The sequence below is a fragment of the Rhea pennata genome, chromosome 9 (assembly GCF_028389875.1).
Source record: "Rhea pennata isolate bPtePen1 chromosome 9, bPtePen1.pri, whole genome shotgun sequence".
NCBI lineage: Eukaryota > Metazoa > Chordata > Aves > Rheiformes > Rheidae > Rhea > Rhea pennata.
Genome location: NC_084671.1, coordinates 11971662 through 12112847, shown reverse-complemented (window position 1 = coordinate 12112847; position 141186 = coordinate 11971662). Strand labels below are relative to the sequence as shown.

At 43.5% G+C, this 141186-nt stretch overlaps 5 protein-coding genes across 22 annotated transcripts; 3 read left to right on the top strand and 2 right to left on the bottom strand.

The window, feature by feature from the left end:
- Positions 1-1151: 1151 nt before the first annotated feature.
- LOC134144035 (mucin-2-like) lies at positions 1152-6898 on the bottom strand. The gene is made up of 5 exons (XM_062582625.1): positions 6617-6898; positions 4638-5468; positions 3526-3672; positions 2609-2697; positions 1152-2342 (listed from the first exon to the last, which is right to left on the bottom strand). The coding sequence occupies exons 1-5, from the start codon at positions 6678-6680 to the stop codon at positions 2268-2270; spliced, it is 1206 nt and encodes a 401-aa protein (XP_062438609.1). The 5' UTR covers positions 6681-6898; the 3' UTR covers positions 1152-2267.
- Positions 6899-7880: 982 nt separating this feature from the next.
- LOC134143919 (deoxyribodipyrimidine photo-lyase-like) lies at positions 7881-14809 on the top strand. 2 transcript variants are annotated; one of them, XM_062582361.1, is made up of 10 exons: positions 7881-7906; positions 8865-9269; positions 9858-10003; positions 10164-10346; positions 10836-10994; positions 11385-11583; positions 11725-11877; positions 12201-12322; positions 12765-12924; positions 13128-14809. In XM_062582361.1, the coding sequence occupies exons 2-10, from the start codon at positions 8987-8989 to the stop codon at positions 13280-13282; spliced, it is 1560 nt and encodes a 519-aa protein (XP_062438345.1). In that variant the 5' UTR covers positions 7881-7906; positions 8865-8986; the 3' UTR covers positions 13283-14809. The 2 variants fall into 2 exon arrangements, with proteins under 2 accessions (XP_062438345.1, XP_062438346.1); XM_062582362.1 differs by lacking the exons at positions 7881-7906; positions 9858-10003 and having other exon boundaries at positions 8969-9269.
- RUBCN (rubicon autophagy regulator) lies at positions 14401-48512 on the bottom strand. 7 transcript variants are annotated; one of them, XR_009959238.1, is made up of 23 exons: positions 48441-48512; positions 41075-41228; positions 38691-38774; positions 37368-37527; positions 36072-36178; positions 35351-35491; positions 34941-35097; positions 33869-34429; positions 31186-31281; positions 30242-30357; positions 29550-29748; positions 29023-29124; positions 28156-28230; positions 25071-25131; positions 24053-24185; positions 22229-22374; positions 21810-21874; positions 20853-21091; positions 20189-20250; positions 19158-19311; positions 18685-18778; positions 17032-17703; positions 14401-16961 (listed from the first exon to the last, which is right to left on the bottom strand). XR_009959238.1 is itself a non-coding variant. In XM_062582357.1 (22 exons), exons 1-22 carry the CDS (start codon positions 48476-48478, stop codon positions 17540-17542), a joined length of 3108 nt encoding a protein of 1035 aa, XP_062438341.1. In that variant the 5' UTR covers positions 48479-48512; the 3' UTR covers positions 14401-17539. The 7 variants fall into 7 exon arrangements, 4 of the variants coding, with proteins under 4 accessions (XP_062438341.1, XP_062438344.1, XP_062438342.1 ...); XR_009959239.1 differs by having other exon boundaries at positions 17334-17703; XM_062582357.1 differs by having other exon boundaries at positions 14401-17703.
- Positions 48513-53519: 5007 nt separating this feature from the next.
- On the top strand, positions 53520-69535 carry FYTTD1 (forty-two-three domain containing 1). Of its 2 annotated transcripts, none has more exons than XM_062583035.1 (9): positions 53520-53682; positions 57048-57179; positions 60308-60453; positions 61656-61768; positions 62974-63070; positions 64195-64256; positions 65128-65202; positions 65829-65955; positions 66083-66632. In XM_062583035.1, the coding sequence occupies exons 1-9, from the start codon at positions 53580-53582 to the stop codon at positions 66092-66094; spliced, it is 867 nt and encodes a 288-aa protein (XP_062439019.1). In that variant the 5' UTR covers positions 53520-53579; the 3' UTR covers positions 66095-66632. The 2 variants fall into 2 exon arrangements, with proteins under 2 accessions (XP_062439019.1, XP_062439018.1); XM_062583034.1 differs by lacking the exon at positions 66083-66632 and adding an exon at positions 67240-69535 and having other exon boundaries at positions 53521-53682.
- Positions 69536-70403: 868 nt separating this feature from the next.
- LRCH3 (leucine rich repeats and calponin homology domain containing 3) lies at positions 70404-138412 on the top strand. 10 transcript variants are annotated; one of them, XM_062582675.1, is made up of 21 exons: positions 70404-70666; positions 99728-99872; positions 101357-101483; positions 102274-102379; positions 102568-102704; positions 103650-103759; positions 106182-106275; positions 107197-107317; positions 109759-109823; positions 112695-112771; positions 115573-115668; positions 116079-116130; positions 116285-116425; positions 117691-117738; positions 118860-118913; positions 125072-125120; positions 125618-125731; positions 126406-126524; positions 128041-128178; positions 130441-130518; positions 135867-138412. In XM_062582675.1, the coding sequence occupies exons 1-21, from the start codon at positions 70429-70431 to the stop codon at positions 135993-135995; spliced, it is 2238 nt and encodes a 745-aa protein (XP_062438659.1). In that variant the 5' UTR covers positions 70404-70428; the 3' UTR covers positions 135996-138412. The 10 variants fall into 10 exon arrangements, with proteins under 10 accessions (XP_062438659.1, XP_062438657.1, XP_062438660.1 ...); XM_062582673.1 differs by having other exon boundaries at positions 109759-109907; XM_062582676.1 differs by lacking the exon at positions 115573-115668 and having other exon boundaries at positions 109759-109907.
- Positions 138413-141186: the final 2774 nt, after the last annotated feature.

Sequence of the window (141186 nt, the reverse complement as noted above, 5' to 3'; positions counted from 1 at the left end):
GACCCCCCAAGGCAGCCTACAGATGGATCTGAGCACTATCCCCCCGCTAGCGATAACAGGGAGGAATAAGCTGATCTCTCACCTAGGGGATGGGCTGGCCATGAGGAAAAGGATGTGGCATGCCAGCAGCAAGGTCCCTAAGTGACCACGGGAGGATATGCCCTTATATCTCCACACACACACACACACACACACAGAGCCTTGCCCCGCATGGGGACCTGCGGACTGGTGCTGCAGCTCATACAGACCGAAGAGCAGGAGGTCCAGCGGCAGGATGGAGAAGCAAATCCTGCTGAAATCAGAGCATCGGGATGAGATGTCTGGGCTCAGCCCCCTCCTCCAGCTGAGCCTCTCCTGGCTTGTCCGGGCCTCCAGGAGTCAGCAGAAGGTGGGATGGTTTCAAAGCACCTTTTCCCATCCTGTCTCACTGTTGGCCCTGTTCCTGGATAGATAATAACTCAAGGGGACTCAAGCAGTTCCTGAGTTTGGCTTCCCATCATCACCCTCCTGCAGCCCCCCACACACAGCATCCCAACTGGGATTGGCACCCTCTCACCTGCCCTTGCCACCAGCCCTTTCCTTTTCCAAGGCATCATAGACTGTGAACCAGAATCAGGGCTGCAGAAAGGGATCAGCCAAAAATAACCCCTAAGAACAACATAGCTATTTTGTTCATCATTTCAGTTTTCAATCTCCCCACAAGGTGACTTGCTTAGGCTAATAATTGCTTCAGTTTGATTTTACTTGCCCAATTAACCAGTTAATAAATGACTTTGCTGCAGGGGGACAGATACTACAGCAGTCTCCTTAGCTGGAGACTGGAAAAAAACAAGGAAGGACCACAGCCCATAGCGTTTCCATGGCCCCACTGTGCACACAGCCGCACCAGCGGTAGGAGGGGCGTAATGGGCCAGAGAGCAGCAAAGCAGGGAGTGCCACAAGCCCCCAGGCTGTTCGGATGCTGGATGTTCAAGGCTGGGCTCCAGCTGTGTGGAAAGGCTTTTCCTATTCCCATCTTCACTCTATCTGATCTGCAGCCAGACAGGTTTCCCCAGCCCACCAGTCCTCCCCCAGCTCCCTGAACGCATTTGCGTTCTGCAATTGGGTGATAAAACCACCTGCTCCACCTGGGGGAACTGCAAAAGCAAATCTCCCAGTCCATCATTTATTTCAGAGAAGGAAGCATATAAATAAATGTCCAGCTGTGCAGGCACTCATCCTAGCTGGTGGCCACTGCTGGTTCCTAAGGTGTAATCAGATCCAGTTGGTCCCCAGTTGAATCCAGGTGGTTTTCCTCCACAGTATCTCTGCTAGAGAGTGAAGCCAAAAATACAAGAAGGTAATTTGGAAAAAAAAAGACGACATCATCTTTGCCATGAAAAATGCGGGATTTCTCTTTACTGCCTGCCTGCGTTGGTGTGGGTGCACTGCTCCAATACCAATATCACAGGCAGGCCCAGGAGGGAGACCTGATGGGCTTCAGTTTCATTCATGCTCCATGCTGAGAGCTGAAGAGCACGGCTGTACCCAGAACTGTACTCAGATGGAAAACGGGGGTTCATTTCCTCTTCTGTTTCATTCCCAGAGCCACCCCTGGACTCCATCCTGGCCCTGCTCTGAACACAAAGAGGCCCTCTGGCTTTTTCCCATCTAGCAGCAGCTCTCCAAGGGTTCTGATATTGCAATATCTCCAGACTGCAAAGCCTTGGAGGTTACTAGTACCAACAGACTAAGCTCTGGACATAGAGACCTGCCACCTACCAGTGTTAACTAGCCCAGGAGCAGGGTCTCCAGATCTCCTTTCTCTTATTTATCAGCTCCATAAAAAGGGTTGATATGGCCCATATTCATAAAATCAGCCATCCCTCATTGCCATCCCAACCATGAAAGCCCTTGTAGGGGCTCACGGGCAGCCTGTCTCTCCATCCAGCTGCCCAGAAGAACCAGGGGACAGCAGAAGGTCCCAAATGTGGACATTGGGACTGGTACAAGGCCATAGGAGAGCTTGAGCAAGATGCACGGGGCAAGATGCATACAGACTGCAGGAAGTGACAGGGACAACCCCAGCCCGGGAGAACAGGGTGCAGGGTGCTTTGGTGGTCATTGGCATCGGGGTGTAATGTTGGATGGGGGAGTCTGGGTTCAACAGGAGCTGCACAGGTCACCCTAGAGAGCCACACCATCGTGGAATAAGGAATCGAGAGCAGAATGCTTGCAAATTTACTCAGTTCCCTGCCCTGCAGGTCCTCAGGCTGGGAGGAGAGCATTCAGGTCCTCCTCTTCCCTCTCCACTCCACCATGAAGCCAGCACACGGGAACGCAGTCTGCAGATCCCCACGGAGCTGGAGGAAGAGGACAGTCATGAAACCCACATAGTATTTAAAAACAGTTCAGGAGGGGCTCCCTGATATCCATTTCCCACCAGGAGCCTGGACTAGCCCAGGAGAAGGAAAATTTTTTCCACTTGAAAGGGCTCAGGGTAAAATTCAATGCAGGGTACAGTCATTCTCCCCACTTTAGCTATCTGACTCCCTCCACAGTTTACTGGACCTCGGCTGGCAAATGCAAACCAGCATCCCCTCTTCAGTGCACTTCTAGGAGGCCTCACCTTGGACAAAATCAGCTCCTGGGCCACAGAGCTTTCAAGGTCCAGGGGAACGGTTAGGCGCAGTGACAGAAAGAGGTGAGATGATGCACCTAGGAACAGAAAACATGGCTCTTGTTATCCCTGCTGACCCTTCAGTTGCATTGTGGCAGGATCCGGAGCCCTCTCCCTGGGCACCCTCATTGCAGATCTGTGTCAGCTCATAGGAGACAGCCTCTGTCCCCACCTGGGATTTCTTACCATCCATATTGTACAGGGAAGCACAGAGAGATGAAATGGCTTGTCCGAGGCTATGCAACAAAGCACCTGAGAGAGCAGAGGGAGGTACGGAGACAGATGCCAGCTCCCTAGTCCAGCACTGTCATTGAGAGACACAGGACCTTCTCTCAGATCACAGCTTGGTCATGTCACGGACCCTTACACTGGCAGGTGAATAATCCTCCTTGTGTACAGAAAACACAGCTGCTGCTCTCCACCTACAACACAGCTGGGAAAACATGCGTTGCTCTCACTTTGACCATCTCCACTGGCAGCAGGAAAGAACCTGAGACACGCATGTGGAGGGAGGGGATATGGAAAAGGTCTCCCTTCCCCGGTTCAGGGCTGGCAGGTCTTTTCAAACCTGCTTTTCAGGCTGCTGCCCACCTTGCGTGTTCCCAAGAGACCACCACACATCTCACTGACTGCCACTGTCCCCATATCAAGAACACAGCAAAGGCACTGGGCTCCCAGGGCAGATGGCTTTCCTCAGCTCCGCAGGCCAGCCTGGGGACCACCACACCAGCTGCCAGGAAGCCCAAAAGCTACTGCAGTGCCAGGGTGGTGGCAATGCCCATGGTGCAGCAGGGCATGCACAACTCTTGTCAGCCCATCTGGAGGAGGGTTTGGAGCCCCAGGAGGTGAGAAGGGGCTGCACTTACTGGTGTTAGTCACGGCGCTGGGGCAAACAAGCGGTGTCACTGGCTCGTCTGCAGTGGTGCTGATGGTAACCTCTGGACTCTGGGTTGAGTCAGTGGCAGGGGATGAGGGCTCCGTTGATGGGTAAAGTGAGGTTACATTAGCAGTGCCTGCAGAGATGTAAGATGTTTCTACAGCTGGGAAAGGACTAGCCAAAATAAAAGGCCTCCCCTGCTGCCAGCTCCCCATTTCCTGAAATGCTGGCATTGCTCTGAGGCCTGGGACTGTGCAAAGACAGCGGCTGGTCCCCCTGGGGAAGAGCCAACGACTGCTCTCAACACTCGGAGGAGTTAACTCCAGTGGGGCAGGCTATGCTCTGGGGTGGAAGCAGCTGAGTCCAGCTCCTCCTGGCAGAGTATTTATAGGAATACAAGCAAATCTGTTCCCACGGCTTTCCAGCCACAAATCCACAAGTCACTGCTGCAATAAGTCTGACGGCCTCAGTACAAATGGGTCAGGAGACAAACTGGAGCATGCTGCCCATACATGCTGTGTCTCATAGCCTGGTGTGAGGATGATTTTTAAATCCACACCACAGCTCCCAAGTTCTTCCTTCACACCTAGGCTGCACCTCCCACACCTGGGGCTACAGATTCCGCCCTGCAGAGGGGAAATCGCTGGCTGTAGCAAAGCATTAATTTTCCCAGCTGATGGCTGCTTCTATTGCAATAAGATCACACAGATTTTTCTGCAGGACTTTTGTAAGACTGCATTTCCCCAGGAAGCTGTAGCAGAGACTCTGGCATCCTACACCTACCAGATATACGGTACCATTACTTGTCTGCAGTGTACCAGCATGCAGTGCATGATCCACTCAAACTGGGGAACTGTAGCACCTGAGTTGTACCAGGACTCTTCAGTTAGCCCAGATGCTAACAGAGATGTGGCAAATATTTCAGGGCTAGCAGTAGGGGACAAGGGTGCAGACTGCATCTGCCTCAGGCAGAGACACAGCAAGTATGGCCCAGGATGAGGTAATTGGGTACCCACCAGGAACAGGATTGGAGATCCTGAAGGGCTTCATCCAACCCTGAGCGCATCCCCAGTCTCTGAACACCACCTCAATGGTACTCACTTGTTGCTGCACTTGAGGTTTGAGGCACTCTTGTGGTGTCCAGGGCTGTCCCTGAGGTCGAGGAGGAGATAGCAGGGGTGGTCCCAGCTGTGGTCTCTGGCTGGGTGGCAGTGAGAGTGCTCTCTGAGACAGCCGTGCTGGTGAGAGAGGCACTTGTGGTGCCTTCCAGCAATGTCGAGGACCCAGCCAGAGTGGCTGTCTCTTCTGTCGTGATGGGAAGAGTCATTGTAGATGAAGACGTACTGCTGGTCTCCTGGGATGTGCTGCAAAGTGGTGAGGTCATGGCTGGCTCTAAACTGGTGCTCGTGGCAAGTGTGGTGCCCTCCATGGTGGAAGTAAGAAGGGGAGAGGTAGAAGGAGGCACCATGCTTGTGTCGCCTCTGGTCAGACTGATGCCTGGAGCTGTGCTGGTCCCCATGGGTGTGCTGGCTGTCGTCTCAGTACAGGTGGATGTCAGGGTTGCAGTGGTTGGAGACTGGGCATCAGTGGTGGTCCCCTTTCCTGTGGTGATGGAGACTACCTGGAATGTGGTAGTGCCAGCAGGCAAACTGGCAGAGCTGTGGGTTGTGCTGCCCCTCTCAGACAGCACGGTGATATTAGAGGCTGCAGGGCTGCTGCCCCAAGTAGTTGCAGTGCTGGCTGTAAAGATGTACGGTGGCGTGCTGGACTTCTCCTCTGGGGTGGTCCCTCTTTCCACTTCAGGGCTGGAGGGAGGAGTGGTGGCTGTGCTGGTGGAGGTAGTGGTGGGCAGAAGTGCTGAGGTCTCCCTAGGTCTCGAGAAGGCAGATAAAGTTGGGGACACTGTCACTGTCACATCTGTGTCTGTGGTCCCTGCAAAGAGGTTAGCGAGTGAAGCATGCAAATGCTTGTCATGAAAGGCTAAAGCCACGGCTGTGCCGGGCACAGCCCAGCATTGCCACCACACTTAAGCTCCCTAAGGGACTCAGAGCCACCAAGAGTCAGGAGCAGGGATTCCCTGTCCTGTGTCAAGCATGGGGATCAGGCACGTCACCTCGAATAGCAACCTGCTCGTCAGTGTGGAAGGACGAGTAAATCTCACAGCCTGACAAGCCCGGAACAACCCATGGACATCTCTAGGTTTCGGGGCAGAAACTCCTTTTGGCCTCAGAGATAAGTCACATTCCACCACCTTCGACCATCCCTGGAGGAAGTCGAACAAACCCATCCGACAGGAAGAGCAGCTGTTCAGGAACTGGTTACCATGAGACATGCTGGTATCTCATCAGGAGCTTATACAAACATCTCTGATGCAGATATTCAGGAACTGATAACATGAGGCATAAATAATGTGAGCAGGGGAAAACCAGCCCCACTGAACCGGAGTAAAACACGAACAAATCCCAGCTTGCAAGCTCGGGGGCGAGTTGCGAGAGACGTGCTGCGATCCCCGCGAGCCCTGCGCTCTGCCGGGGGCTGCGAGGGACGCGGCACGACGGGGCCGGCGGCCGTGCCGAGGGGCGGCGCGACCCACGCCGGAGACTTCCCAGGTGGCAGCGACCTGGCAGAGGAGCCTGGCGGCTTTTAGGGAAATAAGCACCGCTCCTGCTTTGTTTGCAGAGTAAATATTAGCACAAGCGCGGCGCGCCCAGCGCTCCGTCCCCTTCAGCGCTGAGGAGCCACCGGTTGCCTCGAGCCGGCCCGGCCGCCGCTGCCTCCCCGCGCCACCGCCGCCGCTCGCCCTCTGAGAAATATCAGCCCTCGGCCGGCCAAAGCGCCCCGGCGAGAGGGGCCGAGGTGCCGCCGACCGCAGCCCTCGCCCGGCTGGGTCGCCGCTCCCAGGGGCCCCGTCCGCCGCGGCGGAGGCGGCCGGGAGGAGCGGGGCAGGCGGTGGCGACGCCAGGCCGGCGGCTCCCACGCGGCCCCCTCGGCTGCGGGGGCCAAGAGGGCGAGCGGGCGGCCGGCGGGGCCTCGCCGCCCCGGCCCGCCCGCCCGGCCCCGGGGGCGGGGGGGGCCCTTACCCCGCACCGGGCCGGCCAGCAGCAGCAGCAGGGGCAGGGGCAGCCCTCCTGCCCGCGACGCCATGGCCGGGCCGCCGCCACGCGCGCCGCTCCCCGCCGTGTCCGCGTCGCCTTCGCCCGCCGGAGGAGGAGGAGGAGGAGGAGCATCCGGGGGGCCCCTTTTATCGCCCCGGGCGCGGGCGGCCGCGGGGCGCCCGCCGAGCAGGGCCGGGCCGCCGGGGAAACGCCCCGGGGAAGCTGCCTGCAGCGGAGCGGCCGGGCACCCCGCGGAGGGGCCCGCGGCGCAGCAGGGCCCACTCTGGCCCCGCGCGGGAGGAGGAGGCGGCGGGGACGGGCGGGCGGCCCTGAGGAAGGGCGGTCTCCGGCCGGGGGGCTTTTCACCCCCCCCACCCCCGGGCTGGCGTCGCCGGCAACGCTTCCCTCCAGCAAGCGGCGGCTGACAGCCGGAGGCGCTTCCTCCTCCTCCGGGCCAGGGACCATCCTGCTGAGAGGCGCCCGGCCGGCAGCCGGCGGGGGCACAGGCACCCTCAGGCGCTGCCAGGGTGCAGGCGCTCTGCTGGGGTACGGGCAGCCTGCGGGCACTAGCGCAGGGACAGGCGCTCTGCTGGGGTACGGGCAGCCTGCGGGCACTAGCGCAGGGGACAGGCGCTCTGCTGGGGTACTGGCAGCCTGCGGGCACTAGCGCAGGGACAGGCGCTCTGCTGGGGTACGGGCAGCCTGCGGGCACTAGCGCAGGGACAGGCGCTCTGCTGGGGTACGGGCAGCCTGCGGGCACTAGCGCCGGGGACAGGCGCTCTGCTGGGGTACGGGCAGCCTGCGGGCACTAGCGCAGGGACAGGCGCTCTGCTGGGGTACGGGCACACCGAGGCCGCTGTCAGGGGGCATGTGCACGGCCAAAGTACAGTCATCTGGGAGGCACTGCCAGAATACGGGCACGCTGCTGGGTACAGGTTCCCGCGGGATTGGGGAGGGGGGGGGCTCTGCCAGGGTGCGGGCACGCTGCTGGTGTAGATAGAAGCACCCAGGGGGCACTGCCAGGTGGAGCCCCACTGCGAGGGGGCAGGTGCTTTGGAGGACGCTGCCAGGGCGCGGCCGCGCCGCGCGCTGCCAGGACCGGGGCGGGGAGTGCTCCGCCCACTCCCGCTAAGCCCCGCCCACCCCACCGAGACACGCCCACCTCACCTAGCCCCGCCCGCTCTCCCGCTCAGCCCTCCTCAAGCCCCGCCCCTTCCCCGCCCACCCCCGCCGCGTGCGTTGTGTAACGGCTCCGGAAGCGCCGCGCGCAGGCAGGTGAGGGGCGCCCGGCCCCGGCCCCGGCCCCGGCCCCGGCCCCGGCCCCGGCCCCGCCGGGCCCCCGCGCTCGCCGCCCGCCCCTCCTGGCCGCAGAGCCCCGCGGCCCCGCCGCGTTTCGGCGCCCGGCCGGGATTTGCCCCCCGGCGCGCCCCGCGGCAGCAGCGAGTGTCCCGCGCAGGCAGGGTTTCGCCCCCAGGCGGGGGCCGGGCCCCGAGCGGGGTTTCACCCCCCGACAGGGTTCCCCCACGTCGGGATTTGCGCCCCCATCGGGGTTTGGCCCTCCTCCCTTCCTCCCCCCCGCCCCCAGCTCGGGATTTCGGCCCTGGGCCCCCCCCCCCCCCCAGTCCGTGCCCCCTCCCCCCCTTCAGGGGTTTCCCCCGTAGCTGCGGGCCCTGGGCGAAATGCAGCGCCAGAGCCGAGGGCGAAGGGAGCCCGAGGGACCCCGCGCCGCGGCGGCCAGGCAGGCACCGGGGGTGGAGAGCAGGGGGCAAACCCTGCAGTGCCGCCCCGAGATGGGGGACCGAACCCCTCCGGCCGCTTGCCGGGGCCTGGCAGCGCCGGGGAAGCGAGGGCCCAGCCAGGTGGGCTATGGGGGCAGCCCCAGGGTGTTGCAACGTTAAGCGTGAAGGTCTGCAAGGGGTCCAAGCGAAGCTAGGTTGACCAATTTATGGTCACGAGCAGGTCTCTCTTGCTGGCAGTATGGCCGCATCACCCCCAGCACACCTAACATCTTCCCTGTTATATGGCAAGTGGACAAAGGACTAGGTGGCCTCATCCAGTGACATGCTTGTAGGCAAAGGCTGTACCTCAGGTCTACCTGGCGCACCCCCAAGGGTCTGCACTGCCATGCCAAACTGGCTTCTCTTATTTTGCCATTTTTGGATGCTTCCCTAAGTGTTTTTCTCCACTCATAGCTTCGGGCAGATGGTGGAGGAGGTCTTGTGTCTGTTCACAGGGGTTTCATATCACCACGCTACTCTGGCACGATTGGTGATCTCATTTGCAACTGCCTGGTCCAGGTCCTGGAGGCTGCAGTATTTGTCCCAGCATTGTCCACCCACTAGGACGGTCTTGAGGATGCCCCAGAAGAAAGGGAAGCGAAAAGCAGACGGAGGGGGTGAGCCTGAGGCTGAGCCAGATGCCACAGAGTTGCCACATTTGTCTCCAAAGAGGAATAAGAAGGAGGCAGCCACAAAGAAGCTGGAGGAGGCAGTGCGGGAGGCCCGGCAGAAAGCAGCCCCATCCGTGCAGGAGTTCAAGTACAATAAAAAGCGGGTTCGTCTTATCTCACAGGGTTCTGACCTCAAAGACAACGCTAAGTGCATTCTCTACTGGATGTCCCGAGACCAGCGCGTACAAGGTATGAACCAGCCTGTCCAGGGGCTGGCAGACTGAGACACAAAGCACTCCAGGTCGTGAGAGACCTGTTCTCTCCCTGCATGGAGGAGCTCTTCTCCAGAGCAGGACTTGTAATCGGTGACTGGCAATGTCCCCAGGGTTGAGCCCTTCAGAACAGAGAGATGTGGCAGGGAGTTTGGGTAGAGACAACTGTAGTGCATGGTCCCTGCAAAGCTGTCCCTGACTGGTTTTCTGTACAGTTCAGGCAAAAGGCTGAGCACTGGTGCCCCCGGTAGCCTTTGGAGCTGGCGCTGTGGGATCTCTGCTGAGCGGACTGGCAAGATTCCCATTGCAGACCTCCCTGACTGCCTCCCTCTCCCTGCAGCCATTCATCACCTGTTTCCATCAAGTCCCTAAGAGATCCCCTTGTCCAGCCTCCTACAGCAGGGCCACATCAGCCTGAGCCTGCCCTGATGGACAGAGGCACGAAACAGGCTGGGGAGGCAACCAAGGCCCCAGCTTAGTGACTCCCCAGATCGACTGAGACTCGGACTCAGGCTCAGCCAGGCAGAGGATCCCCCTGATACAGCCCCATGCTCTTTCTCTGCAGATAACTGGGCTTTCCTCTATGCCCAGCGGCTGGCCCTCAAACAAGAGCTCCCTCTGTATGTCTGCTTCTGCCTGGTGCCCAGATTCCTGGATGCCACCATCCGCCATTATGGCTTCATGCTGAGAGGCCTGCAGGAGGTGGCCAAGGTACGGACCGTTGTGGGGATATGATGTGGGGGGGGGCCCTGTGTGATATGGCAGGGACAGAGCTCCTGGAGAAGGAGCAGGATCGGTCCTTCAGAGATCAGGGTAGGATTAGGTCTTAAGAGGCCCAGACTTTGTCTTACCCTTTTCTCCTTCATTGCAGGAGTGCACAGAGCTGAACATCCCCTTTCACTTGCTGCTGGGCTACGCCAAGGATGTGCTACCCACATTTGTGGTGAAGCATGGCGTGGGCGGGTTGGTGACAGATTTCTGTCCCCTCCGTGTCCCCCAGCAGTGGGTGGAAGACGTCAGAAAGCGGTTGCCGGAAGATGTGCCATTTGCACAGGTAGGTCCCTGCGTTCTGGGAGGGGAATGGGCAGGCTGGGGAAAATCCTGGCTGGTGAGATACGGAAAAAACTTACTGTCTGGATTTTCATACCTGTGGAAGTGCACTGGAGTGACTTGAGCAGGGGAGGTGAGGACATCTGTCCTGGGTCTCCCTGACCCTCCCATTAATCTTCCTGGTGCTGTAGGAGTAGAGCCAGTCTTTTCAGTTCCCTTTCATGAAACAGCTGTGATCACAGGCATTGCTAATTGGGCTGTCCCTTGTTCTGATGTACAGAGAAAAGCAGCATCCACCTTCCCATTCTCTCTCCTATCAGTCCAATCCTGTTGTCCTGCCCCATGTCCCCCTGTTCATGCTCCAGCTTTAGCCAGATAAGTGGGAAATACCCCATTCTGTCAGAAAGCGCAGTGCAAGGATCATCTGCAAGTCACGTCATCAGGACTGCTTTTTTCTCCTGTTCATAGTCTCCTCCACGGTTCTGCTTCCCAGGTTGATGCCCACAACATTGTGCCCTGCTGGGTCACCTCCCCCAAACAGGAATACAGCGCCAGGACCATTCGGAGCAAAATCCACAGTCAGCTCCCAGAGTTCCTGACTGAGTTTCCTCCAGTCATTCAACACCCATACCCCCCTTCCACCCCAGCAGAGGTAAGTGGGAGCCACCCCTTCACCCCAGCTGGCATCCACTCCCAGACAGTTTAACAGCTGCTTTGTGATCCTGGCAGGGGAGTGATGGGGTTTGAGGGCACAGTGACTTTCCTGAGGTCACACACAGGTGGTTTAGAGCTGAGGGCACCCTGGGAAAGGCAGGTTCCCACCCCATTCTACCAGGCAACAAGCGCATGTCAGCTCTTCACTGGAGGCAGTTGTGCTGAGTGGATGCTGGGCTAGTTGATAGAAGGCTGGCATGGGTTGGGGGCTTGCTGGTTGCAGCCAGTCCTGAGAGGACATCCAGGGCAGCACTGGCTGAAGAGCATCAGCTTTTGGAGCTCAGCTCTCATATGACAAATGTGCTCATGCTGCTTGGTTGCTGCCCAGCCCGTTGCTTGGGAGGCCTGTTATTCCAGCTTGCAGGTGGACCACACTGTGAAGGAGGTGGAGTGGGCGACCCCCGGTGCTGCTGCAGGGTTGGCTATGCTGCAATCCTTTATTGCTGAGCGGCTGAAATCCTTCAGCTCCCACCGGAATGACCCCAACAAGGCAGCTCTCAGCAACCTGTCACCGTGGTTCCACTTTGGTGAGTGTCTCAGCTCTCACCACCATGTGGTGCCACCCTGTGCACAGGGCTCAGGGTAGAAGTGGAGACACTGTGCAGCAGCAGGGCTGAGCACAGCAGCTCAGAGTGGCAGCCTGACTTGCTCCCTCCCCTGGTCCCCAGGCCAGATTTCCACCCAGCGAGCCATCCTGGAGGTACAGAAACACCGCAGGAAGTACAAGGAGTCTGTGGACACCTTTGTGGAGGAGGCTCTGGTGCGGCGGGAGCTGGCTGACAACTTCTGCTACTACAACAAGAACTACGACAGTGTTCAAGGTAACACACTGGGGCCAGGTGGGGGAACACCGGCAGCTAGGCCACTGCCTGCTGTGGTCACCCCAAATTGGCAGTCCTTCCTTTCTGCTAGGGGAGGAGCCATTGGGGCAGTAGCATACCATCCTTTGATACCTTCTGGATGTAGAATAGGAGTTGCTGATGCCTTGTGGAAAGAGAGATGGAGAAACCACTACTTCCAGGGCTGCCTGTAGGGTTGGTGTCTCCAGTGCATGGTGCCCTCAGCAGCCCGTTTTCCCATCTCTGTCTTGGAGCCCTGCAGGGAGCAGGTTTCTCAGTGTCGCTTCTGGTCCACTGCCTCACAGGTGCCTACGACTGGGCGCAAACAACACTGAAGCTCCATGCTAAAGACAAGAGGCCTTTTCTTTATGAGCTGCAGGAACTGGAGCAGGGGAGCACACATGACCCGCTCTGGAATGCTGCCCAGGTAGTACCCTGCACCTTCTCATCTTGAAATACTGAGCAGCCTCCCTGAGACCTCACGCCCCACCAGACAGGCTGAAGCCATGCTGTCTGCCTGGAACCCACGTCAATCCAGCACTCCTAAAACTTGGTAGTGGGGGGTTTGACCTTCCAGCTGGGCATGTCTGTATTGCCACCTCTTCACCTGCTCCTAGGTGAGGAGGAGGAGGAAGTGGATGCATCCTGGAACTGTTTGGGAAGGGTTAGGTGAGGCTACAGGGAGGGATACCCACTGTGGTGATCAGAAGACACTTATTTGGGCATGGTCCTTTCCGACCAGGCTGCCAGCAGAGGCCTGACCCTGTGGGTAGGTGGATGTTGCACTCCAGCAGTGCCCAGGTTCTCCCAAAGGGGAGAGGCAAATGGGCAAGGACCTGCTCCTGCAGGCTGTCTCTCTCTCTCTGCAGCTTCAAATGGTCCAGGAGGGCAAGATGCATGGTTTCCTACGGATGTACTGGGCCAAAAAGATCCTAGAGTGGACCCGCTCCCCTGAAGAGGCCCTGCAGTTTGCCATCTACCTCAATGATCGCTATGAGCTGGATGGGAGGGATCCCAACGGATATGTAGGCAAGCTGCAAAAGGGGGCGTGGCGTGGTGGTCTTACCTCTGATGGCCAAGGAAGGGCGAGGGGAGCTCTCTACAAAGAATCCAGCCCTTCTCCCCCTGCTCCAGCCCCGTTTTCCTTTGCTCCCACCTCCCAGCTGCTCTTTGGCTACACAGGCACCTCTGAGCACCAGGGAGAGCTGACACTGTGTGTCTGTGTCCGGCAGGCTGCCTGTGGTCCATCTGCGGCATACACGACCAGGGCTGGGCAGAGCGGGCCGTGTTCGGGAAGATCCGTTACATGAACTACGCTGGCTGCAAGAGGAAGTTTGACGTGGGCCAGTTTGAGCGGCGCTACGCCCCCCGCAAGCTCAACAAGTGAACGCTGCTGCGGTGCCCAGAACACAAGCGAACAGGATCACGGACCAGGCTTGCCTCACGACTGCTTGTGCCTCTCCGTGCTTGGGGCAGGCAGTGCCTTTGCCAAGATGCTGGCTCATACCCTGCCTCTGACCAGGGATTGCCTTGGGTGCTCGTGGAGGAGATACTGCAGAAAGCAGCAAGTGCCTGGGTGTTGCAGGTTTCTTTTCTCTGGCATCATTCCCCTGCTATAGCCCCTCTGCTGGGGTGGCTATGCTAGACCCTTCCTAGAGTTTATGTGGGGTAGTTCAGCTGTCACAGCTTTACTCACGTCTGCAAGATTCCCCCCTCAGCCTGCCAGGTCCTGTTGGAAAACTTCTTCAGCAGCGGTGCTTGGGAATAAGCCAAAAATCTCCTTTGCTGCTGCTAACCACAGCTTAGCTTAACCACAGCTGAGCAAGGTGTTTCTGGGGGAAAAGCTCAAGAAACTCAGCTGCTCCTGCCAGGCTTCCCAGCAGCTTCCCTGCCTGCCAGTCCCTGAGAATCCATGCTTCAGCCCATGCAGAGCGAGCGCTGTGCAAGGCTTTCACATCGTCCTTACACAGGGAGTTCCTGGCCTTTGATTTTAAAGTTTACAATCCCCATCTTCTGCGTCCGTGGTGTTTATGGAGACATGCAGCCCTGCTAAGAGGGAGAGCCCTGCTGCGTGGGGCAGAGATGCAAGCAGGGAAGTGGCAGCTGGACTCAGGCCAAGCCCTTGCCACTGGGCCCCTTTTCCAGCAGTAAAGAAAAGCTCAGAAAGGGGACGTGTTATAGAGCAGCCCTTATTCAGCAGCTCACTCTTCCTGCCAGCAGTCCTTGCTCTAGCAGACAGATTGCAGAGGTGCTACAAACCAGATGACTGGTGTCAATAACCCCCTCCCAGCCATGGGGTCCCACCCCCAGCTATGCATCACCAGTCACACGTCTCCCTGGCCCAGGGCAGCAAAGCTGGGAGAATCAGGGCTCCCCTGTGGCTACCTGTTGTCAGCTGTCAGCTAATGCATCTCGCTACCTCGTCCCTTCCTGCCCATGCAGCCAACAGGCACTGCAGCATCAGCCTTGGGAGGGGATGCCAGTGGTTCATTCCACCCAAAGTAATTTGCCACAACACCAACAGGTCTCTTATTTGTTAACTTAATTTATGAGGGACGGCATTTTCATTGCTATGCTGTGCGATAGTCCAGTGAGGAGGGCTCCAGTCAAGTGCCAGGGGCAGCCCCTTGCTCTACTTAGAAAGAGCTCGCGCGCCTTGACGATTTCCAGTGTTACTCGTAGCAGTCAGTGCTGTGTTGCCATGGGAAAGGCAGCAGTGTTTGTTAGTGTTGTGCATAACCTTGCGCTGGAGACCGCCGCCAGGTTTCCAGTCCCACGGTGCTTCCCGATAGAGCCCATGATGGCGGGTAGAAAACAGAAGTAAACCAAAATCCACTCATTCTTCTCTAAACATGCTCAGTGCTTCTAGAAACAGTCACGGGCAGTGTTTCGGCCGGTGTCCCACAACATTAAAGTGCTTGAAACAAAACAGCATGGCTGAAGTTGCCCTGTTCTGAGCCAGCTCCTAGGAGGGGGGATACCAGCTCAGACATGCTGGGAGGGAGGTTGACGCAGTCTGCTGAGCTGGACAGCAGCACAAGAGGTCAGCACAGAGAGACAGCAAGCAAGAACCAAGGCATTGCTCTCCATTGGCAAGCTGGGACCAGCTTCTGGCAGCCCCAGGGCTTGCAGAGTTCAGGCTGGTGACTGCCCACTGGCTGAAACAGTGAGCAAAAGAGCAGCTGCTCCCCTGGGAAGAACAAGCAGGACAAAGGCAGGAAGAGGCAAAAAAGACAGGTGAGGGAGGGCTAAACTGCCTTTTACATGCTAGGCCCACTGGAGCTGGTATTTAGCAGAGCCTGGCTTTGCCCGGATGCCGCAGAGCACCCAGCCTCTCTTCCCTTGGGTTAATAAGACACAAGGGCAGAGCTGGAGGTGATTTCCACAAAGAGACCCCTGCCAGATCTGCAGCTTTTGATGCAGCTTCTCCAGGGAATAGGCTGCGCCCATGAGCTATGACACAGAACAGACCACTGCAGCTATTGGCATCCTACCCTGGAGAGCTGCTACCACTCACCTGGGCCCACACAGCTGCATCTCTGCAAGATCTCAGCCTGATCTATCACACTGGGGCTCTGCAACCTTCAGCAGGGCAGCAAGGCAGAGCTGCTGCTGTGAAACAGCCTGTCCCCCTCTAGCGAGGCTTGGGGCGCCTGCTCCTCCAAGCACCTCTCGCTCAGCCAGGCTTCGCCTTGCGCCCGCCCAGCGGCCAGGTCTCCGCATCCCAGCCTCTGCCCTACAGTTCTACCGTCACTCAGCAGGGGCAGCCCCACAACAGATCACATCCAAGCCTCAAGCAAGGGCACATGCTGCGAGAGCTATTGCCCTCATATGCCTTCTGCCACTGCATTTTGCCCCTCTGTCCCTCAGCACCCTTCCTGCACGTACACGGGCCAAACTGTTCTTCCTAACGTGTGACGGTCAGACCAGGCAGGTGCTTCCCAACCGTGCTACAGTTGTGCTGAGCACCTGCCTGTATTCCTCTTCCCTCCCATGCCATAAGATTAATCATCCCCATGGTACACAGAGTCACCTCCTAAAGAGAGCACCTGGCCCACAACGCAGCACTCGCCGTGTGCTGCAGGGTCTGGACACCCAGAGCCGTTGGTCATAGCAGGCCAGCTCTGTCTTGGTGAGAGATTAACCCTTTGACTATCCCATTCCCAAACCCCTCTCCCAAGTGCGCTCCCATTGCAAGTAGGCAGTCTGGCCACCCTGCTCCACTGCAGCCAGGAAGCCTCAAGGCTCTACCTGAATCAGGGACCCCCTCCCCACAGGGAGCAGGAGACCTGTGGGGAGAGGGGACACCTGGCAAACACCAGCCCTGCTCAGGGACAAGCTGCAGGGAGCAGAAAAGCTCTAGAGGTTTTTGTATCAGTGAGTCCCAAGCAGATTGCATGCCCCTTATGGAGGCCTTTCAAGCACCACCTCCCAGAGGAACAAACAGTTAAAAAGACAAACAGCCATATTAAAAAAATAAAACCAATTCCAGCAAATTAAAAGGAAACAACCTAAAAGAACAAACTGAGACACAGGCTCAGGAGAGGCAACCAGAGGGCTGAAAAACAGACTTTGCACACATCCCAAACGATCCCAGGTACAAGATACCTGGGCACCAGGCAGGTCCTCATGCCACTGCCAGGGGTGAGGTCACACATGACCCTTACAGCAGGACACGTTCCCCTAGGAGGACAGACTAGGAGTGCGAGGGGGAAGGGATGGGCAAAGCAGTTGGGCACTAGATCCCATCACTGCACAGCTCGCTTGGGCAAGGATCCCCCCTGCTTCACTTACTGCGTTCTCCTACCATGCAAACCTGCCTCCCCTGAAAGCCCAGCCACAACGTCCCCCTGTGCAGCTGCACTTCCGAGCTGCTCCCTGCGCAATGCGTCTCTCTGCCGAGCACACCGTGGTGCAAAGGGGAGAGAGAGCAGCCCGTACAGACAGCACGGAGAGGCAAGACACAAGTCAGGCATTTTCACCATTGCACCTCCTCTGCTTGGCTCTGGAGTGACAGCAATTGGTCTCTGGCAGGTGAAGGCTCCCTGCTCACTCCCAAGCCAGATCTGAAAAAGGAAGCTGTTAAATTCACAGTCACCCCAAAAACTCAGCCCCCCTCCATGTACACACACACACCAGCAGCGGGGCACAGGATGAAAGGAGTCAGAGAGCTGATCCCCCCTCCAGGGAGCAGACATGGCCAGAGCTTTCAGCATCCAGCTGATGAGCAGAAAGTGCCGACCCCACTGGAGATCCTGCCCAGGGAGGAGGGCACAGGGATTAGCAGCGCAACCCTGCCTGGCCCAGCAGCACCCAAAGGTGAAGGGTGCAGAGAGGCACATCAGCAACTGCTTGGTAAAGGCCCATGTTCTGCCTGCAGGATAGACAGCAGCAGCTGCCTTTCCCCAAGCAAAGGCATCAGTGGGTGTAAGTGGTACCTGGAGCAGACCAGACGATGGAAAATCCCCCTTCCCCAGCTCAGCACTGCTGCATAGGGGAAGGCAGATCCCTTCGAGACAGGGCTCCAGGCACCCAGCAAGCCAGCCCTCACACTGGTCCATTTGGCTCAGAGTCCACTCAGTCTCTAGTGACAAAGGCCACCGGCATAAATAAACCCACCATCTGCTCCTCTGTCGTGATATGCTCATGTGGCTGCCACTGCCTCCTGCTGCTCCAGCTCGTCTTCATAGTCTGAGACATAGGACTCCATGCTCTGCTTGGCCAGCAGCTCTCTGCGGGCTTGGAGTCGCTCACAGCGGGGGCAGCGGGAGGACTTGAAGCAGGACTTGTGGTAACAGGCTTTGCACTCTGCAGGGGAGAGAAAAGAGTGTGGCTGAGAGCTGAAGGATGACACAGGCCCGACACAGACTGCCTGGCTCTCTATACTCTGCAGATAAATGTTCTAGACTGGTCCAGGAGGACATTTGAAAAAAAAGCCATGGCAGAACAAGCATTAGAAGTGCAGGGGTATGGTACTGTTCTGGAAGCAGCAAGAAGCCACATCGCAGTGACCCTGCAATGGCTAGAAAAGCTTTTTGGGCATGCATATGAGGTATTTTGCTCCTCGCAAGGTCTCTTTCCAAGCTTTCCCAGCTCTCCAAGGAGCAGTGACCCTACCCAGATTTTTCCCTGGCACTGTGTTTGCCAAATCAAGGTTAGCATTTTTTAGGAGTCATTTCAAGGCATTTCAGAATTTGCTCCAAAGAAGTAGAGAAATGCTTGGCCATTAGCACTGGCATGACAAAAGATCACTCCTGAAGAGGCCTGGGGATTTCTTTGCAGGCAGGAAGGGCACAGGGACAAAACTTCCAGGACCCTAACTAACTGGACTTTGTGTTGGCACTAAAAGATCAACAACACCCATCCAAGCTAGGGCAGGGAAGCCATGTCCAAGCTGCAGCCTCTCCCATAAGCACAGCAGAAGGAAAGTGAAGGCTCCCAGGACGCTGCACTCATAGTGCTGACTCTGCAGTGACCAACAGCACATGCTTCACTGCAGGACAGAGCTGTTACCCTGAAGGCTGCAGTTGGGGCAGGCAGCACACTACAGAGTCAGGAAGGCAGCTACACTCTCCACCGTACCAGCAACTCTGGCCAAACATGATTATAATGCTGGCTGGTGTTACAAAGCAGTGCAGATGAACAGGTCATGCACAGAAGCACCTGGTCTGTCTGAGTCCATCTTTGGCTCAGCACTTCGTGTTAGCACCAATGACATTCAAAAACAAAATGGGAGATATCACCAGGCCAGGCAATCTGTCCCCATCCTGTTTCTCCCCAGCAGCTCACCTTCACACGTCCTGCACTTGTTGAGCTCAAAGGGGAAGATGATGTCGTCCTCATTTTGGCAGAACTCACAGATGAAGCCTTTGGCTTGGCACAGCTAGAAGGAGAAAAGGTGAGGAAGAACTGGCCAGATGCTCATCTCCCTGACAAAACAAGTGGGAAGTAGAGAGGAGCTAGACAGTAGGACACAGTGCCCTGCTCTACCCATGCAGGACTGTCCCTCCCCAGCACTGAACATAGCAAGACAGAATCAGCATGTGTTGGGTAAAGAATCAAACCAGGATAAGAAACAACCTGCACGTGCATGGTGGCAACTTTGTGGAACTGGCAGGGGCTGCTATCAGTTAACTTGATTAACTTTGTGGTTGCCCTGCTAGTCAAAGGCTTCTCCATTGGTTATTTACGCAGCAAAGCTCGCTCCAAAGGGTGCTCCAGAGGATGCTGAGCTGTGTGAAAGGCAGGTTAGGAGGCCTTACCATGCACTTCTGCACGTGCAGACTGCCTGCTTTCAGGAGCTCTATCAAGCGAGGCACCAAGTCTCCCTTCTTCGTTGCGCTGAGATCACTCAGGGAGTAGAGGTGCAAATCCTCCGTCAAATGGCCAGGCACCGCATCAAAGGAGTCTAGGATGCTGCAAGGGCAGAGAAGCTAGACCTTAGAGTGAAGAGACTCCACTAACTCAGTCCTCTCTCTCCACTGCTTCTCCTTTGTCTCTCCCTCTACCCACCTCCTCACTCACTCACTGCTCATTCTCCCCACTCCCATGCCTGGCTGCTGCAGCACAATTGTCCCACAGCATCAGAGAGCGGCTGAGAGCCACTGGCTTTGGAGGACCTGGCACAGTTGACAGCAATCAGCAGGGACAGAACAGTTAACATTTTAGTCTGCAGGCTCCTAGTGAGCTGGAGTGGCACAGGAGGGGCACAAACAGGGCCAGCTCTGGACACAGCCTTGTTCTGAGCCTTCAGATACTCTCCGCATCATATATCCCATCACATATCCCTGCTGGTTTCAGTGGTTTGTGTTCTCTTCCATAGGGAAGAATCAGGCTTGTTGCTCTGGGTTTGCAGCCAGCGTATCTTAAGTTATCCAGCCACTAGCAGTGAGACCCTGGAATGATCCCAATCCTCCTCAAGCCCAGGAATGGTGGGTACAGAGCATGTATCACAGCAGAGGAGGCCTTTAGGAAGTGAGGGCTGCCAACGGGACCCTGAATCAGCTCCCTTCCAGTCACTGCAGCTGCAGTTGATGAAGTAGAACCCAGTGCACTCCTCAGTTCCCTGGACTGGGCTTCACCAGCGCTTGTAGCCCCCTGGGAGCCCTAGCACTTCAACAGTGCTAGAGGTCAGAGATGGAAAAAATCTCAGAGGTCACAGAGATGTTGCAATAAACTTTGAAAGACCCTATTTCCCCACAGTCTGCACAGATCCCCCCCTGCACAGATGGCAAATTGCCATGGGACAGACATAGGGCAGCAAAATAGCTTGAACTTGTACTCCGGGACTCACTCTTTAGCCAGTCGGCAGGTCTTAAACATGTTCTTCATGTGGAAGAGCTGGACTCGCAGCAGCTGGTAAGGAAGACAGGACACAAAACTGGTAAACAGAGCACAGGTCTTAACTAAATATGTATGCTCCACTTCATGCTCTGGTGAGAGGACTGTTGCTGCTCCTCAGCTGCTGTTTCCAAGTACAGAAGTGTTTACATCAGGCTGGATAGAGTGAGTACAACAACCCATCCCCATGCTCAAAGGAGTAAACCAAGGCCCAGCTGGACACCTGACAAATTCCTTCCCACTGGGAATCAAGATGTAAATGGAAAAATGGAAAGAGCACAGGTTTTTAAGCCTCAAAAACTGAAATATCTGCCTCTCTCCAGCTTCTCCAGAAGGTCATTACAGTTGGAGATGGACCAAATGGAGATGTCAGGACAGACTAATTCCACTTCTACCACTCACTTGCTGTTTGATGCTGGACAAAGTCACTTAGCCACTCTCTCATGTTCCCTCATGCTACCTGGCTCCTTTTACCAAGCTCCGAGATCTCAGAGAAAAGTCCACTACAGAAATAGCAGTTAGGAGAACTCACTAACAAAACCAGAGCAGTGAACGCAGCTGCTCACCCCACCCAAACCTAACTACCTTTCTCAGGAATGTACGTGAAAGGGTCTTACCCACACGTGGTTGAGAGACTTCACCTTCCGGTACAGGGCAGCATTGATATCCTGCACGTTGAAGAGTGGGTCACTCCAGATCTTGCTCAGCAGGTCTTTGGAGAAGTTGCTCACGTAATACTTGCTGAAGTCCCACTTGCGCAGGATGCGGCTGGGGATGACTGTCTGGGCATTCTCATGGCAGCACTGGCAGAAATATTTCCCCAGGTACTCACAGTACCGCAGCCGCTTGATGTAATCTGGCCAAGCCAAAGGAGATTGAAAAAAATCAGCGGAGGTGCAGGCAGGCTCTGCCTAGCCACACACTAGACTCCAGCATTGCTTGGTTTCCAGCAGGCAAGGCAGCCTTGCCAGTCCCTTCTCCAGCCGCAGCCCCCACTCACCACTGGGGTCTACAAGTGCCTCCATGGACTGTCAAAAAGTCTCTGGGCCTACAACTCACTTGTCGATCACATGTAGCCAAATCTACCTACACAGTTAGGAAAGGCAGCTGCTTCCAAGAGCTCTGCAGTTGTACCCACAGCACTGCAGCAGTGGATGGCCCATCAGCCTAACTAGCAGGAATTTTAGAGAGACACATGAAAACTGTGATCTAAATTTGTGGATACAGCCACTGTAGACACTTTAGCCTACCAGACAACACAAAGAAATGGTGCAAAGCCCCTTGCTTTACAGGATCCCCCACAGATGATTTTGTCTTAGGTGAGTCAATATCTAAAACACTCTCAGAAGGGCAGGTCAGCTGTTCTTGGCCTCCCCCATCCTTTGACCTCCTGGGGAAGGAGGCTGCTCTGCAGGCAGAGCTGAGAAAGGCCTGAGAAACGATCACAGGGAACAGCGTACCATTTCCCAGTGACCTTGTGCTGAGCTCTACCATGATCCACCCACTCTGTGTTTCCAACTTGTTCATAAGTTATTTCCCACTTTCCAACTACAGGTCAGGGTCCAAGCACTTACCAGGATCAGTCCGGATGCCACAGCCAGCACACCGGTAATTCTGCTTGGCCACAGCCACCTTCCTCCTGCCCAGAGATAAGAGACAACACACAGGTCCAGCACTGAGAGCAGGTGGCACCAGAAGATGGGCATTGGTACAGCCCTGGCTGACAGAGGCAGCCATACCCTTTGCCATTCAAACACAGAAAATACTTCAGAGGGGAAAAGCCCCTGTTGTGCCCCAGTGCAAACCAAAGGCATGACTGCAAGCACTGACTCTGTCTTGCAGCACCAGCTGCCAGAGGTGACTGAACGCAGATTTGTCAAGCTAAGAGCAGAGAGCAGCCCCGCGTGCTAAGCGGGAAGGAGAAAACAATTAAATTTGGCGTTGATGGGAAAGGGCAGGTACCCGGAGAGCCTTCTGCCATAAAGGTCCTTACGTTGGGGCTGGGTGAATGTTGAAGATGATCTGTGGTCGCGGTGGGGCCCACTCCAGGTTTCCACGCACACGAATCCTCAGCTTGTAGATGTCAGCGTGTTCTCCATCGTCAGGAGAGATAGGCAGAGAGTCAGGGATGGGCAGGAGCTGGGAGAGGCAGGCAAGAGGGTCAGATCCCTGCCTGGCACCACAAAGGCAATGCAACAGCATGGCTTAACAGGCATCTACAACCGCAGGTCTCTGGAAAACAGCCTGGCACCCACTGCCTGCATGTGTCCCAAAACTAGGCTGCCACAGCTGAATGGAGGGGCAGCAGAAAGGATTTCTCTGGGAATCTGAGCACTTTGCTATAGGAGATTCTAGTGTCAGAGCCAAGTTCTGCTGCATCCATCTCCACAAGGGCTCTTTCAGGCATTTTCACCCTCTGCCTACTCTCCAGGCAGCCCAGGGAGCTGGACAAGTTTCCCCATGCTTCCCACAAAGAGCTGAGCTCCTAATTCACCAGGCTGTGATGCTGCAGGGCACGAGCAGGTCATAGGCAAGCAGAAGAGTTCGGCAGAGAGCTCAGCACCAAGGAGGATGGAAGACAAACATTAGTAGGAAAAGATCAAGGCACTGCTCTCCAGCAGGACATGGCTGCAAAACACCAGAAAAGAACACGCTCCAAGCGGCTCAGAGAACAAGTCTCATCCATAGGGCTGGGTTAGGTAGCTCTAAGGGAGCTCTCAACACCACTGGAAACACCGCCTGTTTTTTAAGCAGTTCTTCAGCTCTTAGCTCTTTTCTCTGGTGCCCAAAGGAGACTCAGCCAGATCCCACTGAGCCCTAACAGTTCATTTCCAACATCGGTGCCTCAGTAAAGGAACCATTTGACGTATTGGCAGCATGTTTACTTGAGAGAGGCCCAGATCGGTGTGCTGCCATCGGCAGGGCTCTGAGCAGGCACAGCAGGGATGCCATGCAGGGTCTAGGAGTGGTCTCGGACTGTCCAGGAGGTTTGCACCAACAGACAAAGCTCCCTTTTACCTTCACAGCCAGTCTCAGCAGAGGAGGGGAATTGGTGTTAGGCACCACTCGCAGAGACTTCAAACTGCCCTCCACACCACAGGGGAACATGCTTATGTTATCCAGATGGGCAATGCTCAGTTGAGACTGTACATTCCCAACATACTAGCGGGAGCTTTCTGGAAAGCTGCCTTTTCCTATACCAGCCAGGATGCCTAAAGAGCTTTTTTAGAGACCATTCCAGACCCTGAAAACCAACAACAAATAACCCATCAAGACGCTCCACAAGAGTGGCCAGTGAGCAGCTGTGGCAGGCTGAGCCACTGCTCCAGCTCTACCCCGCACAGAACTGCTGTCATTCCCAGATTGCCTCTTCTGTCCTTGCAGTCATCCTGGCCACCACATGCTGTACAAGGTACCACACAGCTGTGCCAAGGCCACACCTCAGGGAAACACAAACAGCCACAGTAAAATCCATCCTTCCCTTCTACGGTACCACAAAGACATCATCAGGATTAGCAAAGCTCCTAGGCAGCAGACACAAGCAGATGCAAAGCCATGGGTTCAAGATTAAATGATCAAATGTAATCAGTGATTTGGGATTTCAGGAGAGATTCCCTGTAGAAAGGGATCCCTCCAGAGAGGAATTTCTCTGCACTACATGCTTCTGCACCCAGAGTGCTTCGCTACCATCTCATTTCTGTCCTGGCACTTCCAGACAGTGCCCGCATGCCTTCATAAAACTGTCCCAGTGACTCTGACATCCTTCTGCATGTGTACACACACACACACACACACACACACACATATGCACACTTACCTTCTGGGGGGCATCGTGCTCCGGGACCAGCCATTCCAGTTCAGAGGCAGCTGGGAGCTGCATGCCTTCAAACTGCTTCAGCAGACCCATGGCCACGGCCTCTGCCGAGTTTGAATTGAGAAAGGAGTGGGATCTAGACAATGAAGGAGACAGTTAGTACCAGACATCTCAGAGTTATGCCCTCTTCACAAACACCTCTATTTAGAAAGCAACTTTTAGCTTAGAAAGGCAAGCACAGAAATATCTCACTTAAAACTTGTGCCCTGTTTGCAGGGGAAACTGCAAAGTATGAGCCAGTGTCTGTATGAGACTAACTGCTCTCACAGTACTAACCTACCTGAGAAGCTGCCAAGCAGAAGCAAAGCTTTTCACCTCACCCAACATGCAGAGCATCTCTGCATCCCAAAGGGGTCTTGTTTTCAGAGCATTAACACAGCAGCTGCGCTTAAAATGGTTTGTGATTTACCTGCCCAAAACTCCCACCTCTCTACCCTGGGGCAGTGCTAGGAAAAAGGACTGAGTGCTTCGTGTTTAAGCTCTTGTTGCACCATACAGGGAACTGGGGAGCACTGCTATGTCTCAGCAGTTCCACCTCTGGGTCATGGCAGAGCAGTAAGGGTTGGAGAGAAGGCAGCAGCAAATAGGGTGTCCCAGCTGAGAGAGGGGAAGGTAGCGGAAGCTCAGACCTCAGTAGCAAGCCAGAGCAAGCCTGACTGCTCCAAATTATGCCAGCTCCTCTCCCCAACCTCTTACCTAATAGGAGGTATTGAGATCTCTCCTCACTAACCCACATCATATCTACCTCGTGACTAAGTAGCATGTGACTGATCCTGATCATCCCAGTTGCTGCTTCCCAAATTCAAGACTAGAACACAGCTGTACCCCACTCCTAAGGAAGTGTGGGGAGGGAGGGATGCCCACTCCAAGGTGAAATAGCAGCAGACATGTTTGGAAGAGCAGATTTGGGCAAGAAGGGGAACTTGGTACCAAAATGTCCCATTACGAGTCGAAGACGTACATGGACTCTGAAGACCGAAATGACTTCCTGCTGGAGGCTGGGTTTCTCTTGATGTCTGCATCTGAATCACAAACAGGTACAAGATGGAGAAGGCAGGGCAGGGCAGGCAAATACACTCACTTCAAGCCAAAGCTTCCCTTTAAAACTCATCAAGCTGTTTAGAAACGTGTAAACTACAGCATCAACTTCTATCAGTCAAAAGGAGCAGCAAGCAGAGGTGCAATATAACCAGTCACCTTGGAGTTGCAAGGGAAAGACATGTGAGGATGCTGTGAAAACACAGTGGACCTAGAGTTGGGGGATGACAAGTGAATGTTGGTACAAGTCACACGCCAAGTCCTAGAGGTTATATGGCCTGAAAAAGCACACACACACAGAGTTGGAGCTAGGAGAGCATGACAGCAGGGTTAGAAACAACATTTAGTATGCAGAGGATTAGCAATGGGATGCAGAATACTTCTCACTACTTAACTGCAACCTGTAAGATAAAACCTTATCTGTGAGCCACAGCTCATCAGCAACCCACACAATGATGGGGCCTGGCAGCCTAAGCGCAACACTCAAAAGACATGTCAAAATCAATGCAGTGAACTGGCCAGCAGCCACAGGGGCCAGCCCTCTGCAGAAACCCATCACACCCTCCCTAGAAGGGAGGGTCCAAGCTAAGCTATTGTGGGGTCCTGTTCTCCACGCAGTGGTTGGCTCCACAACAGCTCAGGGCTGCACTACTCCTCCAGCCACATACTCCTCCTTCGTGCCGGCCTCGGGTACCAGCAGCAGTTTCCAAGCACTGCCTTCATCACTCAGCTGTCACTCTGGCAGGTTTCTCTGTTAAATCCTGACAGGGAATTCATCTGAATGGTAGAGGAACCCTGGGACAGGACATGCTTTCAGCAGTACAAAACAGACAGAAGCAGATGGTAAAAAACCCTGTTTCATTATAGACAAACTCCCCAAAAAAGGAAGGAAGGGATGTGAGGGGAAAGGACTCTAGGTCAAGGCAGGAAAGAGGCCAATGCCACAGACCCAGGCCTAGTGGGTCCCCTTCTTTGCATCCTTGGAAGCTCTAGGAAAAAGATCTGCAGTGATCACAGTCAACACAGGCTTGCCACAAGCAGCTGCTCTCCTGACCCAGCTGCTCAGCATGTGGCACAGGGAGGTTCAGCTGTCGGGTCATTCTGCTCATCTACCCTGAGCAGGCTGGCTATACAGACCCACATGGCGCCCATCCATTCCTGGCCTGTCACCAACTGCACACCAAGTCCCATAAGATCACAGTCCAGCCCTGCAGAGAGCGCCAACACCCTGAGCTGTCAGGAAGAGTGGGGCTGCCTCCTGCGGCTGCCCTGGCACAAAGAGGAGTGGAACTTCCAAAAGGAGCAGAGCACAGTACTCTGCAGGTGTGAATGACAAGAAGGACCCTTCCTTCAAATGCTCCTGACTTCAGAAAGGGAAAAGATATGCAAAGAATCAAGGTAACTTTCACAGTCCTTCCAGTAAATCCACAGCATCATGACAGTAGAGTCCATTATGGACACTTAACCCTCCTTGTTTGACATCCATTGCTAAAATAAGGCACATGAAAGCATCCCAATGCTAAGCAAACCACATATTTAGATCACACAGATTTCTAGATGCAGAAAACAGGGAACTTAGCAAACGCAGCCTCCCAACTACGTACAACACTGGACAGACATACCTGCCATGCTCTGCTGCCTTCAGCTCTGTGCAGAAAGGCATTGCATGGTCCTAGACTATGACAAACTAAAGCAAACACTCAGTACAGGATGGGCCAAGCATTTTAGGTGGGGTCTTGGGCAGAATCCAGCATCATCTCAGGGATGAGAAACAGAGCTAGATCTGATCCTAGCCTCCCTCAGGGGCTAGCACAGGCATCATGTCACCACTCCCTCCCCAACCTCAACTGCAGACAGGAAGCCCCGGCATTAAACCCATAGGGCTTGTAAACACAAGACAGGGTAGGACTGACAGCTCCATGTGCCATTATGTCCAGCAGGAGCAACATGCTGACACTGAATGCCCAACAGGATAGATCAGCAGCACCAGTTAAGTGAAACCTCACTGCGCATGACCACAGCGTCCAGGGCCTCCTCTGTGAACAAAATGCCTGCACCCTCTCCCTATTATCTCTTCTAGGACTTCCTGGTGGAAGGATTCTTCCCTAAAGCAAGTCTAAACAGGATGGGAAGGGTTGGCCATGGCTTAGACCAGAGTTAGAGCACCCTAGCTCCACAGAGTCGAGCAGGGTAACTCTCTCCAACACGTCAGCTGGAGCTCTGGTCCTGTGCTAGCCCTGCCTGATAGGTGAAAGCTGACAGCAGGGTTATTTTAAAAGCAATGCTCCTTCCCTCCTGGTTCTCTCCATCTTGCATATGATCAGAAAAGCAATCCTTTACAGTGGAAGCTGCAGGGCAGTTCCACTCAAAGCTGTAACATTGGAGAGGGACAGACTCTCAGGGGATGGAGAGTCCCACGTTGCAGAAGGACTGTGCCCTCACTCAGCCCAGGCTCTGCCTTCAGGAGCTACAGAGCTGCAATGCTGCACCATTGCCCTGCTGAGCCTTCCTCCAGGCAAGGTAGGTTACCACAGCAGCAAGTGTGCTTGATATATCCAAAATATCGTACAGAAAACGCAACCCTGGGATCGTGCCCACAGCAGAGTTCCTCTAGCTCTTTTCTGCTCTCCTGCAACATATCACCCTTCCACGGCTTTTTCCACTGTTACTTGGATGATGCTGTTCACTGTTCCCAAATCAGACAAACCAGAGGTAACAAGAAGCTGGTCTGTATGCCCATAGCGGTGAGAGAGAATAGTAGAAATACCCTCACTAGTGACTTGAGTCAGGGTCTGGCAGTGAATTTCAGTGATTTTGTTGTCTGATCTGAAGCTGACCCGCTGATGCAGCATGAACTCAACACCTCAGATGCCTGTATACAGATCCAGGCCTCTGCTCTCCCTGTGATACCCAGAGGGGACACACTGAAAAGTGTGCACGTGCGCACGCACACACACACTTTGCACACATACGCGCGCGTGCCGCAAGGGAGCGCTGCCGGGTACTACCTGAGAACAAGGAAGCCATTGACACTGAGAGGCCGTTCTTGGACATTTGAATCAGGTTAGATCCATCGTTACCATCTGTATAACATGGTGATGACAAAACAGTTCACTTCAGTGCTTTGGCCCAGCCAAAGAGAAAGGGCATAACACAAGAGCAGCACTAACATGAGAGAAGCCCAGAAATGAATTCACACACCCCTCCACAGACTTCAAAAACGAGCCCAAATCTAGACCTCAGGGACTGAAACAGGGCTCTTTTGTCAGCAGTCAGAAACAGGAAGATTGAGACCAGAGCTAGAGACTGGACTGCACTGTCTTCCCTTATTGTATTTTATAGTCAGCTTGATGGAAGTATTGCTGAGAAATGAGTCATCCACCCTAGAGGATGAACCAGGCTTTGAAGGAAAGGGACACCCAGGGACTCATACAACTCTCCTGAAGGCTACACAAGCTGCCAGGAACAGAGCTCAGAGGTATTACAGGTCAGGATGTGATCAGCATCTGCTGCTCCCACCCAAAAGTGCTCAAAACTGTGACTTCTACCTGGGCAGAAGGAGAGCAGGACTCTCCCATCTCTCTCTTCTAAATTTATGGTGCTGGCTCCACAGACCTGGCAAGTGAAACAGGAATGACCTACAAGCTAGAGGCACTGTACTCTAAAGGATTACAGAAGATTTTGAAGGCCAGTCATGCTGCCACATGAGGGAAACTGGTTGCTCTGCTCATGCTCACGATTCAACCATCTGCTTGGAAGAAGCCATCTCGAAGGCCAAAGGACATGCTCTTCTTCAGTGTGACTGACTTCAACACAATCACACCCAAGAGAAGTCTGGTTCTAAGCAAGCACCTGACATAGCCATTCCCTCTTACCTTGGATCTCATACTCTTCCACATCCTCTGCAGAACCTGAATCAGATAGTTGCATGGAGCCATGAGAGCTGAACTGGGACTCACTGTCTGTCGCCACAAGGCCTGAGAAACAAAGGAAACTCAACATAGCTAGGCCATCAGCAGAAGCAGTCTGAACAGGTCACTGACAGCTAAGGGAGAAGCTGACATTCAGGCAGGGCCAAGGTAATGAGGGACAGAAGGGTGGAAAATATTATGCATTCCTGCTGAAAAGCCATTTCACAATTCAATGCCACCATGGCACAGGTATCACTAGTCTACAGCATCAGTCCCACTATGGTCTTCCAATAGTAGCAGAGTTTTGCAAATCTCTGCAGCACCCTGGTAACAATATGATTATTTCCCATGAACAGACAGGATGTATCCATGTAAAGACAGGATGTATCCATGTAAAGACAGATACCTGTCTTTACAGAATGCTATAAACACAGCTAATGGGCAGAAAACCCATGTCCCACCAGCTGATGAGCCCAAAAGACATCACCCACTATCTGAGCCTGTCTGGCAGGTAGGGAACAGGTGCTTGGTGCGGATCTGCTGGCGCCGAATGCGAATCTTTTGTTTAAGTTCCTGGATCTCCTTGTCACTCTCTTCCTCCTCCTCCTCTAGCTGCCGGCTCATCATGTTGCATTTCATCAGCTCAATGGCAGCGATCAGTGACTCTGAGATACTGAAGTGGGCATTCTCCTGTTAAGTAAAAGCAAAAGCATTCAGGGCTGTATCATAGGGAATCTTGGGACTCTTGGGAGAATAGTGTCCCCTATATGTGGCAGAAAAAAGCTGAATATTCCTTGAGGGTGGTAAAAGGACCTTGATCCCTGCTGACCCTATGAAACTTGACTCTCCTATGAGTACCTAGAAAAACAAGCTTTCTTGGGCATCAGAATTCTTGCAAAACACACAGAGCAACCTTCAAAAAGGATGTGCAACACATCCATTCTGGAGTGTCCCTAAGGAGCCGTAACATCTTGCAAGGCTGCCGTGTACATGCTGCATGAGCAGATCCTGACTGCCAGGCACCAGTGAGCAACTCTGATCAGAGATTCAAAATAGAAGTTCTGCACATATTTCTACAGCAGGAAATACTGTGGGATTGTCTTCCCTAGGGAGGGAAAAATCACTGAATCTGCAGTAAAAATACTTTTTCCCATACACACAGGCTGCCGCTGCCCTCCCTCACCTTCTCCAGGTCTGCACAGCTGCCAAAGTCCTGTTCAGAGAGATAGCTGATGAGGGACTGCCCTTCTGAAGGTCTTCTGAACATTCCTTCCCCTGAACTCAGGTACTGGCCAGAGTCTAGAAAAGCAAAAGACAAGCATATGAGAGAAGGACTTGGAAATCCACTGCTAAAAGCACTGGGAAACAGCCTATGCTCTGCACTAAGTCACCACCAAGCCCACATGGCCAAGAGCTGGTCCATCCCACTGTAAGGACAGAGCAGTTATACCTGTGCTCCATCCACCCTAGTGCCTAACAGGGATGAACATGAGGCCCTTCAGATGACAACACAAAATCCCACAGCAGGCATCCTGAAATCATTTGGTCCTCCTGAACATATCACCCTAAGCTGAATAGCAGGAGATCACAGAAAGGCCTGAAGCCTTGACTTGCAGCTTCCTGATTTTTCTGGCTGCTACTTGTTTCTCCATAACTGTGACACAAGAAGGCAGCAATATTAGAGCAATGAACAACATAGCTGCAAGACTTCTCGGGGAAGGAGCCAGGTCTGGCCTGGAGCACAAGGACACCTTGATCTCACATGGTCCTAGGCAACACCTATCACAAAGGGCTCAGCAGAAAAAAACCCTGAAAATATTTGATCAGTATCAATGCTGCTGGTCTCATGCTGGTTACTGCAAAGCCCACATCTCCAGCATCTCCCACCTTCGCTATTTGAGAGTATCCAAATACTAGCATATCTGGAGGTCTTCGTTAACTGAAGTGCAGAGCCAGACAGATCTTCTAGCTGCTGTTCCAACACAAACAAGCCCTGCTAGAGCCTAGCTAGCTCACTGCAGAGCCAGCTCCTTTATGCCTGTATGCCACAAGCAGGTGCCAGAAGCTGAAAAATTGCAGCGCATGGAACCACAAGCAAATGTCCCCACTGGGACTCACTGTACTCACCGTACTCCATATAGAGGGAGCTGGGTGTGCTCACTTCACTGCTCTGGGTGGAACCAGAGATGGGCCCTCTTCCTCCACCTGTGTCACCATGGGATTCTGTGAGGGATGACAACACCAAGCACAGTATCCATCAGTATCCAAGTGGCACCTGTCCCAGTCCAGAGTGCAATGTGAAATGGAGGGAACTCATTATCACAGGGGCACACACAAATGGATGGGAATCAACAGGAGAAATTATCCACTCAGCTAGTGCCAGACATGAAATGGAGCAGGACACTAGCCCATACCCAAACCCGTAAAGAGGACAAAGCTAAAGGGGCATTTCAGGCAGGTAAAAGGCAAGCTGGTGGCTAAGAGGCACTAATAAAGTGCCCTGAAGTCCTCCCCAAGACCAGCTCCCCCTGAGAGGAAGAGAGGAGAGGGGAAGGGGAAAGAAGGAGAGAAGCTCATGAGAGCTACGGAGTGGTCAAGTCCATCACCACTCTCTCTTTAACCCCTAACAGGGCCAGAGAATGCAACTGCCTCTGGTAAATGCCTCTACCAGCCCCTTCTTCCTCCTTCTAGAGCATCTTGAAGGGAAGAGTTACCCACAGGGCAAGGAGTATCTTTGCATCATGATACAAAGAAAAACCTGAGCACCCAAAGAATCTGTGGGGCTCACAGCCCTGGAGAACAGCCTGGACAAAGGTGGAAGGAGGCATCTGAAGAACATGCTGACACTCAGCTAGGACAGGCAGGATTCCCTGCATACAACCTTCACTAACACAACCCCAGAGACTGTGGGCTGAAGTGCTCAAGGTGACCTACACACACTGCTGCCAGAGCCATGCCAAATGCCTGCACTCCAGTGCAATACACTGCCAGGCTAAGCTGGTAGAGACTGCCACGAGCCAGCCTATTCAGAAATAAACAACCACTCCTGCATTGCGGGGAGAGCAATGACCCCGCAGAGCATCTGAATGGAGCAACTGGAGGACTGCTGCCAGACAGGAAGGCCCAGGCAGCTCGGGGTGAAAGAGAAAATGGAAAATACCCTGAAAGGAATGGGGAGAGAAATAGGAACAGGAACGTACAGACATGGACATGGAGCAGCTCCTGCTAAAGTCCTGAGAACAACAGAAGGGTAAAAATTGTCCTTTGCACCTCCTACTCCTTCGCCCCCAGCTTCATGCCATAACCTTGATCAGGCTAGAGGCTCCAGAGCCCAACAACACCAGCAGCTCCCTGCTGAGGCCACAAAGAAGCAGCTGCCAGGACCTGGCTCCGAATCAATTTACCCCACAGCCTTAGTCACCAGAGCCATGCAAATGAGACCTGCCAGGGTGAGAGGCTCTCACAGCTAATTGCTGCAGCCTGGCAAGATTATACGAATGTCACCCAAAGCCACCTCAGCTCTACCAAAAAGCAGTAGAGAAACCATCTTATGAGCACCAGCCTGGAGACGCTATGAATATCAGGGGAACTCCTTGCTGCTGAATGGCAAAGCAAGGCAATGCCCAGAATCTTCTGCTGGAACAAGAGCTAGAATAGGGCACAGGACTGGGTACACATCTGTTCACACTCCTTCTACCCTCTCCAGAAAGGAGCTTTTCTAACTGTGGATCTCTAAGCGTCTACCAGATGCAAGTCAGACAAACCCAGTACCACTGCTGTTCAGCGCATGCAAAAGAAAATTGCCCATTTTTTCGAGCCTTTATTCCCTAAGCGAGAGATGAAACCTCTCCTGAATCTCAAAGCAACAGGAAGAGATGGCAAGGGGAGGCAGTTTAGGGACTTGCTGGTCAGCACTGCATAATGCCATGCAGGTCAGGCACCATTCTTGGTCTGATCCATTACATCCAAAAAACAAGCTGGGATCCTCAGTCAGGCAGCATGCATAAACTTAAGGCATCCTTCAAAGCACCATCTGGGACTCAGGGAAGAAAGATTTCATTTGTTTTTCTAAATGGACATCAATGGGTTGATGGAAATCCTGAACTTAATGCAATGATCACTGATGAAGGGCTGTTATATTGGCTCCCAAACCTGCCACTGGATCTTCTATTATAATGGTGATATCCCTGAGGCCTCCTGGACAGAAAGGAGGAAGAGGGTAGCATTAAGGGAGAGAAAACAGAGACAGACTGGTTACCACTCAGCAAGGATCTGCATTTCACACCTGAAAGCAGCACAAGCAGGGCAAATTTCAACAAACTGGTTGCCCCTTCATGTCCCACTCCTCCCCCAATGTGTTCACCCACTCAAGAGCATAGATGGACCCAGCAAATTACAAGTACGTTGACAAGAGGCCCAAGCCCCAGCCCCATGTCCTGCCATAGCCCCACACACCAGCTGGGCAAGGTCAGTGGGAAGGCAGGACAGCTAACACCACAGCATCATCAGCATTTCCTGCACCTCTGGGGAAGACCAAAGGGCAGCTGCCAACACCAGTAACGGCCAGGCAAAACAAATTCTGGGAAACAAGAGCTCAGTCTGCCTCTCCAGTACACAGCAGTAAAGGTAAAGGCAAAGACCACATTTCCCAGTTGCCTGCCCGCAGGCCCCCAAGTGATCTGTGTTACATGGCGCCAAAGTGGCAGCCATCATCAGCCTCCCAGTAACAGCATTTTTCACAGACCGTGGTCCCACATCTGTGCCCACACCGCAAACCTGACCCCCAGACTCAGAAAAGCAGCTGCCTTACCGTGTAATTTCCCTGAAGCCACATTTGTATCAGAGTGTGAGCGCGTGTGGCTCTTCTTCAGGATGCCCTGTGGAGTTGATGCCTGCCCCTCTGAGAAGCTGGACCGGCGTAACAGGCTCATGCCCCTGCTTCCACCTCCACCACTCGCCCCCTGGTCTCCCAAGGAGGAAACTGAGTCTGGCTTCTGGGAGCTGCTGGAGGAGAATAGGTTAGAGCTGCTGCTCTTGTTGCTATTGGTACTGTTGCTGCTGGCGCTGCTGCAGGTCCGGCCCCGACGCCCCAAGTTCCCAATGGCTAGATACTCTGGCCCATCATTAGCATCACTCTGCGGATCATCCTGACTCCCCGTCCAAGTGTCCTCACTCTGGCTTGTGGTGCTGGAACTCATCTCGCTGGCCGGAGAGAAGGGGTCTTTGGGTAAGGGAACGTGGCAGCGGATGACAGAGTTGGGCTGCTCCAGAGGGGACCTGCCCTCACTGAAGGAAGAGGACCTGCTGGACAGGCAGTGCTCCTGAGGCTGGCTGGTGCCGGAGCAGAGAGAGGAGCTCGCTGTTCTCCTGTCTGGACAGAGGCAGGAACAGAATGTCAAACGCCTTGGAACAAGCAGGCCACCCTACGGCAACAAGCATATGGCTTCAAACCAGCATGCCCAATCCCCATGGGCAAAGGCAAGGGATGTCTGTATTAAAACAGGCAGAGATCTCCCTGCATCAGTCCAACATAATGAATCTAACAGCAGAAAAAAAAGGCAAGGCCTTGTCCTAGCTGCAGCCCCACTTCAAAGCACCAGCCTAAAAGGCCACAGCACACACATATTGCTTCCGCTTTGTGAAGAAGCTCAGGAAGCTCACAGCATGCCCAAGGATCGCTCACCCCACTGTGTTACTGTCAGCTGCACAGAGGGTAAGGGCTTTATAACATGCTTATTCAGAAGCTTGAGGAAGCTGCAAACATGTGCTCCTTAAGTCTGCATTTTGACATCCAAGAGATGATCCAGAGCAAACTGTGGACTTTGAACAGATGCTGAATGAGCAAGGGGCCCATTCTGAGCTTCACGGCCCACTCCCATTACCTAAGAGGCCAGAAGAAGCTGGGTGGTGCAGCCTGGAGAAGGACCCACAGTAACGCTGCTGTGTGCAGTCTCCAGATGGCATATGCAGGAATCCAGGGAGGGCAGTCAGGCTCTGACTCTTTGTCACTGGAGACGGACCTTCACCCCTCCTGGTAAACTGAACAGAGGTGGCATCATTAATAAACCAGCACCTACAGGGCTACACATCAAAGGAGCAGCTATGGAGACGAAAGGAATCAACCTGCAGTGCCCCATGTGAGCACCCAGTTACCATCTAGTGAAGACAGCTGCAGCTCTGGGGGCCAGAGGGAAGCAGCTAAGTCTGCAGGCTGGGGAAAAAAATATCATGGCATAGAAGGGAAATGGCTCTTTATTCACAGCTAAATGGCAAGCTCCCATCTGGAAATTACCGGGCTCTCTGTGCAATGATCCGGGCAGCCTGGTGCCCCAGGCAGACGGCTTTCGTGTCCTTCAGCGTCGCAGTCACATGTCTCTGTTGTCCCAGCAGAGGGACCTGACACACACACAGATGGCAGTGATGTGCCGGCCAGCTGAAAGAACACAGCCTCGATTTAATGAAACGTCATTAGTGTCAATTCTCTGGGGAGCTCTCTGCAAAGAAAGCAGCCACTGTTCCCTGTCTCTGCAGGGGTTATGACTAGCACAGGGCTGCACCAGGAGTCAGTGGTGTCACCAGAGGCGGGAATCCAGGTGTTCTGGGCCCTGGGTGCCTGCCCTTCCCCTCTGAGAACAGCTGTCCCTTGGTACCAGACAGTTCTGCTTGCTAGCCCTGAAGCCCAGCATTTTTGGTTTCAAAGGTGTTTCTTACACAGGATTGGTTCCTGCTATCAGGTTCTCACACTCAAACCCTAGAAGCCAGCCAGAACCAAGGTGCCTCCATGTAGGCTCCAACCAGCCATCTCCCCCCACCTCAACACTCCATCAGGCTCATACAGACAGTTCAGGGAAAAGTTCATCATTTTCCTTTTCTCTTGGAGCTCCTTTCACTGCTCCCAAGTCCAGGCCCTTGTCCAAGGGCTCTGTGTGCTCTGAATGAGACATTGTATGAGCAGTCACAACCAACAGTGTTCTGGGGAGAGCCAGAGGCACAACGCCAGGGCCTCGACTCACCATGGACGTATCGATCTGAGCCAGGAGCCTGGGGTTGTTCTGTTCCACAGCCTCCAGGCACTGTAACATGGCCGTGACGTGGGAGTCACTGAGCAGGAAGGCAGTGTCTGTAGAGAGGAAAGTGCTGCTCAGTGGGGTCTCTCCCACCCACTGCCCCTAGCATGAAGGGGTTGGGAAGTGCAGGGTGCTGGACCAGGCCCTAACGCTTTAGCCAAGGAGGTGAGAGTCTCCCAGACCCAGTCTAAACCTTAGCTGAAAGGTTCCCATTCCAAATTATTATATTCTTGGATAAGATTTTTGTTTTTATTAAAAAAGGGCTGCTGAAAAACTTCTCTCTCCATTACTCAGCAGCACAGGATTAAAGAAAGATCCTGTCCCAGATCAACACAGATGTTTTTATCCTTGCTACCAGATTTTTCTTTTTGACAAAATTTCAAGCTTTCAAAGAATTATTAACACATACAGAGTTGTATAAAGTTTTTGCTTCAATTTTTATCTGCAAAGTAGAAATGCAGCTGCATTTCCATATGTCATCTAAGGCCAGAGCTTGAGCTCTTTGTTCAGAATTCTTCACAGGGAAAAAAAAAGCCCAGAATATTTTTGAAAGAGGAGATGATTCAAAGCTGAACTTTCCCTGTTTTGTTTCTCTTCAGTAGAAAAAGCATTTTCCCCAAGGCTTCTAGTGCAACCCTGGACACAAAGGTTACATATAGACAGTCTGCTGAACACAGCTCTCACTTAACACCAGGCCGATTCATCATGTGCAGCAGAAACATTTCAAGCTCATGCAAAAAGCTGCTACAGCCCAAATTCCTGAGATAGCAGGAGGGAGAGGCTGACAATGCTCTGTACCTTCGCACAGGCTCAAGCTGTCATTTGGACAGTAAGGAAGGCCCAGAAACAAGCAGGACCAAGCATGCTCTAAATGAGCTCACTGCAGAAAGCCCAGGTGCAGCTCTTCCTATGTGCATCCAGGCTGAGCTTCCATCACACAGTAGACAGGTCACCCACTTTGAGAGCACAGATTGCTCCAATGTAAACCACCTCTTCTGCTACTTCCCTCGCTCGCAGACAGCATGTGGCTTTGAATGTCACCGGAGCCAGTGATGCGCCCGAGCAACCCCACACCTGTGGGAGGTACAGCTATCTCACCACCCTCATAGTCTGGCCTCCATCTCCAGCAGGCACTGTAGCTCTGTAGTTTCCCACCATCTCTGAAATCCGCCCCATTTCTGGCACAAGGGAAAAGCCCAGCTAGATGTTTTAATAACAGGAAAAAGGTCCATCTCCATTTACCTGAGTAGAATTTTCTTATGTACTGCCTGTTGCCCAGGAGAGGTTTCAGCTGTGCTGAGAGGCAGTGGAACTGCAGACTATGTTGTAGCCACAGCTTCGCAACAGCTTGATCACTTAAGCCATCTGTGTTGAGCTGGCCACTCTCATGCAGGCTGATGAACTGCAAATGAACACCACACATCAATTAAGAGACTGGCAGAGACTAGCAGAGGAGCAGAGGTTATTTCATCTTTAAAGTCCATGCTTTGGCCCCAGATAATGGCAGCTTTCCAGCACCAGTCACTGTCAGTGGGAACACAGTTGCAACCCTAGCAGCTTCCTAGCCACTGACCAAGGCAAGGCAGGGAGACGAGAGCACTGGAGAAGAACAACACTTCAAAGGTCAAAGAGCGCCAGTGATCAAAGTTCTCCCTACAGCCACCAACACTACATATTTCTCCTGCACGCTCTCCCACCCATATGTCACAGCCCTGACCTTGCAGGACCCCACACTCCCAAATGCAATTGCTTTCCTGAGGGGACAATCATCATCTTGCTGACGCATTAACTGAGGAACATTACAGCTAATACCCTGAGCTGTTGCAGCTTGAGTTAAAGAGCTGGATTGCACTGGTGAGGGCAGTCACACCTCGTGTCCTCCCTGAGTCGGCCTCGAGCACAGGCCCAGGACCAGGTTGCACATACAGACCACCAGTGGTCAGCCCCTTGCATTCTTCCTCACCGCTCCCCGGAGAAGACTGCAGCGGAGGCCACGGACCCTGCTCACACTTCTGTGTCTGTGCCACAGAGCGAGCGATCTGCAATGAGGTGTCTGTCAGGGCATAGGGCAGCCAAGGAGTGAGAGCATCCCCCTGTGTCAGCAGAGGGCACAAGCCAGGAATAGAAGAACCAAGTAAATAGTCATGCCAAGACACAACCAGGAAATGGGACAGCTCAAACCTTTAGAGATTTGTGCAGCTGCATAAATCTCCCATTAACATAGAAAAGCATCACTTGTGCTGGTTCCCTTGGTAATTCCTGTTGTACCCAACCACGTGGAGTTGGAGACTGGCCTGCAAGAAATAAGCAGCCGATTGTCTAAGCCTAAACCATGCAGAGTTCCTGCGATCTGGCTTGTACACAAACACATGGCTGCCCTGCTTGGTTCAGCCTCCATACTTAAGAGGCTGAGCAAGCTGTCCTCACCCCATCAGCCCCACTGCCTGCCACCTGATCCACAGCAGACCAACAGTCAAGGCAATGCTAATTCACCAGTGAGGCTCACACCCCAACCACCCTCTTCCTTCTGTGCTGGGTACACAAAGCCCCCCTACCAGAACTCACCTTTTCCACGTGATGAGCAGAGTTGGGACTCAGCCAGCGAATGTCTTTCACAAACTGCCAGTAATCCTTCTGTCTGCAATACACCTGCCAGGAAATGCACAGTTAGACTCCACCAAAGTCCCATTGCAATGTTGACTGGGTGCAGCAAGTTCAGGGCAGTGAATTTGTGTATCAGATACCTCCAGTAGACCTCCCACACGATTCAATGGGCACTGAGAGGGAAGAAATGATTAAATCTTTCTGAGCAAAAGTGCACGTAGATAGACAGAAGGGACCAGCCCTCAGGTGCAGGTCCGAACATGAATCAGAGGATTCTGTCTGAATCCTCCCAACCGCTCCGTGCATCGCTGCATCACGTACACATCCTTCTCTGCTTATTGTGTTTGAAGGTGTGCCAAGTCCAAAGTTAACTGAGTTCCCATTATCACCGTTCCCCTTCCTGCTAGGGCAGGACCTGGAGGAGAGTCCCAACAACTCAGCACTGCACAAAGAGTCAGACTCCAGCGAGGGGACACAAAGGGCAACATGGAAATACATCCTGGCAAAAACAGTAGCAATTCCTGTCTTCTAATACTGCAAACTACCAACAAGGACACTAGTAGGGCTGAGCACTACAGATAAGAAATTCAATGCAACATATTCTAACACTGCATTTCTATTAGCTCTCTGTTGTTGTTTGCCTCATCTTTATTCAGACAACGAGTTACTATTTTTCAGTTACTCTTCCGGTTAAAGAGGAACTGCAGAAGAGTTGCTATTTTCCTCACCACCTTATCATGTGAAAACACAGTCCCAAAATGCCTCTCTTCACCAAAATGCCAATTTTCTCCTTCATCTCTAGTTCCTCTTTCACAAATGTCAGACAAGTAGGTTCTGTTTTGCGGTTTCTTTGTTTTGGGGGTTTTTTGGGGTCTTCTAAGTATAGAATATTAAAACAGAAATTTTAGCCCTTTAGATCCACTTTTTTTTTTTTTGACAAAGAAATAAAATTCACTCAAAGGTTAAAAAGTCTCTCACTCCAACTGTACTCTTAACATGTACATACGGAATTTTTCATCTTAATTGTTTTTATTCCTGGTTGCAGAAACAAAGATGATATAAAAATAAATAAATAAATGAGTGTTTGCATGGAACAAATTGAAAAAAAAATCTGCTAGTAAACTTTGTAATTTCATTAGCTTCCCTCTGCAGCTATTTTAGATCAAGTCTTCTGCAGTGTCACACATCCTTAAGCATGGGAGACATTTCTAACTAAAAGAACTGCCCCTACATAAACAATAAAAGCATCAAGAAAGGCAACAGACTCTGCTGGTCTAAATTTCCTTTAGCTCCCGCACAAAAGGCAACCAATACACAGACAAGGACACATCACTAAGACTGTCAGAAAGGATCACTGTACACCTTGGATTTAAGAGCTAACTTCTTTCTCCTCTTATCTCTCAGCAAAAGTCACCAGCCCGTGCCACTGGGGACTAACCGCAACAGCACACCATCTTTAATGAGTGCTCACACCAGCTAACAAATCTAGGCAGCAAAGCACCACGCTGGGGGGCTTGCCTGCCTGTCTGACTCTTTCTGGAGCCTATTAGCTTGGGTGCAGCACTATATAAATGCGATTTTACTATGCCTAGACCCCAGCTAGCCCTGTGCAAACCTTTCTGGGTTTCTCCACTCTGCTCATTCAGTTGCAGAGCTGGCTGATGCAAAGCTTGCCCCAAAGCATGCCCCACAGGCTTATTTTAGCTTTCCATTGTGAAATAATTGTGGTGGAAATACTAAGCTGAAGGGGAGATCTTCATGCCTCGGCACACAAGCACTCTCCAGAGTGGAAAAGAAAAATGCTTTCAGGCAGTCATGGAGGAGGGAATGGCTGGATGAGCAACTGCAAGAGATGATGAGAGCAGGGAAAGAGATCCCATTCATGCAAAGTGCAGACTGGGCTGTTGGCCCCAGTTACTAACAAAGCTAATCAGAAACAGTAAAGATACAAGCATTCTCTTGCCAGACCTCACTGGGGAGTTATCCAAGTACACATGATATGAGGCTGACTCATTTTAAAATCAACTTTATCATTTTGCTGCAGGCTGCAGTAGGAAGAAAGAAGAGAGGAGCAGGTCTCTCACTACAGAGGACATAGGTACTTAGAAAAAACATGTCAAAAGTATACGTGACTGAAGAAACACATACAGAGTTCCTCCCTACAACTACAGCAGGAACTACTCATTATCTGCTCTAATCATTTCCTACACTGATACAAGCATTCTACTCAATCTATACTATGAGCATTAAAGAAAACTGCAAGGAGATCAGGCTATCTGAGCTGCTCAGTGACTGACACCACAGCTGCTCAGACAGACAGCAACGTTGGCAGCACAAAGACCTACCTTGTCGTGGATGAGCCCATGATAAAGGATGCTGTGCATGTCTCTGCATAGTCGTTCCAAGCCACCATATTTAGACCAGACATTTGGGTTGCTGGTGGACACCAATCCTTCCACTGTGGTCTTCAGATTGCCTAGCAGTTTCCAGTGCTCTTTCCTGCAGAGAAATATAGCAAGTCCCCTAATGAGTGTCAGATATAAAAGAATAGGAGCTCCAGAGCAGGACAGTGGTAATACCGTCTCTCCAAGATGACTTTGGTTGGGCTGAAATCTTTGGCAGTCTAGAAGCTAGCAAGGCTGAGCTAGAAAGCTTTATGCCTCCCTCTACTCTAGCCCTGTGGTCTCCTCTCCACGGTTCGTGGACAAGAGGCCCTACAATAATGCTTGTGATGATTGGCAGCCATTGCCAACATGGTCTCAGGTGACAGTCAGAACAAAGAATAAAGGTCCCTGCAATACACTTTTTGTTTACTATGGATCAACAAAGACTGAGGACCTCTTTTCCAGCCACTCTCTTGACTGCTTTACTTACACACTCTACCAGAGACTCTAAAGAGTAGGAACGCTTCAGCTGAAAGAGCAGCTGTATAGCACCCATAAGGAGACATCGTCCATGCACCAACATACACTGCATCATGAGATATACTAACAGCCCATGCTACATCCACATTAACTGACACCAGCACTCCGCTGAGCAATTTGCTATGCGTCAAGCATTTGAGCATTTTCAGAATGAAGAAGTGATCCGTTCATCATAGGGGAAGTTTGTTAACATTTCAGGGGCATACAAGCATTTTAACTATTCAGTTCAAGGATCTGGTAACAACACACACTGTATCATGTTTTGGAAGACAGGAACATTGGGCTGTTCTCTGTCCCTGAGCTGCTGTTGATAAAAGTAGACGTTCTTACAATAAGCCAATTACATTCTTGACAGAGATTAACAATCTGCAAACGGCAGGTATACTCAAGAACTTGTGCAGTATTTCTCATCATCAACTCCCTCTGTTGCCCTGTGTATAGCAAAAAATTACCATTAACAGCCATAAAGAGGGAGTGACAGTACCAAAAGGCAACATGATTTGCCTATGCAGCAGCAACATTGAGGAAGGAAACCTTGGAGGACTCACTTCTGGCCCTCCCCACTCAAGCTGCTTGACAGTGTTGCCAAAGGAATATCAGCTGTCAGAAAGATGTATTCAGATAGGAGCAACTCTTTCAGAAGCAACAGGAATGTTGCAAAGTTCGTTTGGGTGTGTAAATGCCAAAAAACATGCTTCTGCATTTTTTTTTTTTTTTTATCAAAAGCATTCGAGATGACCTTTTAGAATGAAAGTCTGATGTTTAAACTGAGAAGTAACAAGTGCAGTGTTTCGGTCAGTAATCCCTCTCACCAAAGGCCACTTCCCAAGGCTTTTTTGCATGCTCCACTCATGCCGTGGCTGCACAGAGCAGCAGCTTTGGGCCCCTGGTCAGAGAGCAGCTGTAACCACTAAACAGTATCATTTCATCAGCTCCTCCTCAAGCTATTTCTAACACTCAGCGTTAGGTAATGCAAGCGAAAGCCCCGCCACACTGTCGATATTGCAAGTCAGTGAGTCAGGGAAACTCCCTCCTTGTTCTTTCATGCCATAAAAAGCAGTGCTCACAATAACAGGAGGGCAGTACACGCTGGAAGACAGCAGAGCCCCAAGCCCTTACTGAATGACCTGTCTTGCTGAAGAAGGAATTATGAACCATTTATTTGCTTGCAGGTGGCAGAAAAATTGAGAGGCACAATGTAGCTAACTGCATTTCAGCTCTGCCCAGTCTCATGGGCTAACCCTTAAGCAGTGGCAGGATTTGTCCCTCTCTCGCTGACAAAGCTGACGGAAAAATCCTGGGTTGCCAGAAGGGATGGAAAAAAACCTGGATTCCAGCCTGTCCTCAGGTTCCCTGTTTCAGCAGGTGCTCATGGTAGCACTGAGGAAAAAAAAAAAAAACAAAAAAAAACCCAGAAAATTCTTAACCCCTGAAGCAAATCACCTTACTTCCAAGCAGAGCAAAGAGAGCAATACACCTAAGAGAGGTCACGCTACCTGAGCAGAATTGCCCCTACAAGAATCACAATCACACGTGCTGCTTCTTTTGTGTTTTAGCATAGCCTGGTTTTCCCTAACCAGAATAGCTGAGTGCATTTGCACAGCCACTGCTGCTTGCCTGCTCCGGTTCTGCAATTTGTGCACACTAGCTGCTGCCAGGGTAACTAGTGTGTTTCCTCAGACACCGGACTGGGGTGAAAGAAGACTTGGCAAGAAGGATGGTTCACTCTGCTCAATACCTGAAATGAAACTGGATTTCTCAGGGTTTCATTCAAAAGAGCTCAGTTCTAGCTGAGGATGTTCTTTTATGCATCATGATATAAGTCAGCTAGGCAAGAATCTGCACGTGATCTGATTTAGAGGAGACACTAACAACTCGACCTCGATACCAGCAAGACTATTTCCTTGAGAAAACAATGGATTGGGTGTGCCTGCACAAAATAAGGTAATTATCGAAAGGATTATGGTACATTCCTTCACACAGCAAAAAAAAATTTTTTTAGTCCTGAGAGGGGGTTCAAATTCTGAGCTTCAACAGACTTTTCCTAAGGAGCTTGCTTCATTTTTTGAGAAGGAATGGCTCAATATTTCAGAGCTGCCCATGAAATCTGATACACTGCAGTATCGGTGAGACCTCAAATGCATCTCTCCCTCTTTAAAGCTGTTCCCTGACTCAGCCTCCAATTTTAACCACCAGCTCCATACAGTCAGCCTGGGAGTTCATGCTCTTTGCTTTCCAGTACAAACTCTATCTTCAGATACAGCCACATCAGCTTGGTGCCAGGAATTATTCCAGAGATAACTGAAGCTTTCACACTGCAGTAATATAGGATAGAATCTAACCCTGGAGTTAGAAATCGCTTAATGCCACTGCTGATGATGATGATGCAAGATTCTGAGAAAAATCCCACTGCTCTCCCAAGGCTTTCTCAGTCCCCCGAGAGGGCATGAGTAGAAATTTCTTTTGGTCCAAGTCAGCAAAGGTGACTCATAGTAGATGCAGGAAGCCACGCTGCTGAGTCAGGTGAACTTCTTGATTTAAAAACAGTACCCTGGTAACGATCCAAAACAGAATCACATATGTAGCTAGTATTCAAAAAAGTAAGCTTATCTTTCCTATAAAGGATATAGCTGCATGCATTCGTGTGCTCCGCAGCATAAATCTAGCAACCATGTTGACAGCCTGAACACCGTTCCCTACCTGGAGGGATCACTTGATCCTTCTTAGCACATTAAAGAGATTGGGCTGAGGTTACTGACGGCATTTGTGGGTAACCATGGAGGGACTTCTGTGAGATTTCCCAAGGACATTCCTGCGCTTGCTGTCAGTTCCTCCTGCAGTTTTCAAAGGCAACACGTAAGCCGCTGCTGCGCAGAGACTGTGCTGAACTCGGCCATCCGCAGGTTTCCTAGACAACCAGCAGCGAGTTTGCCTGTGTTATGCTCTCTGCTCTTTACACAGGCTCGCCGCTTCTCGGAAAAGGAATTACAAGAAATACAGACTCTATGTAATTCACCCACAGCAGCAGGGAGCTGCCTACAAATCAAAGGAGTTCTTCAGCTCAGCAAAGCAGCTCAGTAAGGACCAGGCACATGAGCGGAGCGGGCCAGCTGGGGCACCGAGCTGCTGAGCGCTTGTGGTGTTGCGAAAACCCCTCCAGCAGACACGGCCACATCTGCTGCTCCCCACAGCACCAGGGAGCCCTTTCTCTGCACTGGCAAAGGCTTAGAAAGGAAAACAGGGATTAAAAGCAGTTTTTAGCCTTTCCCTCAGCTTTGCAAATCGTTTTGCCTGCTCACCCTGGTGAAGCCTCCCACAAGCAGATGATCACAACTAGCACACCCTAGGCTACTCTCCATCGGACTACACAAGGCTTTCCTGGAACATGCTAGCACTAAAATATTGTTTTCACAAATCCCATGCCACGTGCAAGCCATCCTGTTCACCGAGTCAGTGCATCCAACCCGGTACGGCCCAGGCAGATCCACCAGCGCACGAGGGCTTCAGCATCACTGCGCTTACGTGGCCGTACCGCACCCAGCTGAACGCGTTCCCGGGCATTACTCTAGGCAGCTCCTTTGGGAGGCCAACCCTGACGTGGCACGAGGAGACGGGAGGAAGGCTCAAGCCAAGTCTTCACTTGTAAATGCAGAGGCCACGAACACAACTGACGGGACAATCTTTGAGCAAATGACACCTCTTAACTGTGGTCCTTCCCCCCTCCTAATGCAAGTAGACCTCTTAACTGTGGTCCTTCCCCCCTCCTAATGCAAGTAGGTGGCCCAAGACAGTGACATGCAAAGCAGGTTCCAGCTACATCCTCCTCTTCTGGGACCAGCTGTTCACCTTCCTGGGTCACCCCCACTCCCACTTCCCCTTACTGGCCCTCTCCTCCAGCCCTGGCGTTCCCTGGGCTTTGCTGCCACACCAGCTGAAGGCAGCTGCTCTTTGCTAACCTGCACTACTGAATCAACGGTTCTTCCACTACTTCCTCCCACACTGCTGTATGCTTTTATCACCCACTCCACACTTCAAGGCACGGTGAGCTTTCCTTCATTGCCAGGCAAAAGGACAGCGTTAATTTTCCTGCTGTGCTTTGATGCAAAATCTTCATTGCAGCCTTTGTTCCCTGATGCATCTCAGACTTGTCACTTAGGAGGAGATGGCAAAGGCAGGCACAAGATCCTCATCTTCCTCTCCTGCCTTTGCAGAAGAATGGACTTCAGCAAAATGCCTTTTGCTTCTCTGCTTTCCACGATCCTACGCAGGAAGATGGACTCAGTGACCTTGATCCTATCGCTATCAATCACATCCACAATCTGTAGTGAAACAGCACCTCACGGGGAATTAAAACACTAAACCATTTGCAAAAAGGATGATGAGACTGTGCAAGGCCCATGCCAGAACACTCCTCAGTGTACCAGAGCAAGAACTGACAGGCAGGCAAACAAGCTCGTGCCACCGCAGTGCCAGCACCAGAGGGGACGGTGCCCTCCTCTTTCCCTGGGAGAATTGCACAAGCTCCGCACGGCCACAATGGCATTATTTGCAGCCATTTCTAGCCCCTTCTTACCTATCTTTCAGTTAAAAAACAATCCAAGAAAGAACAGGGCTACTCCAGGCTCTGCTTTTTAGGCAGTGAGTGCTGAGGTGGCACTGGGACAGCCCTTTTAGTGACCTAGCATTAAAAATCTGCTTGTGCAGGAACTGGACCTTCAAAGACAAGAAAATGCACTAAGATGATTCTGGAAAGGAAAAAAAAATAATGTAGTCAATTCTATTTACCTTTTTTAATCTGATGGAGTCTGAAACATTAGCTCAAAGGGGAAGAATAGTTCAAATCATTCAAATAATAAAGGTATCCAAACCTGCAGTATAGTTTAAAAAGTACCAGCAGCATTTTCACAGCTGATACTACTAGCAGAAATACAACAGCCAGCTGGAGTCTGTCAGATAAGGAATGTGTCTCTGATATCAAGTTTCAACAGTTCTATCCTCCCCAGCCACTGCTCTCATTTTCTTCCAGCAACCTCTGTCCCAGACTTCTGAACACCAGTGCAAAATGCAAGCACAAAGCAAAGATTAAAAACATGAAAAAAATAAAATAAATAGGACTTATGAAAATGTCTCCAAGGAAAACCTTCTGTTACTTGAATAAGTGACAAGAAAAACCATGCCTAAAGCATAAAATAAGATCACACAGATGAAGCCACTGCAGCATTGCCACTGTCACCTGTCAGTGTCACCGAGCACAGGCCTCCAGCCATGTGCACACAAAAGGCCTTGCATTAATAAAGACAAGCTAAAGATTTATCTTCAACCTGTACAACTGGCAATGCGGCTGACTGCCAGAAGGGTAATGAAGCTCAATCCAAAAGCAGTAAACTGCAGAGACACTAGAAATGCAGCACAGCCAACAGGGTGGGATGGTTTCTCACTGAAGCAGAAGCTGTACAAAACAGAGGCTTGGCAGTTGCTGTCTCTGCTACAGCTGACGGCGAGACACTGTGGTGAAGACAGAGCATCGGTATTCAGTGCAGGTACAGCCGTACGCCTGCAGAGCACAGAGCAACTCGCGACCCAGGGCAGGTGAAGCTGGCAGCCGATGCAGGGTGCCTCCCCCCTCAGCCTGCTTTTGAGGAATCAAAGGGACCAGAGGGGACAGCTGACACACGCGGGCCCCGCCGTCCATCTCGACAGACACTCAGATCCAATTCCCTTTTGGGCAGGCAAGATTTATTTTCTCCAAAACTGTTCCCCGCCTCCACCTAGACATGTCCACATCCGCCTCTGTCCCCTGCAGCTGCCCCGCGTGGACAACCCGGTCAGCGTCCGGACACCCTACGCGCAGGCACACGCACACCGCCGGCACAGAGCCCAGGTAGCCCCCTGCCTCCGCTGAGCCCGGCATACCCCGCACGCACGCACGCTCCCACCGCACGCACTCGCCGTCACCGCACACGCGCGCCTCGGACACCCTCAGCACGCACGCTTGTGGGCACACCCGCACCGCACCCCTACTGCTCCCCAGGCACCAAACACACACCAGCACCGCGAGGAGCCAGTTTCTCACGCACATATCCCTTAGGCGCCCTGCACACACGCCCGACTGCCACCCAGCTGCCGCACGCCCGTAGCCCCGTCCCCGGGCGCGCCCTGCGCCCCATGCACGCAGGGGCACACACATCCACTGCCACCCAGCAGTGTCCTAAATAACCCACGCAGACGCGTGCACGCACCACCGCCACCCGCCAGCTACCCTACGAGCGCGCACATCCCCTTCCCCGGGCGGGCCCCCCGCTCCCCGCACAAGCCCCGGGGGCCCTGCCCGCTCCGCACCCGCACACCAGCACCTCCTGCCCCCTTGGCACCACGCACCCCCCGCACGTCCTGTCCCCCCGCACTCACCCTCACCAGCGTTACGCCCCCCCCACACACACACGCACCCGTACATGCACCCCTGCACACACGCTGTGCCCCCCGCACCCACCCGCACCGTGCCCCCACCGCACGCACCCCCGTGTCCCGCCTCCCTGCACACGCGTGCCGCGCCTTCCCCACCGACACGGCCATGCACATAAAAACACGCGCACACGCAGTGTGCCGGGTCCCCGTACCCGCACACACAGGGGTGTCACGCCCCACTGCACGCGCGCGCGCGCACACGCACGCGTGACATGCCCCCCCCCCCAAAAAAAAACAACCTCGGTCTGTCACGTCGCCCACACACACACCCTTCTCCCCGCGTGTCATGGCCGCCCGCTCCCGCTCCCACGCGCGGCCCCACCTGCTCTCCGCGGGCCCCGCGCGGGGCCCGACCTCCATCCCGGGCGCGCGGCCCCGCGACCGCCGCCGCCGCCGTCACGTGGGGGCCGCCGCCCGCCCCGCCCCGCCCACCCTGTCGCCGCCGCGGGAACTACAGCTCCCGGCGCGCACCGCGCGCAGCGGCCCCCGCCGGGCACCCTGCGGAGGCCGGGACGGGCTGTCCCGGCGTGCCCCGCGGGACGCGGCCGGCGGGACTACAGCTCCCGGCGGGCCCCGCGCGCCGGCCGCGGCGCCGCTGGGGGGTCGGCGCGCTCGGTGGCGGAGCGGGCGGCGCCATCGCGGCGAGAGGAGCCTTGGCGGCGCCGCAGCGCGAAACCAAGGTAGCTGGCGAGGGAGGCAGCTTGCTCACCAAACCCAGCTGGAGGAAATCGCGACGGAAAGACAGCAGCAAAACGCGGCGCCTCCCCAGGAGGCTGCTGAAGCGCCAAAGGTGCCAGCAGAAAGGCAGGCGAGCGGCAAGAGGGTTTCTGCTCTGCTGCCGCTGCAAAGAGGATGTGAAAAAGGTACCGCAACTATGCATGCTTACCACTAAAAACCAAAGAAATGAAACCTGAAGAAGGAAAAAGTGATACTGCTGCCATCGGGCCCGAGAACCCTCAGTGACACACGATCATGGGAGGGAAAACCCAAATACGTCTCCAGAGGTGCTTGATGTGCAAAAGATGTCTCAGAGAGCCAACGCCTCTGTGGTCCGTTACACAGTGGAAACTTCCTAGAGCTGTTAGGATAAATATGTGATACTCACTGGCAATACCTACACAAAGACGCATACCTTCCCCTGAAACACTTGTAGGACTTACTGTGTTGCTTATCTTACTGGTACATTACTTCTGCAGGATTTGGGGGCACAAGGGTCTTCTACACTGCTATTCTTAGGGAAATAATAACAACACCACATTTCTCAGAAGGCACTTAACGAAGAAACTAGGACTCGCCAAGCATCTTGCTAACCATACACAACTGCAGAACAGCTTCCAGCCCGATCTGTTGGACAGAACATTTCTTGCTAGAACATACCGCGCCGTACTCGCATGGGTTAAACACGCTGGCTGTAGCTGACACGTTTGGTATCAGGGCATCAGACGATGCATCAACTGTCACATTAAAGTTCTGCAGAAAACCAACTCATTGAGACTATCGTAATATCATTGTTAAATGATCATGCCTGGTGAAACTAAGCATGCTAATCTGAGAAGTCTAATATAATTCCTACACCAGGAGTCACAAAGTTCTTCTATGTCAGAAGTAGCCTGGATTTCACTAAATAGGGATTTTTTAATTTCATTTTAAAAATAAAAATCATAAAAAATCTCCATTTTCTCCTGCTTTATCATGCTATTTTGTATACATTACTAACATACATTATTTAACGTGGATAATATTAAACTATTGTCAAGGCCTGTGACAATTTACGTATCATATAAAAAATCATTCCATCAAAAGTAAGCTTGATCATACAGAGCCTATAGTCGTACACACATCTATTAGCTTGTATGACTGACCTGGGACTAAATTGGAGGATAATCCCCGAATTTATGCTGCAGTGTAAAATTTAAGGAGTGCCAATAGAGGATAACAAATTTAAGTGCATGAGAGGAGATCTTTTTGCTAAACAGCAGTGGAATTTGGAGCCTTGCAGACTAGGTTCCTGTTTGGGGAATATTGGGTGACATCAAGTCAGGTATTTACTCAGTTTTACTTCTTTCCCTACAAAAAGTACCTCATGGGGAAGACAGAATTGGCAGTCATTGGTGGATGCTAGACAATTCCATGTTAGGAATAAGATACTGTTTCTAACAGAGGCTGTATCTGTGTCTCAGAAAGAATACCCAAGAGAAGCAGAGACCTCCTTTGGAAGATGCATTTTAACAAATCATACTTCTGGGATCAATGCAGGTGTGATATTTCACAGCCTGTAACATACAAACTGTACTAGAGGGTCCCCTCTGGCTTTAAATCTATGAGTACATTTAGTACCCGATTCTTTGGGAGGGGTTCCTGCTTGGTAATTGCAACAGCTCCTCCAGAGAATTTCAACCATGATGTTTAACAGGTAACACCTAGTGTGCAACTCCTCCACAATAACATAACATAACAAGAGGGATTAAGAGGGATTATTGGACAGCCAAGCCCTGATGTCTCATTTCTGAGGGGGCAACAGATGCTCAAGAAGGATCATGAAGGAAATGAGCCAGCTTTAACAATTCTACAGCCTGAGGAAGCTTCAGACAATACCGTCTCCCTAAAGTGGGATACAAACTCAGCAGGACTGCATGGCATTACAGTAAGTGAAAAGGGTGCTAGCTGTGCAGACCAAAGTGAATAAAAGAGAGACAGTAAATTATTCAAATACACCAACGTGTTGATACACATTACTAATAAGAGTATAAACATGACTGTATTCTCAAACACATTTCGAGTTGGAATATGGTTGGGAGAGACCAAAACAGTCTGGGACAGAATCAAGTTTTGTATATTGTTAAAGCACTAGTCCTTTGTAATTCAGTGCCACAAAGAGCCGTTGTCACTTGGCTAGCGGCTGACGTATTCTTAACAGTTAGATAGAAATACAAGAGCTGCTGTCTGTTTTGCAGCCTATATGATCCCTTCATTATATCAGCCATTGAGGGCTCTGAAGAAACAAATACTCTTCAGGAACAAAACCTTTCCTTGATTTTCTGCTGTGCTGAGCAATGGACTGCTGGTATCTTGTTTTGTTAAGAAATGCCACCAACTGATTTTGACTGTCTTCCACCTGTCATGAGGGCATGCAGCATCTGTCACCTTTACAACTAGCATATTTGTTGTTAGTTAAACAGAGAATTTGTTTATTTGTGTATTCATTTATCAGTGTAACACAGTCACCAGATGGAGCTGCACCCCATAGCGTCACAGATATGTGGTTTAAAATTTTACAAAAAAATGTGACATTTGATTTTGACACCTCTAATATTGGTATTTAGTGGTTATTTTGTAGTAGCATCCTCCCTTTAGAACTATAACCTTTGAAAACCTCAAGTCCCATATCGATATCTGGAGGAAAACGTGTGAATTTCAAATCAGTGACTGCAAGACTGAATTTTTGAAATTATGCTACACATGGAAAATACAGAGAAGAAAGTGAGGTTAGAACTCACAGCCTCCTGCACTCATCACTGGCTCCTCTTGCTTGAATGAAGAGAAAATTTATCACAAGTTGAAGACGTCCTATGTCATTAATTGAGCCATTCTCTTCTATCCAGTAGAAAGCAGCAAGAGAAACATCCAGAATCATTTTATTTGCCTTATTTTAAAGGGGGAGAGATTCATAAAGAGTGTAAATGGTTAGTACAAAGCCTTGTTACTGATCTGTACTACAGTACAAAGCAGAGACCAGAAACCCTTAGATCTTCCTGTGATTCTTGCTTTTCATGATTACACTTCCAGAAAGATCTCAAATTCTGCAGTTAAGAGGCAAAGGACTGTGTAGTATTTAGATGCAAAACGGGATAGCGCTGCCAGAGAGTGCATACATGAGATTTAGCAATGTATTGGGTACTTAGGATGTTGCATTTGTCACAGAGATACTTGCTAGGGAATGATTATTTTAGTGAATGAGCATATGGGGTATGTAAACAATTTAATGAAATGTGAGAATGCCCATAATGTAAGGAGAAGGTTATCCGTAAGGCTATATGAATAGAAATATTTATTCTTGCCCAAGGGTGTCTGCAGCAGGGCACATCTCCCTCTCTGGATGCAGTCAGACAAACTCTAAACAAGTTATCCCTTTGGTCATGGTGGAAACCCTACTGAATGCTGGGGGCAAGGGAAGTCAACCTTTTAATGGCAGCCTCAACACAACTCCTGAAGAAACCAATGGGAGGTGTGGACAGTAATACAAGATGACCATTGTGAATAGGGAAGTGGATGAGGATTTTCCTTTCAGTATTTATTGCCTGATTTATGAAGGAAATCTGGTTTACGTGATCATACTGCCTGCCCATCTGTTCCTTCCCTTAGGAAGGAACTCACTAATTTCAGCCAAATTTGAGCATAATGTAGAGATGTCAAAGATAATTACAATCGCTCAAGTTTAATGAAGACAGTGGCTGGATGGCGAAAAAAGTGCCACTGAATGAAGTAGAGATCCCAGCCCCGATACAACTCGCAGCTCACTTCTTGGTATTTGTGTACTGCTGACCTATCAATGCACACAGCCCCAAAGAATGCAAATATACAGGAAAAAGCAGGCTTCACTAATTTTCTTGTTCAAAAAACAAGTTGTTCTCATTTTGTTCTGAATTTCTGAATCATGTGATTCTGCAAAAATCTGGAGACCGTAACAACTCTGAAAAGAACCCAAAGAGGATAAAAAGTCAATGAACAGTCTTACTGTTTCATTTTTAAATGCTAGTTTTGAGCCTACTGCATAGTATTTTGGGACCGGAACCTATGTTTGAATCCTGGTGTCTGAAGATGTAAAACCCTAAGAAACTTGACTGCATTAGTACTGCTGTTTACAGAAGGGGCTGTTTGTCTTGCATTGGGACTGCAGGCAAAGGCGTCTCGCGTCCAGCTCCTCAGCCGAACACGCTCTCCCCTGCTCGGCGAGCACGCGCGCCCTAGGCCCAGGCCCGCCGCCCGCCAGCACAGGGCCCGCGCCACCCGGCCCGGCCCGGCCCGGCGCAGCGGGCACGGCCTCGGCGGCTCCAGGCCCCGCGGGGCCCCGCAGCACGGCGGCGCGCCCGGCGAGGCCGAGCGGGGGAGGTGCGGAGCGGGGCCCGCAGGCCGCAGGCGCACCCGCCCCCGCTGTACCTTCTCCTCCCGGCCGACAGGGGGCGGCCGCCTCCCGCACGGCGTCCGCTTCCAGGGCTGATGGGGGTTACTGCGCATGCGCCCGTTTCCCGGGCTGATGGGGATTACTGCGCATGCGCCCGCTTCACCAGGCTGATGGAGGGTTACTACGCATGTGCGGGAGACGGGCGTGTCCTAGCGCTGCCCGTGGCGGAGGCGGAGGAGGGTTGACGGCGCATGCGCCGCCGCACACCGCGCATGCGCACGGTTCGCTCGCTGTTGGTTGAGGCGGTGAGGGTAGGTGGCGGTGGTCCTGCGGGAAGCCATGAGTGGTTTCGGGGCTGCAAAGCCGCTTCCGGGCTCCTCGACTGCGGCGGGGGCCCGGAACGGCAGCAGTGACAGCCTAGAGAAGATCGACATGTCTCTCGGTAGGAAAGGGCCTCGGGCCTGGCGTCCTGGGGGAGGGAGTGGAGGGGCGCGGCCTGAACCAAGTACCGGCACTTGGGGGTGGGGGGGCGCGGTCCGAAGCGAACCAACCGGCGTTTGCCGGGCTGCAGCGCGGGCGGAACCAACGGGGGGGGGGATATAGGGGAGGCGGATTGCGCCAGCTGAAACGGGGGAGGGGGCAGGGCCCTACCATCTCCGGAGCGCAGCGGGGGGCAGCGGAGTGCGAGCAGGGCGCGATCCCCGACGGGGCCTGTGGGAGGCGGGCCGGGCCCTGGGCGCCCGGTGCCGGGGCTGCCGGACCGGGCTCGGTTCGGTTCGGTTCGGTTCAGCGAGTGGGTCCGTTCGTTCCGCCGGTGGTGCCCGGAGCAGGCCTCGGGCGGGGCGCGGCGGTGGCCCCGGCCCTGTGGAGCCTCCCGGGCCTGCCCGGCGCAGAGGCAGGGGTGAGCAGAGCGCAGCTCCGGCGCCCTTTCCTCGCCTCCCATCAGCTTTTGGGGTGGGTGACGGCAGGGCCCTTTTGTGACACCGCCAAAATAGTTCCTCGGTCAAATTAAACGCGATGTTCTTTATACCTGGTAGTTGCCTGCGGAAATCTGGCACAGATGACCCCCAGCTTTGCCTTGCAGAATGTTTTTCTAATGGAGAGTCAGTGTGTTCACACTTTTTTTTTTCTTGCAAAGACGTGAAAATGGAATAAAGTCTTCTCCCACGCTCCAGTTGGTTGTATTAGGAAGTTGCATAGCCTCATAAAAGAGCTGTAGAGCTGCCTCTGAGTGGTATCTGAGAGCCTGACACCCGTACCGTATACATTTCCGGGGATATGTCAGACTGTCTCTGCTCTGGTCCTCTGTCCTGAGCCCTATAATGTGTGTTTGGGAGCACATTGCAGGAGTGTGTCTTCCAGTCTGGTTTTATCCAGCAAGAATCGGGTTTGTATGCCCCGAGGCTGCTCCATGAAGCTACCAAAGCATGGTGGATGGATATTATCAGGAGGCTTGCTTCAAAAAGTGGGTTCACGATTTGAATTAGAGAGTTGATACAGATTCGACCTTTGTGGCTCTGCTTAAATGGATTTTTCATTTGTTGATGATCTGTCAGTTTTTTGTTTTGGCAGTAGACATAGCTTGGGAGACGATATACGGAGTTTCTCTGAATATGGAGTAGTAGTATTTTTATATAAATCTGTATTTATAGTGTAGCATGCTGAATCAGTATGTTTCTAGTGTTTCTAAGACTAAGAATCATTGATTCTGAGTAGCTAGTTCTATCTTCATACATTCTAATGTTTTTTTGGCCATATTCCTTTGAGTAAGTTGCAAGCAGGTTTCTGGACATTGACTAATACTAAATTGCAAATAACTTTTGCAGCGTCATGGATGACGCTTTATTTAAGAAGCTGTTGTGGGTGTGGATGTCCCATAACTTGTTTAGTTGAAGAGTAACTTGCATGAAAACAATCTTATACATGCCTGCTGTTCCCAAGTCAACGCCATGCTCTCTGCTGTGCAATTTGGAATAAGCAAAGATTAGATGCAATCCCACATCTGTCATGATATCAGTAAAGCTGACATAATGATCTGGGGAGTCCTAAGATCTGGATCATAATATTGAGTATTTGGCCATGTATTAACAAAGATGAAAGCTATTTTTGTTGCTAATGTGTAGGGTGCAACTCATCTGAGGCTAAACTTCCAACTTGATAATATTTCTAGATTAAAACTACAGTCAGAACAGTACAATAATCTCTGATCTCAGGCAAGATAGGAGAATGCTTCAGGCTGCCTCATCTAACAGACATAGAATGTCCCAGTTACCTTTCATTTACCAAAATGAGAGAATGACTGAATCTTAAGTTCCTTTATATAAAAATTTGCAACTTTCTATACAGCAACAAGTTACCGTTTTGCAAGGACTGGACTTAATCAGGAACAGATGATCTATGAAACCAGGATCCATGTTCTTGGAACGTAGCAGTTTGTATTTCAGGTGTCCATTAAGCAGAATTACATATTCCATCCTAACAGGTTGAGAGGCTTTATTTTTTGCTCAGTGCCACTTTATTAGAGGTGTTAAGTTCAAGCAATGCTGGTGGCTAGGTACCACGATGATCAGTGATAGCTTCTGCTGTTCTTGAACTGCAGACTATTTTGAAGTGTCTCGGGTTTCCTTTGTTGTATAAAAAGGATAGCTTGGGAATCCCTGCACTAGGGATGGCAAAGAAGATTCTATAGCTGTCAAACCCAGTGACCTGTGTCTGTATTCCTTACCTTAAAGACTTTTTTCCTAATACTCAATCATTTTTGCAGTAAAGTAAGTTGATTTCCTCTTAGTATTTCTTCAGTGGGATGCAAAACAGCTGATAATATTTTGTGTTTTTTTTTCTTACCGTTCTCTTTGTTCTACCCTATCCAAGTCCATTTGAACTCTGTTAAGTATAATAGTTCTCTTTGAGTCTTTCCCTGAGTCAAAAAGTGACATCCACGTCTCTGTGGTAGCTCTCTGTTGCAACATGATACTCTTATCAGCTGTGCTTCCATGATCTAGATGCAATGAGGTATATTTTGACATTTTCTTTCATGCTGTTTTTATAAACTAGCTAACATTCACATAAAAGTGTACTACAACATTGCTTTAGTCTTATCTCCTGAGCCACTTACCAGATTAGTGAGGGAAATAAAACTGGTATGACATCATTTGTTTGTGACAAACTTGCTGTTTACTTTTCATCAGTTTATTGCTTTATACATATTCTTAAACTGATTGATAACTTGTTCCACATTGTTTTCCAGGATAATAGGTAAGATGATTGGTTTGGTTTGCAGATCCCTGAGGGAGAGAGGTCTTGCTTGCTTTTCTTTCTAATGATCTGGACCTCAGTGAACTTATGAAGATAACTGATTGCCCAAGTTCTCCCTGCATGACTTTCTTTAGTACCTTTGGATGAAAGAACTGAGACTTGAACTGACATTTTGTCTGGAATTTGGAAAGTGGGAGTGAGATGCGGCTACCTTTTCTTTAAAGGTAGTATACAAAAACTAACAGACAATCATTAGATTTAAAATACAATGCTTTACTAAACGACAAGTTTTCAGGCATCTTGAGTATTCTGAATGAATATAACCACTTGTCTTTCTGCTGAGGTACTATACTATTAAAATAAGTACTGTAAGACTCATGGGGTCTGGATGTCTTACAGAGATATTTCTGGAACCTTAACTTGTATATGCTGGCTTTGCAAGATTAACTGGTCTTTTTCACCTGACTCCAAGCTGCTAGATTCTTCTTTTTTAGAACTGGAATATATCCGCAGAGTATTGAATCCTTTTTTTTTTTTCTCTCTAACTTACAGATGATATAATCAAACTGAATAAAAAAGAAGAGCGAAAGCAGTATTCCCCCAAAATCAAAAGGGGACTTCAGCAGAACCGAACTCGGCAGTTCAGGACACCAGGCTCCAAGTGGGGAATCCAGCAGCAGAAAGGTATGTGTGTCAAGCATAATGTGGGCTATACAGTAATTTTGTGAGTTGAAATGTAACCTACTGAAAATGTATGAACTGACGTGGTCAGTTCAGGTATCTTTCAAATAATGCCAGATACAGTTTTGACAGTAATTCTGTTCTTTGTGATACATTTATGTTTGGCTTTGTATCTGATTCGGTGTAAGAACCTCATTGATTCCTTTTGACCAACAGGGAGCTTGGATTTTTGGACTCTTCTCCTTCAAGGAAGGCTTGGTTTTCACTCCAATTTTTCATTTTAATTTGAGAAATTATGTTGATACTTTGTCCTTCCTCAGAGATGGATAATGCTGATGGAGGCTTTGTGCAAAAGAGCCAGCGTATTTGTATTTGCTGGGTAAAATTTTTCTAATAGCTATTGCTGCATACTGCAGTGCTGTCTCTGGGATATACGAAGGGATAGTCCAGAGTGTCTGACTTGGCTTTTCTGGTTAAGCCTTTGGGCCACAGAGAATCATAGAATCAGTAAGGTTGGAAGGGACCTCTGGAGATCATCTAGTCCAACACCCCAGCTCAAGCAGGGTCACCTACAGCATGTTAGGTGGGGTTGCATCCAGGCAGGCCTTGAAGATCTCTGGAAAAGGAGACTCTACAAACTCTCTGGGCAACCTGTTCCAGTGCTCTGTCACTCTCACAGTGAAGAAATTCCCCCTCACGTTCAGGTACCATGTTGGGTTTCTTAACCCGTGTTTATGCAGTGAAGTAGAAAACTGGGGAAAAAATACTGAAGGAGGGGGGGCATGAGGGGAAGAGTACACAGTAACAACTTATTGTAGATTCCCAGAGTAGCTCTCAGCTTTTTCAATAAACAAGTTTTACATCCTAAAATGATTCTCAGGTGTTAGTCCAGTACAACTAGCACTTGCTGAAGTAAAGACTGCTTTTGCTGTATGTTTAATTTTAAAAAGAACTTTTTCAGCACTGGACAATTTAAGAAAAAAATATGAAAATAATACTGTCTAATCAAAAAGTTTATCACTTCAGTCCAAATTAATGAGGTGTTTAAACTAATATATACATTTTTTTCCATAGTATCAAAATGCACATCTTCCTAAAATGCAGCTGTATTCACAGGAGTCCCCATTTTGTCTTTATTATTGCTTAATATTTGTTCTAGCACCAGTCCTTGCTCAGCATCCTATATGAAAATGACTTTTGGGAGCAATGGAATGTCCTATAGCTCAGGCTCCAAAAAAGTCTTCCTTTTTATACAGGCAGTCATGGAAGAGTTGCTTAATATGCATATCTTTTGTAAATTGGTGACAGTCAAGGAAAATGTTTGAGGTTCCTCAGCTTAAATGTAAGTATATTTGTGGAGATGAAAGAATAAGTAATTTTAAGTGGTAGATAATCAAATATGTAAATGTCTTTTATAATTGTGATTGGCAATGCAGTTCTTTATAGGGTGCCCAAAAGAAGCAAATAATGGAGTATATATAGTCTAAGATATTAATATTAGACTATTAGAAGGAATTTGAGCTGAAAGTGTAAAATTCTAAATACAATTGTGTTGACTGTTACTTTCATTTTGTGAAATTCTCCCTCACTGACTGCCTTTTTTTCTAGGAAAAGGCAAATTATTTCTGTAGAACAACCAAATTTGTGACATATTGAAACATTGTGAATAGCTTTAACTACTCCTTCCTATGCAGCTCTGCATATTTCCTCCCATTGAAAGCAAACTTTTTTATTTCACCTTGAGCAAAAGATATCAAATAATTATTCTGAGCATTTTGGTTATTACTTGTTTATGACCAATAGATTTATTGTTGCTCGGTTGCCACTGAAGTTACTCTGACAGGTGGCAACTCCTCTGTTGTTTGCAGTCAGCTGGAGAAACCACAAATGGTTAGCAGGATTCAATTCTCTGAGGTTTTAGAAATGGCTGCCAAACACTTTAGAAAGACAGAGGAACTTGAGCTGGGACTTTTAGGGGAGAAACGGGGAGGAGAACATTGTTCATTTAAAAGTTGACCTTGCTGATGCGCATAATGCAGCCAGGAAGCGCCCTGGGCAGTCTGAGCTAACTTTGAAATTGTCACTGAGAGCAGAGGTTGGTCCAGAGAGCTTCTGAGTTCCCCTGCAGCCTAAATAACTCTATTTCTCAGCTTTTTGACTCTGAGAGAAGAGCATTTGCTGACAGTCCACATAGCGCTGCCTCAACTGCAAATTTACTCAGGCTAGGTTCTCGTCAGTGAATTATCGAATGCCATGGCTCCTGTCTCATGAAGAAGGACAGATTTATCCTCAGTGTTGTAAATCAGATATATCAAAGCTGGATGTGTGTGTTTTTTTGCTATAGAGCTGTCTTCTATATTCTCAAAATCTGAGGTTCTAGAGGGTGTGATATTTTGGGAAAAAAACTGAAGCATGGTCTCCTTTCATAGCCTGAAGCTAAATGGCTGCAGACAGAGTTAACCAAACTCTTGTAACTAGAAATTTGAGATGTTATACTATGGACCATGGGTTCACAAATATTTTACACTCAAAGAATACTGACAGTTCTTAGTTTCTTCTAGACCACCATGCAAACTTCTAATTGAAAACAATGTAATTATTAAGAGGTATACAACTTACATCACATGGTTTTGGGGGCCACTTGCTATGTTGTTTTTTCTTAAGCCAAGTCTTGAGAACCACTGATCTAAATAAGTAGGCTTGGAAGTCAGGTGTTCTTTAATTAAGCTGGTTATTTAAAGTTTGCTGGATGACTGAGGAGCTGGATCATTTAATTTTATTACTGTTAGGTATTTGACTAGGGGCTATTTGAGGCCTATGTCACGTTTTCTATGACAGAATGCAATCTAAATTGTCCCTGCACAAATGCCAAATAATAACAGATTTTCAGCGGGAATTAATGTAATAAAGTGTAGCAAAACTGATCTGTGTGGGAAACTGATTATTGTGCTAGGTTTAGGGCCAGACCTGTGTAAACTAAATGACCAAATTGTTTGCAAATGTAGTAATTACTTCTTTAAGACATAAACTGTGCAGCCAAGTAACTTGAAGTGTCTGCAAAGCAGACAAATCTTAAAGCAATAACTTTTTTCCTTCAGTAAGAGTTGTTGAGCTCTTTATCCTTTTTGTAGGTTACGGTAAAAATCGTTTGGGACGCAGAAAGAAGGTAGCAGGGAAGAAGCGTTCTTATGGAGTTATAACTGGCTTGGCAGCCAAGAAAGCAATGGGTTCACGCAAAGGAATTAGTCCTCTGAACAGACAGCCACTTAGTGAGAAGGTAATTAGTGCAATTCTAATGGCTCATATAATTGTCTACATTAGATGTAACCCTGACTTTGCTAAAAGTATGGACAGATTAAAAATATGGAACACATGCTTTAGAATAGCGCTGCTTAAAATATTATAATATGCTGGTTCTGAAATTATGCATAAGCATCTAATATAACCTTTTGTTAAATCAGTGATGACAAGTGTTGCTTGAGTTCTTGTTTGTTTTTTGGAGGATGTCTGATGACTAGTCCTGAATACGCTTAAAACTACTTGAAAGTTTTTGAACACTGAATTGGATTGCAAATCATGAAAATCGTAGTGCAGCAATATGTTCTGTGCAAGGGGTACCTGGAGGTAATTTCTACAAGTAAAGCTCACAGAGTCACAGAATATAATTCTTTTTTTTTTTTTCCCTCCCTTTTACATTGCTTTATGACAAACCAATGATGCAGCAGACATGCAGGTGCTAAGGATGTACATCTTATAAAAAAATTGAAGCTTTGCAAAGTACTTGATTCTCTAAACAGGCTCCCTCTGCCACTCTCAAGTGTATTGTTACCTGCTCCATCTACTCAAATATTGTAGTTTGGATTGCTTTGGGGTTTGTTGGTGAAGAAGAGTAATTTTAAAGGTATATGGAGCGTGTATATTGCTAATTATATGTAGGGAGATACAATAGTGAAAAAGTAGCCACTAAACTCTGCTTTTTGGCCTGATAATGAGGGGAATATATAATTTGTGAAAGTGTAGATCGCTTTTAAACTATACTGGATTGTGATAGGTAGGCAAAACCAAACATATTCTATATGCAGTGTAAAAATCAAAACTGAAGAAAAATTTCCAATACCATGAAAACTGGAAAAGCTTGAACCAGAAAAGATGTTTAAGCCTCTTAGAGCTGCTTGTAATATCTTTAGGAAAACACAACAAAAAAATCTTTTGAATTTCTCATATGATTTTAAGCAAAAAGGTTTAAGCACACACAATCATTTTATACAAGAGGGAAATACTGAATTGAAGTGGCTCTAATTTAGTGTATTTATTACTTAATTAATTAATTATTTCTACTTTTTTTTCCCCTTAAAATAGAAAGGGACCAAATGAAAAATAAATGTACTTTCAGGTTATAGCTATATGGTTCCCGATTCTATTTTGTGTGTGTGTACACATTATACATGTATTCAGTATATCTTTTTTTTTTTGCTTAAGAATGCACAGAGGAATTACCCAGTTTTGAAAAAGAAAACAACCCTGCAGAGACAATCTGAAATGCAGAGAAAACAAGCACCAGCCCTCAGGAGGCCTGTCCCACTAAACAGAAGGTAAAATATCCAAGTCTCCTTTCTAAACTCTTCTTAATAACTCTCTGTATTGCATTTTTGTTTCTGACAGGACTGACTTCATGAAAAGATGGCAGGTACTGGTAGTAGTAGTAATAGGGTAAAACTTCATACACTCATAGTCTTGACAAATTTGAAGGCTGAGCATGTGAGAAACATGGTCTCAGATACAAAGCCAGGTATTTAACATTGTGTAGAGCACTTGGGAAGTACATTTATTTGTGAAAAACTAGTACTCTGCCTTCATCTAAAGCATAAACAGTCTGTATGAAAATGGCCAATTTATGGATTTCTATAGCTTTGAAGTGAAAACCATGATTTAATTTCTAAACAAAATATCTTTATGGAAGCTGGTGCCATCTTCAGTTTCATAAAAGCCATTGCATGTTTTATTTGTACTAGAATTAACCTGTTTCTGTTACACTGCAATTGAACTGCTTTCTTCGATGAAAATATTCACTATGTGACTGTATTGTGGAAATTGTAAATGAAACTTGTTCATAGTTCTCATTTAGTCCATTGCCCATAATCTGGCCTAGGGCTTAACAGCTAAGAGTCTCACTGGAAGTGGTTTTGACAAGTGAACTGTAATAGCTTAACTATCAGCTTTGTTTTTTGTGGGGAAGAATGTTAATCTTATTCTGTTTACACCATTAGGCTGTTTCTCTTGGAGGCTACAGCATAGCTAAAAGAGATTGGGCTGGTATGCCAGGCAGGGTGCTCTGCAGAGGCGTAGTGAACAACACTCAGCTTTTTAATACTCAAATTGTAACATGTTTAGACAGAAAATTCTGTTCTGAATCTTGATTTATTGTTATTTTTTTTAACTCCAAATCCAAATTTTCAATCCAATTAGCAATCTAAGTACTGGAAGATATTGAGCAAAGTGAAAAAACAGAATTAATGACTACTGTTCTATGACACACATATAGGGATCCTAGATCTCTGTGTAACAGAAGTGATTTCTCCATTCAACTACATTTTTCCTTAACTACATGAATTGTAGTTATGACTAAAGGTGTTCTATTCCTAATAGGTGAGAAGGTTGCAACTGAAATGTCTAGCGTCAAAGAGGCAGCATTGCAATGTCCTTAGAGATGTATTGGGCAGTTTTTTGACTTTCGTATGGTCTTTTTAAAATGTTACTTATGGGAACCTGTAATAACTCTATTTTATAAATATTACAGGAATAATGTACAATCCACTTTTACCAGAATTGGAAACAAACTAAATCAACAGAAAGACACTCGTCAAGCAACTTTTCTGTTTAGAAGGGGTCTGAAGGTAATAAAAATTACTTAAACAAAGTTGTGCCACAGATTCTAAGCTAACCTACATAACACAACTACCATTAATGAAACGCCTCCGAATATCAGATCTGAGGAGAAACTTCAAGTGATGTGTAGATTAGATATACGTTTTTCTGGGGAGCTGTACTTCTTCTCTTCTTTTATTGTAACAATATAGTCTTCCTTACTATTCTAGCCTAACTGAATTATTCTGAGGAGCATGGAACTTGTCCGAGTGTTTGAAAATAGTTGCAAGCTATTACTTTTTTGGTCTTATAAATAAATGTTTGAAAACCGCACATTGCTTTCTAAATTTGTTTTCACGTGAAGGATGGAACAGAAATATATTTGAGAATTCTGATTATGTCCACTTTATCTGCATGTAAATGCTTTTTAGTACCTTTGAGTAAGATGAAGTAAATAGGAGAGTTTGTTTTGAACAATCGTGGGTGCTCTTGATTTTCATTTGCGCCTTCATTCTGCATCTACTATCACTGTGATTGTTTGTAGCTGCCACCTTCCATCCATATGTATTGCAGAATTGGGAATACAGACAGAATCAGGAGGGAGAATAACAAAACCAAATTCCTTTAGAGAAGATGTAGAACTTAATGGCATATTGAATATTATGTATGTTAAAATTGATCAGTTTAGGAGCTACCCATGTTTTTCTTACTGGCCTTGTAATATTTTGGTGTATCTTGGTAAAGCATGTGTTTTGAGATCTTTAAATGTTTTCTGTTTTGACCATCTCCCAGTATTTCTTCTCTAATGTTGCCTGTCTGTAGGGATATATGTGTGATTTTTTTTTTACCATTGATTTTCTGTTTTCTTTCCTTTGAGTGCAGATGGACCCTCTCCTACATCTCTTTATTGCTTAGGTTACTGTCATTGATGATTACTTCTAAATCCTTTCATATTCTTAAAGTTATTTCCTTCCAATATCTTATGAAGGCAATAGAATAGTTGTCTTTGAAGTCCCTCTGAAAGTATAGCCTAGTTTGTGCAAAATGTACAAACATCTCTAAACTTCTGGTTTTGAACTGCTGTATTTCTAGCAGCTACAATGGGAGTTGAAGCAGTTTTCAAGATCTGGTGTCCGTATTGATGTGCTTTCAGGTGCAGGCCCAAGTGCAGCCAGCAGACGATCTAGATAATCAGACAGTAAAGAGAACCCGTCAGTAAGTATTTCATTTGACAAACTTCAGTTTAGTTACTTGTTTGTACTCATGCTTTAGTTTTGGATCTAGCTTCTGCTCTTAGCTATGATAATTGCTTTTTTTTTTTTTTTTTTTTTTTTTTTGCCTTTACGTATCTGAACTGAATGACAGTGGTCCTCTCCCTATTTTTCCCAGTTGTTTATCCTAAACTATCTTTTAAGTTAACCAAGATGCATTTGTTTGCATAAGATGCTCACAAGAATGAAGGAAAAGGTGCTAGCAAGACAGACCAGTCACTGCCACTCATGAATACTGTATGGACTAGGAGAAAAATTAAGATGTCAGCACTCTCCTAAGCGCCTCATGTAAATTCCATTTTATCTAATATATGTATAGAACTTGTGAAGCAGTTAAAAAATGTGAGACAATACTTCTTTAATACACTTCTCATATCATTCTCTTCTTGCTAAGCTCTTTCAAACTTGGTTGCTGGTAACACAACAGGTTGAGTAAACAGCATATGCCACAGAGCTATAGTCTGTCACTTTTGATGTGCTGTGAAGGACAATTTGGCTGCATCTGTGGCAAGCAAAAGGGAATATTTTTTTAAAGTACAAACATTTCAGTCAGTGTGGCAGTATTGGTGTATCTTGGCAGCATGTGATCTGGGGTTTACCTGAGCAGGCTTAGATAATATAGAGGATACTGAAGTCAGTAGCCAGCTTTTTATACTTCAGCATATGCAGATTGTTTGTCTGTATGCAGTCTTTGCAGTGGCCCATGTTATGAAATCTTGCGTGTTCTTTATTAGCCAGTATTTGGGACATACATTTAAAGATGCAAAAGTGTTGCTGAAATTTTGATTGGGATGATTTCTTTGTTTTCCAACTAGATGGCGAACTTCTACCACAAGTGGAGGGATTCTGACTGTATCTATTGACAACCCAGGAGCAATCATAAATCCAATGTGCGTAATAAAAGTAGTTCTAAAATGTCCTTAACATAACTGAAATCACTTTTCCTGAGCCATTTAGCAATTTCTTTGCAGATACTATTTCAGATGACTTCAAAGTGAGTTCTTCTTGTGAAAGCTGTTAAAACTAGCCCCCTTTTGAGTGTTTCTGAACTGTGTTTGAATAACATCACAACTGATTTTCACAAGGGACTTCCTGATGAGGAGCTTGATGTGGCATAAAGTTGCATTGTGTTGGGTTGGTAGGTTTTCACCTTCTCTGCCTGTTCCAAATCAGGCCACGCTGTGGCAGTTTTCCTCCCCTACTTGAATAAAAATGAATGAGCATCTAGTTGTTGAATGATGATAATAGTTTCTTCCTGATTCATAAAGATATTTTTTGGAATTGTCTTTAAAGAAAGCATTACTGTGTTTGTTTTTTAAGTTGAAGGTACTGTTGTGTTTCATGATTAGCCTTTTTTTTAATTAGCGGTACTTACTCTGTAAGGATACCTGTATCTACGTTTTTTTGTATTTACAACACAGGCTAATTAATAGTCAAAACTGTTATTCTATCAGCAGTAAGGCTTTGTTGCTTAAAAACTTGTATTCACTATGTTTGTTTTAATGTTCTTTCATAGTTCCCAGAAATTACGATTAACTCGTACTCCTGTGCCCCCGTTTCTGATGAAGAGGGATCAGTCTGAAGAGAAGAAGATTCCCAAAGGGGTTCCTTTGCAGTTTGATATTAATAGTGTTGGAAAACAGGTAAAAGCAGATTCCTTCCTGAACTGTGGAGTAGTTCCAAGATAGATAAAGATGGTGAGCCAAGCACTTCCCTGCTAGTAGTGACAGAAAGAGCGGACTAGTAACTACTTCGTGTTTCCACTTCCAGTTCTTCCGCTAACTTGTTATGTAACTTCAAGCAAATATCTGCCCTTCTGTTCCTGCTCCCCTGGTTTAAGTCTGCATACCCATGTGCTTTGAGTGGGATTTAAAATGCTGAGTATCTGTAAAAGTCTTCTGATGTTACTGCTGCCTGAATCAGCAAGTGTGTGCAGTTCAGGGATGAGCTGCTTTTGCTCGTGTAACTTGCATAGAACACTGGAATCTGAATTTTGTTACTCTTCAGCTGCAACAGGCCAACTTTTGTTATGCAACTAAGGAAAATCAACTGGCATGGTATAAATGTTTCAGAGACTAAAAAATTTCCAAGAGTTTCATGAAGACAGATAGGTGGGTGCAGGAGAAAGAATCTTAATGCTCTCACTGAAAGGATTCTGACCAGGTCACAGAGTTAGGCACTGGAGAACTCAACCACAAGACTAGGCTGTTCTTGTAATCAACTTACTACTGCCTTCTGCAGAAAACAGGGAGTCAGAAAGTCAGTCCTTACTTGTTCCTTCCATAAACAAATATAATGTATATATATATATATATATATATATATATACACACACACACACACACATTATATAAATATATATATTATATATATTATATACTTTTATATATATTATATATATTTATATAATATAAAAAATATATAAGTATTATATAAATATATAATATATATTTCTATATATATATATATATAGAAATGTCGGACTAGATGCCAGTCTGCTGCCTCAGCTGGATGGACTGGAAAATAACCTGTGTTAAAGTAGTTAGAAATCTGCATTTGTTGAAGCTGCGTAGAATCCATGCTTGGAAAGGAGTCTAGTGAAAGTTCCATTTTTCATTCTGTCCTCAATTTAATTTTCTTACAATTCTCTGAATTCATTCTGTCTTGAGTTTGTACCATACATTCTTAATGAATTCCAATAAGTGTTAGCTGTTGATATATACTCCATTCTGATTTCTAAATAATACAGGAAATGATGAAACCAAATTAAATCAGGGCATTTGGATTTTTTTAATCTTAGTTAGACATGCACTTAAGAAGTCAGGTGATGATGCAGAATGAGGAAAGAGTTATTCTTGTCTCTATTACTTTGTTTAAATTAACGTAACATCTTTCAAGTGTATAGTGAAAATAAATTTATTTTCCAGACGGGGATGACTTTGAATGAGCGTTTTGGGATCCTGAAGGAACAAAGAACAGCGCTGTCCCAGAACAAAGGAAGCCGTTTTGTAACCGTGGGCTAACCTGTCGAATGGACTTGAGTACTGAACCCACCTATCTAAGAAACTGAGATAAAAGTGGGCAGAAGAATACAGCATACGTCACTGAAATTCTCCAAGCTTCTTGCTAAGATAGTGGCAGACCTAACTATCTTTATTACTTTTACTTTGAACAGTAAAAGACATGATGCCCTGGGGTGAAAAATAATGGGGAAACCAATCTGCTGGAGTGGCACCATGATCTAGCTGAAAAAGATTTTGTTGCTCAGCTGATGACAAACACTGATTTTTGGTTCGTCTTGCAACCAAAATACAAACATGAGGATAAAAGTTTGGGGTTTTTTGTTTGTTTTTGTTTAGGAGTGCTCAATATCTGTGCTTTGATTCCCCTAGTAAAGACCGTTAGTGTTTTCATTACAATCCCATTTTTAGGGTGTTAGGGACTGTCTATAAACTTCCCTCTGGACTGCAGTTTGGCACAGAGCCTCAGTCTGAATACTTCTGGTAGTGATGTAGCGCATTTTTTCATGGGAACATTAGTTGTAATTCTTTATGCTTTTGATGTTCTTTCCCCCCCCCCCTTCCTTGGAGACTAAATATTTTGCATCCTCAGTTTCTCAAATAAAGCTGTTAGCTGAGACCCAAAATATGTAATTGGGATGGAGACTATTCTACTCTTTTCCTTACATATGGTCCAGATCACACTGGAGGAATACTTCACAGGCAGTATGGGCATAGTTTATATTACAAATAGCTGAAGTTCATCAGCATCCTCTGCAATGGAGTATGTCTGTCTCCTTTTTTTCCTTAAACTTCTATTTTCTATTTTTTTTTGTATTTTTTTTCCGTAAACTTAATGCAATAACTTCACATTTTTTGAATAATTTTGTAGGAATAAATACAACAGTTCAGAAGAAAGTGGTATGGTAGAGTTCCTTACCTTCCCAGACACAGGATTCTTATCTTGCCCCAGAGAGTTTTCTCTGTCCTTCAGAAATGACCAGAGGCAAGCAATTTAATGGCACTTGTTTGTATATACCAAAGAGAGGTAAGATGTGAAGCTGATCAGCAGTGGTCAGACATCTTGAAGTTGGTTAAGCTGGGGAAGAGTTGCAGGAATGAAGCTCTTAGTCTGCCAGCATGTGTAAGGCATTAAATAGGTGCACTTACTTAATGCCTGGTTTAATGCATCAGAATCTGAAGGATGGTAACAATTGGGGCTCCTTATTGTAAATTTATACCATTCCTACAAATGAGGCACATGTTCAGAATTAACTTGGTGACAAAATTGCTTCCAATCTAGGAAGTGATGAACCACCTAACACTGTTCTCCAGCAATGTGATCGAGGTACAGCCAGATAAAAGAATTGTTGACTGGCTGTATCCACAAATGTTTATGGTGTGTAAAGTCATTCTAATTACTCCTATTTTCCTTGAAGAATTTACATTTTACTTCTTACAAAGATGATTTCCTTGCATTTTTATCTCAAATTCAAAGCTGACTAGCTGTTTTCCTGAACTTGTGTTGAAGAGCATTTGACAGTAGAAGGGCTTTCTGTCATATAGCAGTTTTAAAGTCAGAATGCATCCTTGACACTATATAGTACTTAAAAGCTTATTTTTAATGTTGAAAAAATATACCTTAGCAAAAACAAACTAAAAGTAATGGTGTTAAGATTTTTTTCTTAATTACTAATAGATTTTTTTGGGAAAAAAATATCCCACTGTTAGAACTTGAGTAGATAATGTGGTGTTAGTCATCCTGTTTCAGTGTATACGTTTTCCATGTGCCAGGATGCAACAAAAAACATTCTTTTGCATCAACATAGATGCAAAACATTGATGCAGTGCATCAAGAAATGCTAGTTTGTATTTAATGAGAAGATGCTTTACACTGTACCTTTTGGTATTTTTTGGAGAAGTTATTACATTTGATCTATTCTGAAGCTGTTAATTTTTTTTTAATAAAACGTTACAGGTTTCATACTTTCTTGTTCCTGTTATAACCACTTGGGCAATATATTGGTTATATAAATGTTCTGATATCCTTCAAGGGGTTGTTAATGATTTAATCATTATTAAATGTGTGAAGACTGTATCAAAAGTTAGTCTAATTTAAAGGGAGCTTGTGTTCATTTCCAGCTTAGAATTCTGAAAAATGAGCACTTACCGCACTGGTCCTGTATAAGCTCATTTGTATCTGAAAAATACATTAATAACTGATGTTCTTAGTAGCACTGTTTGACTTAGTGGTTTGGTCGATTATAGTACCAAATACCTTAATCTGTCAGATCACGTATTGCTATGATATTTCTTGCTAATAGGAAGTCACTGTAATCTAAGCATTTTATTACAGGATCAGTGTGAACACCCTGATAAACCACTGTGGTTGTGTTGTCAAGTAAGGAGCCTGGCAAAGAGATGCTGGCAGGAGCTATTTGTATGTAAGCAGTGGTACTGCTGCTGTTAACTGTACGTGGGGAAAATACTGCCTGTAAGATACTGAGTATGGTGAGCTCCTGTCCTGGCACATGACTCTCTGAAGTCCTTATTTTTTCATTACCAGCTAAAATCTGCGTGGTTGCCGGCTTCAGACGGTGTTCAGACATGCAACCAGATTTTTTTCCTTTCATTTGTTTATTTTTCTAAGCAGCAAGTCCGTGCTTCCTGAAAGTAAGACAAGCACATATTCAAACAGTGTGACCTTTTTTAAGGATTGGCCGCTTGGGCGCTATCCAGGTGCTAGAAAGCCTAAGTCGGTGGAAATTGCCATGTGGCATCCCACTCAGGTGGGGTAAACCAGAATTTATGCTGGACCTTAGGTGAGATAGGGGCGCTTGGGCGTTTGCCAAGGGGAGGTGGGCATGTTTTTGCATCCCGGGTGCTCGGAGCAGGGGGAAAAGCAGCCCCGAACGGAGCCTGTTCCAGTTTTTTGGCAGGTGCCTCCTGCTCGCTGCTCTCTGCGGGGGGGGGGGGGGGGGGGGGGGGGGCGCATGCGCTCTACGCGCCCTGTCAGTGTGTGGGCGTGCGCATGCGCCCTCCGTGCCAGTCCCTGGGCTTTGCCGCGCCTGCGCAGTGCCGCGCGAAGCCGGAGCGGCGGAGGGCTGCGGCGGGGAAATGGCGGCCGCGGTGCTGGCGGCGCCGGAGGGCGGCTCTGCTGTGATGCCGGCGGGGAGCTCGGCGACATGTCCCCCTCCGCCGGGGCCGTCGGGCCCGGGCTCGTGGAGCCGCTCCTTGGATCGAGCTTTGGAAGAAGCGGCGGCGAGCGGCACCCTCAGCTTGAGCGGCAGGAAGCTCCGCGACTATCCGCGGGCCAGCGCCGCCAACCACGACCTCAGCGACACCACCCAGGCCGGTGAGGGAACGGGCAGCGGGGCGAGGGCTGGATGCGGCGCGGATGGGGCCGGGGAAACGCCCGCCACACCCCCGCCGCGCCCGGCCCTCACCGCGCCCCAGGGCGGGGGCAGCCGGTGCGGCGGGGCCTGGCGGCTCCCTCACACGGGGCGGGGGGGGGGGGCTGCCCTGCAGGCTCCCCCCTCACCCCTCCGAGCGGCCGCTGGAGGGGGGCAGGGCGGCCAGACCCCCCCCCCCCCCCCCCCCCCCCCCGAGTGAGAGGACTGATGCTGGGTGCGTGAGGAGGAGAGATTTCCGCTGCGGGCAAATCCCTGCCGAGCGCACGCCTGGAGCGTTCGCGTTGTGTCTCCTCCACCCTTCCTCTTCGTGTGTGTGTAGGGGGCTCACCCCCCCCCCCCCCAACACGCACACTCCTCCCGGCTGCGGGAGGCGAGCCTGGTCGTGCCCCCCCCTCCCCCCCCGCCCCGCAGGCGATGCTTGGCATATTTCTCCTCTTGGGCTGTTTCTCCTTCACGCCTTCCCCTCCTCCCTTCGCTCTCCGCCCTTCCTCTCATCTCCTGAGAGGCAGGATGGGGGGAGCTGGGGCAGGGCGCTCCCCCTTCCTCTGCCCCCCGCGAGGCGGGCTGGTGAAATCTTCCGCTTTGTTTTTCCTCCAGTTGAAAGGTGGCTTAAAAAGTAGTTATTAGTCCTTTCTGAGTACCTGCTGCTTGCTGTTGTGGTTTTAGTCGTGTGTGTTCTTTTGCTGATACGTGTGTGTATGTATATAAATATATGCATATATACACATATATATACACCTTCCCTGTCTTCTATCTTGTTTAATTGGCAGGCGAAACCAACTTTACAAAAAGAGCTGTCAAGTGTACATAAGCTAAAGAAAGTGTAAACTATTTCTTATGGTACTGTTATTGTCATTTTGACAGCCGTGCACAAGATCTGAAAGGTATTGTGGAAAGATGCATTTCCTCTTAAATTTTTATCCCTTAATTTTGTATGGAGAAAAATAGTAATGACTTTTAAGGAGTGCTTCAAGGTACAGTAAACAACAGGGTTATTTTTTCCCGCTTTGCTCCCTAAGTGTGCTCACAGGGAGTAGATTACAAATGCATACTTTGAGTGTGAACAGTTTGCCCATAAGTAAAAACACACGCAAACATTTATGGATTATGTTAACATATTATTGTATTGAACAGAGAGGTAAGTCTTGTAAGATAACAGTTTTCATGGGATGTAGAACTTACTTTTCTTAATGCATTATATAGAGCAAATTCTGTTTGCATGTGTTTTGATTGTGTAATTGTATAACCAAAGTATATATAGTAGTGGAAGGTATTGACCTGTCAATTTACTTTTAGCTTTGATTACTTCTTACAACTTTTTCTGTCAGTTAAGTTGTGATGCTTTGGTTGAAGACACTAGCTAAAAAAAAGAAATTCTGAACATCACTTCTAAAAAGTTACCATGTATGTTATGCTAGTTAAATATTTCAAAATGGAACCTTCTTTAAAATGGTCTAACTTCGCATTGTGTCATGTAATGTCCTATTTGAGCAAAAATCTGTCAGAAGTGTACTAATACTGGAAAAAAAATCCTGCTAGGGACAGATCTGCATAGTTTGACTTGAACATATCTATAAATGGAAAATGGTCCTTTTTTGAGTATGAAATATTTTTTATTCAGAAGGTTCTCTACAAATACAGTTTCACAATGAATGCATAGTGGACTAGTCTGTGGGTAAATGCAACATACTCGTTTGTTGGGGATTGGGGCTTTTTGTTTATAATCCTATTCATTTACTGTATTCTTAAACAATTTGTGGGAATTCTTGTTTCCACAAAGGTTCCCATCTATTGTGATGAATATTTGCATTGTAGTTGTTCAAGAAGCATTAAATGCCAATAAGCGGCAGTGCATACCATACACTGTGCATTTTTCTTCACAATGAATCTTGGAAAAAGCTAAGACTGTTCCTAAGTTAAAAGAAGTAGATCCTATTATTGAGTGAGGGAAAAGTTCTGTTTAAGTTCCCGGTTTAAGTCTCTTGTGAATAACTTCATCTTATGCCTTTTTTTGGTATAACCTGCTCTATGACCTTTTTTTTTTTTTTTTCTGAATAAGGCTGAACAGTGGAAAGAAATCATGGAGGTGTTCCTGATCCCCAAGTACAGGTTGAGGGTTCAGCTGCAGATTTAATCCACTTCTTTCCCCATGTCGATTTCCTTCTTGTGAAACTTAGTTTCTATTATGTGTTAGTAGCCACAAATAATATGATACAATGCAAAGTGTGTACTCAGTGTTATAAACACTTTAAAGAACCCTATAGACTGCAAATGCCTTCTAGCATGCTGTCCTGCAAGGACTCAAAGTACATCAGATGGGGGACATGTATGCATGCAGCTTCAGCAAAACCATTGGGATTTTCCAGAATATGAAACTGGAGATGTAATAATTAATACCCAAATCTTACTGCTTTTTGTATAGATACCTCTCTAGTATGGATCATGTTATACTGGTATAGATTATTCGCACTCTTGTAGTAATAAAAGTTACTGCATTTCACTGGAACTGCATCTATGGTGAAGAGCTGGGTGTGAATCACATGCCTTATTAATGTAACTACACTGCTACAGAACTAGCTTCTAGAATAGCCTTAAGCCTTAACAAAATCAGTGGCCTTGACTGGAAGCTCTTGTTAACATAGATGAACCACTAGAGTCAGTAGGAAGAGCAGAGCATAGAGATTAGATCCATGCTGGATCAAGTTTACCTGGGTGCTCTGTGCAGAAACTGAAGTTGGCATGGTGGGACAGGGGAAATGTCTATAAGTGGATAGCAGCCAGGAAGTACATTTTCAAATGTTACATCATTGGAAAGAGCATGTTTCAGTGGAACTTTCAAGTGTTCAGAGTTTGTAGCACTACTAACTCTAATGCTCAATCTGTTGGAGCTGCTTTTGCATAAACTCATTCCCAGATTCTTTCTGAGCTAAATAAATGCCCTAGTAGTTTCAAATTAGTGGGAATAATAACCACAGTATTTACTGCACCAAATCCCAACTTACATAAAAGTTTATTTGATTGTCTCGATTTCTTTCACTTACAATACCTACTTTGAGATGGTTCTAGACTCTGTTTAGGCAGTTAAAGCCTGAATATCCAAAAATGTGCACAAATGGATGTGGTATTGGTATTGGATGTGACAGCACAGTACTGCTTTGTTGTATGTGTCAGAGCAAAATACAAAAAAAAATTTTAAGTAATATTCTACTGTAATGCTTGACATCCCGTAAATTTTTTTTTTTTTTTTTTTTTTAAGTATATTGTACTGCAGGATAACAATGATAACAAAGGTTTTTCCTCATTGATGTTTTTTCCTCAATGATGTTCTGGGAAATCTCTCTAAGCAATAAACTAAGACTAAATTATGCTAATTTTATGCTAAAAAATAAACAATGGAAAGATAGTCACAGAACGATGTACTCAAAAAAAATCTTGTGAGTAATTTTTGGATTTTGACCCAATTGTGTAAAAAATCTAGTAATAAAATCCATAAATTTCTTATACTTGAATTCTTGAACCTTTTTGTGCTATTTTGAAAATATTGCTTAGCAATATAATTGCTTCAAAGGCTTGAAAATCTAAAGCGCAGATTATAGAAAAACACATGTGAACTCTTCTGAAAACCTTTTAGCAGTTGATTATTGTAGTAGTTAAAGCAAGGTAGGAGGTGTTGATTCATTTGTGTTTGGTTACTAGTGTTACTGTACTCTTAATCAAAGTGGAAAAATACTTTCCCCTCCCTCCTTCACCCCCTTTCTCCGCCCCCCCCCTCCAGTTACTATAGTCCTGTGTGGTTTTTGCCAGTATGGTGCTTTTATACAGAGATGTGGTTTTTCAGATTGACTGTAGCCCTCTGATGAAATGCAAATTGCATCTGGCAGCTCATTCCCGTTGATTGGCTGCAGCAGTGTTACTCCTTGTGTTCTGGTCCGGTTGTACTTGAGATGAAATACACAGGTATCGTTCTTAACTGCTCCCTGAACAATCATCAGAACCAAGTTTCTGGCAGGTGTAACTTGACTTTGGAAAAAAATATTTGATAAACAGATAGTTTGCTGCATTTTTATTCTGAAAGTTAATATATTTCTGTTAAGTATCAGTGGGAGAATTAAATTCGTCATCAATCATTTGCCTCAATCACAAAACTCTTGCTGCAGAATGAAACCTATAGTAATGCCAGAGCCTCAGCTGCCCTCTGGAAGCTGCTGTCTTCCAGATGCTGAGAATCCACAGAAGGCTTTTCAAACCAAGATTAGTATTCTCAGTTGTTTTCAGAACTGAGTAGGTAACTTAAGCAGGCCTTGAAGTAATAGTGCTTTTGCGCTTTTTTGCTGTTGTTTTTGGACTGGAATTAAGATCACATAATAAGAAGCTCAGAAGCAATACACAGACATAAAAAAATTTAGGGGGAAGCAAAGAACTTAAAATCAAATTGAGGGTAGTAATGCAGTATAATGATAATTTAGATACTAAAAGAGAGGGAAGAGGGAGAATAAGCTGTTCATTATGCTCATCCCTTACAATTTAATTTGAATTTTAGGAAGTGACTCAAACTTCCAAAGTAATAAAGAATGAGCAAACTTCTTCACTAATAAAACAAGAATGTGCTTCTGTTTTTTCTTTCACGCTCTTTCATTTAGCAGCATTATCTATCCCCATTTTATTTGGATTAAATTACAGCCAATTTGTTCATTCCACTCATGTTCTTAACCAGGGAAAAGAAAAAGGAAGGGCTATAAACCATCTGAAATAAATATGAAGGGAAACATAGTTGCATTTTGCCAGTGTTAATGCAGACTGTGGTGACATCACTTGATAACTTTCCCAGTGGCCTAAATCATACACTGAACAGGAAAGTTATTTGTCAAACCCTCCAAGACAACCATAATTATCTAAACCACTCACTGTGTCCACTTTTAAAGGAGAAAATGGGAATATGTGAGTTTATGCAATAAAAAAGAAAGCATCAAGAACAACCAGTAGGGTAATTATATGCTAAGGACTATATCATGTTTCTGGAATATGTTAATAACTTTTTTCTTTAAGAATCTTGCTGTCCTTTATCAGCTACTACCTTTTGAATGACTTTGCCAATAGTGTGTCCTAACTTTTCTTCTTAGCAGCTCTCCATAGAAACAATACAATCCGACCATAGGGTCGATACGCTTTCCATACAACAACCACTTGTATGCGTTTAGAAGGATTACAGCGACTATTTGACTGTTTTGCAGTAAGAGGTCTCATCAGTGTTTTCATTTCCTGCCAGAAATATAATTGATATTACTTAGTGAAACGTAAAACAGCTTTAGAAGTACAGAATGGATTATATAGCAATGTCAGTATTTCCCAAGCATTTATTTTTAAAAGCCTCAACAACAGAGTCCAAACCACCCTAAAATTAAATAATTGTTTGAATAAAACTGTCTGGGTTACTGTATCTCAAATGTTATTTCATTATGATCTTTAAGAGAACTTGGAGGGAAAAGGGATGATTCTTAGTTCAAGTAGCTGTTATTTAAGTCAGAAGAGATTACAGCATTAGTCTTTTATCTCTGAAATTTCACTGTTAAAATCACAATCTAACATTTCGTTAGGGTTCAGACTCCTTTGCTTAGATGTGTATAGTTCCCTCCACCCCTAGCAAAATCCAAGAAGCAATATGTTATCCAGAGGCTCTAATAGAGAAGAGAGAGAAGAAAGGATGATGACATTCTTCCCCAAAACTTGGTAGTTTAGCAAAAAATAGCTTTGCAGTTTTAGACAATAATCTAGCTCATACTGTTTGACTGCATTTTTTTGGTCTTGCCTCCTAATTTTGTCAGCCCTCTACTATGCGACTATTAATCCCTTGAAGGTCTTTTTTAATACTCATTATGCTTCTGTTACTGGAAAGCCTGGATCACATTTGTGCTGTATGCATAAGTGCTGGTAATTCTTATTCTAGGCTAAAGGAATCATCTGAGAGTGGTGCTTTGGTAAGTTGGTAATTTGAGGTCAATTGTTTTGCTTTTTGTGTTACCTAAGCAAAATATGGAGAGAAGATGACTGTGGTAGTTCATAGGGTTTTTTTTGTTGTTGTTGAATGTGGCACACCATTTTTTAATGAAAAGTAATGGAAAGCTGGGGCTTGCAATAATGCTCTAAGCTTCTCAGCATGCAGGTAGTTTTTTACTTAATGTTTATATAGCAATTAGGAAAGTGAGGTCTGAGTTTGTATGTTTATTTCCTAAGACATATTGGAAAAAGAAGTAATGTATGAAATTTAAAATGCCGTTATTTAGTGAGTTAATCTTAAAAATAAAATTAAAAAAATCCTACAATTAACTCTTCTACTACTAGTAAACTCTTTTAAATGGTGTCCTCAATTGCATGTGTTTCTAGTTACTTCATTAGCAGTCTCTGACTTTCCTGCCCCCAGTGACTTGATACCACCATGATTAGGATTTTTTTTCTCCAATAATGATTTGTCTATGTATGCACTTCTAAGTGATATTTTTGGAGACAACCTTATAATAATCACATAAAAAGGCAAGAGGAAAGGGACTGGTAAGTAAGTATATTGCATCCTGTGGTTATACAAGGGACAAATTGGAATTTAGGAAAAATCTGAATGGCTTTGTTTCTTTCATCGTGTCTTTCAGCCCTTTTCTCCTGTGGTTCTACCTATGCTTGGAGGTAGCAAATTTGTATTAGTTAAGTACTCCCTGAAGTCGATCATAAATCCACAACCTAATGCGATCCAAGTTCTATGCTGATGCCAAAAGGGGAAGTTCTCTCTTCATCTTCTGCTGCGCAGTCAACACTAGCAATCATGTTGCCTTCCAGTAAGCTATTTTGTACTTATCTGGCTGAAAACTAAGCCAGTAACTAGTTTTCAGTTGGATCAGTTCCTTGAATGGCTCGCTACACATTCACATGTGTGTAAGTGCCAGCAAAACAGAAAGGGTGGAAAGGCTGTCTGGAGTGACAAAGAGAATGAGGGCCTGTTTTGGTAGAAGTGCAAGATTAAGCTAGCTCGAAGTAATTGTGAAATCACACTTTAGCTCTATTTTGTAATGCTTTATCAATGATCTGTTTTAAATTTGCTAACTATTATTTGTAAAACAACATGCTCACATCTGAGTCTGTGGGCTAGGAATTTTTTTTTTAGAGCATGCCTCATTGAGTTGAATTGCGTTCAGTGACACTTTATTGCTGGCAGATTTGGATCTCATACTTCCATTTGGCAAAATGTATTGTTTTATGCAAGTAATTTTAAACTCATGGTTTAGTTTTAACTGAAATAATTAGTTTCTTCAGTAAAAGAAAACAGCAATTAAGAGTTAGTTACAACAAACACTGTGAATTATGTAGCATGTGTTAAAAATAACATTACATGGTAGCTAATGAAAAGGCTATAACTCAATTCAAGGGTTTTTCTCTCTTTAATAATTAATCAGGCTCGGATCTCATGGTTTCCGATGTTAGCCAAACAGCTTTAATGAATTGCAGTTGTGTATTTAGCTGAAGTCATGAGCTATGCAATGTGCTTTCTTCTTTATCTGCTGGTGTTCATGCCTTCATAATAAAGGGGGGAAGCCATTTACGTTAAAAATGCCTGTAGACATTGCCAGTATGAGTATTAAAGAGTTAAAATACTGCTTTAGTTCCCTGAATTACAGGGAACATGAAGAAGACATGAAAGGGTACTACACTGTGGTTTTCATAGGATAGTGTGTTTAAGTTGATATTTTTGTTTATGTTCAGCAAGAGAACTGTATTTTTCACTTAGAAGTTCCCTAAGCTGTTCCGATAGTCCTTTGCTTCAACCTCACTTAAGAGTCCGTACCACAACTAGCGTGATCAGTCCTGATACTTGGAATAGGTTCATCTTGTATAGTGAATGTTACGTGAACAGAAAAACCTTGAAGAGTAAAAAGGAAAAAAAAGTTGTATGTGGTTCTTAATTAAAGACTTGTAGATGGTAGGTATGTACAGGAAGAAATTAGAGTTATATGGGCATTCTTGACTATAGATTATTCTGTCTGTGAGCTTGATTTGCCAGTCTTGTATAATTTTAAGTGAGTTTTCTCTATACAAATTATTGACATCTTTTTTCAGGTTAGTTTTTTAACATAGGAATTGAGTCATGTGGAGTCATGCTGACATCCATGTGATTCATCAGTGCAGTTCAAACCTTTACATCCATCATGTCTCTCCTACTTGAGCCAGTAGGATGACTAGCAGTAGCTTATTCTGTCTGCGGACTCTAGCAGAAGAGACCTATGCTTTGTCTCGGAGTTGTACAGATGTTTGCTGAGGGCAGAGCAGTGATGAGATTTGAGGATCTTGATTTCTGTACTTGGTATGGAAGGGATTTACGATCTAGCAGGTTGGGCTGCTTATGCGTGTTCATGTCAAATGTCTTGTCCCTGACAATATGTCTTTATCTCAGTTCTGCCTTTCTTCTGTCCCCATTTCATTTTTCTTGTGTGTTCCAGCTCAGTTTCTATCTCTCAGCCTTCCTTTCTTTCTCTATTAATCTTATCTGTCTCAAATGCGTCTCTTGCTGTCAGCTCCAGTCCTCTCATCAAAGTTAGTACATTAAAAAGTGGAATAATTTGCACCTTGATGTTTAGTAGAAAACTCCCTTTAAATCTGAGGAGAGCATTATCTTTAGGGTGCTGATGAGATGAGTAGTAATTTAAACTTGCTTAATGCATTATTACTATTGTTTATGGCCATGTATGTTACCTCTAAGTTCAGTCATAGCCCAAGGCTTTTACTAGACTTTCAGTTGGTGCTATATGCTCTCTTCCCTATGAGTGTCACTGAACACATTAATAGCAGTACAGTTGTGTGCTTGTCAGTGCACTGACTGTATGCTCAGCTATGGAATAAATGTTTTTGTAGAGGACCATAACTGAATGTGGTTACAGGCCATAAAGTATTTGCTGCTTCCTTCTATTCTGTTGACTTGCCAACAGGCAGATGAATTTGTGCTTAGCAGAGTAAAAATCTTCTCTTTGGAATCTATCTATGCTAAACCAGCAGATTAATAGTTTGAGCAGTAAATGTGTTGGAAAATACTCAAGTCTTTCATATTTTGTATGACTCTATTCTGCTGCTTTGCAGATTGAGTTCCATCATCCAGTGGTGCTTATGTGTTCAAAGATTGTTAGGACTATGGTTAGAAGTTACAGTATAAGAAGAAAAATGTGAGACCTTTAATATCTTTCACTGGTAATTAAATATTAGCTCTTATTCTGAGTGTGGTAAAGAACACTTTCATGCAGAATTCTTTTACTTTTTTTTTCATCTTTCTCACTGCTGCTCTCGAAAATATTTATTTTATTAAAATCAGCTTTCTGAGTTGTATTTTCAGTTTAAAGGGTGCCAGTGTATCATTTATCATAAGGCAGTATTTAACTGCTGATTTCTTACTGATCAACTTCACATCTGTTTTGCATCTGGTTTTGTTACACTTAAACAGTTGTGAAATATTTTTCTAAGATATTTCTGTTTTTAAGATACTTATTCAAAATTTTTACCCCTTTCTCTGAAGAGAGGAAAAAAAACCATTAACTTGTAATTTGAAATAAGAGGTAGAAGATTTCAGTTTATTTTGTTGTCTGAATGCATGACAACTCTCGGAAATGTTAGTGAAGTATTACACCCTTCTTTCTCTTGGCTAAAAAACAAGGTGAATGATGATGGAACCAAAAGTGGATAGTATTGGAGGAGGGATTGGAGGATCCTCTCTCCTTGTACAGCAAGAGTGAGGCTGTCTTTATTTGATTATTTATAATATCAGGAAAATATTTTTGAGAATATCAATGTGTTTGCTTTAAAAAAAAAAAAAACTAATATGCAGAGAAGGCCATAGGTTCTGTCAGACTTGGCTTGTTAAATAGTTTAAGAATTAACTGTTTCTCAGGGCTATACTTTAAGATACCAAGAATGTAAGGGGTTACAAAAGCACATTTGTATCCTAATTATTTTGAGAGCTGTAGTGATTGTGATATGTTGTATTCTTAAAATATTTAATTTTCCGTGCTTTTTCCATGTTGTTGCATTCACTGCAAGTTCAAATGTGTAGGAGATTATCGTATTTATTCAAATAGTCACATGATATCATATGAATAAAGGGTTTGTTACAAAGCTACAAACTGCTCCTAACCTGGATCTGTACGTTACATTTAATTTTTTCTGTATACTTCTGCAACTGTAAAGCACTTCTACATACCATGTTTTCTAAAAATTTAGTCTTTCAGAAATTGAAAATACTTTGACTGTATTATATTGCAGTTTACAAAGCCTGATCGTTCTTCTCCCATTTTTTCAGAAGAGCGTGGTCATTACTGGAAGAGATTCTTGCATTAAGTTGTGGAATTTCATCTAGACTGAAGTATTAAAGAGCTAATAAAATAAATCTTTAGGAATGACTTTTCATGCCAGAAATCTTTATTCGTTATGAAATTAATTCTTTTTTTTCCTGCCCTGTAATATTCTGTTCAAATTGCTTTTAGGGAATAGATAAGTGTTGTGTTTACTGCTCTTTGCTAGTTAATGGGTATATAGCTATTTGAAGAGGTAAGGTACAATATAAATGTTAAATTTTTCTCTCGTGCTTCTAGTGTGCATTATTTGGGTGTGAAATACGTAACTAATACAGATGTAATCTTTTAAACATCTGCCATCTTTGCTTCTACAAATATATGCTAAAATGAGAAGTACATGTGTTAATCTGTTACCTTTTTGTATCAGTTTAAATAGCTTTTCACATTTAAGTAAAACCTGTGGCATTTTACAATTCATCTTCCTAATTCTTAAAGCAGCTCTTAGAACAACTCTTCTACAAGTGTGCAAGCTGCGTGAGCAGGTTCTGGGACGAACCGAATGAGGAAATCGTCGCCCTCCGTCCTGGGGGAGGGGTTTCCTCTGCTATGAACGACTGCAGCATGTGTTGCCAGAGCTTTCTCCGGGGTAGTAGAAGTAGCAGTGAGAAGCGTCCCTGGTAGCCGACAGTTGTTCAGGACCTTGGGAATTACGCAAGGAACCAAGCGGAACCGCGCTTCGCTGTCGCGCAGCACCGAGGCGCCCCGCAGCTGCTTGCGGATCGGAGAGGCTCGCGCAGCCCCGCGCAGGCTGAGGACGGTTCATGCTCTTAGATTTCCCAGCTGAAACTGTTCATGCAGCTTCTTCAACTTGCCTGTTTTTATTTCAGTCTACTGAACACTTGCGCCTACTGAACACTTGTGCCTGCTTTTTTAATCATAGTAGAAGAAACCGTGTAGTTCATTCTTAAAATAAGTGGCACTTCTTAATTTTGGCTATTTGTTTTCCCTTCTCCATTTTGGACCTTCTACCACTGCGTTTCCTGGCTCTTTGCATCTTCCTTTTCCTAGCTGGTGTGGTACATCCTGTTTCCTAGCTGTTCACACTGTGACATACACTAGTGTCTGAGGCACTTACAGATTAAGCTGTTTGGTGCGTTGTTTTACTTTGCAGGCTAAGTCACATGATTGCAAATCTAGGGAACGCAGTTTGTACTGCATGAAGAGGAGAAAAAAAATCATCTTATTTTGGGTGCTTGAGTTTCTTTTCATATCAAGTTTTTTATTGCAGATATGCTAGATTATTTGAAAGAATATTTTATATGCCTTTGTGTTTTATTTCCGTGCTAGTTGATTTGAAACTATATTACTACATTACAGAATCTCATAAAATTGCGTATTATGCAGAGCTTGACAGTTGGATAGAAGAAACTGGGCATATTGGTGGTTGTAAAGCTGGGGACATCCTTTTTGATAAGTGAAAATAATAATGTTCTGAAGATCTTGATTCATAAAACTAAGTCAGCTTACCTTTGGTAGGTATTTAGTTTTAGTGATGAGAAGACTAATGAACAAGAGTTTAATGGAAGTGTGCCTGCATGCATACTAAATTGTAACTTTCATTTCACTCTAGCTGTTAGTTTGCTTCATGTTAGATCCCATTTGGCTGTGGTAAGTGAGAGAAGACTACTTTTGTATTTTTGTTTCTGACTGTTTTTCATGGGTTGCCAAACTCCAGTGGCAAGTTTTCATTGACCAAATTTTTATTCAGTTTATGCTATCCTGTCGCTCTGTCAATGAGATGCAGTGCTCTGTACTTCCTTCATGTAGTATTTTTGTTCACTGTTAAAACAGCTGTTTCCTCTTTGGCAGTAGTTACAATGTAATAGAGATGGAGAAATCCTTGTTTGTAAAGATTTTTGAATAATATCAGGTGAAATACACTGTAAATTATTTTTTTTTATTTTTGAATGTATTTTGTCATGACATTTTTCACAAGTTCCTTATACTTGCTTCATAGTACCTTGAAGAATGTTACTCTGTTTCTGCTAGATGTATAGAGGCATTTTGGTCCTTCTAGTGAGCTACAGATTTTTCTTTTGTCATCTTTTAGTAGCAAGAGGTTGATATTTAAGGGTGAGAAGTATCCTACTTCAGTACCATCCATATTGTTAATGCTTTATGATTACTTTTCTTTTTAATAAACTTAAACTTTATTATTGACTCACGCTTTACTACCCTGACTGCTCTCTTGCAGCTGATGTCTTCCATATTTGTGTTGAAGCTAAATTAATATTTTAACATTGTGCTGTTTTTATAATGTATTGTCTTCAAAAACTTTGCATAGAAGAGCAAGATATTTTCAGTATTACCATTCCATTTTGCTGCATGTGCTTTACTGGCTGCTGCTTTGGTTTTCAGTGCACATCAGACTTATACTTCAGAACTCTTTCTGTGCATCAGAGCCCTTCTCTTCCATCTTCCCCCTCCTCTGTGCTGAAAGTTGAAGTATTTTCATTAAGTCTATTGATTTAAAATCCATGGGATCCATGTTGCAGTGGGATATTTTTCTTTACTTTGGAGTCGGAATTTTGGGGGTTATTTTTGCAGTATTCTGCATGCTGGAACTGGTTTACCTGCTGTTTTGCCAAAGCTGAAAAATGTTTTTCCTCTTTTTTATCCAAGCTTTTTATCTTAGTGAAGATTTTAGGAAGAAAAAATGGATGGTGCTTATTAAATGTATATTTTTAAACAATTCTCATAATTTTTATAAGAAAAAATAACAAATGAATGGATCCAGAGGTTTGCATGCTCTGTGTTTCATAGTTTAGCAATAGCTCTAGCTCCATTTTCAGAAGTTATGTGCTGTTTTCTTGAAAAAATATTTTTTTTTAAGCTAAATTGTTTACAGCTGAATAATTCCTTTTTGGACCCAAAGTCACTCTATCCTGGAGGTATGGAAGATGAGTTCATTTACTTCACACTTCCCCTCACTTCTGGCTTTGTGAAGCACTCTTGTAAAATGAACCCATGCTCTGCTGGAACACAATCAGCTATTTCTTTTGCAGCGGACAGAAGGCAGGGTGTTATGTCACTGAGGAGCAATACTATGTTTTTATTTGTTTAGAGTGTCATTATGCTGATGTCCATGTCTTGGCGTGCATGAAGCAGTTTCTCTGCAGCTCATTTTTTTTTGAGCATTCCAGTTTGAATTTTGGTTTGGATTTTTTTGGAGTGTTTGCAAGTGGAAGTTGTTCTATGTGGTTTTGTGCATATGTGGAGTTGCAAAAAATTATCAGCAATTAAAACTGTGATTATGAAGTGGAGTGATGGACTTCTCTAGAAAGTGGAATTCGTTCCCTTCATTCCCTTGTCCTGATGTTTTTCAGGAAGTCTTACAGCAGGAGAGACAGCTTCCGTTCTCCTTGTTCTGCTCTTTCATGAAGGTTGTACCGAGCCAGTTAGGGTAGAATCATCTCTCGCCTGCACACGCGCAAAACTGTAATATTTCTCAGGAGGAGCTCGAGTGATAGTCACTCCTTTCACGTGGACCACCCAAAAATTTTCAAGGCAACAGCTGTAGTTTGAGATTAATTTGAATCACTGCCTCATAGAAGAAATGTTTTCTCTTAAGCCTTACCTTAAGCATTTTCCCAAGCAGGGTTTTGTCATTTTGTTTTGTTTTCTTTTGAAAAAGTCTCTTTTCCGTTGTAGCAGGATCAATTTGGGTTTTGCTCATTTGCTGCCAGAGATTCATAATGTTGATTTTTTTTCATGGCAAAGCTTTATATAAATCTATTCAAAATATTATTTGAGAGAGTAACTTTCATTTTGATGGCCTCACTACTGTTGTTTTTCCCAAGCTTAGCTTTTAAAATAGTGAAGACGCATGAAATTGTGCCTGTCAGTTCTGTAGTCCTTGATCCCTGTTAATGTCCGCATTGTTTGTTTTTTTGACTGAAAGTGACTTTTATGGTTTCCAGATTCAGAATTTATCTTATATTATGAACATATGTTTTGGCAGTTGCTGTCATTTATCTCCTCATTTGGCTGTTCTCTGTTTGCTACAGGATATTTTCTGTACATATTTGTTACTGCTGTTTTATTTTGCGACACTGAAACAGCTAGTACTGTACAGATGACTTGGCAAGGTTCCAGCTCTTTTTCTGCAATTCTGGCAGTAATTGTCCTGCTGGGAATTGCAACATTGCCTGTGTAAAGCACAACAGACTTTTTTTGTTAGGGATGATGTCAGCATGAGAGATGGCCTCAAGGGTCATTAAAAGAACATAAGACTTTTGACTGTTAGGACTTCATTGACTTTTCTCCTCAATAAAATACCATCCTGCTGAAGACGAATTGGTGTCCGCACTGGTGTGAGACATGCTTGGTGACCTCGCTGTATAAGCTGCTGAAGCAGCATCCCAGTGACATAAATACGGAGGCACTGTAAGAAGAGCTTCACAGAAATGCATTAATAACTGGCTTAAAATTTTGTAGAAATCTTCACTTTTCTATGAAAGTAATTGGCCTTTATATATGAAATTACTGAGTTTGCTTTTAGGGCCTTTGAATTTTCAGTTCTGGTTTGATGGTTTGTTTCTATTTCTCCAAGTAAGACTGAAATGTGGTTGGAAGCCAAAACTTTTTTCTTTATTGTTTGTCCATCTATTGCTGACCTTAATGTATTCTATTTAAACTGTCTGGGAAAAAAAAAGACTAAGGTAATATATTTTGAATTAGTTGGTGCATTATATAAGGGAAAATATGCAAAAATAATATATTGGTAAATTGAGGCTGTTACTGCTGTTATATTAACTGAAATATTTACATGTAAAAATACTTGTAGAGGGAGAAATTTATGTACAATATTAAGATGAATTGAAGTCATTGCTAGCATTTAGTAAAACTGATGTATGTATGATTAGAAATAAGAAGTCTTTGCTGGTAGCTTTTCACATTTCCAGCCTGTCTGCCTTATTCCTGCCTTTGCTTCATGCTAGGTTTCCTTCCCCAAGTTAAGGTTTAGTTGCAGAGCAGTTGTAATTGCTGAGTATAACACATTTCACTGAATCGGATGAAAGCCAGGGAGCAGAGTGTGGAACAGAGTAACAGCAACGTTTGCTCTTCCTCACCCACAGTCTTTTCATTTAGAACTCACAATAGCTATGAACAGATTATTCAGGGTGGTTTAGCAGTGCGATAGGTGTACTCGGAGTGTCTAAGCTGGTTGCGCGAGCCAGGCTGGACAGCTTACCTGCGTTCAGAAGGCACTGTGCTATCCTAGGTAGGTTTCCTAGCCTAGGTCAGTGCTACCTAGGAGATCTTGAGACTTCTCTGTCAACTGTTATTACTTGTGTGCATTAGGTTTTGTAGTAACCTGTGCTTTTGCTTTTTCCATATTATCTGACTCTCCCTTCTCTTTCCTTTTCAGAAAAAACTGGGAGCTGACTATGGGTTTTGTACTACTGACTAGAGTATTTAGCATGGTGTCTGGGGACTAATAACTCATGAAATAGAGGAACTGATGTTTATTCTCCTATCCTTTGTGTGGAAGTTGTTTGTGTAGTATAGGTTCTTGGCAAGAATCTTTTTTGTTTTACATAAACTTGTGTGTATGCAGTATCTTACATATGTGCTGCTAAGGGTTTTGTGTTTAAAAAAATGGAAAAGTGAGAGAAATGGAACTGAAGAAGATGATGAGGTGCATGGAGACCTTGTGGCCCCCTCAGGGCTTACTGTGACAGGTCTTTGGACCATGAGAGAAATGCATTTCTTTAAACGTGCAGAAGAAAGAAAATGAAAAGTTGCCACACAGAGCACATAGCCTTCTCTCCTTTTTTAGCCAGCAGGTGTCTTTCTGTTGTTTCAGCCCAAGTGTAGCCCTCCATTCTGGAGGTGGCAGGTTTGCATTATGATGTCCTGTATTCAAGTATAATTTTTAATACAGCTTACCATTTTAGAAGGATACTTTGTGAAAGCATATGTGGAGGAAGAAAGTTGGCATCCATAAGGTTGTGGTCTTCAGTCTGTCAGTGCAAGTGGTCCAGAGAAGGTCAGTCCAGATAACAGCAAGTTTTTTTGATTACAAATAAGATAAAATATACATTAATAAATGACTTTTTAGGTTCTGTCCTCCAACTGGAGCCTGCAAATGGTTATCTTCAAATGAAGTTTAATGGAGCTTGAGTGTAGTTTCATCAGACATTGTTTCAGCAGGCTGAAGAGGTTGTGGCCCTTGGCCGTTCATTCCTATTTCTGTGCAGCCGTTTGTCTCCCCTCTGCTCTGAACTGTAAACTAGATCACTGAATTTAGCTGGGTTAAGAACTCAGTTACAAGTAACAACCAGGTTAGTTCTGCCTTGTGAAAGCGAGAAGTTATACTCCAGTCTTGAGTGGTAAGCAGTCTTGAAGCACTCACAGGAAAGGGAGGAGATATACAAGAAAATAAGAAATTATCTCCTAATTGGGGAACAGAGTCTTTAGAAGGAAACTCTCTCTTTTATAACCAGTATGGGAGAGAAGCAGCTTAGGCCTATGGGAAGAAAAAAAAAGGGAGGGGGAGAGGAAGAAGCACTTACATTTTTGCTAGAAGTATGTCCATTTACTGGTACTGATTTTGAAGCATTATACTTCTTCCAGGATACTGAGCATGTGAACTGGTAAAGCAAATCTAAATAAAGAAAGGAAAAACAGACAGGGAAGAAATACAGTAGGAGAGCTGAGATTGAGAGTATGCTGGGATTGAGGGGCTGAATCGGCAAATCTGAAATGTGTAATGATCTAAGCGATGATGTTGCAGCAAAACATTTACAAAATAAGCTTAGTCGCCTTTGTTTTAGCCAAGATGGTTGTTTAGTGCTAAAAGAAAATAAAATATTTAAGTGTGAGGACTTCAGTCTGGTCTGTTTCCATCTAATCTCTGTTTTGAAAATCCTGATTAAAAACTTCCCTTTAGAAGACGGAGAACAGAAGGAATTTTTTTTGGGGGGGGGGGAGGGGCAGGGAAAAGACAAATTGTCTGCATGCAGTTATAAACTAGTTTAAGGAGATTGTACTGACAAAGGAAGTTTACTGCCCTTACGGATCTGCTAGAGATGCAGTTTATGTAAGTCCTCCCAAGTTAGCTTCAGGCAGAATTTGTCAGAGTAGCTTAAACAATTTTAAAAAGTATCAATACGAGCTAACTTGACTGTTTTGCTTGCCCATTGTGAACTGGGAAATTCTCCCACATGTGCTGTAGAATCAGTGGCTTCCAGTAAAGGGATGGTAAGGAATATCTAATTGAAGTGATAATTTTACACCAAAGTAACTGGGTCCCAGAGGATATATCTTCAAGATTTTAAGACACCACTTCAAACCAGTTTGGCTAACCTCGTTTAAAAGACTAGGCATACAGGTTGTATGTGATTTGACTTGTTTGGTTTTTTTTTTTTCAGTTTAATTACAGTCAGATAGGAATAGGTTTAAATCAACCCCAAATAATCCCCTTTAAGCAGACTAGTTAATGAAGGGGAGGTGTGCTGTTTTACCAGCTTTGTAGGTGTAGTGCAGAGTGTTCTTCTGGAGATAAATACTGTATGTACATGTTTCCCACAAGAACAGTGGGACGTGCGGTGTACCTTGCAAGTTCGGGGAACTGAACTTCTTTGCCAAGTTAACCAGACTTAGTGAGCTGGAGACCCTGGTTCATTTCTCTATTAGATCATGTGCAACATTGCTTCTCCTGCTTTCACTTACTTCAGTTAGCTCAGCGTGGTGTTTTTCTGTTTGAAAAAAGAAGCATGATTGTGCTGTTGGGTGGATGCCCCAGTCTGGTGAAGAAAAGGAATGAACTTGCTGGAAGGAGGAAGATTCTGTGGGGGCAGAGTCTACCACATGTTGGAAGCAGAGTATATGTAAAAAAAAACTTCTTTAACTCCAAAATTCATAGTAAAGGGTTGGAGTTGATTCTTATTTTTGAACATGGAGGAACAGTTGGTCTTCACTGAAATCATCTCTGCTGTGTCAGTGCATTCGGTTACAGTGTGTAATCTATCTGGACTCTGCACTGGTATTTACTGAGCAGCCATAAAGCCTAGCTACTAGGTCCTCTGTCTTCCTTGACCATGGCTTCCATTTAAAGCCACTGAGGAGTTCTCCCTACTCATCTGAAAAAGTAGTTGTATCTCATTCCTGAAGTGTTTGCTCTGCTGTACCGTGTGTGATCCTTAAAACATCATACTGGGTCCACAAATACATATCCGTAACGTGCAAAATTTGGGGAATAAATCCCTGATCACAAGTGTGCTATTTGCTGCTTTGAAGAGAGAGCTTTGTTTTATTTAGCAATATGTATGTTAAGAAACCCAAAAGTGCAGTTTCATGGTTATCATAAGCCAGCCAGTCCAAATCTCAGCTACTGCCCAAAGTCATGGTCCCTTTCTTCCATACTCAAGTAGTGACACCTTTTCATCCTCTCATGTGTTGGTGTTAGAGATTACACAGCTGCACCATGAATCAGATAGTGTCTCAGAAGGGCTGAAAGCTATTTGTGGCTTTGGTTTTTTGCAGAGTTTGTTTTTAGCAATGAGATCCAAATGGCTGTGTGGCCGTACAATCGGTAGTGCTGGTATAAGAGAGAGCATGATAATATGTGGTCAGTGAGGGATCATTCCCATCAGTAGTAGCACTGGCTTAGATCAGCTGATGTGAAACCACAGTCTGTTTAAAAAAAAAAAAAAAAAAATATTGACAGAGCAGTTTGATTCATTAAGGCTACTGAGGCTACTGATCTTCCTATTTCGGAGCCTTTAAGAGGCTGAAGGTCAGGGAATATTGAGAATTCTGAGTTTTTTGTAAGGACTAGAGCTTGTCACCTTTGCCTATTTGCAAGCAATTGCACAAGAACAACTATGTTCTGTATTTTCCATTTTTTTTATTTTTATTAAAAAGTGATAGTTCTTGTTGCAAAAGGAAAATACTATTATTTCTCAGAGGAAGTGGCATTTTTTCCAAGTTGTCATTCTAATTGGAATGTTTATCCTTTTCTTGCAGCACTCGTCATCTATTGCTGTGTGAAAATCCTGCTTTATTTAGGACTGTGCTTTCTTGTCAAACAACTGTATACAGCATCTGACATTAAGTGTCCAGGGCTGTAAAATGGATGTGTTTGTATTTTGTGAGTGCTTTTCACTGTGACACCCATAAGGTTTTAATTCATGTGTAGAAGAGAAAGCTAAACCACAGCAAATATGTATTAAAATAACTTGGAAGAAGAAATGGAACGAGAATAGGAGTTGGTGTTTAGAATCTTCTCTATTTTACTCTTTGATCCCAGATATGGCTGAAGTTATTTATTTTCAATATAAAAAGAAAGCTTTTACAGACTTTTTTTTTTTTTACTATTTTATTAGTTTTATAGTGACTAGTGAGTATTGCAGAGAGTGAGCTCAGTGATAGTTATTCTCAATTCATTTTTTTGGTTTTATGTGATATATTTTACTAGAGAAGAGGTGAAGGGGTAACTTAATAACGTAGTGTAGTTCAAAAAATTTGGAAGTGGGATTTTGACAGCCTCCCTTATGCAGCTGTTCCTGAGATGCTCCTGATTTAAAACAAGCTAAATGAAACCTGGCTGTTTTTTTCTGTTGTTGTTAACCTGGATGTTAAGGGAAAAGGCAAATTCTTTGACCATAGTGCTCGCAAATCCTTTGTTTCTAGTGAGTGAGAGTTCTTCAGATTAAGGTGGGTTTTTGTTTGCTTGTTTTAAACTCTGGCAGAAGCTTTATTGTTTGTCCTGAGTGTTCCAAAACAAAAGTATAGCCAGAGCAAGTAGTATGTGGGAAATCTTTGGTCCGTACCTCTGAGATTTGGCAAAGATTTGGTGACAATTTGAGATGGTATTTATGAAGAACAGCATGAGGCATCTTTGATTAAGAGCATGCTACAAACCTTGTTTTTAATAGAGCAAGTCAGGAAATGTAGAAGACTCACACAAATGTAATGTTTCAGTTTTAGTGTTTTATACGGTATTTGTCAGTCTTGTTAAGCAAGCTTTGGTGGTAAACACCTCTGCGTTCCAGGCATAGCACTGCCAAGCTAATGCTTGAACCAAACCACTAACCTTTGCCTCATTTTCTGTAATTGCAGAAATCTTAGTCTGTTAGAAACCTGCAGGTGGGAGATTCTTGGTTACAAAATGTTAATCCTTGCAAGCGTTAAAACACAGTTTAATGTTGCTATTATTGCTGCTTATAAAAATGTGATATGTATATGAAGAGATCCTTTCTAACTTCTCTAACTTAATACAACATTGGAAGTAGAAGCCAGAAGTGGAGGAGGCTGTATTTCATGAGGCTGTTTACAGGGCTGCAGAAGTATTGTGGGTGAAAAGAATCTTCGCTGTGACCCGTTACCCAGGTGTTTTGACTTGGATGTAGTGGTGCACTTGCACTGCGCATTACCTGGGAATGGCTGAATTAAAGTGAGCTCTTCTCAGTTGAGTAAATGCCAACTTCTTTCACCTTAAATTAATAGGTTGACAAGAGGTGTCTAAGCTGGATGGGAGAGTGCTTGGGGAAAGTTTGAGTTCATCAAGGCTAGCAGATAGGCATCAAGTCAGGGGAAGTCATTTCTGAGGATCTTTTTAAATTAATACTCATGAGAGTGGGCACGACAGAAGTGGTGGTGTTATGTAATAGCAGGCAGGAAGAAGTAAGGTCATCCATCCTACGTCAGGAAATCCTCCAGGTGTGAAACAAAGCTTTAAAGATGCTGACATTTTCAGTGCTTAGAAAGGGAGGAAAACATTACCAGTTGCTGAATTCAGAGACTAACATCATCAACTGATATCAGAAAAGTATGATTTTTTTAATTTTCTTGCACAAGGAAGAACAAACAGTACAATAGCAGCAGTAGCTCATCTGTTCAGGGCTGTGCTTTCATTTTATTCATTTTCTTTTAGTAATTTTACGAATTCTTTTTTTCTACATTATGATCGCAAGCTTTGCTGTTTTCAAGCTTTCGTTTCAAATGTTGAAATGTTTGGGAGGTAAATCAGTAAGACCAGGATCAACACGCTTGAATTTACTGGGCTAATAGAAAGAATTACAAATGAAAAAAAGCATGCCCTTAAGATTTATGTAACTATGTTCTTCAGATGCCTTTGGAAATTTAAGTAATGGTTCTGATAGATTTTGTTTTAAATTATTTTGCCATAGTTGAGCTATCAAGATGAATCTCAAAAGATCTGTTTGCTTGCATCTTTCAGATAGCACTACTAATCTGAGCAGTTAATTTCCGGGGAGGAGGCTAGCTGTTAGGTAGCAGTAGTTGTAAATGAGTGTGTTCAAGTGAAGTGCTTTCTATCTCTGCAAGAGTACATCGACTACTTCCCTACTTTTTCATGGGTGTTGGTCAGTGTTTTATGAGAGTCTGGTGTTAGCAGAGGCTTTTTATTGTTACCCTTGTGTAACTGTGGAGTTACACAATCAGTTTGTTCTGCCTTTTTCCTTCTCTCCTCATACTGGCTGTCAGCCTCCTCTTCATTGATTGGCTGCTATAGTTTTTAACATTAAAATTACTCTTTTGTAATCTGCAGGTTAATATATTTTAGATTTGCATAGTAAAAGGAAAAACTTGTGTGCTTTTAAATTAAGACATATGCTTCATAGTTTTCAGAAAAACAGAATATTTTCTTCAGATGAAGTAATCCTAATCTAGGGCCGTATATACCAGCAAATGTTGCTCTCAGGATTTAAATCTGTTCAGAGATAACAATATTGCTGCATTGTTGTAGACACAGTCGCACATCTGCATCTGGTTTATTGTAGAAGACATGATACATCATGGGTGGGAGCCCCCATTCTGTGTCAGTCTCGTTCACATTAGCATTTTGCCAGCGGGTGTTGTGGTGGTTGATGACTTGTGATTTTGAATAGACAATCAGAGGCCTAGATTTTCTTGGTTTACACTAACAAAATGCAAAGGGCACATGCAGATCAGCAGTGACAGAAGACAGTTTTTTTGTTGTTGTTTAGTTTTTTTAATCTACAAAACTTAATAACACAGACTAGGCCTAGAACTGGTCTTCATGTTATAGTTGGCTGGAGTGAGAGTAGATGCGGTGTTCCCAGAACAACCAGATTGGTAGAGTGATCCCAGCAGCATCTCAAGGTGAATTCGAATTCACCACTGTCCTGCTTTTTTGAGCGCTAGCAGAGGCTGAGGCTCAGCTCCCTCTCCTTATAGCTTAAGTGGTGGGCTAAAGTGCCAGGTACCGTAGTGCGTCTTTGTGCACCTATGAATTTCTGTTTGAAACAAAACTTTTGTTACAGTTGAGGTTAAAGATGTGATTGCAGTCCCACTGTTTGATGGTACAGTAACATTCTTCTTTTAGCAATAAGAGGTTCTGTTTAGTGCCAAGTGATGCAATTTTAAATATAGTGTGTTCTCTAATCACATTTAAATTTGGATATACTGGCTTTTGGAGTTTAATCTTGATTAATATGGAAAGGGTCAGCGATCTGACTCCACTCTGAGACTTAATTTTGTGGGTTTTTTTTTATCTTTCACAAAGAACTTTAGTTCTAAAGAACGTTTCCCCTTAGCCAAAATTCCACGTGGTCTTGCCCTCAAGGAAGCAGATCCATTTATAGCAGCCTGGGAGAGCCTTTTTAAAGCGTATTTCTGGTACCAGTAATTTTAACCCGTGAAAGGTGAAAAGAAACAAGTCATTCCTAGTCTGGATTGGAATAACCATGTTTCACTCATGTTTGTTCGTCATGAAATTCAACATTTGTACTTTTCATTTGTCATGAAATTCAACATGTGCACATGTGGTAAAGCAGATATTCTGCCTCAAATTGACTAGTGCTTATTCAATTGGACAGTTATCAATCCTTTCTTAATTTACGCTACAGTGTTTGTGAAAATTCTTAGGATTGTGTCATTTTTCTGAGAAATTGAGAGATAGATTGTCTTATGAATTCTGGTTATGATAGTTTGTATTGTGACTTCTGAGGTCTTTTTGTTATTGTAGAGTTATTTTTTATTTTTACACACACATACGCTAGTAGAAAAGGATTTATAACTTAATTGACCAGATATTTTGAGTTAAAATATCCTAATCTTTGTTTCTCTATCTCACACTCACCTTTTCTTACTGGAAGAGCACCAGATACTGCTGTCCTGCAGGTTAATACACTTGTAAATACATAACCAGTCACCAGAATGCTTTTCTTTAAAATACTTCTCCCCTAGTTTTGTTAGAACTGTTCATTTCCTTTAGGTATTTTTAGGAGGAAGGAGGAAAAGAGAGTGGAGTTGTTGAATTGTTTCATACAGTGAAGGCTGTATTCTGTACCCTATTTCTGATCCCATATGGAGGTCAGATTTCTGGGATAAGGGAGGATTCCAGAGGAATCGGCCACAATCAAAAACGTTGCTGATTCTTAGGGATGCTGTGTTATGGATTTTTTGAGCTTTAAATATTTCTTGGGGTAGTTTGGGGGTTTCTTGTTTGGGGAAAAGGGAGGGTTGCAAATAACCATAAGCAGTACTTCACAGGCAATTTTAGAATTCACACTGTATTTTATAATGTATTTGCTTTTGTGAAAATCTTGAGGCGTCATTGGAAATCATCCTGTTTCAGTTTTGTAGTATCTTGGCTTTTTTTCCCTAGCATTTGCCTTTTTTATTCCTGGCAAATCTCCCTCTTAGCTCCTCACTCAAGCACATAAAATCATGGATGCTCTGATTAAGGTGGCGTTCTCGTGACTCATCATGTGAGTAAAAATGCTGCAATGTCATTGACTGAACTTGTAATTGGTTACATCTACTTTGCGTGGTTTAAGAGTCTATTGCTGCCTCAAAATTCAGCTCCAATTTAAAATTCTTTCCATTGAATTTTCAGTTGTAGACAGAAATGCTGTGATTTAAAAATCACTGCAGATTGAGGGACATCTGGAAAAATTACTGCTAGTCAACTTTAGTGTCTCTTTTTTATCGTACTATAAGCTCATTTGTTGTTTGAAAAAGTGTAGTTTTATTTCTTCATACTTAATCTTATTTTACAGGGACTTATTTCTTTGTAAATACCAAATCATAGCTAAGAAGGACTTATATATTTCAAGGGAAAGGACTTACATATTTCGTAGTACTCTTATGCCCTGCAGTCTGAACAATACATAAATGCTAGGGTTTTAATGCTCTTCAGTAAGATAAAGTCAAACAAAAAGCAACCGAGACTTCTCACATTTATAGTTAAACACTTTTCAAAATAGAGTTAAAACAAATCTTATATGTGATGTTTCCTGCCAGAAAATGTCTTATTAGTTGAGAGGCCTATTTCTTTTTTAAAAAGGGTGATATTAAAAACTGCTTTGCCAGCACAGCTGTGTGAAGGAGGGATGAAGCTGTCAGTTGGAAGGATGCTAGTATACTGTGAGATAATGACAGTGGAATTAAGTTCCATTCCTCTAAGATTCCCCCAAAAGCACCTTGCAAAATGTATGGGGACCCATGAGGTAATAATTCTTTAAAATAGATGCATAAAAACATCTAGTTAATGTAGAAGTTCAGGGATTCCTACCCCTTCCCCCCGGATTACACTCTTTTCTTTTTTGTTATTTGTCATCTCTGAAATAATTTGCATTTTTCTTCTTTTCTTGTATTGTAACACATGATTATAAAACCTTATGGCAAGTTGCGTGTATCTCAAATAATTTTAGTGATTACAAATATGATTAACTGCAGTTACTATGAATGTTTCAGGATTTGTATTTGTGATAGGACAATATGTATGTTTCAAAATTGCTCTTCTGTTACATTCCAGGACAATGTTGGCACAGGAGGAATCCCACTGGGAATGTTGTAATTTTGGGCATCACATTGTTATGTAGTTTTAGCACTATTTTTCAGCTTCAACTCTACTGCAGCTACACAGCTTTTATAGTTTTCTTAGGAGTTTACTGTCTTTTTCATTAAAACATTAATGAGAATCAAATTATGGAAATAAGGTAAAGAAACCAGGGGAAAGACTAGTGAGTTAGGGGAGACAGCTTGTGTAAAATTGGAGTCCATTGCATAAATTCCCTTGAAAGTGTATGCTATGTCCCTGCAGAAAATACACAGAGATTTTATTGCCTCCTTTATCATCTACAGATTCTTAGGCAGGTTCTGTCTAATGTGCTCTAGGTGACCATGCTTGAGCAGAGGGGTTGGACTAGATGATCTCCAGAGGTCCCTTCCAACCTTACTGATTCTGTGATTCTGATCAGCCTGATTCACCTAAGCTGTCTCCACTGAGGCTGCAGCTTTGCAAGTGCTATATGTCAGCAGAGGTTACCCCTGCCACTGGAAGAAGAGACCCTGCCACCATTATTTTCTTGGTGTTGCCATAAAGGTTTTCAGGGTTATGCGTTGAGGTGATGAGGGAACTGATAGGAATTCTTAATAACCTAGAAAAATTGTTAGATTTAACTCCACTTAGGGTTTCCCCTAAACAGTAACAGTACGAAGGGCCTGGAATGAACAACAGAGCTGGAAAAAGTTTCTGGCAGTAGCAGGAAGGCAGGATCCATCATTGTAGTCTTTCTTTAATAGTTGTGTTGGCTTATGTTAGCTTGAAATTTATGTGAAAGATATTTTTAGTTATGAAGCCAAGCCTTTAGCTCAGGCTGATTCATTTATATACTTACTTATTTTGAGGAATTTTAGGAGTTATCTCTTGTGGATTAAGAGTCTTAACCATATTGAAATAGTTGAGGAAGAAAAATGGCACACATGATGACTCTTCTTTGCTTGATTTCAAACAAATTTTACAGTCAAGGGAGTTTTGAGATACAGTGTTTGTTGTGCAGGCGTTCTCCGAGGAGGTGATGATTTTGTTGCTGTTGATGGATGTATCTGCCACCTCTAATCGTGGAGCAGGTTGCCAGGATTTGAATGTCCTCTGCTGAACAAAGTGGTGTTGCCTGGTTGAACCTCGCTAGTTTTGACTTTGCTTACTATTTGATAGGAGGTACTTTACCGTTCAGTTTGTGTAATGGTATTTCTTGGGTTTCTCCAACTTTGTAAACCCAGTTGACTTGGAGTGGGTTGTAGATGTGATAGAATCAGGTGAGCATGATGGTTTTGGACTGTTGGACTGTCTTCCTGTTCCTGAATGAGAGTTGACCAGAAGTCTGCGCTGACTCCTTTTAGGTCAGTTGCTGTGCTGAGCTATGGCAGCTTTTTTCTTTTTTTTCTTTTTTTTTTTTTTTTTTCTGTATTTGCAAGGATGGATGCAGTAGCCACCAAGGATTTATTAAGTTTTCTTGCACAAGTTCCCTTGTAGCTTGTATGCCATCACAGTGGCCACCAGTAAGAAATGCTGTTGAAGAAACAGGACTGTGACCAGCTTGTTTTCAGTTTCATTGGGCATGACTTACGTAGTTGAAACCTTTAACTGATGCTTTATTCAGATTAGTTTATGGTAAGATCAGGATGTTGGGGAAGCTGCCTTTGGTACCTGTAAGTGAAAATTTTTCTTCACTTTTCTTGAAGAATGTGTTGTCTTTCCCCCCAAAATAGAAAAGTGGGGAAAAAATTATATACCATAAGACAGAAAAATAAGAAATAATAATTTTAAAAGGCTGTGGTTTTTTTGGTTTTTTTTTTTTTGGTTTTTTTTTTTTTTTTTTTTTTTTTTTTTTTGGTTTTTTGAACTAAGTTTAACCTAACTAGTTTTAGTTGAGGTCATGTTTGAGGCTGATATAAGCTAAAAAGAAGGGAAACACTTAAGTGCCTTTGTAGTGTGATTCTCCTACTCATTGCTGAATGGACAAGTTTTGTGTTTCTCGTTATTTCTTTTATATCAGTGTATTAGAATTTTCCATGATTTTTCACATTTTTCTCATCTGTGTGTATCTCAACATTTGGTATATTTTATATCTATCTTAGCCTTTGCTGTAGTTAGCTACAGTCATACCTGCAGAATGCAGTTTCTTCGCACTTATACGTTAAAATACATCTGAAGGTTGTTCTCTGCAAAGTTTTCATAGTGTTTCTTTCTACTAGGATTTTTACATATTACTTTTTTTTTTTCTCCAGTGATCAGTGATAATTTATGATGTTTTCTGATCAAAGTGCTAAGCATTGAGCTAGACGGAGTTTGTTCCTGCTGCACTAAGAGCAACCTCTTTTCCTTGGGTAACATAGAGCAGAGGCAGAGAAGTTGATTTAAATGCAGTGGACAGAGTACCTCTGCTAAGGGCTCTTTTACTCTGGGCAAGCTTGCTTTTAAGTTGCACACAAGACCCTTCTGAATCGTCAGTGTTTGAAAAGTACTGGGTGATTCCCTTTGGAAATAATGAGATAAATTACTATATTCAGCTGATAAAATAAACTTTGCAGTGAAGGTTCTTACCTTCCTATGCTGATGAGAAGGAATTGCAACTCAAATAAGTGAATAAAATAGCAATTAAATTTGGATTTTTTTTTTTTTTTCACAATACTGGTTTGGGCTTGATAGCTCTTTGCCAGTGAATGTCTGCTGTTGCTTTAAAACACAAGGGTGAAATGTCAGTTTGTTAAACTGGCAGGATCTTTATAGGAACTGCCGGCTGACATGGGGTAATCTTTCTTGTGCTCCTGATGGTGAACATAACTCTTGTCAGCATTTAGAGCTGGGTGTGTTAGGAAGCAGGAGGTGCTTGAGTTTGTTTTGAGTGCTGTCCTTTGGCATTTATTTCCTTGCCTCCTTAACACAGTTGCAGATGGTTATTTTTTGTTTAATTTATCACAGTGCAGCTTTTACACTTGAAGGAGTACAGTCTAATGCTGATGGATATTTTATACATATAGATTTGATAATTGGAATTGTCTTAGGAAAAATATTGATCTTCAAATATAAATATTTTGTGCTAGGTTTGATTAAATTTTGTCTCCTGCCCAGAAGAGAATGTATAGTCGCAAAGAAATAGTAAACCTTACAGCTCGCAGCAAGAAGGGTATTCTTCTAGATCTTGATCGTAGGGAGTCCTTTTATTCAAATATTTACATTGCCTGATTGAGAGTAAAGGCTTGAACTATTACCTCTTTGAAGGGGGGGAATGCTGTGGCTATCATACAAAAGGCTCTTCTAAGGTGTGTGCTCCATGTTTTTCCCTGTTGAAGCTGTTATCTATAAATGTGTGTGTATTTATATGAAGTGTATATATAGTAGACTAGAGACTTGAAGCAGAGATTTCCATATATCATGGAGTATTTTAGCAGGGAGGTGGGAGAAGAGTGTGTGTGTGCAGTTTAATACACACAACCAATGACTACTTAATTACTATATAAAATGTAATAAATCCCTCAATGATTACTAACCTTTTCATTAAAGCACCCAAATACTAAGTCTGTAGACTAAAGCTGGTCCTAGAAAAGAGAGTGGAAGCTGGACTTTCAGCATCTTAAACTAGCTCCCTAAGCATTAGGTGACTTGATATGTGAAAGCCTGATTGCTAGGGAATGTTGCATCTGTCTCTCTCTCATTGTAGCTGTAAATTTTTAAAAGATGTTGGGTTCTTTCCTGCGTGAAATGGATATCATTTTGTAACCTTGAAAATTTTGCAAGACAGCAAAACTGATTCCTGTCCAACTCTTCCCACTGTGTCTCTGTATATACAGACGATACTTGCCCTCATGAAGTTTCACTAAATGTTTCTTTTTTGCCTGCAGATTTGTCACGGAACAGATTGTCAGAGCTTCCAGCAGAAGCATGTCACTTTGTCTCCCTCGAGAGCCTTAATTTGTACCAGAATTGCATTCGATACATCCCAGAGGCTATTTTAAACTTACAGTCTTTAACATTTCTAAATATCAGGTAATTACTATCTTAAACACCTTACTTTAGCATCACTAGTCTAGGTTTATGCATCTTGGAACATCGGTAAATAATGCAGACCTGGTGTGTAATCATCAAAGCAATCTGAACCAAACTTGCAGACTTGGATTGATCAGGGAACACAAAGATTAAGAAGTGGCTTGCAAAAGTGGAAAATGAAGAAGAGAGTTTAATTCCATTCTAGAGAAGTCGAAGCAAATTCCAGTAGTTTTCATGTGAAATACAAGCATGCTGATGGAAAGGAGTGGATCGTGTTAGTGGATAGTCCTTACTATTCACCTGTCAGCTGATAAATAAGGCTTACTCAATTTCCATTTATGTTGGCTGTACCAATGGCTTTTGAAGAGGTTTCTCAAACATCAAATGATTATCTGCCTGTGCTAAAAACTAATTGCCACAACGTAGGCTGTTGATGAAATTCAACTATGTACAGGATTCTCTGTTTCTAGAAACAGTATTTCAAGAGGTGTGGAAAGTTCCCAGTCACAAACTGGCAGTGATGGCAAGCAAGAAAAATTTCAGGCAATTTCTTACTGGTGTTACATTTTTGCTGGTTTGTTTGTGTTTTTTATTATTATTAACGATAAGAATTGTAGGAATAGGATATGAGTCAGATATGGATTTCCTATTGCCGTGATCTCTAGCAGGTGCAGTCCAATTATTGTACTTTTAACAGCTGTTGTTGGTTCACCTACTGCTCAGAACTGTTCTTCTTGTAGCAGGGAAACGTAGGCTTCAGGCATGAAGAGAATCAACACCGTATTTTGGTATACATCAGCATCTGGCTTTGTCCTTAGTTAAGATCATAATAACTTTCTAATTGTCCAGTCACTATTGCTTGCTACATTTTATTTTTTAAAAATAAGCTTTCTCTTTTATAAACCATTCTCATCCTGTCTGATTCATTCTGTGAGGTTACAGTCCAGTCATATGACCTCAAATTTGCTTTAATAGTGGTTTATTGTGAAACATCCAATACTGGATTTTGAAAACCAACCAGATTCTCCATTCTTGATCCACATGACATACTGAATACTTAAAGTATAATTCTAATTGAGTAAGTAATTACTTCCTCTGTGGGTTTTGTATGTGTTGACCTGCAACACTAGCTATCTGAAAGGCTTTCACACTGTGTTCAAACATACCAGGTTGCAACAGACAGTGGCCAGTTATCAGAAGCACCTAAAAGTGCATGAAAATGTCATATTGCTTCACCCTGAGTTCAAACCAGTCTAATCAGGGTTAGTACTTTTTCCTGAGATTTTGTTCACACATAACTAGGTAAAGCAAGTAATGAAGGAAGGCTTCATGACATTAGTTCAGTAGTAATAAGGGAGAAGTTGAGTTGATCATTATCAAAATGGACTGTGCTTTTTTTGTATATCTTTCATTATATACAGATGTGAGGCAATCTCACACTAGAGTGAGGTGATAATGACTTTGTTTTCTTTCTGTCCAAAAAGTCGAAACCAGCTTTCAACACTGCCAGTACACCTGTGTAGTCTACCACTAAAAGTTTTGATAGCAAGTAATAATAAGTTGGTTTCAATACCCGAAGAAATCGGACAGCTCAGACAGCTGACAGAGCTTGTGAGTATACGATTATTTTTTTTTTTAACTATCTCAGTTCAATCTTTAATTTTTATTTGATGTGTTTAGTAGGTTCATACGTGTTTCAGAAGAAATACCATTTTTTTAAACTGATTAAAAATAGTGCAGTAATTAGGATGCTGTCTTGGGATGTGTGAGATCAGAATTGTTTCTTGTTCTCCTAAGAACTCCATAATTGTAAACTGTCACTTGCGAGCCATAGCAAGTAACTGAAATCTGGTTTTGGCCTAAGAAAGATTTGTATCTGTCATTATATCTCTAGCTATGTTTTTTTGACTTTGTGATAGAGATATTAGAAAAAGAATATAAAATATTATATGAGATTTTAAAAATCTCATTTGTGTGGGGAAAAGATACCTTGCACTGGAATGCAAGTGAATTACATCACTTTAAGAGTTTTCCCTATTTTGGGGGAGAGGCTGTATGGAATTAGCGTTCCTGATACATTTTTTTTTCTGACAAAAAGCTTTCATATGGGAAGTTGCACTGTATCAAATAACATTGAATAACTTAAGTAACTTGAAACAGACTTACTCATTTGAATACTTAATTTTTTTAAAATTTGTATTCCTCCATGTATTTAAAATAACAATAATGCCTCTGCTCAGAAATGAGATTTAATAAATGTAAGCATCTGAGGTGTTACATAAATACTTGTCTCTCTTCTTTCAGTCCCTACATAAAACATGGCGTACCATAGTTAACAGAGACTTGCCAGTTAGTGGTGGTAATGTCAAAATTGTTAACTCACTTTATCCTTGCTTTGTAGGATGTGAGCTGTAACGAAATACAGACAATACCTCCACAGATTGGCAATCTGGAGTCCTTGCGTGACCTAAATGTCAGAAGAAATCATTTGGTACATTTACCTGAAGGTGAGATAAAGGCTATTGGTTGTAACAGCAAAAAATTTGAGTGCTTTTGGGTTCTTTTTAATACTTTCTTTCTTCTCCTGAGAGCTAGGTGAGGTGTATTTAGTTAATCATTTTGTAAAACAGACATTTGAGTTTTATACTCCTTGTTTTTAAACCTGCTGGACTAGATATTTGTTTTCTATCTCCAGAGCTTGCTGAGTTGCCTTTGATTCGGTTAGATATCTCCTGCAATAAAATAACAACAATCCCTGTTTGTTACCGGAACCTCAGACATCTGCAGACCATCATGTTAGAGAACAACCCTCTCCAGTCACCCCCTGCACAGGTAACTGCAGCTAGGAATTGGGATGACTTTTAACTGAAAAGGGGGGGAATGAAGTTAAAAGCTGAAAGATTATATTAGAACCTTTACTTAAGAACAAGAGGAGTTTAAATAATGTGTATCCTCTAACAGTTTGAAATATACATCACAACTTGAAGAAGCTTTCTCTTCCCTTACTGATGGTGTTAGTAATTTTACAGGTTTATACTAAGAATTCTACTGTTAGCATCTCGCTAATATTAGCTGAAGATTTCTAATAGGTATAGTTTCAAGAGAGCTATAGAAGAGAGGAAGCAATGGTTAGGCCAGATTGCTTTTGTGCTACTCAAATGTCAAAATTTAGACTGAGGACCCAGTTTTGCTATGTGTTCTGTTTCATTTTGCAGTAGTAGGCTCACATCAGGCTTTGGACTAGAAACTGCAATATGGTTAGTGGCTAATTAAAATCTTAAAGTGCGTGTACAAACCCTTCAGTACTCCAGTTTCTGGTGTGAGCCACTGCTTCTGAATCACGAGTGGCACATGCTAAGACTTGTAGTTTCCACCTCACTATAGAATGCAAAAACAACTGTTACTAGCTTCATTCACTTCCAACTTCAGTTGGAAGTCTGCCACTGCCATTCAAAGTTGAGCATGGGTGGGATGCATCTTTTCTGATGACAAGGGTATAAATTTTAGCACTTATAAATGTTTACATCATTTGCCTGACGAAATATCAATATCCAGATGATGAAGTTGCATGCAGAGCGGATGTACATGGAAGACTTCTTCTATTTGTTTGATGTGTAGCTATTTCTAAAATGCAGCAGGGTTAGAGGAAAAGATGTATTGATTGATATGAATGTGCTCATTGATTACTCCCAGCTGCAGGTTAAATGTCTTTAGAGTAATTTGGAAAGGTACTGTCAAATTTTACTTACTTTTTTTTATTTGTTTTGTTTTTTTTAGATATGTATAAAAGGAAAAATTCACATATTTAAATACCTGAACATAGAAGCATGCAAGATAGCTCCAGACTTGCCCGATTATGACAGGAGACCCATGGGGTTTGGATCCTGGTAAGTTTGGCATGCTCCAGGTTCCCTGTTTTGATGTCATTCAGGAAAACTTGTCAGCCATATGAATTTGAAAAACTGTATCTGAGGATTGTTCGTTGGTCAGTGCACTGATGGAGGTAGCTTTGAAGAATGTCACTTGCGTTATCTTGTGATACATGCTAGCAAGAAACCACTATAAAAGAAGCAAAGAACAATTCAGAAGAAAAAAATAGGTAATGTATGTAAGGCAGTGTTATCAACGCTCTCTTACTGTATGTTAATGCTGTCTTCAGAGCACAGAGGATATACTCTCATGTTAGTAACCAGTGTGTTTAGTTTGTGAAATATTGAGATTTTCTGCATACTTACTGAAGTAAAATCCTACTGTAATTTTTAACTTTTTGTACAGAATTTATAATGGTTTTGCCACAGGTGTAAATGCTGATCTCCACTCCATTAGCAAATTGTTATTCTTGGTGAGCTTTCACTTGGCACAATTGCTTAGCAGTGTAACACAAATATTGGAACAGTCAGCTATATCAGCTGCTAAATTAAGACTGTCAGAGAAAAAGCAGGAGTTCAGTTTTATAACCCTTAGAATAAAGAGAGGTAGTGAAATACGAAACTACGTTATTTTTTAAATGATCTTGGAAGGTGATGATAAGGTCTGGAGGAGCGAGTTGCTAAAGGATACATCTCTGTCGTAGCAGCAATAAAACATAAATCAAAGGATCTGACAGTAAATCATAATGAGTCTGAGATTTAAGAGAAATCCTAATAAAATCAGAGAGTGACTGTGTCCTTATTGATCTGTTGTTGTCTGTAATTACATCTTATTAATAAATTTTTCATTAATTTCTTACGTGAAATGAAAAGAATTAATGTATTTTAATCATAGCTTGAAATTGTGACTATAAAAATAAGTCCATAACCGATTCAGGATACTTTTTCTAGAGTCACCTCCAGATTCAGCCATGTGAAATGAACTGGTTCTATTGTCAGTGATTCAAGTGAATAGTTCTTTAACTGCACTGAGAAGTTTCATGGTTGTTCTTTTTTCTTCCTCGCTCAAATAAAGGAGTTGTTTTTATTTTCCCCATATTTGTTGTTAAAACTTTGTTATGCAGCTGATCTTCATGTTCAACTGCAATGCCATGAAGGTGGAACCTTTTATGTTAACCAAAACTCTTTGCAAGTGAAAGAGCTTGGTCACTTGCTACTTGCAAGATCTAGATCTACATAGAAGTAAATAAATACCTAGTATTTCTCTTCTGTAGCTCTTCATCTGTTTTCTTATTTTATGCCTGTCTGAATATGTAAACAGCGCAAGGTGGTAGTCTGTCATTTTATTCTACAAAGTCCCGTACATGCTTATGGCGCTACATAAATAATAGTAATAGCAGTAATTTAAAAACAAGTATTTCCTGAGAGAGAGATATGAAAGGGAGTAACAACTTGAGAGCAATACCAGTGCGAAAATGACTTGCATTTCAGTTATGATGGGGTGGAGCAATTAAATTCCTGAAGTGCGTTCTCCCTTGTGTGCTATGCAGTAATTACTGCTGCAGTTCTCCCTGGGGCATCGAGTACCAGTCGAACAGTTGATCCATTGTGCAGTGCCATCTGCAGAGGGTCGGACAAGTCCCATTGTTCCTGTCCTGTAGCTGTCTGCAGCAGTTGCCAGACTTGACATCTGTGATGGCTGCACTGCTGAATTACGTAGTTTCTGAGCCCAGAAAAAAGAACTGTGTGGCTGTTCAGTTAATGTGTATTGCAACCCTAGGCACATGTCTAATGCCATTGTCTAGACGTGTCATTAACAAAGTCAGAGTCAGTAAATAAAAACTGTACTTTAGTGTTATTCAAGTGGTGGTAGATTATTTGAAATTACTGTCCTGCTTACTGTGCATTTTCTTAGATAGGCAATTCTGATATGCACAACGATTGTATAATACTTTCTGGTTTACTTTTCTGTAGAAGATGTGTGTTCTGATACAACTATATTTAGAGTAATTTTACATGATTTTACGATTACTTACAAGAAAGTTTGTGGGAAGAATGCAGAAGTGTTATTCAACCAAAACATTTGAGTTACAGAAAAAGAAAGTTTAACTTCTTAAACAGAGACTACCGTGTGATTTTCTTTGTCAATACTGTTGTTTTGAGATGTTTAAATATGGGTAAGTACTTTGGATCAGATTAGCATGTAAAACACTAGCCAGTGGCAGGTGGACACGTGACTGACAGATAGGAATGTTTGTAGCTGTAAGCACATAGCCTCTTGTTCGATATGGCAAATGCAGTATGATGCTTTCTAATAGGCTGAGTTTGTAAAGGCGCTTGGAACTGTGCTTGGAAGTACATTCTGCTTTTCTTTCTGTAATAGCTGAGATTTTTTACAATAATTTTAGTTACTGTTTTGTAAATATTATGTATTTGACAGCCATGAAGAACTTTATTCCGGTCGTCCGTATGGAGCACTGGATTCTGGCTTCAATAGTGTGGACAGTGGAGACAAAAGGTGGTCAGGGAATGAGGTAAGCGTTGTGATTTTATTTTTGCTGAGTGTAATACTATACAAGAGGGAGATATGATAAAAAGTATAGATTTGGAAACATGCTCAGAAGATGACATTTATTACAGTGTGCAAGTTTTATTGCTCCAAAATAATTTATCTGAGAAAAGCAAGCATAATTTTATACTGGATGGATACAAAGTTGGAAATAATAAGAGAAATATATAAAACAGTGTGTGACCAATGAGTTTATTGGAGCACAACAGATGAGGAAAAGGGGATTTCTCATTTAAAGAAAAACAAAAAGGCTAGTCACTATCACGTTACAATGTTGTCATCTTCAAATACTTATGAATGATTGTTTCTAGAAGGTAAATCAGGACATGAAAATTAAGCTTCAAAAATGAGATGGAAGTTTCATCATCTTATTTTGCAGCTTTTATTTAAAATGCTAAAAATAAAATCGCTTTGCCATTTATAAGCAATAAAATGGGATCTCCTAGGAAGGAGGTTGTCAATTATTCTTCCCAGGAAGAAGCTCCCTATTCCTCTTGGAAATACTAGAAAGGGCAGAAGCCAAGACCTAAAGCTTTCTTGCCAGCTTCACTCTGTTGCCTGCTTGCCCCTCCCTCCCCCGTGCCTTCTTTATTTGGAGGAGTTCTAGAACCTCCATCCTAGGATATTTTCAAGTACCTGTTGATTTTGCAGAGAAATACAAGAAAGCAGGTAGATAGGTTTTTAGGAAAGCTTAAATATATGTTGTTTAAAAACAATATGCTTTAGCTGTATTTTGCTTTAAATTAGTGTTTTGTGGCCACAAAACAGGAGAGTTGAAATGAAAACATAGATTGAGAGATGGCAACTCAGCAGCTGAACCAAGCAGCACAAGAAGATGTTTTCCAAAAAGAATGTTTTTCTTGATTTCACTTTGGGTTTTCTAAAGCCTACAGATGAGTTCTCCGACCTCCCTTTGCGTGTGGCAGAGATCACTAAGGAACAGCGACTGCGAAGAGAAAGTCAGTATCAAGAAAACAGAGGTAGCACAGTCTTAACTAATGGTGGAGGTAAATAGTGATCTTTTTTACTATGTTTACTGTTGTCATTGTTAAAGCTCCAGAATACTTGATATAGTTTGTTTTTAAAGAAAAAAAAGAGAAAGGTCTAGGTGGATTTATGCAAAAAGGCCATTGCATCTAAAGTGTATTAAGGTTGTTACAAGGTAAAATCAAGTAGCATCAGAATTAAGACTATGTGGAAAACAGTAGATGGCACATATGCAGAAGCTGACTTATGTTAGTCTTCCATTACTTCAAACAATGTTTTGGAATCTTGAATTTCACTACCTGGAGTTTTGCTGCTTGAGGTAATGGGGAGAACTTGCAGCAGTAATAGATTGTCCATGCTGGGCTGAGATGAGCAGTTTTGCCAGAGCATTTATATTTCCAAGCAGCAGAAGAGTACTTAGATAGGAATCTCGTGTTTCAGTCCAAACATGTGACAGGTCCTGAGCAAGATTGCTTTTTCACGCTTTCATAATTCATTGCCCTGCAGTCTGAGAGCAGCACCCTTACATTTGTTCAAGAGGTGGTAGCGCTTCCTTCATTTCTTGATCTCTGCAGTCCTTCAGTTGAGCTTCTAATAATCCCCTACTACCACTGCTCCGCAACCCAGCCCTCCTTTTGGTGTTATCACCCAATTTTAGTATTCTTTCAGGTCCTTGGTTTTGTTTAGCCATTCTTTCTTCTCCCTTTTGCACACTGCTTATTTTTAGATTCCTTTCTCCTTCCAATGTAGTCTGATTATGTTAACCTCTTGCCCAGCTGCTCCGTGTTTTCCCTTTCCATTAATGGTTCTGATTCATATTCCCTATGTCTTCAGTCTGCCTCTTCCCAGCTAGTCTTAATCTTCTCACCCCAACTCCCACTTTTCCTTCTCTCTTCCTCCCACCTCATCTTTTTAGTCTTACTCTTCTCTGCAACAATGTTTTGTTTTCTTTGCCACCTTCTAGAAATATCTGAAACTTCTGGATTGATTCACTCTTACATGTGCACAGACAAAAAGTTCAGTTCAAACAGTTAAATTTGGCAAAGTTAGAAGAATTTGAAAGCCTGATGTTATGGGAAGCTATGGGCAGCCTTTATAACAGGTAGTGCTGCCAGCCCTGCCTCTAAGACTAACTTTATTCTTTGGGTTGTACACCAGACATTTCAAAATGCCTCAATAGTTTTAAGGTGGAGCACAGTCAGGCCATGAGGAAGAGTATCTGAGGGGGGCACAAGCCACAGCATGCAACTGTCAGAGGTGCAGGAGATCCTTTCTGATTCTGTGCTCTTAACACAGCTACTAATTATTTTCACCCTCTACTGTATTATTTATGTTTAATAAGAAAGGCTGGAAAGAAATTTTAAAAAATCTGAAAGTGAGATGGAGATTTAATGAAGCCAGAGGATGTAGGAATGCTGTTTTGGATGCTTGTAGAAGCAGAGGAGGTGGCTTTGGCAGTAACAGTTGCTAGATTGTGTGGCAGGGCAAAGAGAAGTCTGTTTTAGACGAGCAGGAAGGCAGGGGGTGGGAGTGGGAGCAGAAAAAGAATGTTGTCAAGAGAGTCTGGAGCAAGTTTGGGGAGAGTTTTAAGAACAAGAAAGCTCTGGTGCTCAGAGAAGGGGCCTATACTTTCCCCTGCATCCTCAGCACAGTATTTTGCAGCAGGGTAGTTTGCTTCATGTAGTGACTCTCCCAAACCTCTGGACAGAATGTGTAAAGACAGTGGCAAGTAAAAAAAAAAAAAAAAAAAAAAAAGCCCTACATAGTATCACCGTCTGAGGGAAAGTCAGTAAGTGATAAACTGTGCTGTTTCTCACTCCATTTCAGCAGCTCCTAAATTGTTTTCTCATTCCTGTTTTTAAAATAAAGCTGCTGGATACTGAATTCTTTTCTTGTTTTAGCAATTTTCTTTGCTTTCTATAGTCTTTTATTTCCACAAACCCTTTTTACATTGATTGCATTCGCATCCAGGTAACTTGATCATGCTGTCCTCTGGGATTTTTTGTAGCAGTAGTTAGTAGTAGTATTTGTCATATCCATCTAATTTGTCTGAAGGAGATGAATTTTAAATCAAGAGAAATGATTCAAAATGTACATATATCATGTACAGTCTTGGTGTCAGTTGATAGATAATGTTTACTTTTTGCTATTGGGGAAAAAAATCACATTATCTACTTACTTTTGCAGTGACCAAAAAACTATCCACAAACAGAAATTTAAAATTACATGCTTGATGTATGTGTTTCTCGCTGCTTTTTTTTAAAAAACATTCATTTCAAAACTCTAATTTTTAACATGTTAGCAGACCAGGCAGAATTCAAGAGCTTTCAGGCTGGGCTTTCCCAGATGGAAGAAAAACTGTAGGCCTTTAGTTCCTGACATTGTTTTCGTGTTGTTGTTTGTTTTCCCCTGCCTGCTGATTATCTAATTTTGGGTGTTTCCTTTGTGTATGTGTTTCAAGTGGAAAATGATCTCGATCAGATCGACTATATTGATAGCTGTGCCACAGAAGAGGAGGAGGAAGAGGTGAGGCAACCCAGGTGCATGGACTCAGACAGCCTCAGCACACAATTCATGGCATATATTGAACAGCGGCGAATCTCTAATGAGGTGGTGCTTTTATTTAAATTAGTTAAATTCATATGCCCCAAGAAAGCCTTTTGATGGTATTAATGCTACTTGTCCTCAGAGGTTTTCTTCGATTTAAAAAAAAAAAAAAAAAAAATAGTCTGTATTGGAGAAAGAGCATAACATTGTGCTTTGTAGAAGGTCAGAGTTGGAGTGTTAAGCTCCCTGAGTGTCCTTTGGGGTATATGGAATGAATCTGAAATAGCAACACCAGTTTTCCTCTCATGTGGGTTCCTGCAAGGTTTTGCATTAGGCCTATGAACAAGTTTTTCAAAGGAGTGTTCCCTTCAGAAAATACTGAAATTGATGCTTCTGAGGTAATTCCAGGTAATTGGCAATACCTGGAAAACTGATCATGTTTACCTGGTAATACTGAATGAAAATTGGCTTTTTCAGTGGCAAAATATGTTGATTATTATCTATGTAATGATGTAGTACAGGAATCTTGCAGCTGCATTAGTTTGTTCATGTTGATTGCAAGTTACTTGCCAGTAAACTTACTATCTTGAGCATCTATCTTAAGTTTAGACTAGCTTAAATACTAGGCTTTTTGAAAAGTCTGAAGATTTACAATTACTTTCTCTCTGTTAGTCTTGAGCAAAGCTTTGAAATGTTGCCACTGGTACAGACTGGATGTTTACATACTTACCTTTCTGAACAAAAAACATCTGTAGGCGAGATAAATCTGGCACTAAACTGTTTTCCATTAGTGAAAGAATAGTAAATGAGCAATAAATAAAGTATTGCTAGATAGGTTAGACAGTTCTCTAGACAGCTTTTTACATATACAGAAACAGGGTAGCTCTGACATTACCTTGTTTTTCCCCTCAAAAAAAAAAACTCTTTGTTCTTTTTTCCAGTGAGTCTAAACTGTATCTCTTTCATTTTTGTTCTCAAATATCTTTCTTTTTCAGGCTGGTATGTAATACTTGCACTGGAATGTTGCATTTTAGAAATCAGAATACTGTAACTGCAAAACAATTCCTGAGAGTCAGGACATGTACTTGTTTCCCCTTTCCTGAGGAGGAACTTTATTTATTTTCGCATATTTTTCAACAGCATTCACACCATACTGTGTTAGTAACAGCAGCTTTTATTGATTTCTTGCTGTATCCAAATGATGTCCTAGAGCAGACAAGTGCAGTAATTACTGTGACTTTTCTTTATCTCGCATCATTTTGTTCCTTTCTAGCTGCACAAGTATTAGCATGCATTTGATCAAAATTCACAAAAGTTGCTTTGAAATTGCATGAATTGCCAAAATTGCATAAATTACCATTTCTAGTAGCTGCTGCTGTGAACACGTGGAGAACACTGTTCTGTTACAGTTTCTTGGGTGCTAGGCATTGGTGAGTCTCTTCAAAAATCAGACTAAAGAAACAGCTTCTTAGCCAAATAATGTTTCCTTCTGTGTTCTGCAAATCTTAAAATACAGAACTACACAGTTCAGTGGCTCCTTATATGCACTGCATGAATAACTTGTCTGAAAAAATCCTTCTTTGTGGTTGATATGCTGGGTAGCATCCAGTGTGCTAAGTTTTGAATGTGTCCTTTCAGAGTTTTGTGTATTTTGAAATAGAAAGATGTATGCTCCTGGGGAGAAGGGAAGGGGAATTATGGATTTTTTAGTATCCTTGTAGGAGCTTGGTCCTCTTATTTATTATACTTTATATTATTGCTTACTGTGTTAAAATCAGTGACACAAATATCTATTGAAGATGCATTCATTTTGCAAGTCTCAAATTTGCTATCAAATCAGAGAGTCTCGTGCTATTTGAAGCATAGACACAAGACCAAACTCAAAAAAAGTTATTGGCAATACAAGTCAAAGACTCTCTTAGTTGTTAATAGTGAGAAGATATTGATGCAAATCCAAAACCAGCTATTCATAAGGATCTATCTATTCAAAAAATTAAGCTATTTATTTTTAACCAAAGCAATGGTTTCTCTAAGAAGACAAGCAACCCAAAACACTTCACTACTTAAGAAGGCTGACTATATGCAAGGTGTACACAGGCACAAGTAAAAATTTGAAAGTTCATCTTGAAAATTTTCTATTTTGCCACATTAAAGGATATTAATTTTTTTAATTACAAGGGCAATATGTCCCTGTTCCCAGTGGGACAAACTACTGTATAGCTCAAGTTAAGCTGTGAGTGTTCTCAGCTACCCCATCTTTGGCATTTTTTTACCCTGTCTGTAACCTGTCTATAGGCCAGCATAAGAGAGTGTCAGCTACTGTACCCTATTTTTCTGAAATTCAAGGCTACAAAATCACAGAAAAGGTGGGATTGGAAGGATCTCTGGAGATCATCTGGTCCACCACCCCCTCAGCAGGGTCAGCCAGCGCAGGTTGCCCAGGACCATATCCATTGCCAGAGTGCTAGCTGCATTGCTGTACAGCTACATGTATCTTCTTTGAAGCCTAACTCCACATTTCTTCCAAGTGACGTTACTCATTTTATACCTGCACTGACTTCTCGGCATGGTTCTTAGTAGCGGAGATTTTTAAACTCTTTTTAAAATTTATCAGTAGGCATGTTTAATCTTGAAACAAAAGTTTATGTAAATCACAGGAAAAGATAAACGTTAACTTACTTTGTTGGAAACGAGCTCATCCCTGAGCTGGTTTGTGATTTGGTGGGGGGTGGGGGGTCAGATATTTTGAATACCGGTAATTACAAATGTTACTTGGCAAGGAGATTCTCTGACATTCATGAACAGTATTCAGAACATGTTGCTAACTTCATCTTTTGTTATTTTGCTTAGAGCTCACCAGTAAAGCCTGTATCCATCAGAGATTTTCAAAGAACAGAGGATACAAGACGATATTTACATCAAAATAGGTAAGAGGATGTAGTAAGAGTAATTTTATAAAAGTTTCATGATGAATGCAGAGCATATATTTTGCTAAATGATTGTTTAAAACATGACATTTTCTGCTGCTTTGCCAGAAATGTACATGGCGTTTTACAAGTAAGCTGTTGTCCCAGATTAGGAATTCATATTCTGATGATGACAGTGACAAAAAGGTTTGACTATTCTAGAAAAGAATCTCAGCTTTAAATCAATTGGTTAAAGAAATCTGCCAGCTTAAAACATATACATTGTAACTGCTTTAATTTGTGCTTTTGAGACTGAATTTGTGTTTTGATCAAATAGATTGCTTAAGCTAAATTACTTTAGAAAAAAAGAAGGGATAAACATACTGCAGGTTTAGGGAAGCATAAAGGGAGTTAGTGTGGAGTAACTGAGGTGCTGTGAAGTCATGTTTTTCATTACTTCTTGGGGTTTTTTTGAGATTAGTTGGGTGATTTAAAATCAATTTAATTAAAAATGAGCTTTTCTGTGGCATAACAATGGGCTTACATCAGTGGAAGAAGTGGGGTCAGTGCTGAGAACAGGAAGAATGCGTAGTTGCTTAGTTTAACAAAGTAGACCGTTTGAATTTCTCCAATACTTTTAAATGTTTGTTTAGCTTATCGGAAGGGTTAATGCTTATCCTGAAAAAACAGGTCAGAGTTGGACAGGATATAAATGAGGTGGCTGGGTTTGAGAAGAAATTTCTGGTTGTCTAGTTGAAAGAACAGAAAATAAGCGAATATGTAGCTTCTTGCTAATGCAATTAAAATCAAAAGTAACAGAACCTCAATATGCCATTGAGGTACATCAGTATTTTGTGGAGTGGAAGTGGATGTGCAAGAGCTCAGCAGAAAATTGGCTTGATTGTACTAGGAATGTTAAAAAAAATAGAATGAGAACTGCTAGCTTTTAGGTATGTCATTATTTATGCTGACAGTAGAAATTCATTTTAATGGCATTCAAAAACAGTTTTTAAAGAGAAAACAAAATCAAGGACAGTATGTAAGTTTTTCCAAAATTATGACGACCTTTTCAGTAAGGATTTTGACCTGTGCAGTCAGAGTATAAATAGCTGTATGGATATAATAGAGGGTAACTCCTTCAGCATTCCTTACGCTATAGTGTCCACAGGGAGGACATGAAATAATGTAGCAGTTTGCCATGTTCTCCCGAGATGCAGAGTGTGTGCTTGATCTGAAAGACTGGGGGGAGGGTTGTTTGTTTGGGTTTTTTTTGTTGTTTGTTTGCTTGTTTTTCCTGTTTGGATGTTTGTGGTTGACATGGAAATAATCAGAGATTTTACAAACACTAGGTTGCATGACACATCTGAAGGAAGTAAGACAAGGCCAGTTAGCCAGGAGAGAGCAACTATTTACACACAAGATTTTGGCAGACCACACCAGTGATAAAGGAAACTGTAGTTCACTAAGATGTCCAGTGTTTTCAGAATTTTACTTGGATGTGGTAATGGATCTTTATGCAGAAGTACTTAATCAAAGATCTAAATGAATTGTAGTTTATTCATATTGTGCTACAGCAGAGCAAAATTCATAATGAGGCACAACAAAACTGATCATACTGTTGCCTTCAAAATTCAGGAAAAATAGCTATAGGACAAATAATTATTATCTTTTATATATACTTACAGCTACTATTATTGGAATATTTCATTTGTGACAACCACAAGCGATAAACTGCTTCCACAATAACTTTTTGCAAATGTCTTGGCAGGCAGCCTATTTTTTTTTTTCACCATACTGGATCCATTAAAACTCTTGAAGAGTTGGATGTAATGCAGACTTCATCTTAAGAGTACTTACGTTAGTTGATTCAATTCAGTAAATACAACTTGTGCCTGTGGACAGACTGTGGTGCGTTCCTAACTCAGCTGAGGTTACCCTGATCTGAATAAGGATCTTGCTTCTTGGCACTCAGTTGAGCCCAGTCCTGTCCACTCAGAACAGCACAGTAGTGGATCTGTCATGTGCATCAGTGCTAACCTAAGTGACAGAGGAGACCTGTAGCATATGGACCTTCCCCATCTCTTGACTTCCTCCATACAGGCAAGACCATTAGTCTGCATGTAGACCACAGCGCTGGTGACTTTTGGAAATGCATTTTCAGGTTTCTCTCACACACAATTGCAGCAGGAGTGAGATTTGCTAAGTTTAGATTGTCAGAATAAACCACTCGAATTCCCATCTACTTTCTTTCCTGGAGACATCATAGCAGGGAACATGCGGTAGATGGTAGGGTTTGGGAATTGTTTTGGTGCTAGCAGCCTTCCTCCAGCTAAGAACTGCCCGCAAAATCTCTCTTCTGCTGTTGATGTGATAGATATGAGACAGATCAGTTATTATTTACTTGATGACCTTGATCATCACTTGCATCACTGACAGTGAGAAAGTCATAATTTCATCAGTGAACAGATTTGTTCTGAAAGTATCAAAGGTACTTTGTTTAATAATAATTCTGTTTTATTTCCAGAGCGGTATAGGATCATAATAACCAGAAAATAGTCTTGAAAGAGACTTTGTGTATTAAAATATCATTTTATTAAGCAAGTTTCATTCTTTAAATGATAAACTGCAGCAGATGTGATCTAACTTGGTATAGCAATATAATTTTTTCAGTCCTCTTAAATTTCATGTTTTTTTTTTTTCCTAAAGCTAATTATCTGGGCAATTATTTTTACAAACAGCTGTAATCTAAGGAAAAAATTAATTTGGCAATAGTTTATATGCATCAGTGGCCAATCCACCTTCCACCTGATGTTTACCCGCAGGGATACTGATGAGTTACGAAGACCTGAAACTCTAAATTTGATGCAGGACAGAGAGCAACACCAAGTACTAAGGAATTATGTGGACAGGACAGAGAGGTAGGGAAGAGAAGCATAAATTTCTGTTAAATTTTTTTTAATTATCATTTTGCTAAATAATGATGGTAACCAGCTGCTCCTTTATGTGAGGATCATATGAAAAGTTCCTGAGTTGGTTACTTAATCAGCTCCTAGATCATGGTTATTAAGTACTAGATGTGTCAATATAGTAAGCCAAATGTACGGTCCTACTGATACATCTTGATCTGTGAAAGAACTTTATCTGTGCTCTTGATATGTGATAGAAACTATTGTCCAGAATCAATCACTACTGCAGCAGTTGGTTTAACAGTTTAGCTTACTAAATAGTTGGTCTTTTAAAGTTAATGAGATTTGTGTATTGTTGACAACTGATATATGAAAAATTGTTTATATTTAAGGTAAAAGGTATTCTTCTTTTCATTTGTCAGACCCTTGGCTGATTCACCTTACTTTCTCTCTCTATCAAGTCATCACAGTCAGGTAACACATTGTTGTCCCTTGTTTTATTTTTTTGGATAAGCTTGACAGTAAAACAAACTTGCTTTAGCCACAAGGCATGGCAGTCTCTCTGTATCCCACCTTTCCTTCCCTGTGTAGCTCTGTCTTTACAGCTTAGTCCATTGTTTTGTTCCAGGTGCCTAATACAGACCCTGAGTTGCACCACAGGCACATAGAGCGTACCCGTCGGGAAGCCCAGATAGCAGCACTTCAATACGAGGAGGAGAGGATGAGAACAAAACAGATCCAAAGAGAAGCTGTCCTTGACTTTGTTAAAGTACCTCCTTTTAATACCCGTTTGATACTAAACTTTTTTTTTTCTGGTCCCTCAATGAGTATTAATTAATAAGAACACTGACTTGGGCCTGGATGATATTTTTATAAAGCAAATGGAGAAACAGCACTTACTTCCATTCACAGTTGGTGCTATAACTTGACATGGACCAAACTAAAATTAGGGAGGAAGATGGAATAGATTTACCCAAAATATGATTTTTGTAAAGAATTCTGTTTCTACATAGCGGACCTCTCATTCTCCTAGTTTTTCATCTTTGTAAATCTGGACAAGGTATAAGGAAGGAGAATTCTTTATTTGGGACAGCTCAAAGAATTTTGAACAGAAATTTGGCAGAGAAGGCAGTCATACAGGAAGATAATGCTCCTTGACCTTAACACCTATTTCCATATTTTATGATGCAGAAGTAAGTTATCTGCAGATCAAGGAACAGTGCAGATTTATGACATGTCAGCTGCTCTATGGGCACTACCTCTCTTTGTCTTTCATTGCAGCCAGTGCGAAGTAATCTACTCTTCTTTTGTTATTCCCTGTAATCCATAATAGAGTTTGCCACGCAAGCTTGTTTATATGCCAGTTGACTTAGATTTATGTCTTGCTGTTTACTGCTCTGGTGACCTACCAAATCTTGCCATCACAAATTCAAGAAATGTTACAGTTAATACATTAGGATTGGAATGGTCTGCAGAGAAGAAAAGAATACTATATTGCATCTGTGTAATGTGTGATACTATTTTAGGAAAAGGTTTTTAACTGTCTGAAACTAGGCTTTTCATTAATACCAGCTCATCTCAGACCCCTGGCAATGCTTTGCTATCTTTATTATAGTTTCAGCTCTGCCTTTCAGTTGAAGGCTTTTAGGCATTTAAGATGCATTTTGTTCATTGAGAAGCCTTTTTTTGTTTTTTCTTCTATTGCCTTTGTTATTCATGAGCACTTTATTCTCAGCAACGATATTCCTCCCTTGGGTTATATTTGGGGTTTATCATGTATCTTTAATGTGCAACAACAATGTTGGAGGGGGGTGAAGAGTTGCTTTTCTAGGGCGTAAAAGCCCTCTTTTTTTTTTTGACTAATATCTGTGAAGTTTCAGCTCAAAGAAACTTGAAATTTTCCTAGTGCCTGTTTTATTTAAAAGCTTAGACTTCCTATTTAAAAGACTTCTAAGTGGTGCTGTTTTGTTCTGAGCTTACGCTTCTCTGCCACGTCCTTTAAAATCGGTGTTTCATTATTCCTTTTCTCTATAGCAAAAAGCATCCTTAAGTCCTCAGAAGCAAAGTCCTCTGGATAATGAGGTAAGGCTCCTGTAAGAATTTTGCTATGGCTGGCAGCGTATAGATTCTCAGAGCTCTGTCAGAAATATTTTCCTGATTATGAAGAACTTTTCAGTCCTGGGCTATAGCACAGATTTTTTTTTTTTCACACTTAATAAGCGTTGGGATTTTTGTTTATGGGATCAGTTTAATGTATTATTTCCTTGTATTCATGTAGATTGTGTGCCTGAGAATGTTTTGTTTTTGTTGTGTTGTTCTTGTTTTCTGTGTTCTGTATGGAAAATACATTCCATGTTCTATTTTAAGATACTCCTTGGAAGCAGTACAGTTAAATTTCTACAGGAGTATCAGATGAGCTTTTTTGTTGCAGTCATTTCTCCTTCAGTGATCAGTTTTCTCCCATTTTATTATGTTTAGATTACTAGTTATTCTAGAAAAATCAAGCATTAGAATTTTGAGGGTTATCAGCTACGGGGAAAAAAGCTTTATTTTAGTGTAGTTTTGTAATGAAAGTAATAAGCAAACAGAGAGGAAGAAAGTCATAAAAGGCTCAGTCTTCTAAAATATGCAGACCTGAGCCAATAATATCTATTCACTTTCTGAATCACATTTTTGTACAGTAACACATTTTCCTCTACCTGCCATCCCCAGTTTCCTCCAGGGAAAGATAATTCAGTGTTAATCAGATGAATAACTTTAACATAGTACACTTAAATACTACTTTAGAAGCATTTTTCCAACTCATTCTTTTTTTGTTTGAAAATTACCCAGACTTGAAGTATTTGGATTTTTTTGCTGCTTTGCTTTCTTAATGTTCTTCTGTTCTGAACTTACTCTTCCAAAGGGTCTTTTGTTCTACCACAGTAAGAATTGTGAATACATGGTTGTCTGAATTTGCTTGAGACAACACAGAAAGCAGAATAATTAATTCCTGAAGTGATAAGAATACACTGTAATCCATAGGTCATGTGGCTATATATTCCTATGTTTTCTTACCTTTACTTACATACACTGTGTGGAACTGTAGAGAATCCGCCTGAAAATGCAGTTAACGGGTCATACATATTCCAGAATGTCTGTCTGTTCACATACTGTGTCGTTCTGTGTGTTTCTGACATTACTCCATCTTTCCCACCTCCCAGTGTCCCTTTCCATCCAGAAGGTCTCAGCATACTGATGATAGTGCCTTGTTAGTGGTAAGAATCCTGCACGTAATGACCTTTTTATGTGGCAGATTCTAGAGTATAAAAATAACGAGATGTTATGATTGTCTCAGATTAGACCAACTATTTTAGAGCTAATCTAAATAGCATAAAACATGGCCATCTTTGAAAAATGACTTAGCTGCCAACTTTGATGCCATGAATACTACCGTTGTAGTATAGCTTGTACTACCAGCGATTTGGTGGTAATGGAGCAATGTTTTCCCGTAAAACACTTAAAGCTTAGCTTTTGCTGAGAGCAGAAGGAAATTACTGGTAATGAAGAACAGCTAGAATTCAAAATACACCTCTCTCAGTTCCAGTTTGATTCCTCCTGTGTTCAGCTTGCATCCTAATTGATGAGCTCTTTGGTGTTAAGTAAAATATTCTTAATGCTTTGCATATAGCCTTCTGCTTTAACTTGTTTACATACTGCACACAGTGATTAGAAGTACTCAGTATCTCAGTAATCATATCATAACAGACATTACATACTAATGCTACAAATCATGAAATATTCCTCATACGTTTTTATTGTTTATCAGTGACAAAATCTAAAAATCTATTTTGGATACTAGAAAAAACTAAAATATTTATATATTCACTTCATGTTTTATGCTATTTCTTCCTTTATGGTATCTTAGCAATGTAGCATAATTGAAGAGTTTAATGCCATAATCCCTGCCTATTAAAAAAAAAAGAGAGAGAGAACAGATTTGCCTGCTGTTGCATGATTGCATGTCTGGGGTTTATTTTCTTAATTCATGTGCCTCTGTGATCTTCCTAAACTTTCATTAGACAGCGCACTCGGGTAGAATATTTCCCATCAGAACGTGTTGGTCAAGATATTTGCTGTCTCTCTGTTCAGATTTTTTTTGTTTTTCCTGCTATCATCTGACCAGCACTGTGTGAGAGAGAGAAGGAAAGCTTGTATAATATCCGAGAGTGATTCAGTTGTGATTATGCATGTGCCTCTTCAGTGAAATCACAATCAGTATATAAAAATATGCTTTCCTATTTATATAGTAAGAAATAGGAGAGAAAATAAGTGACTCGTGTTAACTATTGCTATTCTGTTGTCAGTGAGCTCATCTTTGGAATGTATTTTAAAGATGCCTTTTAGCACCCTGTTTCTGTTTGATTATGTGATCCCATTGCTTTTGTAGTAAATTAATATATTGAACTTTACATTATACGTACCTTGGTGTTTTCAGAAATTATTTTTCTGGGCTTCCAACACCGTTGATTTCTTTTATGTCTTTATTCAAGATACATCCTTGCCTTTCACAGAAGTGATGAGGCTGAGAAGGAAAGATGAAATCAGATTAGAAAATGGTCATCTTTTTATTCATTTTTCTTCTGGTTCCTTATTCTTCTCAGTAGCACTTAACCCAGTGTGTCATATATTATTAGTTTTCTGAATTTTTGAAGTAAGATCTTGAGATTTATTTTGTAGTGGAAATATATATTGTGTCTAACGATGACATATGCCAGGACAGCTGCTTTTAGCAATTATTGTAACTGAAACAGTGAGCCCTTACTTGTTCATGATTTTGTAGCATTTTTTTTCCCATGAATATATTTCCTATAGCAAAAACTTGTTCAACAATGAGAAAACGTTCATTAATTTGCTAGCAGTTGAAATTACTTTTGTCTTACAAATTTTGTTGCATTCCATTTGACACTTTCCCTGTCCTTATGGAATTTGAAATTTAACTAGATCTTATTTTTGAGGATGATCTTTTCCTCCACTGAAATGTAGGGGTGGAATTTAATGTCAAAACTCTATTCAGTAATAAGAGTTTTCAGTACCTGTTTTCCATTTAGGTATAATTTCTCTGTGTCGGTCTTTCTCCCTCTGCCTAAGTACCATATGTGCTAGTATAAACCTTTCCTCACACAGATTTAATTATTTTCAGTGTTTGAACTTGCAGATAATTTGATTTAAAAAAGAAAATGTCGTATTCCGATAGGTTTTCCATTGATTGTTTTAGCTTTATGCTTCATGGCTAGATGGTAGAAATGCAGAAATACAATCAAAGACCTTTTGTTCAGTGCTTCTGTCATTACATCAGAGCTCTATAAATGGAGCAGTTACTTTTCTTTTGCTCCAAGCAATGTTTCACCTCGGATGTAATGAAAAGATACAAAAAACAAGTTTAATAAGGTAATTAGGAGACAAGTGACTGTTTTATTTTTGCTGCTTCTCTTTTCTGGTTCTGTTACTAGTTTAATAGAAACTTCCTTGAAAGCAGAATATAAATTGGGAGTCATCTTTTTAAATGTTATGTCACCTTTCTTTGGGGCTTCTCCGTAATCTGTGATAAAAAGGCAACATATAAAGGTAAAATGGTTATTCCCTTCCACTTGCAAAAACGCTTTGAAGCGTGTGTTCAAGCGCATGAAACAGCTAGGCGCACCTTCCGCAAACGTCAGTAATTCGGTTCAGGTGCGCGTTTCTTATAAACGCCTGTGAACTGAAGCAACGTGGAGTTTGGTTGTAGCACTGAAGCGTGCCCTGCGATGGATTTCCTCGTGGTGGCTTGTAACAGCCAGGCTAATCAAAATGTTGCTGAAGGGATGTAATCCCTAGCCTCTCCGAGAAGATTTATTAGGTAACCTGAAGTTTTGTGTTAGTCATATCCTGCTTGCCGTTCTCGTAAGAGCAGCCCCGTCGGTTGTCGTTAAGATTACTTGTTGAGAAAACGCCAAGGCTTCAGACTCTGCTAACGATTCCAGCCTTGAGTTGCTTCTGGAACTCATTTGTCCCCGAATATCTTTTTGTTTTCTCTCATACTGTCCCTTACGAGGTGACTGCTGTGGAAGAAACCCCCACAGGTGCCATCCTTGCCTTTCTCTCAGGCTGCTTCTCCGTTTCCCGCTGCCGTGAGGCCCGCCAAAGACCTGATAAACGTTAGGCAGCTGGTGTGGCCTCTTCGAGCGCCGCCCGCGTGTCCCTGTTACCGCGGGCTCCCCCCGTGCTGGGGCCCGAGACTGTCATGGCAGCGTTCAGCACGTGCAGTCGCTGTCATGTTTAAAACAGGCTTTTAGGCACCGCCGTACTACAAACAGTAATGATGCAAGTAAAGTAAGCAGGATTTGAATTATACTGGCTTACACCCTGGAGTTTTCTCTGGGGTGGTTGGCATCCATTTCTGTAGTCAAACCAAATTCACTTAAAATATCCTTATTTACTTAATGTAGATTCCTGGTTGGGCCCTCTTTTGGCAAACCCTGTCTCTACGATTATTTTCTGGCGAGGGGAGATTTCTCTGACTTCAGTGCTAGACCCCAAGACGGGGTGCAGCATGTGCACTAGCGTGTTGCAGGTCTGCATTGCAGCACCCTGGCTCCTTTTGTATTGCAGCAACTTTTCGTACAGTTGTTCTTTACCTCTCTTCTTCCTCTCTTCCCTCCCTTTCTTTGCTTGCTGTCCCTGACAGAATGGCTTTGAGCCTCTCTTTGTGTTTGAGATTGACAATAACACCAATACCATTAAAAGGCGGCCAGGGACTCGCAAACAGGTGAAAAGCATGCCGCGTGTTGCTGTTGTGGTTGTCGTGCCCTGTGCTGTGCTGTGCTGTGCTCCCCTTCCCTCGGCCCGCTGGGCCGGCGCTGGATTGCGGCTCCTCCTTTCCGTTAGTCTTGTTGTCAAGGTTGTCTTGTTCTTTCTGTGCAGAAATAAACAGTTCAGTTAACAGAAACCTGGGGTCTGTAACGTTTCAGTTTGTTTGCTTTTCCAAGTGGCAGTGAAGGTTTTATTTGCTTGAGTCAAGTGATATTTTTGAAATTCTTATCTCTTAAAAAAAAAAAAAAAAAAGGAAAGAAAAGAAAAGAAAAAAGAAAATCCCACTACACTGCTGCAGAGAAGAGGTTGCCTTGAGGATCAACTACCAAGTCTGCATGGTTCCTAGAGATGTTTGTGTTTAGGGCTTGCCCAGTGTGTACCCTCTCTTTCTAGGCCTTCCTGGCTGCACTTTTCTGAAGAGGCAGAATAGCTGCAAATCTTTAAAAACACTAACAGCCAAAGCATGTAGCTCGCACCTATAGATTTCCTAGGTGTCATTTAGTGGGGTTTTTTGTATGTTGAAGTGCTGCTTTGCTGTTTCAGTGCTGTTTCAGAAAGTCTTGTTTCATTCCTCAATCATTCAGTCCTCAAATGTTTTTTGTGTGTATTTTTGATAACCAGAGGGATAAAAAGTAGGTCGTGCTAATTAAAATTCAGAAGGCAACATTTGCATTATTACTTCAAGTGCCTCAGATATTTAGTACCCCAAGTATCCTGCTTTGGGCTTTCCTGTGATTTCATTTTTGTGGGAACAACTGTTATGTGTTTAGACAAGAGACTTTCATAATTGACATTATTTCCCACAGTCTGACACAACCTTGCCCAGTAGCAGCAGCGCTGGCTGAGGAATTCACAGAGAGAATGAATTTGGCCCTTCAGATGCACCTGTCAGTGACAGAGACGTATTGGCAGGCTGGAGCTCCCGTTCTGGACACATGAAAAGTAGTTTTTTGTTTGGTGTTGATTTTAATTGAAATTTGGCAGCACTTTGACAGCACTGTAAATCTTCGCGCCGACATCTTCTCCCAGAGCTAGACTCCAGAATCGCCTGTCTTTTGTTTGCTTGTGCTTCACAAAGGTCAGCGTTAGGTGGTTGGGGCAGACACAGGATGTTGGTGTATTCTTAAGCCTGCCAGATGTGGCTATCTGCATTCACAAAATTAAGAAGAAAACAACCTGCTAAAACTGCACAATGTGATTGAAACATAATTTGTTTGAAATGTGTTAAAAAGAAGGCTATTTATTTTGAATAGTGGCTCCAAATGAACTGTTGTAGGATAAGCTTTCCTTTTGGGGCCAGAGTCTGCTGGCATAGGCGCTGTATTAATAATGAAGCTCAAACCTCGTTTATTGTTCTTAATTCTGCTTCTGATGTCGCTGTGGTGTGTGTAGAAGAGACATGCCACCTCCCAGGCTTATTAGCCAGAAAATTTGGGAGGATAGGAAGGCTTTAACTATAGTTCAGCAAGTAAATATCTGTTGTTCTTTGCCCATTGAGTGTTTCAGAGACTGTGACCACCTCTTCCTTTCTAATTTCTTTAGTGTGTTCCTCCTCTGCATGTGACCTGTGAACTGTTTGCTAACACTACTGCTGCCTTCTCTTTCTTTCTGTGTTCAGTCACTCTCAGGGTTGAGTCAAGAAGGCTGTGCTACTACCCTGCCTAATGCCTCTACCTTCAGACCTGTCAAGGTATCTCTTGCTATTATCATTCACCAGTAAAGCCAACAAAAACTCTTGGATCCACACATCTGTTTTAACAGGTGTTAGTCTTTCAGCTTCTAATCAAAAGTTCAGGTAGGGTATGAACCTGATCTACCTAATTAAATTATAGTAGATGTTACCTCACTTTAGCTTTAGGCTGTGTCTACAGGAGGCCTAAATCAAAACAACATGTTAACCAGTCTCTGTTTGGAGGGATTCTTAGTCATCTTTGATGTTGCGTTTTATTTACAAAATTATTTTCTCTTGATCAAGTTAAGTTAATTGAAAGTACTTTTGTTGTATTCTTTACCAGCTTACTTTTACTGCTGAATACAGCTATCCTGTATTTCTTTCTCCTTTGTGGAAACTGCTATAATGAATGCATTCATCACAAGAAATCATAAGTCTATGCAAGCACTGTAATAAAAGCACAGTATATTTCATTAGGGAGAGTGAAGTTCAGTAAACAGCAGTTTCGCATTAGCAGAGATGTGGAAGCGGTTGTATATTCTTACCAGTGGTGTTATTACACAAGTTCTTTGTATACTTAATTATCTGTTTTTCAGTGTCTGCTTAGCAAAGAATACTTTGAAAGTTTTTGGTTGGAAGGAAGAGTAGACAAAGATCTGTCACTGCACTGTCAATGTCATTTCATAATTCTTTTTCCTGAAAGAATAATTGTGCAACTTCTGCAAAAGAAATAACTTTGTAACTTTCTGAAGAGATGAGACTTGGAGAACAACATGTTGTTTTCTCCACACTTGTGTTTTTCTCTGAAACATATTTAAATGGATGGAGCCTTTTTAAAAGCAAAGCAAACAAGAAGTTAGTCACAGCTTTTTCAAATTAGGATCATTTATACTCTTGCTTTTTTGTCCACAGAGTGATGACAGATCGACCATCTCTCCCAGCTCACCTACCACTCAGACAGGTAACAGGGAAAAGAAGTCATATCTGAAAAATAAGATTAAAATGCCTGCTTGCACACTGGTACTATTGGAACAGGGAGCATAGATTCCCACCTCTGTATGTGGCACTGCTGTGTTTGAGAATCTATCCAGTTATTTTGATCTGTTTCTAAACACATGAGTATACAACAACAGGGATGAAGCGTGTCGTCAAGGAGAGAATAAGGTTTGGCTGTTTCAGACCTTCATGTAGGCTGTGTCCTGTTTATGTGTTCAGCACCAGTTAGAACAGTTGCTGGAAGTGGTATGTGGAATGTGCTTTGCATGCAAGTGTCCTTGGAAGTGCATTTTTCTGTTCTGTGCTTTTATCATGCATGGCTGAATTTATTTTGCCATTATTATATTAAAATTTTGTTTTGTTCTTTTTAATTACCACATTGCTGAACCCATTTCCTATTAAACTCTAACCATTTCCTTCTTCATTTCCTTTCCTTTCCTGTGCCTTTCCACATTTGTTTAGTCCACCTTTCCCTTCCACATCCTGGCCCTGCAGCCCCACCTTCCTATAGAAACCCTTCCCAGCGACCTGAGAGTTTCCTTTTCCGAACAGCTGTCAGGGATGAAGCAAAAAAAGGTAGGTTATTAGTTTAGAAACAATCTGGTTTTGTTACAATATGTTAACAACCGCATTACCTAAGTTTTGCGCTGTTCTGTTACTTAAGATCATTATCATCAAACTAGTTTTAGAGTTTAATTTGTGGATAGCTGGCTTTAATTTGAAAATAAATACTTTCTGAATAAGCAATTATTTAGAGTTGTCAAATACTCTTGTCATATTTATGTAAATATAGAAATATTTTCTTTGGGTTTGTGCTTAGACATAGAAGGATATCAAGGAAGTGCCACACAAGCTTCCAAAAAGTTACAAAGGCAGCTTGATATGTTTACTTGTACAGTAGCACATAACAAAATTACAATTTTTATAGGAAGACTGAACTTTTTTAACATATTTCATCTTATTTCATCATATTTCATCAACAATTGTCCTCTTTTTCTGAATGGTTATTAGCCAATGGAAAGAACAGACTCTAAGCAAAAAGGAGGATTTGTTACAGAAACACCTCATTTAGATTAACAGGTCGTTAGCTTGGTAGATTAATAAACCAATGAAAGAAACAGATTTGTGAAAAGGAATGTGCTGTACCCACTCTGGCATGTTGCGTGTGCGTATGTTGTACAGCAACAAACGACAGTCAGCCAAACCAAGCTTAGTGATTCTGTTTCCTTTGTGTTAACCATTTTTTTCAGTTGTGGCTTCATCTTCCACCTGTGCCTTGTCTCCTGCTAATGGTTCTGCAGACCTCAGAGCAAGACAGTACTCCAAACAACGTGAGGAAGAACTGGAGCTAATAGAGCAACTACGTAAGGTACATGCTGACAGGAAGCAGTATGTGCACATCTTAGTAAATGCATTGCATGTATCATGCTAAAGCTGTTCTTGTGTTTCAGACTTCCTTCAGTGAACCAATACACTGAACAGCTGGCCAAAATTAAATGGCAGTGTACAGTCTGAGTGTTACTTTCAGTGGGATGAAGTGATATTCACTTTGTTTTTTCACGGTAGATAGTCAGTCAGCTTTCAAATTCTGTAGAATATACTGTACTGACTCTTGCTCCTGACTGCTCAGTGATTCTTCACTTTTAAAATAAACCCTTGATGCTTGTAAGGAACTCCCTGGAAAGCCTCCTCACTATCTTCCTTCTAATCTCTTAAAGAAAATCTCCATTGCTGTAAAGCCCACAGAAGAGCAGGTGGAGTGCTGAGACTGCTGCCAGTCATACTTAATGCATTAACTTTATTATGTGCTCTGGATCCATCTATTGATTCTTGCCCTATCCTTAGTTGAGTGCAGAATATCTGAGATACAGATGTGCCTTATGCTTGTGCTTTTGGCTGTTCAGGTCACTAGGATCCTAGCTGGTGGCCAGGTACAATGGCAGTACAAATTAATATTGAAAATGCCACATGGTGTTAAGGTACTGCTCTGCCTTGCTCCAGGCTTATTTTTAGAGAACATGAAGGGATTCCTGAAGTGCTATAACTAATTGTTTGAGCTTTCCCAAAAAATAAGAGTAACTACTTGTTAAAGCTGATTTTAAAAGCCATCAGCATCCCAGATGGGCAGAGAGGGATCCTTCTCTCTATACATTTTAAAGAAAGAGCAATCCAGCAAGTTCCCTTTAGCAAAACAAACAAAAAACTTAGTGCTGTTTGTTGAGCCTTTCTTGCGTTATCTCAGAATGCTTTTTATATGTTCAGTCTCCTGCTCTGCTTCCTAGGTAAGCTTAATTCTTTTCTTTATACTTAACAATTTTTGGACAGAGACTACAATTCATATTGAGTTTGAAATAGGATAAAAACCGTTATTTAATTTGTATTCAATATTCCCATAGTACTGGACATTCAATACCTCATTCTTTTGTACTATTTATACCTGGTAGTTCCCCCCCCTTTTTTTTTCTTTAAAGGGAAAATGTTGTCTTGGCTTTTGATAACTGTATTCTGCTCCAACCCACAAAAACAATTATTTTCACTTTCCTTAGTAGAATCATTTTCTGAGAACCTGAAGGATGTGGAATACTTTTCTCAGACCCTGATTTCCATTATGTTTGTACAATGGTTGAATTAGTCCCATGCTGTGCAATAAAAGCTCTGTTTATGAGCTCAGCTGCTCCCAAATTGTGGTCAGCTCTCAGCCTTAGTGATGCACAGAGCCTTTCTTGGTGATATGTAGAAATAAAGTTGTTCAGAAATATGTCATGAAGATTGAGGAAGAGTTGAGCGTGCAAGTGATTCTACCTCTTACAGAGTGTTTGGCAGAATGAAGCAGTTGGAGGAAAACAACTTATAATTTCTGTGTGTATGCGTTCATTTTTATGCAGAATATTGAATCACGATTGAAGGTATCATTGCCCAGTGATCTTGGAGCAGCTCTCACTGATGGTGTTGTTCTCTGCCATTTAGCTAATCACGTGCGTCCTCGATCCGTTCCCAGCATTCACGTCCCCTCCCCTGCTGTTGTAAGTATGTAACATTGACAGTATTTTATAGCTGTCCAAAATGACATCCAGCAATGTTCTGTAATCAGGCAAGTGTTCCATTCAGCATCTTCCTCTGTTCATGAGCAGACCGTCTCCTATAGAAATAACTGCCTGGTCTGTCTAAGCAAAAGGTGTGGCTTCATTTAAAAATACGTTTTTGGATATATTTCGATTAAATAAAGTTACTTCTAACACAGATTTTAAGATGATGTTAACATTTTCGAGTCCTGTCTATGTTAACCTGAAAACTAGTGAAATAAGAGCCTGCTCAACACACAGACTGCAAAGGATATTTCAGAAGATCAAGAGGTCTGAGAAGTTCAGGACAGCAGATAGTAAGGATGAACAGTGTTCTTCACAGACAATTAGGAGCCTGTTGCAGAAGATAACAAGAACAGGCACAGAATACAAATAGATTCTTGTGTCCATTTCACAGCAGTATAAATTCCTCTGCTTAGAATTTTTATCAGAGCATACTTGAGCTCTGTACTTGGAGAATTCATAGAACAAAACAAATCCAGTCATACCTGTGTGATAACAGGAAAAATAGCTTGCTTAGTATCTGAGGATAGGAATCTTGCTATCTGAGCAAGGAAGTGCACCAAGAAGTTTGAAAATTTGGGAAGTTGTTGCCTCTTACTCTGCCTATCTGCAGTTTTGGGGGAAGTAATGAAGATGATGTATTTCTAGGTGCATTACTGTGTATTGTGTAAGGAAAGCACCGACTTGGAGAAAGATTGAGAACCATGAAGTAGAGAGAGAATATTTACCTAATCTATCAACAAGCTAAATTCTTTCTGGTTTTGGCAGCCAAGAAGTTCAGTGAAAATATTTAGGGTTAGCTACTCAAAAGCAGTACAGAGAGACAAATTGCTCATTACACTCATTCACATTATCTTAAAATTGTGTGAATAAGGAGAGGGAAGAAAACAATGACTGCTCCTGGGGGAAGAAGTTAAAACATGCACGTTTCCTTTTCTGTATTTTGGCCTCAGTCCTTGTGTCAGTGGAATTTCAACTGGTACTTACAAGACTGCATACTATATTGTAGTTCCTTTCCCTTGGGCTTATGTGAAGAGGCAGATATCCTCATTGTTTTGAGAACTATTTAACTGGACTTGTGAGTTACATTTTGGGCATAATGTGTAATCTTCAAGGAAAAAAGACGTACAGCCACTATTCAGCAGATTCCTGTTATAAAGAATATCTTTTCAATGGCCTAGTTTTATGTACTGTTGGAAAAATCTGTGTTACGAGTTAAAACATGGCTTTGTCATAAATCTCTAGGAAAAGGCTGCCTGTAGCTACACAGCTACAGGAGCAGAAGAGGCATCATGTCGTGCCTTAATTCACAATGTGATCTTTGTATTCCCTTCATCCTTTGGGAGAAAGAAGTCAGCACTAGTCTTTAACCTGCTTTCTTAGTGGGGTAATGTGGCAGACTGAGGGAACACAGCAGAAGCTCTACCAGTCTGCTTTTCCTCGCTTACTGTTAAGTATTGAACCCACAGAGGCTGCTGCCTGCTGCTATATGGACTGCAGGTAGCTCATATAAAGGTGCCTAATAAGAAAAGAATAGGCTTCAGGAGTAGAAACAAGACAAAGCCTGTGCAGCAGCATGTCTGTGTAGAGGTGTAAAAGTTAACTATGTGAGGGAAAAAAAAAAATCTTGAAAAAATGCCAGTGAACCCAATTTAACAACCACATCAAACACATCTGCAAGAGGCTTACAAGCAGCAGGTTTCAATCCCAGTTTTTTTACATTGTTTTCTGGTTTCATCTAGCCTCTTTTAATCTCTTTGCTGTTTGAAATATTTATAAAATGTAGCAATCTAGAACAGACTCCAGATTACTTTGTATCAATAAATTGCTCTGAAATCCCAATACTAGAGCTATGTACGTGCGTTTCATTCAAAATATACTTTTAAAATTAGCATATTGCAGCTACTAAAAGTATTACTGTTCTAGGTAATACCTTGTATGCAAATTTTGCATGGATTGAAACTGTCTTCATTAAAACATTTAGCTTAGTCTTTTTTAAATTAGCTTTGAAATTTGGACTTGTTTTTCTAAAGAAAAACAAAGTGCAGTGGAGCCTGATTTGAATTAGACAAGCTTATGTCAGTACGGTATGTTTTCAACCAGCAGATTTATTGAGTTTTATTTACATAAAAAGTAAAAATATTTGAATATCATGCTAATTAAGAACACTTTCTGTTGTCCTCCTTTAATTCTTTGCAGCCTAAACTTACAATGGCAAAGTGCAGACGAAATGTGGAGAATTTCTTGGAAGCTTGCAGAAGAATTGGAGTGCCTCAGGTACGTACTTCTGCTATTCTGATATTGTTTCAGGTGCAGTTCTGTATGATGCTTCAAAATGGAATCTTTTTGAGAGATATGATGAAAAACAAATATTATCTGTTTAGAAGTTTTAGGTATAAGGTACATTAGGTATAAGGTATAGGTCAGATTTGGTTTGCATTCTCTTGTAGAGCAAAATGAAGTCAGATGCATTTGACTTGTCGCAGGTCTGATTCATTTACTGCTCTCCCAGTTATTCATGATACTGCATGCAGTTTGAATCTGTTGTGTAGAATTGCAGTGTACTTCTACAAATACAGTTAAATTTTCTAGAGATTAAACATTTAGTAGCTTAGAAGTAGAGTAAAATTTGGATAATGTTTTGCATGTTTACTTTAATCCCAAAGCTTTTGATGTGCCTTCAGAATAATCCTATGTGAACATTTTTACTGCCCTACCAAGAAGCCATGTTATTACTTTCTTTTCTCTGATGGTAGCTATCTTTGCATAGATCCTAATTCTTTGCATTACGTACAAGTGGTAGCATTCCAATATCTTCTGGTATTCCTCTTCCCCTTCTGAAACTGGAAGAGCTGTGAAGTGGAAACACATGAAATAACATAATGGAGTCCCAACCACCCTGTTTTAAGTTGTCCTGTCCTTTTCCCTTTGCTTTATTTAGCAGCTATCTCAGTGCAAGTAGTTTCGATACATGTCATGTTTTGCTTTATTTTTTTGTCTAGTACATTAATTCCATTGGTTTCTTAAACTGCTAAGTGTTACTGTTTCTGTTGTAGGTCCTGTTTTCTTTCTTTCCCTTTGTGAAAGAGAAAAGTAGACCCAGTGACTCATTTCCCAACAATTTCTAAAAGCTATGCTCTTTAGTCACCGGCACATTTTTTTCCGAGTTTGTCCCTGATAGCTTCACTTGCAGGCAGGATCTGAGCCGTTGAAAGTTTAGGGTAGTGTATTTATTGAGCAGCCGAGCCTTTTTACATGACGCAGTGGTGCATGACATTGGAACGTGGTAGGGGGCATGAGTGATAATTAGTGTTTAGAGGTGCTACACTCTCTTGGTCCCCTAAGTTACTTCACACCTTTACTTCTGGCAGGGCTGCATAACAAATTCTTCTGAGGTAAGGTTATTCAGTTCCATCCCAGCTTACCTGTTCATAGCTCCCTTAGATATGTAGATATAATTGTTGATGGCATTGCAGAGCAAAGCAGATCACTGAAATGACCAACATTTAAAAATAAAAAACAAAGCAAAAAATCCCCTTTAGACTCATTGTGCTATGTCTGCCTTGGTTTCATAAAAACTCACCTCTTTCCTATGATCCTCTTTTTCTTTTTTTTTTTTTTTTTTGTTTTTCTTTTTTTTTCATTTCTCCTGCTTTAACCTGCAAAAGTTGAAGGAGAATGTCTCTGGGGAAAGCTACTGAAACCCCGACATGAACTCTGAGTTTACTCTCGCATATCTACGTTACATGTATATTAAGATGAGAAGGCAAGATATCTATATGAAAGAAAGGCATGGCAGCCTAATACATTTTTGTTGAAAAGATGCCTGCAGGTATCTTCTTTCATTTAAATTCTAGTTACAAATTTTAAGGGGTTTCTCAAAGTATGGATCTATGTAGAAATACTTACCTTCTAAGAAAACAGGCTATTACAAGAAGCTACTTTTAGAAGATGCTGATGATAGGCCGAGCTATGCTCATATTCCAGTACCACAATAGAGCAGCTATTTCTATTGGACTTTGCCGGTAGATCCCCTTGCATCAAAAGAAATCGATAATTAACAGTACAGTATATGTGCATCTAGATTTTGTTGTTCTACAAGTTATACACAGACAACACACTGAACACTGAATACTTGCATTAAGATAGTTCCTTAGAGTGAGTCTTGCATATTCCGTTGTGAGAATTAACACTGTGATATACTCCTTGAATGTGAAGGGTATAGCTGAGATGTCTGATAACTGCTTTGTGAATGTTAGTATGGCTAATTGACTTTTTTTTTTTTTTTTTTTCTGTCTGTTTTCCCTTCCTGCTCACACACTTTGGACAGGACAATCTTTGTTCCCCTTCTGACATTCTTCAGCTAAACCTCCGCGTTAAAAGAACAGTTGAGACTCTTCTTTCCCTGGGGACAGATTCAGAAGAATCCACTCTTGTCTCCCTTTCCATTCAGCTTTGGGGCTTTGTGGTGTTTTACTGTACTCTAATGCTAACACTCTGTATGTTCTATCGCTGGATCTTTTTCCTCTAGCTGAAAGATAGTGTTGCTTCTTCCTCCCTCCGTCATCCAATGCTTGGTAAAGGATTTGGGGTTTTGTCAAGACTGTATGAAGTGCTTTCTTTTCCACTTAGGGGACAGAGGTGACAGGTACAACGTGTGAACATGTTGGTACATCTGTGTGCCTGTCTGTGGCATAATTCACATTTGTATTTGCTGTGAGATATTTAGCAGATAAAATGCTTACAAGGGGGGGAAGCCTTGTCCACACACAAGGGACTGAGTTTAGGACATGTGGGTGTGATGGGGGTATGTGCCTCCGTTTCCCCATCTGTGAGATGGAAATTGTACCCATTCTGATACATTGCTTCAAGATTAACTGGTGAAAAATATTAGAGAAGGATGTAAAACTTTTTTCTTTTTTTGCCTCGGTGTTCTTGATTAGCTCTCCTACTCTTTAGGAGACATGGTCTGATAAGTTTGTCTTCAGGGCTTTGCTGTTTCTTGTTTTGTTACTCTCAGAAGCAGGATAAAAAAAGTGAGTATTTGACTTCTCACATTTGTAGACTCTGGTATGTTAATTTTGAGTCAGGATTTTTAAAGTAGCTGTCTGAATCCTGAGCTACTTCAACTACATAACAGATCACACATGAACTTTTCAGAGAAATTTAGCTCTTCAGTCAGCTTGGGGGGGGGGGGAAATCCTATTGCGGAAGGAAAAATTTTAATATTTTATCAGATGCCACAGAATGTCATGGCGTTCTACTGTGGTCTTGATTAAAGACTTGATAAAAACTTAACAAAAACTTCCTGAGTTGCCACTTGATTGTGGATGTCCCAAACCATGCTTATTCCATATTCCTTCTTTTCCCCTGTCATTTTTGGAAACTTTTGCATCACGCAATTACAGAGATATAAGCCCTGGCTGCATATACATTCTTCACTATTTTGCAAAACTCAGAGAGTCTTCCATAAAGCTTCCAAGCTTTTCCCTCCCTGTTGCATCCTGGTGCTTTAATGTGTTTCTCAGGGACACCTCAGGGCACTCTTAGTGTCATGTGCAAAAGACCATGTCTCCTCAGAGCGTAGACTGATTCAGGGAACTCTGATCAGGGCTCAGTTAGAGGTAAGTGTTAAGTAATATGGCTGATCTGAGTGTGTTTTCAATAAATTTCTCTTACATCTGAAAATACAGTAAACGGCTCATAAGCCCGATTTACGTGTTGTTGGCATCCCAGCATTAACCTGGCAGCAACTCTGAAGCACAGTTTGAGACACAGAGGAGCTTAGTTGCGAATGCTGTCACTACCAGTAAAAAGGTTCGTTATATTCACATACAGATCTCACAAGCTCTTGTAACATAAAATGGATATTTAACAAAGGAGTAAGTAGAGGAGTTGAGTCCCTCTTTCTATATCTCACACTGTGACTGACACTACATGTCCTGTCCAAGCAAAATGCTTTTGAGGAGAAAGGAGATCTTTGGCAGGATTGTGTTTGTTTTACTTTTAAATAAGCTATTTTTGCACTCTTTACTGATACGAGCTAAAATGAACTCAGTTCCTGTGTTTCTTAACCTCTTCTAATGAACACTGTGATAAAAGCTGCAAGGGTAAAGTTTTAACCTAACAGTGCCTTCCAGTTTTTAAATTTTAACTTGTCATGACTATCTCTGTGGTATGGAGTCATTCCAAAGCTTTTCCCCTTACCTTTTTACTACTTAAGTAAAAAGATAAGACCTATTTAATCAAGTTTACAGGTATTTTCTCAAAAAGCACATTTTTTTTTCAAAATAACAGCTATAAAATTAGTGGGTGAAAAATACTTTCAGCCTGGTGCTCTGTCTGACTGTGAGGGTTTCAGTCTGAGTTAATTTGATCTTTTTCCATTTTACATGAATAATCGGTAATAGTGGAAGGAGTGAAGAAATGCTGATTGCTCTAGGAATAATTAATTAAAAAAAATCTTTGTAGCTTTATAAGGAGGTTAAATTTGGTTATTGAGTAGAGATGCAGAGGACTGTTGGCACACATATCCTGTCTGGGGATGACTGTTGTAGAGCGAGAAGCCAAGGCCTCATGCAGGCTTTGAAGTCATCGTAGACCAAAAATAGCACAATTCTTAATAAATAATTTGAAAACTCTGTATTTTGTGTATCTGTTATTCCTCAGAATGGTTTTTGAGGTAACTGTTAAACAGGTAATGTTCTGAAAGATGAGTAAGTTGTACTGAGTCTTAAATATTACAGGAAGGTTATTTGTCTTTAAATATACTGTCAATTTCTTGTTATCTTTAGCATGAGAAACAACATTTTCTACATTTATTATCAAGGTTATTTCAGCCATACACAAAAGCAAGTCTGTTTCTTTCCTTTTTTTTTTTTTTTTTTTTTTTTTTTTTTTTTTTTTTTTTTAAATTCTTCCATAAAGCAACTTGTGCTCTTTAATGTTTCTTCCTTTCACAGGAACTTTTGTAGTGGTAGAAATCAGATCATACATATGGGCTGAAGGACTTCAGATGGACAGTGTATCTTGCAATGAGAATTTCTCTTCAGTATAATGTTTCCTTTTAGACTTTTTGCACAGTGTTTCTGTCACACGTACTACTATTTCATTCTCTGCTTTAAAAGCAAGTCTCTGTTGTTTTCAATAACAAGATTTGCTGCATGAGGACTCCCTCATAAGCTAGTTGTGTTTTGGGAGAGAAACCATGGTTCCTTTCCTACTGTTGGCATCACAGCTGGTTCATCATGTTGAATCAACACTTTCCCCTTCCTAAGTTAGTCTAATTTTGGTTTCATGGACTGCTACCATTTCAATAGAGGACAATATGTTATTTCCCACTTCTCCCAAAATCCTTTTTAAATTTCTCCTTATTCATACTGATTTTCTGTGTGATGGCTGATTATTGTAAACACAATGATTATCCTAAAGCTTCCTCTTTCGATAGTCACATTTATAGTTCTTTATTCTCAAGCAGAATTTCATTTCATACTTGTGTGCGTGTGTGTGTGTTAGCTGTCCGTAACATTTCATATTTCAGTTTCTTTTTGCTTAATTTTTTTTCTTTTCAGTTGAGTGTTTTTCATCCATTTTGTTTTTTTGTCTTTGTTTTGTTCCCCATTCAGGAGCAATTATGTTTGCCTCTACATATTTTAGAAGAGAAGGGTTTGACACAGGTAGCTGTGACTGTCCAGGCACTCCTGGAGTTGGCGCCCCCAAAGCAGCAGCAACTTCACCACTTGTCTGCTGTGTAGAGACCTCCGGGACCTTTTGGGTTACCTTGGCTAAGCAGAAGGACGTGAAGACTTTGCTGCCCATGCAGTGCATCCAAACATACAGAGCTCTGTTCTAAGGAAATGAGTTTCCGTGATTCCTGACAGGAATGTTTGCTTCATTTCTCCATTTTTTTTGGAGATCACAACAGTTTCCAATAACAGATTTTTATCAATATTTTTGCCCCTTATAAAACAGAATTTATTGTGAGGAGGGCAGGGAGTTCTTCTGAGTGGTTGTTGGAGCCAGCTTGACATTGTAGATTGAAGACATTGGTGTACAGTTTGGAAAGCGAGATGATTCCTAAGAGGATTCATTTGCTAGAAGGATGTTGCAACAGGCACATGGGGAATGAGAATTTTTCCTTCCCCACCAGGTTCAAAGAAAGGGAGTTTCTTTGCCTCTAAAAAACACCGGCTTTTTCCATTGTATATAAAGGATTACAGGTGAAGATTGTGTTGCAGAGGGTTTCATCACAGGGCAAGCCCCGTGCAGCTGTAACCCGTGTTGGCATGTGATCAGGATTTAAACTCTGAAGCAAAATAACAAGTTCTCCCCTCCCCACCATCACTAAAGGAAAAAAGTATTGCGTGGTATCTCCACAAGAAACACACATCTTAGTAAAAGATACTAAACCAGAACAGTTCGATTTGTATTAAACGCATTAGCATTCTTGCTAGGTTTACTTTTGTTTGAGTTTTAATATGTCTTTGGAAATTTTTCCAACATCAGTGGAGGAAATCTCCTACCTCCTCTCCCTCCCCCTTCCGATCACATAAAGATGCATTTAGTTACTGAACGGTTTTGTCAAAGGATGACTAAAGTTCATCAAGAATCATGTTCTTATTTTCACTGCAGTGCAAAGAATTGCAGCCTGCTATGCTAATCATTAGAAACCCGTTATTAAAGAAAATTTTCAGCAGGGGTTGGAGCATCCTATATGGTCATGCCAACACTGGTGAATGTCCCAGCCACTGAAAAAATAATGATTTTTAAGAACATAATTACTGCAGTTCCATAGGTGAGCTGCATATTATCAATGCAGCAGTCTGTTGCAAAAAGCAGCTTTTATTTGTAGGTTTGATCAGGCTTTGAAAAAGCCTTTTTTCATTGGTGTTCAAGTAGAGAGATGCACTCAGTTTACAGACCTACCATTACTTCACCCTTCATTCCTTATGCAAAAATGGAAATTGAAAATGCAGGAATGGGAGAGACATCAGCCAGGTTTTGCATTTTACTTTAAAGTCAACCTAAAAAAAAAAAAAAAAAAAAAAAAAAAACTATAGTTTTCTGTGCTTTGCTCTCACTGAATAGGCCGGACTTATTACCAGATCAGTAACAATATTTTTTTTCCTTTGTCTTTAAAGAACTTGCAAAATCCAGTTTTCCATCCATGCAATTATTTTGTTAGATTCTGGTCTGTTTGAAGTATCCCAGAATGTTGCACTACAAATACCATGTAGTGTGCAGGATCTGAGACCAATTTCAGGCACTGGAGATATTTCATCATGGGATATATTTGAACCAGAATATACCAAGAGGATTTCGTGGGGATGAAGAAAGGAGAAGAAATAGGAAAAAGCTAACTAAAAGTCACCTTTGCTGAAGTAAACGTGCTGTGGGAGCACTGACAAAGACTGGGCTTAGCTGGATTTTTTCTTCCCATTTGATTTGCCATTTTTGCAGTTTTGCTCCTGCTATGTTTTGCTTCGTGTAATTCTTTGAAGGTCCGCTGTGGCGACTGTTGTATCCTGTATTTCATATAATGATTCCAGCTGCCTCTTATTGGCATTGGCTGATGGCATTGCAAGTCTAAAAGAACACATGAAGGTATTTAGAGCTGTGCATTTGAAAAAATAATTATCTTCGTACTGGGTAAGCGGGTTGCCATGAACTCTTCAAAACCTGTATACGCCAATAACCTGCAATACAGAGGAGAGCAGCTCCGTACAGACACACTTTCCTCCATACGTGTGTCCTGTATTTCACTGAATTTCTTTTGCAAAGATTGCTGGTAGTGCTTGAGGGATTACATAAAAATGTAAGGAGGAAGCTTTCACTGAAGGCTCTGTTGTGGCTGGTTGAATGGAAGATTCTGCTGCTCACAACTAACAGTACAGACTACGCGTTTCTGGTATGTTCGTGCATTATGTGAGAGAGGACACCAAATTTATCTTAGTTTTCAACATTAGGTCATTAGTATCATACATGGGCATGCTACTTAAGTAGCACACCCTTCTTAAACTACTTAAATACACCCGTTTTGAGAAAACGGTTCCCTTTGTCGATTTGTAAGGGGGTGGTGTTTGCTCTGGGCCAGCTTCCATCACCTATAGAAGGTGAAACTTAGCAGTATTAAGGTTGGTGGAAGCTTGACCTTTCGTTAGTACTCGGGGGGGGTTGCTGTTGTTTTGGGGGAGGGTTGGGGTGTTTCTTTTTTTTTTATTATTTTTAAGGAATTAATGGGGTGAGGGTGGGGAGTTGAATCTGGACTTCAAGAAATGGTGTGTCTGGTTAAAACAGCTACTCTTGTGTACCATGAGCATGTACGCACAGCAGCTGAATTTTATATAAAAGAGCAATGCTTGCGTGAATGGGCAGGCATTTCTCCCAAATACCACTTAGGTTGTTCCAAGCAACCGTGCGCTCTGGCAGTTTCTGATGTATGGTGGTCATGTTACTTTCACTTCTATAATCTTGTATTTTCATGCCAGCAAACACTAAATCTTGACAAGATGTTTAGGATAAAAAATCCAAGCCTGAAGTTTCATCATATGGTTTATTTAATGTGTTATACCAAAAACCACTTCAGTTTCCCTTTGCAATGAAATGGGTTGAGATTTGTTTGGTGTATTTATGTGCAATTTTTGTTATATCCAGTGAAAAGACTATTTTAAAGAAAACATGTATAAAATGGTATTTTGTGTGCTAAAGCAAGAAGCAATTGCCTTTCCTTTCTGAGGCATTTGTGTTGGAGGGTGTGGGAGGAACCTGTTGGAGTGTTCAGTGCTTGCTGGTATTTATATACCAACTCCGTTGTGTTATGATCCTTCCTCAAGTGACACCAAGCACTGAACAGCGTCTGAGGCTCAGCAATGTTACAGACTCAAAATCGAGCAGCACCGGCACTTAGGGGTCCTTGATGGTTTTGAAAAGATCGGGTCAAAACAACGGGGATTTGATTCTTCCCCCTTGTGAAGGGGGAAGCTTTTGCTAAGGCCTCTTCCTTGGTGGCCTGCTTAAAATCTGAAACAACTTCGTACAGCACTGAGAACGTCTCTGTTTTGTGCTCAGTAGTGACGTGACGGCAAGTGGTATTTTTAGCCTTTTATGCCTATAAATGGTTCTTTGAAAACTTTTTAGAAACAGAGGACTTTCAAGGTTAATTTGGATATCTAAAACAATCTTTTGTATAAATGTTGCGGTGTTTTACAAAGCGGTCTAATTTTGTTATTTCTGAAAACAGTGTAAACGTGTAATTAAGAGTAAAGGATTTTAAAGCTTCATCCCATGCTGTATGTCTGTAAATACATTCCGTAATTTCTAAGTCTGTTAAGTATAAATAGCTTTGAAATTTGTATGCTTTATTTTAAATTGCCTGTATTCTGCCAGTAGTGTGAACTTCTACCACATTGATAATATAAAAGAAAACCAGGGGTAATTTGAAATAAAGTTTTAAAACTTACAGTAATTACAATATTTCTTCTTGCTGTTTTTTTTTTGTTGGATCAATGAACGTCACATGCTGTGTCAGGTGAAGAACCACCTTCTGAATTATCACACTTGACAGTTAATGGACCTGGCTTGTTTCTCTTGTTCTCATAGCTAATTGGGACTGAAAAAATTCTGATGGTTTTACACGCATTCTGCAGCCGCTTCAGACTTTCTCAGGGATGTTTTTTCCACCTTTCCCAGGTACTGAGTAGCAGTGATTTTTGTTCAGAATACTTCGTCCCTCTCTTCTCTCCCACAGTGTTCCCCCCGCAAAATGAGCAGTGCAACATCCCTTTCAGGCTTGGGCGATTTGCTGCTCCCAGCACTGGTATTCCTCGCAGTTGTTCAGTTTTGTTTGGGTTCAGTCTATAAAATTTGCATCCCTGTTTCATGCCCTGCAGCACTGTGACCCTGTGGTCAGTGGATGTGCTCAGCTCGTTTTCTTGGCAACTGAATAGCTGAGAAACACAAACCTCTTCTGGCTTCTCTGCCCAAGCGAGGTAAGGCTCACGAGGCGAGCAGGGACTCCGAGAGCTGCCGCTGCAGCGGAGGAGGCCTGGAGGAACTGCACGGATGGCAGCGTAGACCTCCGTGGGTCCACGGACGACAACGTGCTGCTGTTGGCTAGAGAGCCTCGGCTCCCCGAGGTCAGGTGGGGTTAGGAAGCCTTGTGTCTTGTTTTCCAGGTCAGTGTGAGCCAGTAGCCAAGACCACCTGGTTGGGACTCTGGAGATTGCATTCCCTTCTCTCCCCTAACCTACTGGAATAATACGAACCCAGTTCAAAACGAAATTAAAATTTCCTTTCCCCCTCATACACATGCAAACATGGAGCTTCCTGATTTTGGAAACAGACTTTGCTGTGCCTGTGGAATATATAGTTTTTTTTCCTCCTTGAGATACCAGTCACTGAAATGGAAATTTTGAATAACTGCGTGACCAGCGCAGTCTGTAACTTCCTGCTGGCACATCCAGGGCGCTGGATCTGCTGCAATGCTTCGGGAGGGTCAAAAATCCATAAAAACAACTGTTGTTATCCTGGCATCAGGAACTGGGGCTTGAAGAGGAGCCCAGCCTAAGAGCAGCTCTTTGGATAAAGAGAATTTTTCAGAATTATATTATGTTTTGTTCTTAGCTGCAAAGCAAGTGAAAACGTTTGTTTTTGATGCTGCCAGTACTGGTACTCCTTGCAGTTCTTGTATTTTGTTTGGCTTCAGTCTTCAAAATTTGCACTCCCTTTCATGCCCTGCAGCATTTAAAACTGTGTTCCTGTTAGTTCAATTGTTTGTTCCTCTTTTCTTCCCATGCTTCAGATTTCAGCTTTTTGGTTTTATTAGTGATGTGTGTGTGCAGAGAATTTATGATATAAAATATGGAGACTTACTCCCTCCATTTTCTGGCTAAAGAGCTGTGTAAAGAGTTAATGATCAAACTTCGTTCCTTCCACCCAAACAGGTCA

Bases quoted from the DNA above. Each gene is read 5' to 3' on its own strand.
- LOC134143919 (XM_062582361.1), top strand. From the start codon at position 8,987: ATGCCCCAGAAGAAAGGGAAGCGAAAAGCAGACGGAGGGGGTGAGCCT. The intron at 11,584-11,724 runs GTGAGTGTCTCA...CCTGGTCCCCAG, and splicing joins GTCACCGTGGTTCCACTTTG to GCCAGATTTCCACCCAGCGA. The intron at 12,323-12,764 runs GTAGTACCCTGC...CTCTCTCTGCAG, and splicing joins CGCTCTGGAATGCTGCCCAG to CTTCAAATGGTCCAGGAGGG.
- LOC134144035 (XM_062582625.1), bottom strand. From the start codon at position 6,680: ATGGCGTCGCGGGCAGGAGGGCTGCCCCTGCCCCTGCTGCTGCTGCTG. The intron at 5,469-6,616 runs GTAAGGGCCCCC...ACCTCTTTGCAG, and splicing joins GCTGGCCGGCCCGGTGCGGG to GGACCACAGACACAGATGTG. The intron at 2,698-3,525 runs GTAAGTGCAGCC...TTCTGTTCCTAG, and splicing joins CAGCGCCGTGACTAACACCA to GTGCATCATCTCACCTCTTT.
- RUBCN (XM_062582357.1), bottom strand. From the start codon at position 48,478: ATGGAGGTCGGGCCCCGCGCGGGGCCCGCGGAGAGCAG. The intron at 35,098-35,350 runs GTAATTTCCAGA...ACCTCTGTTCAG, and splicing joins ATCATTGCACAGAGAGCCCG to TTTACCAGGAGGGGTGAAGG. The intron at 34,430-34,940 runs GTAATGGGAGTG...GCCTCTGTCCAG, and splicing joins AGCTTCTTCTGGCCTCTTAG to ACAGGAGAACAGCGAGCTCC.
- FYTTD1 (XM_062583034.1), top strand. From the start codon at position 53,580: ATGAGTGGTTTCGGGGCTGCAAAGCCGCTTCCGGGCTCCTCGACTGCG. The intron at 53,683-57,047 runs GTAGGAAAGGGC...TCTAACTTACAG, and splicing joins GAAGATCGACATGTCTCTCG to ATGATATAATCAAACTGAAT. The intron at 63,071-64,194 runs GTAATAAAAATT...ATGTGCTTTCAG, and splicing joins TGTTTAGAAGGGGTCTGAAG to GTGCAGGCCCAAGTGCAGCC.
- LRCH3 (XM_062582673.1), top strand. From the start codon at position 70,429: ATGGCGGCCGCGGTGCTGGCGGCGCCGGAGGGCGGCTCTGCTGTGATG. The intron at 106,276-107,196 runs GTAAGCGTTGTG...GGTTTTCTAAAG, and splicing joins AAAGGTGGTCAGGGAATGAG to CCTACAGATGAGTTCTCCGA. The intron at 112,772-115,572 runs GTAAGAGGATGT...GTTTACCCGCAG, and splicing joins CGATATTTACATCAAAATAG to GGATACTGATGAGTTACGAA.